Source organism: Tinamus guttatus, unplaced genomic scaffold (assembly GCF_059628265.1).
Source record: "Tinamus guttatus ecotype Peru unplaced genomic scaffold, ASM5962826v1 Tinamus_guttatus_pri_ptg000806l, whole genome shotgun sequence".
In the NCBI taxonomy this organism is placed as follows: Eukaryota; Metazoa; Chordata; class Aves; order Tinamiformes; family Tinamidae; genus Tinamus; species Tinamus guttatus.
The window spans coordinates 1,072,647-1,216,825 of record NW_028289340.1 but is presented as its reverse complement, the minus strand read 5'-3'; the positions used below and the strand labels follow the sequence as shown (position 1 = coordinate 1,216,825).

Here is a 144,179-nt window from a genome sequence, read left to right as displayed (position 1 = left end):
AATCATTTAGGGCAGAAAATGAAAGTGAAAAATAAATTCTGTTAAAGGGAAAACTAATGAGCAACAAAACTTAAGTGAGGAACAAATAAAACAATATAGGGTATTGTTGAATTGTGAAACTCACTTTGACAGGATATTTTGATGGTCACAAATGTAAATGGGTCTCAAAAACAGATTAGGTAAATTCATATAATAATGTGACTAATGTGACTAATGTGAAAAAATAAAATAATAATAACAATAACAATAATAAAATAATAATAATAATAATACAGAGGCCAGCACCCGAGCTCCTTCTGAGGAAGCCACCTTACTACAGTAAGTGAAAATGCTGAAAATTTGTAACCAGAAAGTTAGACAAAGAATCAGAATCAGGAAAGAAGTCTTGCATTTTCAAATCTAAAGATCTTAGGTGAAACTTGAAGTTCCACTTACAAAGGCCTCCACTACTGCTTAAGCATTGAAAGAGGCTCCTTCGAGAAAAGAAGTGCTCTGCTAATACTAAAGATTTCAAGCATTTTTGAGAGAGGCCAATGAAGGAAAACTTTCATAATTTTTTATTTATAATCTTGGAGTAATAGTAATAGAAAAGACTTTTTAAAAATCAGTAGCTTTTCTGGTGATTAAAGTATTCATTTTCAGTTATCATTATTCCAATTCCTTGAATGAATCAAATAGAAGAAACTGAATGTTCATTTTTCAAGATGATTTAACCACTGGGCTGTTTGCTAGTAATTTTGGATTGTCACTTTCTCTGGTCAGAAATCCTGCTGGAGCCAAGCAGATTTCCTAGCATAATTCTCCTCAAGACCAGAAAGAAACAGTCATTCCAGTGGGGTGAGCAGGGAGGGACCTGTCAAGCTACAAGTTAAGCACCAACTAAAATAGCTCAGTATGCACGGTGGCAAATCTAGATGATGATCACGATGAAATGAAGCTAATATACTTCTTCTTGTAAAGAATTTGTGAAGTTGGAGTTTACGGTATCCACACTCATGAAATAGTCTAGGTTGGAGGGAACCTCTGGAGATCATTTACTCCAGATCCCCCACAAAGTAGGAGCTTTGGAAATACTCAAGGATATAGATATGAAAATCTACCTGGACAATCTGTTCCAGCACTTACCAACTCTCCAGTCAAAATTTCCTTGTTGCATTGTCCTCAAACTCTTTCAAGAAAAGTCAGATTCTCTCTTCTCTATAAGCCACCCATGAGAGAGTACGACAAAGTGATTATACCCCTTCTTAGCCTGTTCTTCTCCAAGCATACCAAATCCATCAGCTTCTCATCATTTTTCATATGGTCCAGCCATTAACCATGTTGGTGGCCCTTCCTGTCTTGCTAATATCTTTGGGAAGATACTGGGAAGATGAAAACTAGACACAGAACCCTAAATATGGGCTCAACGGGAACTGAACAGAGATGGGAATAATCACTTTTCTGGGCTTGTTCACTGTCTACTACAGTTCAAGATATGACTAGCCTTTATCACTGTAAAGGCACCCTCTTGGATTATGTTCTGTTCCTTGTCTACCCGGACCCTCATGTCTTTTTCTGTAAATTTTCTTACTAGCCAATTAGTCTGTTTTTATTGCCTGCCAGGTGCAGGGCTTTGAATTTGTCATTGTTAAACTTCTTCAGAAAATTGTTAGCCCATTCTTCCTGCTTGTCAAGGTCCCTCTGGATAGCAGTCATAGCAGCTCTACCTTTCTTATCTGAAATTGACAACTTCAGATAGGAATTCAGATATTACCAGATGAAATTCACTTTAATAGTTACCCTTCATTCTTACATTTAATTCTTACAAGGCAGTGGGAATTAGAAGTGCTCTGTGAATACAAATATGTCTCCAGATTTAAGACTAAAGCTATCTGTCCCTTCAGTTAAAGATATATCTTCTAGAAGGTTCGTGATTTCTTGTTAGTCCCTCATTGTCCAAATGAATAAAATAAAGAACTCTTTTTTTTTTTTTTCTGGCCTTGTCTGTCAGCTCAGGAACAACAATAGGGCCAAATGAAGTTTTTCCATTCTTTGGGTTTCCACAGTCAACTATTTGCCGAGTGCTTGGCTACAGTTTCTTGGCTTGTGTTTATAGCATCTGAGACACGCAGGTGGTCTCTCCATCCAATTACCCACCAATCTTGGACTAGTTTCTGTGACAAACTGGAGGTGTCCTCAGTCTGGCATAGCCATAGGCACTAATACGAAACATTCAGTTTCAATAGTATGTTAAGCAATTCGTATTTCCCAACTTCCTTTTGGGCCTGCCAAGTAATTTCTGGAATAGGAAATTTATTAAAGCTTGGTTTTACTTTTGTCCAATATCCTCAGTTTTATCTCCATCAGATACTGGTCTGCATCTGTGATCTTCATTGGAATATTCTATTTATAGTCTTTAAAAATCCCATAAAACAACAGAATAAGAATAAAAATTGCTGAGTTTCCACCATTTCCACCATGATGGCACTTTCCTTAATCATATTCTGCAGCTTCGTTTTCTTTCTGGACCACCTACAGCAGAGTTTTCCAAATTCATATCCAAATGGTATGCAGTGGTAGGACACTAGACAAGTTGCAGAAAATGTAGTCAGGTTAGTACTGGGAAGGGAGTGCCAGAAGAATGAAGAAAAAAAAGTAAAGTTGTAACTTCTTCAAGATGTACTTACGGACCATTACAGTCAGGACCACTGCTGCTAGGATAGTCACTGGTAATAGCTATCTAATGGCAGGAACCAACAGCAAAATTTGGGAAGCCTCTGGCCTGGAGGACAAAGTTACTGTAAGATTTGTTTAGGCTATGGTGTGGTCATAATAGCTCTCATAAAGGCTAATCAGAAAGCATAAGAACTGGAGTGAAAATAAAGGGACACAAATTTAATATTATATGATTTCAGCTCTAAGAAGCAGAGCCAGGTGCTTCTCAGGAGACCTTAACACATTGTATAATAACCCCTAAACCATTAATATTTTAGAGTAAGGAATTCAAGGAAATAAAATACTTCAACAAAGAGCTAGTGATGAACTACTTTCATTGTGCAGATTATTCCTGGTCTGCCAAGAATACAGTGATATTGAATTGCCTAGTTTTAATCCATTTTACTAGCAGAATTTCAGGAACCTGTACCCAGGAGATTCAACCCTAAAATCTTGCTGCCAGCAGTTAGGTTTGCTAGGATGGCTTCTTTGGAGGTGCCTGTTGGCTCGTCACAGCTAATCACCAGCAGATTCCAGATTTCTCAGCATGCTGATGTTAAACAGCCTGGGGCAAGGAACTGACGCCCCCATAATAACTTTCTACTCTTCATTTTTCTTGAGAAAAATTCTTGAGAATCTGACAAGAGACAAACAATAATGCAAAAGATTTCCGAAGTAGTATAGAAAGGTACAGTAGGAGAATCTAGAAGAATAGGAGAAGAAGAAAGGTTAGAGCAGGGAGAGTTACAAGGAAGCTGGGAGATAGATAGAATGCTTTACAACACAGCAGGAGCATGGTATATTCAGCTGTGTAGGCGTAAGAGAGAGAAAACAGTTCTGCTGCAGAAATAGTTGCTTCTTTTTCTTTTCTGCTTCAAAATAGTCTTTAAACTCATAAAAAAAAATCTAGTGCCAAAGCTCTGTTTACCCCAAGAGCAACCACTCATTGATACATTCTTAACTTGCAAAATAAAACCAGACAGAACTTTCAAAACTGTGCTGGTACTGCTTATCCCATAAAGGGAAAGAGAGTTTTACCCTCTGGCCATCACTAATTGTTGTGCAGCTCTTGGGCTAAAAATTGTAGCCAGAGCCTCAGTCGATTTGTCACAGTTCTTTAATTGACACAGAGATCAGACTCTAGGCTCTGCAAAATTTGTTTTTATTAGAAGTTTTATGGAAATCAGACCATCACAGACATTTCTGGATTGAGTCCTGCATACCTTGATGGTTGCAGTCAGCCAATTAAATCTATCCAGGTAGTTACACCATAAAAGGACCATGATGGCCCTGTTCCTATTTGGAAGTGTGTCCAAGGAGCTTCTTCCTTCCCTAACCTCAAAGTAAGGGACATTTTTTTCCAGAAGTACAATAAGGCCCTGTATTTAACACCACTTTAATACTTGAAATAGGAAAGTTTTCTGAAATAATAGATTTATTTGAAAGACTTCCTATGCTTTTCCTGAAGGAGGATGGAGATGATACATGATACAGATGATACAGATGAAAGCAATGAATCACACTTTTTGGATCTTGATGTCACACTTTATGCATACTTAATTTTACATACAGGAGTATTCCCATTGATTTAATACTCTTCACAAGCAGAATATGCAGGGCTTACGTGTTTGTAGAAATGAGCTTCGCACAATAGCACACATACCCAATATTTGGTATTCTTATTGGGGTAATATTCATGTCAAGATCTGGATATTTTAGGACCACAGGGGAAATAAATCATTATAATTTTTAGTGTGAAAGTCATTTCTAGGCTCTAGAAGAAACACAAAGTAATGGTTTTCTGGCTATCAGAAAACTGATGATTGACACAAAAGCTTTATCTTTGCCAGACCACCTCTTCAACAACACTGATTAATGCAGAACATTTTGAATTTTTTAATTCCCTAAATTACTCTAAATATATCAGCAATTGACTTTCTATCTGAATGCTAAATTAGGGAGTCCTCCCTCCATTTTTTTTTAAGTTAAGCTTTCCCTTTACATAGGGAATTTTTTATTCCAGTCTGACATTAGTTTCATTTTAAATGAATAACAGTGCAGCAGTTTGCCCAGAGAGGTACAGGAGCCTCCATACTTGGAAATAATCAAGACCCAACCAAACACAGGACAAAGGAAGGTTCTTTAGCCGGACCTTTTCTGGGCAGGGTTTTAGACAAGACGATTTCCAAACGTCCCTTCCAAGTTACATGAGCCTGTAATTTAGATTGGCTTCCACTGTACTCCCAAGGTCCTATGCAACAAGGTTGCTACCTAGTCAGTGAGTTTTCAATCTCCTATGTGCAAACAGATACACATTTTGTTGAAATTCATGAGGTTTCTGCTGTCCCAGACCTCAAAGTTCTCAAAGTCCATATGGATAGAAACTCTGCCATTTTTTGTGTCAACTCCTCCCTAACTTAGAGGCATCTACAGCAAACCTGTAGATTTGCTGGGCATTGCTTTCTTTTTCAATGCTGAAGTACTCCACCCGTTACCAGCCACCAGCTTGGCACAGAACCAAGCGTCAAGTGTCATTACATTTTTAGTCCATCAGTTCAGCCAATTTTCAGCTCACCAAACAATTCATTCCTCTGGTTATACATTTCCAGCTTCCAACTGAGAGATTTGGTGTAAAGCTTTACTAAAAGGAAGCTACGTTAGATCCACAGCCTCCTCTCATTCATATAGCCAGGATTTCCTCACTGAAGTCAGTCAGGCTGACTGTTTCTGAGTACCTTCTTGTCCTGTATATATTCAGACACACATCCAAGAGGATGCGCACTGAGATCTCTGACTGTGGTGATGTCATCCAGTCAACAGTTTTTCAGATCCTCCATTGCATTAAAAATGATCGTAATGTTCGCCTTTTCCAGTCATGGCATTTTCTCATAGATAATACACAAAAGCCTGGCAAACAGAGCAGCCAGCAAGGCAACAACAGCAGCCAATTCTTTCCCTTAGATCTGTCCCAGGGATTTGACTAAGTCCAGCTTAAGTAGCTTCTAATTTATTCACCAACTGCTGGCTCCTTTCCAAAATGTTCTGGTACTGCAGCAGTCTGGGTGAAAAACAAGACAAAAAATACCCCAAGAACTTCAGTCCTTTCTGCTCAATCCACACTAGGTTGTCACTCACTCAGCAGTGGTGCCACATTTTCCCTAAACTTCCTTTACAGCCAGAATACCTGTATTTTTTCGTATAATTAAGCTAATTTTAGCTTTATCAGGGTTTTGGCTTTTCAGATTTTATCCCTAAGGGCCTCAGCAAAGCTTTTATATTCCTCTTTTGTTGCCTGTCTTTGTTTCCACTTCTTGTATATTCAAAGTTTGCAGTTCGGTTTATCAAGAAGCTCCCTTTTTTGTCAAGATGGCCTTCTGCTGAAACTTCAGTTTTCCCATACAGTGGAGTGGGTTGTCCTGAACACTCATTTAGCTGTTTTAAAAAGAATCATCCAGCTCTCTTGGGCACCTTGCCCCTCCGTGGCTTCTTCCCAGAAGATTCTGATTAACAATTCCTCAAGGAAGCAAAAGTCTGTTTTCCTAAGGTCTAGAGCCCTGACTTTGCTGTTTATCTTTCCAGCCCTCCTCCACACCCTGAATTCCACTGCCTTGTGCTCATTGCACCCCAGGATGCCATCTGTGACCACAATTTTCAGCAGTCCTTCTCAGTTTGTGGGCAGCACCCCTGACTTGCACCTCCACCATTGTACAGAAGAAGTGTCACCTGCACACTCCTATTGGGTTGCTTGCACAGTGCAAAGTTACCGCCACAGCACTCACCCCGGACAGTCAAAGTCACCATAAAACAACAAATTCCACTATGTTAATAATTCCCTAAAGAATTGCAATAATGCTACAATATAAACCAGACCCACTGTAGAATTGTCTTCTCTTTTCATAAGCAAGTTTGTTGCTTAAACCTCTAAAAAAAAAAACCCAAAGTCTATCCTTGAAAACAGTTTCTGTATTTACTGAGTTTAGATAGTGCATTTGAGAAGGCAGAAGAGCATTTAGGCAGAACAGAAGTGACAGTCACTTTTCTTTGAGGATAAACGAGGCTCTACAGTGATATTTTAAAGAATATGAACTGTAGAAGGATATGAAAAATAGCCCTGGGCGAGTCAGTTCTTAGAAGACCGTTCATAGAGGAAACAGAACTGGAAGAACAGATTTGGGCAAACTATTCAAGTTTTAATGAGGGTATATAAAAGTAGTCTTATTACTTGTACATAGTGCATGCATAATTATTCTCAGGAGCACGCAGGATTTTGAAAGTGCCTAAAAACATCTGATATTTGTATTTAGCTGCATATTGATCTAAGCTGCAGAAGCACACTGAGGCATTCAGCTTGGAATCTTAATGGTAGATTTGCTCTCTGTACCACTGAATATATTAAAAAAAAAATCAAGTCTTGTATACTTTGATTTAGTTTTAAGATTCTTACAAGCCCAGCAGAAATACCATTCCAAAATGCTAGTTACTCATTCTATTAAATTCTACTAGTTTAAATTGGAATAAGATTTATCCTTATCCACTTCTTTTGTTTGTTTTAGGTGCAATAGCTGCCAGACTCTTTATATGTGCATTAAATGTTATTAATAGTATTTGTACTAAATACTAAGTATTTGTATGAAGCATCCATATATCTAACAAACAGTATCTAGTTTTATTTGCAGCAGCTGATAGAATGTTTTCAGGTTGGCTTAAAATATTTACCTCTTTTCTACCTATGATTACATTACTCATAACAACTGTTGAGAAAACAAGTTCTACAGTAAAATTTTTAAGCCATATTAAAATGCACTGGTTTCCTAAATGTAATGTAAAACATTTGTACTTCATTTTCTTCCAGACACATTAAGTTTTATGATTTCATTTTTAAAAGATTGTTCTGTATGCCATCATTCATATTCATTTCTGCTTTGGTACCCTATCTGCTTGCCAATAAGTTTATTATAAGATGGGAATTGGAATCTCTGATTTTTTTCATTTTTAATTTCTTTTCTTAGATCAAAATTAGTAACTGATTTTCTGTCAGTGAGAAATGAGCTAGAAATTCACATTAATTTCCCAGGCAAATGTAAGCAATCCTCTAGAAGCAAACCCAAGGATAAATGTCAAACATAAGCAGAATACACTACATACACTTTTTTGGTGCTGTAAGTGACTATAATGCCAACAAAGCTGTATCAAGCTGTCCATTTTCCTTTTATTTCTTTCCACTTCTGGAAAATAGCATTGTGATTTAAACCAATGAAACATGTTACAGATACTATAAGTCATTTATTCCAATAGCAAAAGTTAAGAGCCACTTAGCCTCGTACAAATACTTTTAGATTAACACAAATTCTTTATTTTATGCACAAAAGCATTTGCAGAAAGCTAAATAACGGTTTTCTTTAGATGAAAAAATACGTTTTAGTTATTCATGAAACATAAGGCACTCTGCTCTTGAAGAGTTAGGTGAAAGCAATTTCTAATGACATTTACCACCACTATGAATCTCATCACACAGCTGTAACCCTCAATATGCTTTGATACTCTTGACCACATGTGCTTTACTGTTAGCCCCCCAGCTTCTAAGGTTTCCATCAAAATAAATAGTGTCAGAAAGCTTTGTTCTTAAGGGTCAGAAATAATGGGCTTTGTGCAGGCTGATTCTAAAGAGAGTCCTGCCTCTGCTGCCAGCATTCCTTGTAGCTCTGGACAAGCCACATTCCTACCTGAAACTTCTGAACAATAAGGCTCTTTGTCTGCTTATTTTCACTGCATTGGCTTTATGACAGAGACCACCTCTCCCATGGTGTCAGAAGTGTACCCAGTTCAGCACATCCCATACTTATTGGCCTTTTGCACTCCTGTGAGGTAGGGGCAATTATGTGCTCTTTACAGCAACAAGCATGGCTTGTCCCTTCTAGGGAAATAATATTTCATCTTATATTTGTTCCACAAATGTCACCAATCGTTCTTCCTAGAAATTGGAGGACTAATCTGAAAACCTTGCAAGAGAATCAAATACCACTGAAGTAAAAGGGAGTCCCATATGCTACAGAAGCAGGGCTCAGAAACGAATATGACATATGTAAAGACAGGGCCAGTTGTCATATAAGTCCACTAAAAGTGATACTGGGCTTTCTGTCTTCAGCTCTGTTGACCTGCCTATAGCTACGGAAAATCCATTTTCCTCCTCCATCCCAACCCACTAACAGTAAAGCAGAAATAATCATTCTGACCTCCTCTGTAGAGTGTTTGACATATGTCATTCATTAAAAAAAAAAAAGACAAAAAAAAGTCAGATATCTGTAGGAATGCTAAGTAGAGAAATACTGAACATGCATTTATAAAAAAAAATAATAATATTAATGCAATGCTTTCTCTAAAGCTTTTGCCGGATCAGATATAGAAACTGTCCTCGCTGTCTCCCCACTCAGGTGTATAAAGCCTTTGCTTGTAGCTCTCTGTGCCTCATAAAACAGAGCTTGCTGATCCCCAGTTGCACCAGCATTTGACTGAATCAATACAAAAATTACGCCTTTCAGACACACGTCAAATATAAAGTCCAAAATACAAAACTTCCCAAATTGTATCAATGGGCAAATTTAGACCAGATTGAATTTGATATTTTCCTAGTCCTGACTGCGATCCTTATCTTAAAACTTGAACTCTTCAGTCCAAATTATTTTTAGTTTCAAAACCTTTGGCCAATTTATTTTCATTTTGCCTCAGATTTGTATGCCTCATCACTTCCAGCTTCTGGCAATGACTATGAGTGAGAATGCCAAAGTTCTCTATTCAAATTGTGCGCTTGGCCAAATCAAAAGGTGAAAACACTCAAAATCATGCAAGGCAGTCTGTTCTTATGAGCCCTCTGTTCTCATGAACTTTGTAGGCCAATTTTGGAAACACAGAGTCCATAATTTAAGAGATATCTGATAAGGAACAATTCTTCTGGGCTTCACCCATCTCTCGCTAATGTTCCTCTTCCTTCTGGCAAGAAAGCAAGACTGATGAAGGGAGGAAAAGATAAAGAAGGGAAACACTCCAGAAATATTAAAAAAAAAAAAAAAGAAGAAGAAGAAGAAAGAGGAACAAGAGCATTACTGAAAAGACTTAGAAGAAAACCTGGAAGAAAAAAAGACAATAGGAAGAAATTGCCTGCTTTCAGAAGGCAAATTAAGGAAAAGCAGAAGGTAACTAATGACTAAGATGGACGTCTAAGTGGACAGCCATCTCTGCTATGTCTTTAGACGAAGCCTAAACAGCAACCTTAGATGGGGCCCCTAAGTTTAGATAACCAAAGCTGAGCAGAATGTTTTCCAAGCTATATACTGGCATATCATATTTTCTTCTATTTTTTTTTACACATTAGTTATTATTTTGTTCTGCAGTAATGTTGCTAGCGTCACATACTTCTAAGGTTCCTAATTTTTATTCATGGGGATTTGATAGAGCATGTACAACAGATCTCAATAGTTGTGACATACACCCATCAAAGCTCTTTAATTGTGACACAAGTCAATAACTATTAAAACTTTTAGACAAACACTGTACATTCAAGTGCTGAACTACAACACACAGAAATTTAACATAATTAAAAACATATCCTCTGTGAGGAAGAATTTTCAGTTTAGCCTACCTCGTGTACATTTACCCACCTGTATGTCAATCTACTTATGAACTGAGATATGTTTATATAAACTTGTATTGTCCTCTACACTTTCTGTTTATTTAAGGTCTCTTGATATAAAAGGTATTATATTTCTATTTACTTGGAACTGGAAATTGCAGGCACTTTACTCATATGGTTCTCATGTCATCTGCTCATATGATCCTAATCTTTTGAATTTTCACAGCATTGCATGACTTTTAGCCACATGACTTTCATCACATTTGGTGGATGTCAGGAGGCTAAAAACCTCACACATCACTTTGAAAATGCATTCCTTTAAAGTGCTATTGTTAATCATGTTCATGGGAGCCTGCTGGGATTCCTTACAGGGCTTTCTTAGGCTCACACATGGTTTTGATTTCTGTAGATGATGCAAAGCCCTGCTCTTCTCACCAGACACTACCCTTACTTTCTTTGCTGGAGTCACAAGCTTCCAAATATCTGCATTTTTTCACTTAAGTAACACTCCTTATATATAGCTTGATATTATTTTATTTAATGTCTGACGCAAATCCATTTCAGTTTCATTCTTCAGTTCAAAAAAGAAACAACAGAATAATGCTGATTAAGGAAAAAAAACCTTAATAGCAATTTAATATATATGCATGATACATGCATCCACCTGTGTTATGTTTAGATACCTACATAAAGACACACTAAATGCTATACAGAGTTATAAGTATATAGATGTATCCAATAAATACATATAATTAGGATTTCATGGAAATTTAATCTTCTCTTAGATTTGTCTTGAGGCAAGTATACAAAATGTGAACCCCTGATTACTAAGCATTTATTGTGGTTCTTGACACTTAACATTGCAGTGATACATGAACAGAGCAGACAGTTGTGGATCAGAGCGCTGAACAATGATTGGGCAAAAAGTAGATGGCACTGCCTGCCTCATAGATCATCTACAAGCAGCCACTTCCAGATTTCTTTCCTAGAATGACTTCATTTCTAAAAAACAAAACAGGCTCCCACCTACCACTGCACCGTAGCCATGAAGAGTACTTAACATTAGTTAGGAAGTTTTTCCCTCAACATCAAGAGATGTTTGACATCTCTTTCTTTTAGGTAGTATTTATACAGGTAAATTAGCATCCCAAAGCTGCTGACAGAAGCCCAGAAGTGATTTCCCCCTGTGTAAAACTCCACATTGTTCAGCCTCGTTTCCTATTCCCTGGCAATAATTTTCAAATGAGGGAATAAGAGAACATTACAAGCGTTATAGTTAACATCTGTCTTTTTTCCCTTCCATTGTAAGAGGTCTTCTTCTGTCTGTCCCTTAAAAATAAATAAATAAATAACTATATTTCACTGTCTGCTGGAATACACAGAAAGAGTCCTGCATAATAGATTCCAGATAACAGTTGCAAAAATACAGGATACTGGATGAGATTTCATCATAACAGAGAAGTTCTCTTGTTACACCAGAGAAATATAATTCACAATGAGAAATAATTTCATTACTAACTAAATTATTGAGCTTTTCTTGCCTGCCATAAGCTTGTGCACTTTGTTTTAAGAAAGGCACTTTAATTTCTGAATTCTTGGATGCAGATTCACCCCTTAACATATCAAGATTTTACTAAAGACACATAAGGTGCCGGGGTCGTCAGTGGTGAGCAACAGGCATGCCCCACTCAGGCCTTCCAAGAATTCTCTCTCATGTGGATGACAAAACAAAACAGTTTGATAGGAAGGTTTGCACTAAACATCTTTTTTTTTTTTTTTTTGACTAATTTTGGCTTAGAAAAGATTCCTCCTTAATTACCTCAACTTCATGCCTAATGCTCAGTGGGACATATCCAGGCTGACTCTGAAGGAGTCATGAGCCAGTCATTACTTGAGGCGCATCTATCTGCATTACAGATCTGGATCTGTATTTGGATCTCCACAGCTGTAGACACAGACTACAACACAATGATTTTTGAAATCAAAATTACTCAGTTCCAACAGATGAAATAGATTAAAATGAAAGGTTAGAAAACAAAACTGCCCTTTGGCAAAGCAGGTACTTTTCACCAGTCTTCTCTCAGGCCAGCAGCTTTCTGGTAGCTTCCTGGACAGCCTTCATGAGATCCATAGAGAAGGCCTTCTTCCCATCACCGCAAGACACGATTGCATATCTATTCTCTAATCTGCTAAGAAAACTTTCAGTTCTAAACCGCGGGATCCTTCTTGGTCTCTCTCTCTCTCTCATGCCCTCCCACTGCCTGCCCCACCTTCAACTCCAGACACTACATGTACATGCTTTAGCACTCCAAAAAGAATGTGCTTAAACGCTCCAAGAGAAATCTCTCCACAGCCTCTTCTTCCCAGAAACCTCATCTGACCTACCATGCAACAACCAGAACAAGGAAGGTGTCTCTACATGCTGCCCAGGCACCCTTTGGAACAGTAGATAGCATACGGTACATCTCCAGCAAATAGGAGATAAGCATGTGAAGTAGATATGCTATTTATTCATCACCATCTCTGTTGCACTGCCTCTTTGAAGTGCCATGTTCATTCTCATAGCTGAGGAATGCTTATTAGCAAGCATAAATTGAGCTTCCAGAGAGTTGACAAAATTCCCTAGTAATGTTTCATTTCAGTTTCTTTTCTTCATTTCTGTCTTCAATAGGAATTCAAAACTCTCTTGCCTTAGAGCTTCTTGCCTGTAGCAAAGGCAGATGGCTCAACATCACGAGCTGGAAATGAGAACCAACCTTTTCATGGATTATAGATTATGATTATATATTATTATTATAGATTTATTTTCCATGCAGGAAAATAAAGTGTCTGTCAGGTAACATGTTCCTTTTTTGGAGTTTTCTCAAAGGATGAAGATTTTGTTCATTTTTTCAGTCTCTTTGACTCCAGGGTGAACCAGATGGTTCAGTACATTACATTTTTAAGGCTTCGAGTGAAAAAGCCTAGATCTTTTAGTTTTTCATAACTGACAGCTTAGATTACATAGGATACTGAATCATTCCTCAGATCATAACTCATATTTTTCTTTTTGCTAATTTTAGTTTCATTGTGGTATCCTGCACTTGGGTAATAATTTTAGCTTATCTGGGTGCATAAACCAAATGCAATTAGCACAAACAAATTCATCTCTTTTCCTGTTACAATGTTCCTATCTTAATTGCTCTTTATTTTACCTCATTTCCTCCTTATTTTATTTTCAGAAATTCCAATTCTGTTGATTAAGAAGCAGCTTTCCTCTCTTTGCAAACTTCACAACCGAGAACTGTTTTATATTTACTTGCTCTCAGGATGTATGTTCACAGACACTCCAATTTTTTCTAAATACTGAGGAAAATCTTGCATTAAATTCTTCTAGGATTTGTCATCTTTTTTGTTTCATCATCTCTTTATTTACATCACTTTTTTTTTTATATAGCTAACCATTGTTTTCCTTAAACTATCTCCTTTAACTTACTGTAAATTTCTCATACACTGTATCTGTTTATAAGTCAATGTGTGCTTGCAAAATCAAGCTGTTTGCATTTGGGGTTTCAAGCTGATCATTGTATTTAAAATTTCAGTTCTGGTTCAAAATGCTGCAAATAAATATCCGTACAGAACTGAACAACATCTTGTCACTTCTATTCTCGCCACTACTTGCCTGAATTTAATGACATCCTAGAGTTATTACTTGTTAGTATTATCTGTCTTCGGTCTGCTCTGTGATTGTTAATCTCTAGAACTCACTTCTGTACTTGCTTTTGTTTTATGTTTATTAAACACTATTAGAAGTTCTGCTCTCCTATTTCCATTCATTTGAACCCTAAAATGGAACTGCAAATATTATTTTTCATATAACATTAATCTAATCAAATTGACTTTCTCTTACAATTTTAGTAATGTTAAAGAATATTAACATTCTATATTCAAAAGTGTGATTCTGTTTTTTTTGTTGTTGTTGTCTGTCATAAAAGGCAGGCTTCACTGTCTTTTACATTCCCTCTCCACTTCATAAGAAGATTTTTCTTTTCCCCTGGCTATAGAGGGGGCAAGAAGTCATTGCTAGATACCTCTCACAAATCAAGGGTTTGATTTAGTTGCTTCCACAATGGTGTCAAGTGCAATATGAGCACCCAGGAATACACGGAACATTCCTGGGGCACTGGCAGAAAAAAATGAGAGGCTTACAGAGGACCCACATCCTCCATGTCCATCTAAAGGACAGAGATGATGGCATATGGTATTTCAAAATGTATTGCCTAGATACTACCCAAATTGTCTAAAGTAGATGACTTCATCACAAATTTTATTTTATTTTATCCTATTTCCTTTAATTTGCTTAAGCTTTTGTGTCTTTTTTATTTCTGGCATTGCCTGGCTCTCAACAACCACATCTGAAGAGTGTGGGGGGGTCTTCCTAGCACATTTTCCAGACTTCGTTATATTAAAAAAAAAAGATGTCCAATGCTATTCGAATTGCTCTAGAGTGTTTAAGACATCAATATAAGAGTGATAGATGTGATACAGGTCCAATGGACCAAAGATCTTCAGAAACACTTCTCCCACATAATCTTTTTTCTTAAAACAAAATTAATAAATATTAAAAAAAAAAAATCAGACCAGAATGTTTTCACAGTTGGATTAATGAATTTTTGTTCTGCATTTTTGATGACTCAGATGATTATAACTAACTCATTCATCAACTTAATAATATGTTATTCTCAATGTTCCCCATTCCCCCAAAAAGTGACCCTGGAGTAAATTAAAATGAAGTAATGATTTAGTTATATATGTGATTACTTTACTTATACATCATTACTTCTAAGCTACTATAGAGAGTAGAGCTCCCATTCTCAAGTGTAATCAACTTTTTCTTTCTCTGATTAGCTAATCCTGGCAAAGAATCAAAATAAAATATACATGACAGTACTTGCTGTGTGCAACAAAATAACTACACATCAGCTATGGCAATGTGTATTTATTGCTAATTGGTATTATTAGTCATTAATGAGGAGACTAGCAAGTAACTGTTTCGTACTGTGAGGGATATGCTCCTTCCCCAGCTCATCCTGACTTCTCACACATAGCCCTGTCCAGGTATTAATGACCACATTATCTGATCCTGGTAGTTGCCTCTCTGATTTCTTCTCCCACCCAGACATTAATCATCAATAACAGTCCTGATGGCCCCGTCCTGATGGGGAGATAAGGCTAACTGGGAGTACACCAGCCAACAGTAATTTCTGAACTGAAAGAATGACTATCAGTCAATCATCTTATCCCATAAATACAGGGACAACCCAAGAGCCCATTGAGCTCTCCTTGCATGGCAGTGGGCTGCATGCCAGGATCTCCCCTTGAGCAGGGACGCCTCTCAAGGATACTCCTCGAGGTTAAGAGATCCTTCCCACTACAGATTCGTGGTAAGTGACTATAGCGTGCCTTTCTCTTTTTGAATTTGTAAACCTTACTTTGCAAATCCCTTAGACATAAACTGTTGACCAGGTCTGGGACTAGGACTGGGTCCAGCCACACCCAGACTCCTCTCAGGAGGAGTTTGGAAAGCAAGGGGGTCCAATCCTCGTGACCCAACGGGATGGTGTCCTTGGTACTTCTGTGTGTATCTTGAACCTCCATGCAGTAAATAATAAGTGACCTTGCCATAGAATCTTGTGAAATCATTGTCATTACCAATAATTCCTATTTCTTTCCCACGAGTGAAGTGCATTGTGTCATTCACCCCCACCACCACTTGTTTCATGACATGTACACTCCTTTTTTTCCCTGGAGAGTCTTGGCTATCTGCTTTTTGTATTATGGCATTTTCCCTGTCTGATTCTTTTCTTCTTTTACCCAGGCATGGCTCTTTCTTCTGTTTGGTCTAACAACTCAGATGATAAATACTTCATTTCTTGTGCAAGAATCTGTCCTAAGTATTTCACTTCCCACGGCTGTGCTAGGCCCTTCCCTTCTGCATATTTTTCCCTATGATCAACTCTGATTATAGGAAAAACAGTTTATTCCCTATAAAGCACCATGCAGACCTATGATAGCATATTATTACTTGCTGCATCATCAGAAATGACTTCTAGTTGATGCTGAACAGGACTAAGCAGTGTAAATAGCATTTGCAGTTGCGCAACAAGAGATATGTAATGTATGAATCTTGCTGCTGACCGACTGAAAGTCTGTGCCTTTGCTCACATTGGTGTGCTTATGCTGCCTATTTGCACCTAAGCAATCTTGAGCTAGTCACTTGTTTTCTGCCACAAGGTATGTGCCAGTTGAGACAGGGTTTGTGTAACATTCATCTATCTGTAACTAAACGAATGACCAAGACCGCTCAGTCTTGGCATCTCTAAAGTCAAGAGATACCTAAAACACATTTGAAGTCTCTCTGGTCTTCCTGAGCATCCTGGAAGCACATGCTTCAAGTAGTGAGAAAAGAAAGATCTGTGAGTTTAGAGATTCCTGAATTGAGGGATCAGCTATGCCCTGTTGCTGAAAATAAAAGCAAACAAAAAATCTTTTGGATGAAGAAGCATGTGCATCATCTGCAAAGGACATAAAAAAAAGACCTTTTCATGTACATAGGTGTGAAGAGCTTAGCTGGAGTACTTTGTCCAGTGTAAGAAACCTGTGGGTAAATTAGAGCCCAGAGGAGAACAGGGCTAACCTACAAGAAAGAAATAATAAAAATAAATAAATTAAATTAAAAAGAAAAAGAAAAAAATTATTTCCATCTGTCAACTCTTCCCTACTGAAATTATAAGGTCATTGAAGAGGCACTGGACTGCCTCTTCAAAATGTTTGCATCTTGGGCTATGCTAAACACATCAGAGGAAACGATAGATGATAAGATTTTCTGCTTCCTTCCTTACTTGATACTATCCCTACTAACAGGTCTTGTTTAACTGGCTTCAGAAAGGGTTTTAGAAACTTTTTAAAATTTAGAAATTAGAAATTCTTCCACTTGTGCTCTGCATTATGGAATGACGACCTCCATAATTAATCTTCCACTGCTGTTCTGTTTCTTTGTAAATAAAATAATCTGCCTATTGCTTCATTTGTACGCCCTGACAAGCAAAGATGTCACTCCTCAAAAATGCTGTTGCTTATTGCTTGGCTTTTGTATCGCAAGCCAGTTAGTGTTCAAGATTTTTTCCAGTGATGCTGGTAACACCAAGATGGTGAGAAATAACCACAGTGCCAGGATGCTGAGCTTATGGAGACAGTATTAATGTAATTTCTATTCTTGGAATCTTATTTAGGGAGGATTTTGGATACTTTTCCAAGGTCAGTAGATCTGTGTGTATACACATGTCATTGAGATCCAGAGGGAAGAAATAGGCATTTCTAAACATGCTGTTTTCCAAAAATGGCTTTGAGCTAGTAGGTGGTCTGAGATGTCCAGACTGTTACAAATATGGACATTTTTATTCTAGGGTTTATATACAGTCTGTCATCCTAATCCCTCATAACATGTAGCCACTAAACACCCAGACCGATTTCAAATCGGAGCATTCTTTTGCTCACAAACATCTCTGTATTAGATCGGATTAAATTAGTATCTTGCAGGCCTGTCACCATATATTGGAGCAAGTACCCTTTAAAATGGATCCCATTCTACTGAGTCTGAGTTGCTACTATATTTCATTAGTCAGAATAATAACTAGCTCTCATACACTCACTTATAAGACTGGCCTCATGTATGGCACACAGACTTTCCTTCATTTCCCAAGTTTTAATTCTGCCTATGTAAAAGCACAAGTTACAAATATCTGTGTAAAATACTTCTATTTTAGCCTATATGATACGAAGGAAAATCCTCCTTTGAGATCAAGAGCAATATAGGATATATAGTAATTTGGATATAAGACTAAAGGGGTGTTAGTTTCATTTACTTGATTGATATGCCAATTATAATATAGTTTGCTGGGAAAGGAAGAAGTGCAGTACTATATAATGTCACCAGTTAACCACAATTTAAAAAGTTACCACAAATTAGACACAAATTATCTTCCTTCTAGGAAATTTCACTTCTGTTGCGATTTAAGCCAATGAAAAAGGAGTGTCCAAAGACAATATCTTTCAGATAATTTGGAGCAATTCAGTTCCTAGAAGTATAGCAACTTCTAGTACTTATGCCAAAAATTCATGGCAGGGCTTACCCTGACCAAAGTCTTTTTGCAACTCCATCTTACACAATTTTACAGAGTTTTCATTTATCTGAGGAAATAGTATTGTCGTGGATGACCGTAATTTTGGCAGTCTAAGTGGCTACTAGGGAAGTGTTGAAAATAATCCCCAGAACTAAACACTTAAGAACTGTTTCTTATTGTCTTTTGATTACTTTCATTTTTTTTCCTAAATTATGTGTTCTCCTCTTCTGTTTTTTCAGTAGTCTTTGCCAATCACACCATTCTTCCTCTCCACATTCAGTCAAATATGTCCTAAAAAGACTCATATTAAGCCTGTTAAAACAAAGGGAAAGAACAACAAACCCCTGTTTATCATATGCCCTTTTGCTCAGGTACAGATGTATCAGCTTAGTGCTAGGATCAGGAAGCTAAGGTGTATTTCATTTTTGTCAGTGTCGGAAACCTAATTATGTGTTTTTCACACATAAACATCCAGAGTACCCCATCTGGCCTCTAGCAGATGATCCTGAAGATTGTCGTCTTCATCATCTCTTCTAGCGCATGAGGGGCATAAGCCAGGAACCAAGGGTGACCCCAACCCTCCCCCATGGGATGCAACCCCCACAGCACCTAATCTCACCACAGAGATGAGTGTAACATGCTCATCAATTGCCCGGTGATCACCACATAAAGTGTGGTATTGAATCAGGTCCACACAGGAAATGTGTTCAGAAACAGCACAAGACAGAGTCAGAACTGCACGGACAGAGACTCCAGGGTCCAAGGAGCAGGGCCAGGAACAAGACTGCCCAAAATGTAGGCTCCATCCAGTTAAGTCAGGACAGCAGAAAAAAAGGCTAAGAACAGGATCACCTACAGCATAGGTATTCAAGACTAGAGCCTAAGCTAAAATAAAGCCACGGGCAATGTATGGGGAGAATTGCAAAGTTGATCAGGGAAATAAAGGTCTATTAGTGCTCTCAGGGCTCTGATAATTACAGAAATTAAGTTACCACAGGAGATGAGGAAAGGTCCTTCTATAAAACAAAAGTTGTTTAAAGGATAGAAAGCAAAAGCTCAGTAGTAGAGTCTCTCAGTAATTGCCCATGGAACCAGCATCACTCATCATCTTCATTGGTGACACAGAGCAGAGAATACACAGTGAAATCTCCAAATCTGGCAATTATACTAAGGTCTTTCAGGAAGTCAGCTCTCTGAAATCATAGGCCCAGTTGTGCAGCAACTGAAAGAGAGCCAAAAAATCTTATGTGTCATCACACTTGGAGAACAGCACAGAAGGCCTCATTCAATCGCTGTTCAAAACTATCCACCCACATGGAGTATTGTGTGTAGCTCTGGTCTCATTTTTAAATTAGAACAGAGAAACTTATGATCAGAGGAACTTACAAACTTATGATTCAGCAAATGTCTTACAGGAGACACTAAAAAGATTGTACTTTTACATTTGGAGAGAAGAATGTAGAGCATGGTATTGCTGAGGTTTATCAAATCATGATAGTGATGGATAAAAAGAACATGAAAATGTTTTTTTGAGCATAAAATACTGTAGCTAGAGGCACTGAGCTAGCAGGCAATCAGTTTAAAACAAATAAAATCAAATATATTTTTTACATAAAGGTTAGTGAACTTCTGGTATTTGTCACCACAGGAATTTGTGGAGGCAGACAGTATCAGCAGGCTTAAAAAGGGATTAAGCAGATTCAAGGGCAGCAGACTCATAAACAGATACTTTTGGGCCACAAATTGTTCTCAGAGTAGGAAGTGGCTATTTCTTTACTCTTTTACATGGTATTCAGATGATTTATTATTGAGGCTTTGGTATTGGTCAGCCTTTTATAAATGGCAATCTTACAATCTTCTACTCTGCTTTCTGCAAAGAGCGCTTTTGCTCAGACAACTAATATTAACATCACTAATATCTATGCCAGGATGAGTTGGAAGAAAAGACCACAACCATCATACAACACAATGAAGGTATGCACTAGAAAATGTGCAAGCCAAAGAGACAAATAGCAACAGGACAGAGAAGATGTACTTCATGTAGAGCCCCATCTCTGAGAACTGCTGGTTTCACTTGTGTGTACCTTGCTGTGCTGTCAGCATTATGTCAGAATAAAGTCTTTGAACTTTAAGGTTTGGTATTTGATTCAGGAAATTACTTGAGCTGAAAAAAGTTGGAGACTGGTAGAGTACTTGGGGGAAGTTGCTCATAAGGTAGCACTCTGGGCTTTCCCTATGGCCATTGGTTAAAAGGATGTTGGGTTAGTTGGTCTGGTTCTTATGTGATTGTTCCTGCATTAACCAATATCCCTGCTGTAATCTGCACATTAACTGCAGTCAACAGGACCTGCTAATATTAACTTCCAGCTTTACTTCAAATGAAATCTACTAATTTGTTAAAGCCAACCGATAGCTAATTATATTCATTTGCACCATTCAGCATAACCATATGGAGGTACTGAATAAAATAGCAGTAAACAGAATTTGGTCATGTTTTTCTGGGGTTGCTATCTGGTAAAAATGCAGTGGTTATTCTGTTCAGTGGCAGTTTGATCCTCTAAAATCACTCTCCATGCTTTAGTTATTTTAATAATCTTTTAAACTAGCCCAGTTTTCATCTGAATGTCATTGTGCTTGTGTAACATTCTGAATAGTGTTTGGTGGGCGATTAAAACACTTTGAAATAAAATTTTTCTTTAAATCACACAAATAATTTTCGGGTCTCCCTTTAAATACATGAGTTCACTTCTGTCATGCATCAAACTTCACTACTTCAGACACTAGGTCTTGACAAAGCTAAGGGAAGGAGAAGTGTTCTCTCATCATACAGATGGAGAGCCAAAGCCTCGAGACAGTACGTGATTTGCTTGAAGTCACTCAGGAAGCAGTGGAGAAGCTAAATTAGCACTGGATCACTTGAGTCCTGAACCACAACCGCAACACTGTCTTTCCTCTTCCCACCACTTCTGGCTAACCCACAACTTCCTATATTCATCTTCTACAACTACATTCCTAGGGAAACCCAGGGGAATCTGATTTTCTCAGGCCTTTCTTCTACATGGAGATGTACATAGGGGTAGGCAGATAACGCCATGTCCGACTGCGTGAGACTGTGAGGTAGCCAGAGAGAGAGGCTGCCAAGCCACTGCCCACAGATGGGAATCTAATAATTCACTTATCAAGCAAATGTCCAAACAAGGATGTTAACAGAGAAGCTTCTGTAAGAAGAGGCGCATGTTTTGGCTCCTCCATGTCCTTAACGCCACCACAACATTTCTTTGTGGTAAGCGACTCAGAATGAGACAGAAACACTGGACGTGTAAAAACATAGCTTTGTCTGTAAGAGTGTTTTCCAGACTTTTTCTGAGGTCAGATGCAGACTGAACAATTAATCGCTCTTAATTGCAGGCACTTAAACATGTCAGCAATGCACTGTTGGTGTGACTAGCAGAGTTAATGGAAATGGGAAACTCTGCCATTTCAGCCTATTTCTGAAACTAAAGTTAAATGAGGCACCAAAAGGAATATTCTCCAAAATTAATTTTCACCCGGCATCCCAAGAATTCTTTTATATCAGAAAGAAGGCACTGAGACCTGTAACCCAAGGTGCTCCAAAGAGGTCACTGGAGGAAACTGTTGCGTTATTGCTTACGCAGATGAAAATCTTGGGAAAGTAGCTTCCCATTCCTAACACAGGCCTTTGGAAGTAACCCCCACATTTCAACCACTTGTGAAAGAACTGCACAAATTCCAAAGAGAGCTTGTAAGTGCACGCACTCCACAGGGCAGTCTCAGGATTCACAAGCAGAAAAAATGCTACAGAGGCTAAATATAATGAGTCATCTCTCCAACTGACACAGGAGCTTGAACTTCTGTTCACTCACATGGCACTCTAAAAGTCCATCATCCTTCCGCATCAGGACATATGATGTGTGATATATATTAGATATGTCAATACTAAAGATTTGCCCTAAATTACACATGCCTCTTTGTGCCCCATCCCTAGATCACATGGAGGACTTCAACTTCAGATAACGTGATATTAGACATAAAAAAAAATGCTCAGATCTAATGCAATAGCTCCTACCTAGGGTTTTTCAAGAAACTTGGAAATTCTGAGCCAGGATAGAGAAAAGCATTTACCCTTCTTCCCTCTGCTCTGTTCATGGATCAGGTGTTTAGATCTGCTCAGATCATCAGGTGCATCTGGGAATAAGATCAGACTTTTCCAAAGGGCACAAAGCCTTTACATAAAGATTTAAATTCCAAAGGATTACACAGCTTTAGTTATAATATTTCAATAATTACCTTCACTGTCAATAATGCCGCCAGGGTTTATTTGATTTTCATTTCTAATGCTGCACCTTTTATTTTCCTTTTTAAGGTGCTTTACTTTTTAAAGGAATCAATCTGTCTTTGGAAAACTCTGTAGAAGTATATCAGTAAACAATGACGCCTGAATAGATGCTATTTACTGGATCATGTCCTTTTGCAGAAAGAGATATGAGCGATAATACTGTAAGCTGGTGTTGGGTTTAAAATCACATAATTATGCAGAACAGCAGTGCAAGGTGGTGATAACTTGGCAATTTATGTTTATTTATGTTGCTTTTGAGATGAGTTTTAGCTCAGAAATTCAGGATAACAAGATCACTTTTTAAAGGTAGAATGTAAAAGTCAGAGAACCATAACACATGGTAGTTGAATCTTATCCCTCACTGCCATTTGAAAACCACATCCTGTGATAATTTTGTCTATGAACAATAACTGTACTTTTATAAGCCTTCTTTAGGTTAGCAGCTCAAAGATTTTCTTGCTTAGTCATAAAATGAAAGGTCCTTTCAGTATATATATATATGTGCATATATATATATGTATATTACTGTGAGTATGTGTGCATATATCTTTGTGGAGAAAGAGAATATGATAGCTTTTGCCCTCAAAACTGTAGCTTAGGACAGGAAGATTAATGTAAAAGACATCCAGTTCTACAAAATCCCCAGACATCCCAAGGGGCCTCTTTATGTTTGTTTTATTTTGTTTTGTTTTGTTTTTACAGGAGAAATACATCTCACCTGCTGGATTTACACTCTTGATCTCATCTTTCCTGAAGAAGTTGTGCCTACCTTCCACAGCCTGCTTAAATCTGCAGAATGCTTAGTACATATCCATTTCTGGTGGACTTACTCCTCAATTCTGTTTCACATGGAGCCCAGCATGGATTTTCACACCTCATAGCCTGCAACTGGAGAACTTTCTTAGAAAGAGTTAACATAATAGGCACAATTGTCACTCTTGATCATTACAGGTTGCAGGCTTTGCAGAAGTGCCTTTCCATGAGAGTCCGAGTCCTAGATCCTTGTGTAGTGAACAAACAAAGAACAAAAAGATGGGTCAATTTATGTAGAAGATGGTTACGTCTACATAGATGGATAGTACAAGGAAACTGCAAGACAATCCTAATTAAGCTGGTAGGAAGAAATACACTCTTTTCTTTATAACACCTGCTATCCCAAACAGTAGCTCTAGAGCCATTTCCTATTTGTTAAGAAAGAAAGACTGCTTTATTTGACAGATCCTTTCTTTTGGCTTAGACGGTCATGGTTGGTCAACATAGTTGGCAGCTGAAAGAAAATTGAAGGCAGGCATGCTAGAGCTGAGAGGTAACAGGAACTGAGAGGTGACTGCAGGGCCTCCTGCTGCCAAGGACAGCAGTGCATGGTCCATTTGCACCTGGAGCAGCAGCTCTCAAACATTTCTCAAAAGAAAATTAATGTAGCTGGAGATCTGCGAAATTTCTGCAGCAGACCATACTGGCAAATACTCTGTCAAGAGGACACAGAAGTGAGTGGAAGCCAAGCTGAGACCTTCACAGAGGCAGCCCTGGGGTAAGCTGAGGAGCAATCTCTGCAGAAGTCCGATGGACCAGGGCAACAAATATCAAAGTAACCCCACAGAATTCATGGTCTAGAGCTGCCTACAGAATTAACCACTGTTAAGGAAGCACAAATGTAGCAAACAAGCAGGAGTTCTGGATATATTCGATATATCTGGATATATCTGGATATATACTCTGAATCACAGGGTTCAGTGATTCTGAGTCTTGTCTTAAAAATGGAAATGGAAAAAAAAAGAAAAAAACACCTCATTATGCTCTGTCTCAACTGTTATAAGCTAGAAATAGCCATAAGGCTGTATTTGACACCGCACAGATTTTCCAAGAATCACAGTTACTTGTCTGTCAGTTTACATTTTGATTCATTCATTTTCCGGTAGCAAGAGAGCAGGTACAGGGAACTATCAAACAGTAAGCACCTGCTCTGCATGTGTTAGTGCTCTGGATAAACACGAGCCCTGCTGCCAAGGCAGGAACATGCTAACCTTGTAACAGCTGAGTTTGGTGCACACATCGCAAGTTTCTGGATGGGTGGTCCTGACTGTGCTTTCAAATGTTGAAAGGGCACTGAAAATCCCTACACTGCCTATAAAACGGATTAAACAGTCTGGTCTAACAGTAGCATTAAGAAACTTTCTTCTAGATTTGAGATCACAAGGCTGAGCAGGAAAACAGAATTTTGCTTGCTTCATTTTGTCACTAAATATATACAGTGGTATTGACAAAACCCAGGCATGTAAGGATTGCCTACATTTCCTTCAGGCAATCCACTACAGATGCAGTCAAGTGATTTTAAGTGGTGCCCTGCCTGGAAAGAGGGATTAGTTGGATGAGCCTTGGAACTGGCCCCAACTTATTCCATCAGAAAAAAATGCCACATGGACAATATATATAATTATTTCTATTTAAAACATCGTTTAAACTGCATGGTTTCACAAATTAAGAAATGCAGCTGGGGAAATCCCAGCAGTGATGATGTGATTTGATCAGAACTCTAATATGTTTCACAGCAGGAAGGGATTACTGAACATGTTGCCATGCATATGAGGGTTTGCTTCCACTGAATAATTGCCTCTTTCTTGTTGGTATATCTCCAGAGAGCTTCCAAAATAAATTCAATTAGGTTTAAAAAATATACTCTTTAGATTATACTTCTGTTACTAAAAGATTGTGGAATTGACATGTGCAGAATAGAAAAATAGGAACAGAAGGCAAGAAGAAAAGAAGCCTGTAAGGTGGCAAGTGCTATTTCAACCAATCCAACGAAGTTCTTCTAGCACTTCACATGATACCCAGAAGTAAATTCTGTCACCAGGGGATTGCCTACCTGGCTAGCCATATTTTGAGGCAGACCACCATGGAAATAACATGACTCCACACTTTTGAAAACCATATTTCTCGTATGTTAGAAGGTTCAAAGCACTCCTATTTTTATGGACATTAATTTGTACTGACTCTGGCTGCCTGGATTGCAGCACTAAGCCTACTGGGCTGGAGTGTGCAGGCACAGCCTGATCACAGACTATGGGCTTTTTGACTAAAGGAAGATGGCAATCACTCCACTTCCACTTTTCCCAGACTTTTGTGTCCTAAACTGACTCTGAAAGGCACAGGCCTCCCTTTCCTATTCTTTCTGCACACTAAGAAATCACCTAGTACTCAGCCTTGTATAACTCATGCTTCCTAGGAACTGTGCCTTTAAAATTTATTGCATATTCATGTGGTTGGGGGTTATGTGTGGGAAAAAAGCTCTTTCTCAACCCCACATTCATTCTATGCTCATGTATATACCAGATCATCCATAAAAGGTCTGCAGCAAGATCAACACACTGGTCAAATATGTAAGATAGCCTTACAAAGTTTTACTCATCCATATTGCCTGTGTGAGTCACTTTTTTTTTTCTGTCTTTCATTGTCGTCACTAAATGAGGAAGAGATGAAGACATACTCTGTTGGTAAAATTGACTTTCCTTCAGTGTTACATTTCTTATGTTAGTTATGCAAAGCTGAGGTCAAAGAGTTTTATTCTGATCTTATTTCACTGGATTTTCTCTTTATCTGTGTGCTTGCTAGATACGGAGCGCACCAAGTGCAATTGGAGAAAAAGTCTGATTTCATTCTATCTGGAAATTTGCTTTTCAGAATTTAATCAAATGGAGGATTCTTCATGAGTTACTAGCTTAACCACATTTCTAAATTGTTCTCTTATGATTGTGGCAAAATTTTAACCCTGGCAAGGAGAAGGCTGAGCTCAAGACCTATTTTAGGACAAAGACTAACCAAAAGAGCATAAAGATAAACAATAAACAGCATAAAAAATGTCCAAGAACAAGGACTCACTTCTAAAGCATATTTTGTCTTCTGCCCTATGTCCAGCTCCTGATACATGTAGGCTGTCTCTGATAAAAATTCCTCTCCCTACATTTATCATCTTCCTCTTAAAACTCATTTCATGCACTGACCTACAGGAGAAGTCTAGTTCAGAAACTCTCTTAATTCTTAATTCCCAATTTAACTATATTTATGACCACTTTCAGCTAGCAAAGTTTTCATTACTTTTTTATAACTGGAGAGTTCGATCATATGTAAACTAGGCACTCTGGAAGACTGCAACAACTGGATAACGGTATTTTTCTTTTTGTCTGTGTAACTTGGATTTGGAAAAAAAAAAAAAAAAAAAAGGTTTAGTGAAAATGGCCCACTGCACACATTTCCTGGTAGCTCCAACAGATATGGACCATAACCGAAGAGCTCAGACCTTTGGACACCACTTACTTACATGAGAACTAATCCAAAATCCAGCACAGTCAATGGAAAGACTCCTGGTTGACTTCCATTCTCTCTGAGCTGGGAATATTCATTGGTCTAGAACATCCTTTTTTTATTGCTTTTTATTCATGTTATAAACATATATGCTCTGCAAATCTTTTCCAATTAATGGTCCAAAATAAAGACCTAAGTGTTTCAGTGCAAAGTTTCCCTCTTCATAAGCTTCCAAACAAGCATGAACAGCAATTGCGAATCAGCACCAGCAGTATGACAAACCAGTAAGCAGAAAATATTCAGTATATAGTATATACGATGTGCAACAACAACAAGAAATCTGCTTTGAAACAAGATTAATTTTGAGAAGATGTGAGTTTGTAGAAACATTGATCCCTTATCAGACCTTGCAGTAATCAGAGATGACAGGAAATATAACATCAGAATTATGAGGGATTTTTTTCCCAGAAGTCACAGATATGATATTTTTATTTGTATGAAAAAAATATATATGTGATAATCTGGAGTGGGAGTCATTGATTGTTTTCACAGAGAAAAAAAATCTTGTTAATTTGCCAAAATAGTAAAATTATCCTGGAATATTTTGCTAAATGTTAACAGTAGAGTTGGGTCCTCTAAAAATGGGAGATCTTGGCAGACTGCAATGTTTTGACATTTTTCACAGCAAGGAAGTTCCCTGTGAGGTGATATAAATGTGTTTGAGAGAACATAGGAACATCCATGCCAATAAAGCTGGACAAGCACCTTCTGAAGAGTGCCTATTCAGAACCTCTCAGCAGTCTACCCTGCACTGACGCAGCATTAGTGCTCCAAATCACCGAAATGGCCCAGATGAAATAAAAGTTGAAGTGTTACAAAGATGGCCTGCTCAAAGCTACTCCGTAGCATAGAGCTAACCTATTCTTTGTGCTCTTAATGCTGCTGTTGCTGGGTTTGAAGATAGGGGAAGGTCTTTCAGATGCTCTCAGTATAGTATTCTTCATTTTGTAGAGACATCAAGCCATAAATAATGAGTTTCCAAAATGTATACTATAATATTACATTGCCTAAATCATTTTTAAAGTAAACTTTTTGGCATGTATCTAAATGTCTGAGGAGTTCATGGATACAGGAAGAAAAAAATCAGAATAAGGGAATATCAGAATGACCCTGGATTTCCAGCCACAGTCACAACATTCGTTCCTGAGCAGCACTGAATTAGGGGACAAGAAGGATCATGATATTGCATCAGAAAGAGGAATATGGTAAATAAATGATCAAAAGAGAAGATTCCTGCAAATTTAAAAGATAACCTTTGTTTTTCTGCTCAATAATATGCCCTGGGAACCCTACACTTTACAAGTAGAGTTTGTACTGGCATTGACAAAGTGCAATGGGAAAATCCAATCAAGACTTCTCTCAACCACATAGACAAACTTGTCTCAAGGCATAATATCACAGCTGATGGGAGTCTTCATTGCTAGGATTACATTCTGCTTTAGGAGTGTGGTGAGCATTAATTTTAGACTTGGCATGTTGAGTAACCCAAGGGTGAAAAATGAAAACAAGGTATCAACATTTTCCGCTATTCATCAAAGATCTGAAGGCAGTGTTACCCACAGAGAACACAAGGCATTTCAGCATCTTTCCTGAAAAGCGGCATAGTGAGAAAGACAGATATGGCATGCCTGTCCACTTAGCAATGATGTGATTTGGTGATTTATCTTCTGAAGGATCAGATGCTTTTGTTCGTTGTCATGTGCATCAAATGTGGTTGAACAAAGGAGGCCATTGAGATGACGGCATGTCATCCATTCCTAGCAGTGGCTTTGCTCCTTTGTGGCTTTGATAGATCCTCTCACTAAACCAATCTGTGACTGAAATGCTTGAATCTACTTCCACAGCATGAATAAATCAGAGCTCATCATTCATTTAAAGGTAGAGTATTTCAGTAAGGGAGTAGATAGTCCACCTTTGCTTTTAGTCCCTTACAATGCAGAGGAAGGACAAAGAGAGACAGAGAGGGCTAAATTCATTATTGCCTCACTTTTTTAGCCTAAAAGAAGATCTCTTAAAATCTTGCTTCACTGAAGTGCCTTAGACATTTTGCAAGGTGCTGGGAAAAAGTTAAGAACAGGAGTTACATAAGGACAGAGGAATCAAATATTTTATGCCCTCTGCATTCCATTGTTCATCATTAATCCTAGACAGTTCTTTCCTAATGGCTTTTCCACAGGATTAATTGCTTTAATTGCTAATTATACATAGGAACCAAATGACCATTCTCATTCGAATTCAGGCCTGCATGAAAGCGGCTCACAACTGCAGCTTTTCATCATACCCTGGTAGAAGTTGTCCTTTGAGGCAAACCACATAATTCATCTGCAAATGGTGAATGTATGAGGTGCCTGAAGACCTGGCCTGAAGAAATAAGAAACACGAGCCCTGGAACACTGCTTAAGCAGCCATTTCTGCAGACCTCAGGCTCCCATCCTGCTGTGAAACAGCAGCAGCTACTTAGGGCTCTGTCATTTGTTTACACAAAATGTTGTCCTCACTAAAGGTTCACCCCTAAAAATTAGCCTCTATTTTAAATGCTTTGAGAGTAATGACATTAAAATTACATGACTCATGTCACAATATTTAGAAACTTACTACACTAATGGAGGATACTCACCATTTCTTTGAGATAAGTTTTCAGTGGGAGCTGCGGGGGCAGAATATGTTGGAATGACATCAAAATCTGAAGAGATCATAAGATATTGTTAATAACTTCTTCATGCTTCATCTCAACAGCTATTTTCAAAGCATGAGAAATTGTGATAGTGGTTCAAATTAAATCAGTTTTATTATGCCTGCCCACGTGCTTTCCTTCAGGGAACCTTAGTGTTGCCTGAACTAAAGAAAAGACAATTTATTAATGTAATTTTCCTTAGATGAGTGAGGATTGAGTTAAAAATAACTACTCTATAGCAAGCTGACAGACAATGTCACTAAGATTTGCCCCATTACTCACTAAGCATGAAGTCCTGACTGAGTAGGAAAGATTTGTGAAAAATTAAATGTTCTTAAGATACAAAAGAAGCCAGACTCAGATTTTGTTGACTATTTTATAGTTTGTCCAGCTACCTACATACATCACATTTAAATATGTATGGTGGCAGAGAAACTTAGAAGCATTACAAAACTCATTTCATTTTTATTCACCATTTATTAAAATAATTAGATTTTATATAAATTACCCAACTCATGTTTATGTTCAGATGGCAGTTATTTTTATTAGGTAGGAGTATATCCTTGAGTCACACTCATTTATTTTACATTAAAATAGATTTAATTTCCTTTCATAAAACAGGAATGGATGGATATTTTTATTATGGGAGAGACAGTCCTTTTCTGTACTCTGCTTGTAGCGTTTTCTAATTTGTTCCTTAAAAATAACTCACACAAATATTATACTTTTTTTTTTTTTTTTTTTTTTTGTATGGTGTTAAGAGATCCAAATTTACCCACCCAAAGAAGATATTTTCTCAGTCTCATTTTTGGTGAAACTCAACAGCAAATGAGGTCATGTAACTCAAAACCTAACCTAGGCAGGGGATCCAGCCACCCACGGAGCATTCACCACACAAGGAGGCCAACATAAATGGACTGGTTACTGACCAAGGAGAAAAAGGTTTTAGCAAAAGGCTTTATGCACTTCTTTTCACTGTTTCCCTTTCTACTGCCAACTACTGCTTGCTGAACAGTAATAGGGTGCAGCTCTACAAAGAAAGTCCCAGTCTTGGTTGGCAGTGCGGATATAACACAATAAGACTCCTATGGAGTGACCAGTATGAAGCAACGGATTGCATAAATATCAACAACCCAGCCAACAAAAAGGAAATACTTTAACAGCCGGTGTAGCAGGTACTTCTGTGCAGGATACAGTCTGCCTAGGGCAGATACCTATCCTGCTGAGGTGCAACGATCTTCCTGAATAACACAATGTTGTAGGGATGCAGATCTCCTGAAGATTTCCAAAGAGAGATAATCCAAAGGGATTATCTGATGGATGCAGATGGACATCATAGTCCATGTGAGAGATGACAGAAATACACTGGGGATGAAGTGAACTGAATCTACTGGTGAAAGGATGATGATGATTTTTTTTTGTTGCGGCTTTGCTAGAAGTCTTCATTGTATAAAGGTAGAGATATCTTGGAAGCTATTGCAGAAATGCATGTATTCAAGAATTATATAATCTGGAAGATTTTTATTTCCTGTATAAAAATAAGAGAACCAAGGAAACTAACACAGGGAGAACACAGATGTGTCTTCATATAATTTCTAACACATTGTTTCGTAAAATAGTTTGATGCTGGTTTTGGGTTAATTCTATTAATTGATTTCAGTGACTGATGAGGACATTATGTATGGACTCGTTTCAAAATATAACTTTGGGATCATGTGATGACACATTGATTCAGTTTAAATTAAAATGAACCAAACCTAAACCAAAATTAGGACTGTAGTGATGCTTTGGGGTTTATAAAGGGAACATTTCAATAAAATAAGTGTGGAAAAATCAGCAGGATTCAGAGGACTGTTAGATTGAGGTAGGAAATAGGGATACCATCTTATGAGAGAAGAGCCTTTAGCTTAGTACAAAGGTTGTACTAGGAAATGATATGACTAATGCTTGTAGGCCGCCAGATAAAAGCAAGAGATGGAAAAGAACTGATTAAACTAAAAAGTTGAAATGACACAGGATCAAGGGATATGAACTAGCCCTCCGGAGATTAGATTTAGACCAAAAATTAGATTTTTTTGTATGATAGTACAATCTAGTTCTGGGATAATTTACAATAGAAATAATAGGAAGCAAGCATAATTTATAAGATGGAGGTTAATGCATTTTCAAAAGGACTCTTCATTGTAGCATCAGCATTTTGGGACTACAAAGACACTTTCCATTTTTTTTTTTCCTGATCTTCCAGGAGACTGTCATTTATATTCATGTCCAGTGAATCCAGATAACAAGTTCTGACATACTGAGCATTCTTGAAGATGTGACCATTTAAATTAGTGCCTATAAGAAGGCATGTCTTGAACCTACCTGCATCCAAAAATGGCTTGTTACAAGCCAGTTCTGAGTTAAACAAACATGTAGATGCTAATAATGTTATAGGCTGACTATAGTCCAATGCAATGGGGATGTTGCCAAAAAGTATGACAAAAGACTACATAGTAACAAGACAAGAAATGATAGGTTTAAATTCTGACTGCCAAAGCTGAATTGATTCATGCAGCTTTAGAAATATGCATACCTTTGCAGATGATTCTGAGGGAGAAATAGCAAAATAATACCAGATTTAACAGAAAAGCCTGGATGAACTTTCATTAGAACAAGAACTAATCCACTATTATTACTACACTGAGAACTTCCTCGGCTAGTGCAGCTGGAACATTCTTAAAATTAAAGGAGCAAAGTAGATTAAATAAATAAAAAACATACCACAGCAAGACATAAGAGTAAATAAAATCTTATGAATCATACAACATGTTTTGTCATATTGTACTTCATACTATTTACCCTGTTTACACAGAATGCAGAAAAAATGCGATAAGAAGTTGTTCCATGTGGGAAATGTAAGTTATTTTGATCTTGTGGGATTCTGAAAGCACAGTTGACTAGGCTTTCTTATTTGAATGTCTAGCAGAACATCTAAGCATCCTAGGAAAATTCTTTTCTGTTGAACAATGTTTTTTTTTTTTTTTTTTTTTCTGAAAACTTTGGTATTGTGAGTTACCATAAAAACAGTATGTCATGTTCTGACTTCTACACATTTGTGAAGTATTACAATATGCATGGAAAGTCTGATAAAGATTGTTAGCAGATAATAAAAATAAGGGAGGTCCTGTCTTTCCTGAGTGCTCCTGGATAAGATCTATTGCTGGATATGAAAATGAACTATTCCTCAAGTCTAATATTACTAATTTTAGACTAAACTGTACTACATTTTACAAGGTCATCTTAAAAGTACTTCTAAGAAGTGGTAAAGTTACAAGCAAAATGTAATTTTTAAGATATTGTAAATTTTTCATACACTTTAACATGCGAGATGAATCTGTTAGAAATGCATGACATTATTATTATTCAAAGAAATAGGAAAAACTGTTCCTGTGATACCTAGCCATAAAGGTTGTAGCATCTGGCTGTTGCCCATATAGCTTTGGATAGGAAACATAGAATGATTCAGAATTATGGAAGCAAAAACAAATTCTTTCATTCAAGGGAAGAATTCAGAATTACTAGATGAATGTCTGAGTAAGGCAACTAGACCGATATTGAGACACATCACAAATGCTCTTATTTAAAGGTGTGGGCCCATTACCTTTTTTTAAAAAAAAAATTCTCTAGATGATCAGCTGCAATCTTCCTCATTTTTTTTCACCTAGTAGATCTCAATAGATCCCAGTAATAGTTTTGCCTTTCCCCAGACCCCTTCTGGCATCAGCATCTTTTGCTCCTGATGATCCCGCCAAGGGAATCCACGCTTTGTCCATCACTGCCATGTGGGAGCTGCCAATGGGTCCCACCACCAGCCCCAGCTTTGCTACTGCACTTACTTGGCCCCTTGGGGCTGTGACCACAGGCAAGGGCATGACCTGCACAGCTCTGTACTCCAGTGAAGGAAATTCAGTTAAAAAATAGAAATAAGTCCACTCAGCTGGAAAAATGAATCCTTTTTTGGTCATCACATTTTGAAATGTGGAGCGAATGGACAACATCAGAGGAGAGCATGACAGTGATCAGGTATCCAGGAATGGAGGAAAGATTAAGATCATGGTTTTGAAAGGAAGAAGCAGAAAGAGACTAAAGAAACACTCTTAGGGTAATAGTACTGGGATGCTGTATTTAGTCATTTGGAGAGACTGTTTGCATGCTAATTTTTAAGTACCATGCTCTGCCAATGGGTTACACCCATATATATACCCATACCAATATATATAGGCATAGAATCTTTCACCGCCTGAAGACTGAGATACTTCACAACATGCTCATAGACCACATTGTTTTAATTAGAAATTCTTCTTGTTAAAGGATACGTCATATCTTCTACAAGGAAAATCTTTAAAATGAATTCACCCTTGTGATCTCTAGGAGTGCAAGGTAAACTCACATAATAGATCTGAAACATAAAAGATATGGATTTGATCAATTCCCCCCAAAAAAATCTATCAGAAAGATAAGCTGTAATCTTTGGATTCTGGTTTCTTAAGCCTTTCTTGACAACACAGAGCTTTTGCCCTTTCCCTCATATTAGGCAGCATTAGACAAGTTTAGTTTCTTTGCTTTGATCACCCAAGCAAAGTAGTCATACACATTTGCATATGCAAATCTTAAATTTAGGTTCTAATGTCTCAATATGATCCACTTCCTAAGGCAAACACACCTTCTTGACTTTACAGAAAGCTTTGATACTAATTTCAGAAGTGTGTTGCTTGAAACTTAATGCAACTTAATTTCAGTGCTTAAGCTAAAAGGTGAAGGACCTAATTACATGGTCCTTCTACCCTACTTATTTTTTTTTTGTCCACAAACTATAGGTTTGTAGTTGGTATAAACTAAAGGTAATTGTTCTCTATCATTTAGGGACATGGACTGCATAACTTGTGCTGTACGTGTGGGACAGAAGAAGCAGAAGTTGGAAACTTGACACAGATAAAGCTGAAATCTTTTAATCAATAATGACCATGGTCCTTATGAAAATGAGTACATTATTTTGTGGAATGTCTAAAAGTAGCTGGGAGTTCAAATGTGGAAACCCATTACAGAAGAGTTCCCTGTGTCTTTTATCATCACGTCAAAGAGAAGTTGCATTCTTCTTTCTCTTTCCCTCCTCGATACAGAGTTATTCTATTCTTGATGGTTCACATTTCCTCCCACTGGACTCCAGGAGAAAGCAAAACCAGAAGATCACACAAACTGGTGAGTGCAATTGCAGGTTTCCCTGTGCCTTTTCCCTTTTGATCCATCACAGTTGATATTTGCTTTAGTTCTTCATGCTAAACCCTACAGGGTCAAAGATGGATGGCAGCCTCGCGACTCACACTGAGAGGAGCTGAAACTTCTTTGGGCCAGGACATTAGGAGCGACAGCTTTTGAATTCCTTTTCCTCTCCATGATTTCTTCTACTTGACCAAGAATAAGTTAGAAACCTTTTCCCACCTGGACTGAAAAAAGAACCTCTATTTTAATAGAATTAAACGAAGACATAGTCCAGGCCCATATGGCCTTTAGGGAGTCTTTTTCTCTGAAATTCTTTATTGTTGTGGCTCGCTGTTGCGCATTCGGTGCTTGGTGTTGACTAAGTCATCAGAGGCACTGAGGAAACATTGGAATATGATTAGCTCTGTTTCCCCCTTTCTGTTTTAAATCACCACTAATATGCATTCATAAAGGAATGGGAACAATCTGGGATCTTGTTGGAGTACAGAGTTCTTGTATGAGATAGATAGCTTTTCTACATGGTTTCCTTGACCTATGGGTGGGAATACATTTTGAGTTATATTAGCTCTAAAAATTAGTCTGTTTTCAGCTGTACACATATTTCAGTGACTAAAACAAGCGCTATGGTATGGTTATCTGACCTTAGAAACATTTTAATCTTATGCCTAAAGTAAAGTAAAACTGTTAGTCTAAAAGTAAAGTCTGTAAAAACTTGAAAGTCTAAAGTAAAAACTGTAAAGGCTAAAGTAAAACTGTTGTTTGTTAGTATACCTTACGAACCTTTTCTCCTCAAATTCCTATTTATCTCTGTCACTAGCAGTTTTCTCAGACTGTTTTGGAGGAAAAAATGTTGTAGGGGAAAAACATATCTTTTTGACATCTTTGAGACATGCAGCAGATATATATGACATGTTTGGTACTGTTTTGACTTCCGTTGCTACTGAAAAGAGAGATCAGTTAATGAGATTGAGAAATATAAGCTCAGGATACTACCCAGGAGGATGCACTGGTTGGGTTTTTGCAGTCTAAAGGAGTTTTCTGTCTGATGCACTGTGCATAAGGGCATTGCTAAATAATAAAACAGAGTATTCATGGTATTCTGTGGAAAACTGCCAAAGAACACAAGTCTGCGGATTCCCCTATACTTGATGTTATGCTGATTTTTCCCACAGCAGAATTTCTAGAACTGAAATCTTAAGGATAAAAACGTAGGGGCAGATACCAGCCCAGGATTTCCTTCTGGCCTTTTAGGTAAAAATCAGCTACAATTCAGCAGCTAATTCAAATTCAAATAAAAACTTAAGTTTTTATTTGTTAAAAAGTTTTAAAAGTTTTTTAAAAGTTTAAAATGTCCCCTTTTTTTTTTCACTGCCTTCCAGTGGACAAAAAGTACCATTTTTGTTAGTTTTGCATATTTTCAGGAAATAGATCATGGCTAAAAAAAAAAGATGACTTGGACCATCCCACGTGGTAATCAATACCTGTGACCACCTATAAGAAGAAAACCATAAAACCTACCCAAACTTACTGCTTCTTAATCTGTTACAATAGTAGGATAAAAGCAATCAAAATACTTATTGGACTAACAATATGAAAAGAAAAAATACGGAAGCTTGAAAAGTAAGGAACCCTAAAGCTCTGTTCCTAAATCCCACTTTACTGTTTTGGTCATACAAAAGCAAAATAGATGTCACAAGAGTATGTGGTGATTGGCTGGACTTGCTGCAGGATACCCCACCATGTGTCTGGACTCAAGGAGCCCTGGACTGCACACAGTTCCTGATGCTTCTGTGTGGGAGCGCTGAGGCCAGGGCAGCACCAGGCCAGGTCAGGAAGGAAAGGCAGCATGAAAGCAGGTAAGGACTGTGCAGAGGAGGAAATGCAAACATAACTGAAAACAAGGTACTGTGAGGGGTACAATAATTTTGATTAATTTGTTCTATAGTCATCATGAAAAGAACCAAAAGCTGCAAACGTTAACTAATATGTTGCAACTTTTTGCAGAGGCAGTTGCTATGAGACATAAACAGTAGGTCATTATAACCAATAAACATCTCTCATTTGCTTCAGCTTGGTAGTTGTAAAAACATTCTTATTCAAGATATTTAACAGTTTAACAAGAACACTTTTGTCATCATGAGTACTAAAGCTGTTAACTTAGGAATGTCTTTATTTCTGTACTACTTCAGAAACCAATAACTGATGAAGTTTATGGCAGAAATCTCTGGCTCCTCTCCTCTCTTCCCCCCCCCCCCCCCCTTTTTCTCCCTTTCAGTATTTCCTGAACATCTGAAGCGTTTCTACTTTTATTATAGCTTAGCTTTTGGACAAAAATCCACTTCCTTCAGTATTTTAACTGATTAATCTTGCAAGGATAATATGCTGTGAAAATGAAAGACAGGAGATATCTTGTTTCTTCTCTATCCTTATATTATTTTGTTCAGTATTTGAACAAATATTTTTAAAAGAATTTAAAATAATCTGCACTCATGATTTCCATGACAGCTAGGCAGTGACTCAGCAGATAACCTGAGGCAGGTTAAACAGGTCAAGTTATTAAAGGCTCATTGCCTTCTAAAAATAAGTGACCAATTGGTGTCCCAAATTAAGCACATACATAGAAATGTCATATCCCCAAAACGCAGTTAGTAACTTCCATGACTCCAGGGAGCAATAAAAATGGGTCACACAAAGAAAAGGGTCAGTGGTCATTACCTAAACCTTTAGGCATCCTGGGCAGGCTATGTAGAATTGAGAAGGTAGCGGAAGTCAAAATATGCCCATTCCATAAGAATAGTTTGGAAATAAATAAATAAAAGCACACACACAAACACACACAAAAACTCTGCATTTTTCAAGAATGAAGACATTCAGAATAATAGTACTAATGCAGGAATGTCACTAAGAGCAGAATCTGGGTCACAGCTCCAAATGATCTTGCTGCTTTTTCCTCATTAAGAAAGAAATGAATATCTTATTGTTATGGACTTTCTACATCTCCAAGCTTACACTCTAATTTTTTGAATGGTTATAAGCTCAACCTTGTTAAAGTCAATGAAAAAACAGAGATGATCATAGGAGTCAGGATTTCACTTTGCATTTGTGAATGATTATCTCAGATGCAGTTTGTGACAATTAGCTTAGCTATTGTATACATGGCACAAAAGAACAAAAGCAATGGGATGGAAACATTAAGCAGACAAAACAGGAAAATAATTCAATAAAAATGTGAACGACCGTTTCTTGTTTTCCAGAAGTCCAAATCATATTCAACACCAGACCACTGTCTGAGTCTACTCTTTATAAGAGGATGTTGACTAAGAAATTCGCAGCTGTGGAGAAATCTTCAAAAGAGCGTTTCCTTTCATTACAATTTCTTTATTCAGAGCATGAAAGTAATGGCAGTATATCTTTAAACAAGGGAAAATCAGTCAAGAAAAAAATGTGTGGTCTTTTTCAGAGTACTGAAGGAAGAAAATGTGGAAATGTGGTGTTAGAAACTGTATTTTATTGAAGACTGATCTTTCTGGTTCTATAGACCTGAAATACAACTATTTATCCTCATATCACTATGGGGTCATCTAAAGTAAAATTCTACAAAAAAAAAAAAAAGGTGGTTTTTTATTCAAAAGCTGACATGAAAATTTCCATATTTCCATGTCATGATTTCTGGAGTTTCCATAATGTCCCAAACTGTGTGTCTTTTTTTAACATTGATCCGATCTGCAGTCAAAAAATCTCAACACACTATTTTGCTTTATAAATGCAGGGAACAACCTCAAAAACAATGTGCCTCCTTGAATGAGTTCTACACAGCGAAATTTATTTTGGAAACTTGCTAATGTGATTTATTGCTTTTAGGATCTATATAGATCCATCAGTAATATCATTAATATACCAATTCTTTTTCTTCATAAAAGGGCCTTCATGGAACTCATAGAATCATAGAATGCTTAAGGTTGGAAGGGACCTCTAGAGGTCACCTAGTCCAACCCCCCTGCACACAGAGGGTCACCTAGAGCACATGGCACAGGACTGCATCCAAGCGGATTTTGAAGATCTCCAGAGAAGGAGACTCCACAACCTCTCTGGGCAGTCTGTTCCAGTGCTCTGTCACCCTCACTGTTAAGAAATTTTTCCTTAAGTTTCTGTGGAACTTTTGATGCTTCAGTTTCTGGCCATTTCCTCTAATTCTATCCGAGGCAACCAGCACCATCCTTCTCACTGCCTCCCTTGAGGTACTTTACACTGATCAGCTCCCCTCTCAGCCTTCTCTTCTCCAGGCTGAACAGGCCCAGCTCCCTCAGTCTCTCCTCCTAGGACAGATGTTCCAGGCCCCTGATCATCCTTGTGGCCCTGCACTGGACTCTCTCCAGCAGCTCCAAATCCCTCTTGTACTGTGGAGTCCAGAACTGGACACAGATGTGGCCTCACCAGGGCTGAGTAGAGGGGCAGGGTCACCTCCCTCGACCTGCTGGAGACGCTCTTCTTAATGCACCCCAGGATCCCATTGGCCTTCTTGGCCATGAGGGCACACTGCTGCTTCATGGTCAACTTGTCATCCACCATGATGCCCAGGTCCTTCTCTGCAGAGCTGCTCTCCAGAAGGTCAATCCCCAGCCTGTACTGGTGTCTGGAGTTACTTCTCTCTAAGTGCAGGACCTTGCACTTGTCCTTGTTGAATTTCATAAGATCTCTCTCTGCCCACTTATCCAGGCTGCCCAGGTCCCTTTGGATGGCAGCGCAGCCCTCTGGGCTATTGGATACTCTTCCCAGTTTGGTATCATCAGCAAACTTGCCAAGGCAGCACTCCGTCCCTTCATCCAGGTCATTGATGAATAAATTGAACAGGAGTGGACCAAGGACTGACCCCTGGGGGACACCGCTAACCACAGGCCTCCAAGTAAACTCTGCACCACTGATCACCACCCTCTGAGCTCTGCCATCCAGCCAGTTCCTAATCCACCTCACTGTCCACTCATCTGTCCCACACTTCCAGAGCTTGTCCAGGAGGATGTTGTGAGGGACGGTGTCAAAAGACTTGGTGAAGTTGAGATAGACGACATCCACCGCTCTCCCCTCATCCATCCAGCTAGTCATTCCATGATAGAAGGCTATCAGGTTAGTCAAGCAAGATTTCCCCTTGGTGAATCCATGCTGACTACTCCTGAGCACATTCTTGTCCTCCACGTGCCTGTAGACAACAGCCAGCATGAACTGTTTCGTCACTTCTCCAGAGGTGAGGCTCACCTCACGGAGACGGAGGTGAGGCTCACTGTCCTGTAGTTGCCTGGTTCCTCCTTCTTGCCTTTTTTGAAGACTGGTGTGACATTGGCTTTCTTCCAGTCTTCCGGCACCTCCCCCGTTCTCAGGATCTTTCAAAGATGATGGAGAGCGGCTTAGCTATGACATCCGCCAGCTCATGCAGCACTCTGGGGTGCATCCCATCAGGGTCCATGGATTTGTGGGTATCGAGTTTCCTTAGGTGCTCTCTGATGCAATCTTCCTCTTCCCAGGGCGAGTCTTCCTCTCTCCAGGCTTCTTCTCTTGTCTCTAGGGCCTGGGACTCTAAAGGGCTGCCCTTGGTAAACACCCAAGCAAAGAAGGCATTCAGCAACTCTGCTTTTTCTGTATTTTTCATAACCAGGGTACCCACCCCCTTCATCAGTGGACCCATGTTTTCCCTGATTTTCCTTTTGCTGTTAATATATTTGAAGCAGTTTTTATTGTTATTTTTAACATCCCTTGCCAGGTTGCATTCCAAACGTGCCTTAGCTTTCCTTGTCACATCTCTGCACTCCCTGACAACACTCTTGTATTTCTCTCAGGAGGCTTGTCCTTTTTTCCACATTCTGTATACCGCCTTCTTCTGCTTGAGCGTTGCCACAAGCTCCTTGCTCATCCACGCAGGTCACTGCAGCCGAGACTACTCCCCACCTTAACATCTCCTACAAGTCCCTCTCTATTTGTTCTCCAGTGGTGGAGTAGCCCACCTCTCCTCGTTGACTCCTCCACAACCTGTGTCAAAAAGTTATCATCAATGCACTGCAGGAACCTCCGGGACTGTTTGTGCCTGGCTGTGTTGTCCTTCCAATTGATGTCGGGGTAGTTGAAGTCCCCCATGAGAACCAGGGCCTGCGACCCTGAGGCAACATCCAGCTGACTATAGAAGGCCTCATCAACCTCCTTGTCCTGGTCAGGTGGCCTGTAGCAGACACCCACCACAATGTCTCCCACGTTACCCTGCCCTTTAACCCTTATCCACAAGCTCTCAACTCGCTCATCATCCACCCTCAGGTTGAGCTCTATGAAAAAAGAGCTGTTAATGCTGTTGGTTGAAACTTTTTGTCTAATAAATATCAATCAGCGTCCCTTTTTATTTCTCTTTTAGAAGCATCTCTTTGTGCAGTTATTTTTTGGACACTCAAACCGAGAACCACAGCAAGAAAATGAAATGAAGCACTCCTTCAAATCAGGCTCAAATCATAGCTTTCTCTCATTTCATTTTGCCTATTATTCTCACATAGACATCTCAGTAGGCACTCTACCATAATATTTAGCCTTAGTAATACTGCCAGGTTACTGGCACAGTTTTCCTATCCATACTACCTGGAATGCAAAGAAAATGCCAGCAGGACATACAGAAGCACTGTGAACATCTTCACTGAGATCCTCTCTGCAATGCTTAGTCCTAATTTTAGACATGCAGTGGTCCTCTCCCACCTGCTTGTTCATATCCACAGATTTTGCCAAAAGGAGAGAAAATGCATATACAATCAGAAGTGAGCTTTTAAACAATTTCCTTCTTTAAAATTGTCAGATTCTGTAAACTGCTCACTTGTGCATGAGATATTCAGGAATTCAAACTTGTCTGCCTTTACTTTGCGTCTGTATTTCTCTTGGACTTGCTTGGCTCTACTTCTCAACAACTTTCCCAGAAGTGTCATCAATACACCCCTGAGAGTTATTCCCCCTGAGAGTTCATGGAAATGAGTTACTCTTCCTTCTTGGCCTCCATCAGTAAACATTCATTTAAACGCTGTCCAAGTACACTTCAAATAATATATCCAGGTTTTGGATGAGCCAGTGAAATTTCTTTTTACTCCAAAATAGAAAGCCAGCAGAAGGATGCCTCATTCCAGCTTTGGGGTACAGGTGAAAGATATATTAAGCATATTTTTTATTTTCTTAAATCCACATGCTTATCTCAAGTTCAGAGATAATCCTGATTCACACTCATGATTAGGTACCTATAGGAAGGACAGATCCTAGATTTGATAATCATCCTACAGATCTGTAAGCAGAATTTGGTCATTAAAAATTCACTGGCTACCAATAAGTTGTTAAATGTTTGAATATCTCAGGTTCTCTGATAATCCAGTAACAACACCTATTTTAAGATCAACATCAATATAGATGTTGATCCTCATTATTCATGATTCATTAAGAATACAAGGTGTGGTTGGAAGCCATTGAGTATATTTTGCAAAGAATTTGAAAAATATTTAAACTATGTGCTTTAAATAAGGTATTGTCTCTGTAAAACTTTCTGTCCATAGGAAGACGGAAAGGAATCTTTTTATGAAACATGGGCATCTGCTTAAGCTTGTCCTATGGAGACACTTAATGTCAGAAACAGATAGATGGGAGATAAGTGCAAGATGTCTTTATTTTTAAACATAGGTCAGAGGAATATTTTAATCACTCCATTCCTACCAGCCTTTTTTTTTTTCTGCCAGTTACATGCATTTCTTTATTGCACACCAAGCTGCAGGAGATATTTTTGATGCATAACTCTGCAACTAGAAGAAAACATAAAGAAATAATAGCTTTGATTGATTTTCCTTTAGATGTTCCTCTGTCCAGCCCAGAATTATTCTTTTACAGTTTAAAAGACATATGGCTGCAATAGCAGGCACTCTTTGAAACACCATTTGCATGGATTTCATTTCACTGGTGACCAATTAGACAATTTGTGAAGCCATTATATAATCTCCATTCGTGGACATTGAAAGTCACCATATAGTCTCTATCGCAGAGAAAGGAGCCTGCAGTGGTCAGGAAACCAGCTTGAACATCCAGCTTCACTTTTGCAACAGATGTCTTGAGAAACACTGTATCAGCTTCTGCACTGACTTCAGAAGGGTTTGCTCCAGGTCCTATGGTGGTAGCCACCTCTGTTTTGAAGACAGGCCTCCAAGACACCGTGGTGAAGAAGGGTCATGGGATTCACATACATCTCCTCATTTGGCTAGTGATTCTTCTGGTCTATTGATGCTTGTCCATTCCTTTTGTTGTTTTCCTGTTTACCCTTGTTGCCCTCTCTGGATATAGCTACCCTACAACTATTAGTGTGATCAAAGCTTGGGTCCATACACTTGCAGGTAGCCAGCATCACAGACCCCCTCCAAAGACACTCAGCAAACAGCAGACACCCATGTACTCTGCTGAGGCAAACCACTTGCCAGTACTGAACTCAGTAGTGTCACGGCCACAGTGTTGACCAGTGACAGAACAAGAGGCAGTGAGCAAACTGAAACACAGAAGGTCTCTCTGCACGTAAGGTAAAAGGTTACTGAAAAGGTAACACAGCACTGGAACAGGCTGCCCAGAGAGGTTGTGGAGTCTCCATCTTTGGAGATATTCAAAAGTCATCTGGGTGCAGCCCTGAGCAACACGCTTTAAGTGACCCTGCCTGAGCAGAGGAGTTAGACTAGATGATCCCCAGAAGTACCTTCCAGCCTCAATTCTTCTGTGAGGAGGAATTAGAAGTTTGCAGGGCCTTAGCTACATGATGAACTCTGAGTATCTTCTGGAGTGAAAAAAGTCTCTCCTGCTGAATACAGCCATCCACCAGATACCCAACAAAAGAAAGCAACTGGAGCTTAGAGTTGTTCTGATGTTTTCACCAAACACCATATGCATTGTCAGGAGTCATATCAATATTTTAGAAAGTGGACACCTCTTCTGCTTTTATCCATGCCCTAGATACCACAGCCCAAATGTCTATTTTATCACTATTTCCGGTCTAGATGATTTTGCCCAGTCTAGATGATTTTGATATTTGACATTTCTGAAAGACTGAATAAAGAAAACTAATAGTATACACACACATCATGCAGAGCACCTTACAGATAGGAAGCCTCTTAGTGCCTTTTAAGAAACAAACAGACACACTTAAATTTTCAGTAGTTTTATTGAAAAATGCCTCTTTCATTTCAGAAATAAATAATATAAGGCAGTGAAATTCACAATTTGCAGTTACAATATAAAAGCAGCAATTCTATATTCCATAGTCTTGCAAACAATTTTCAACTGCTTTTGGTAACTAAGAAACATTGTATTCTGAAAAAAAAATCCATACTAAATATACAACACAAACATGCAATTCCATCTCTGCAGGATTGACTGCAATTTGGTATAAATGTTAATGTGTCTAAAAACAAGGAGATTTAAGGCATTATTAAACTGTATCCAGTTGATACAATGATGTCAGCTACTTCGCTTAATGTTTGTGGTTGTAAAAGGAGATGTATAAGAGCAGTATATGCTCTGCAAAGTGTGGCTAAGAATAAAAGAAAATGGCAATGATACTGGAAGGAGAGAGATTTTTGGTTTCTTATTTAACTAGATAATGTAGACCTGTGATCTGACTGAACTGCAAACATGCATTTGAAAAAGAACAAAAATGTAGAGCTAAAGGAAATAGTCCTTAAAAACCTGCAATAGCTCTGCGGTTATTTTTGTTTTGGTTTTTTGGTTTTCTTTTTTGTTTTTTTTTGTTAGTTTGTTTTTTACATTATTTTAATGAAAATGCAGCATTGGGATAACTGAATTCACATATTAACTTGTATGCAGCCACTCTAAGCAGAAGTATTTTACAGGCATTTCCAGAGCAGTATGAAATGTCTAGTTACATACATTGCTATTCCCACATAAGCAAGATACTCCTACAAAACAGGGGGGGCATGTCTTTCAAAAAAAAAAAAAAAAGCTATATTGCAAAAACATGATGCACTCTCCCCATGTGTATCTGCCTATGCAAGCATAGCAAAAACAAAAACCAGTAACCAAAAAAACCAAAACAAGGCACAGATCTTTTATTGCTTTGTTTTTGCATTTCTTGACAGCGATCTTTTCCAGCGCATATGTTCAGGGTATTCTGGTGAATGCATTTCAACTCCATAGTCCTCATACTCGTCCTCTCTCCTTTCTGACTCCATAGGTACTATGAAGGGTTCACCTTCAGGCTGATAGGGTCCACTTTCAGGCACGTATGATTCTGGTTGAAAATAGTTTGTCCGATTGAACATTACAATTATCACATGTCTTTGAATCCACAAATACAATGAAAGTTAGTTTGTCTATGTAATGTTAGTCCGATCTTATTTCCATATAATAAATATATAAATTAATAATTCACCAGGTTGTTTTTCAATTTTGTTCGTGAATGGTTTCTAGCAGTAAAATAATAAAGAGATAAAAAATCATTTTGAATGGCTTTGTATTTATAATACACAAAACATTGCAGAATGAATCTTAATGTATGCAAAGGACCAACTATTGCAAAAAAAGAAAAAAAAAGCAAATCAAAAATATTATTTTACAGTTACTTCAGGAAGTACTTAGACTTCATCTATGTGATCAAGAAATCAATATAGCACAAGGAAAAGGTGGAGTTTGTCATTTACTAATTTTCTCTGAGAATGGGAAAATAAATGGACATGTAACTATCACCAGCGGCAATATACAGTACATATCACTTTCTGGTGCTGTTCCTCGTAACAAATCGAGTTACAGCTGGTGCTTCAGGAACACCAAAAACTACAGCAAAACAGAAAAAAAAATAATTATAAAACTTTTGTATTTATAGCTGCAGTTACAGAATCCAACAAGATTACATATACAAAAAAAAGGCACATGCCCCAAATCAGGCATGGTGGTAAAAAGCAACAGACAGGTAGGTTTCATAAGTCAAAGATGTTATTCTGGCATGTAGCAAGCAGCAGCAGGCTTTTATGCAGAAGCATCACGTAGAGTTGTTAACAGATTTTAGTGGATACGATCCCATACAAATCATTTACAAGCCACAATTAGTTTACTATTTACATAAGTCATTTCTCATTTATCAGGTTAAATCTGTCTCTTCTAATGGCATTACCTTTGCTGGTTAGTAGTTTTATAAGCCCCTTCCATCCTGAGGCTTTGGAAGATTTGGGTCTTTTTTTAGAAAAATAAAGATTGTCTACTTTATTACTGTAATGCAACAGGCTTAATGAATCGACATCACTGTCCTTTATCTCATTCATGAGTTATGTTAGTAAAAGAAGTTCCCCATTCTATGAGGCAGCATGGTTCAAAAACCATATCCGTGGTGAAATATCCATACGGACTCATTTTCTAATAAGCACGTGCGCAAACATCTCAGAAACAGGATTTTCATGTATTCAAACTGTAAGCAGCACTGGCGACTTAGAAAATGTGTTAGCCGAAACCTGAAACAGGTCAAAGAAGATGTTAGTCTTTTAAAGTCAAACTGATTTGCAAAAACATACTTTCATCCAAATAAATACATAACAGTTAAGTCATAGGTATATATTTATATATGTATACATAGCTGCTTACTAGAAAGGAGATCACTGCTGAATCACAGATATAATTTTTCTTCTTTTGCATTTAAATCAGAATTTTGCATGAGATCTACGTAAACATCTGTCTCTTTAACAAGTAGCACTAAGTCTGCAATTGTGTACATATATATATATATATTTTGTTGGGGGTTTTTTGTGGGTACATGCACAATATGCTAACAGCAAACCATATCAAATAGTAGTATCACATACACTAATTTTGAGATGTTGCAATGCATACATATTAATTTGTTAACAATACTGTGGTCCTGCAGGATCCCCATGTAAATACATTAGTGCCTTCTCAAGTGTCACAAATTGGTGGCCGCTGACCCCTTTACACAGATTCCAGAAGGAGCCCAGTCTTTTGAGCTACTTCTCAGAGTGGAAGGCTGATAAGACCCAGGGCTAATCAGACTCCAGGCAGTTTAACTCAGTAGAAATTGTAGGACAGTGGTGTTTTTCAGTTGTCTGCACTGTATCATGGAACGGATTTCCTTTGTGGAAAATTTTGATTTCAGGTACCAATTTGGTATAAATAATCCTGACTTTGCTCAAAAAGAGAGACACGGACATTGCCAACCACAGCATTCTTTTTATTTTTCAAGAGAAACATGAAGAATTCAACCTTGTTCTGAAGACGATTGGAAGGGGTGGGGAGGGGGGAGAAAAAGAAGAAGAAAACAGTCACTTACATCCTATGAACAACATTATCAACTACCAACCTTCTAAGTACAAAAAAAAAAAAAAAAAAGACTGAGACATTTTCTACTACTTCCTATTTATATTGAGCTACATATCACAAGTAAATCTGCACTGAAATCGAAATGGCTGATCCTCCACCTGCAGATTACAGTGAGACAGGCCTGCTCCTTGCAGCCATTTCCTCCCAATCAATGCGCCCAGGCAAGCAGGACTGTCTCATGTAAAGCAATTCAACATGAGCTGCCACCTCTGTGAAGGTTCTTCAGGGCAAAGAGCAGTTAAGTTGTGGGTAACATACCTGGGAATCCTTGGCCGTTGTAAGGGATGCTAGCGCACTGGGACGAATCGCAATACCCTGGTGGCCCTGGGGGACCTCGGATACCCGCATTCCCTGGACGACCTGGTGGCCCTGGGGGTCCTCGTGATCCTGTGGAGCCTGGTGGGCCAGTTCTAGATTCTCCTTGAGGACCTAATTTCGGAATTGAAAGGTGAGAAAGTTGTTTTCTTTAAGAGGCAGCTTGATAAAATAGTTAACATTACTGCCGTCTAGACTGCCCAGTCTAGTCCATGTCTTTGGTGAGAAAACACTTGCACTTTGTTGCTCTGTGTGAGTTGACGGAAAGAAAAATAAAAGAAAACCAGAAATATGACTCATCATTAGTTGCTTCCCTGTGTGTGGCTTACTTAAGGATTTATTCAGAGAAATTGATTTAGCAAGGTTTGAGCCAAGTTACAAACATCAATGAATTCTCTGGTTTATTTCCACTCTGTGTAAGATATGAAAATCTCAAGGGAAACTACTAGATTAGACAAGCACATTGGATTTCAATTGAAATATAGGAGTACATTAATTCTGCTGCTCTGAACCCCTAGGGTACATGAGGTAATGCTTTTTTTGGAACAGGTTGTATTACGGTTAGCAGAAATATAAAGTTTCAAGTAACTGGAGCTACAATTTGCTGCAAATTTCTTATGCACCCTGTAATGAAAAAGCTTGTTTAGCCTTGTAAACTAAAGGCAGAAACAAATGCTGCTACTAATTTCTTCCAAGGTGTTATTGAACAAAACTGCATGAGACAAACAGCAAAAGCAATGGTCAAGTAATGAGACTGCCATCTGGTAACTTTGTACGATGGCACATTTCACAGTTCTGGCACCAAGTGTAATCACAGATATAACTGAAAAATGTAACTAGGTATTCCAAAAGTATCATCTGCTAAAATCTGTGAAAACAATCATTAAATATTTGGCTAGTGCATTTTCATGAAATTCATTTTCACACAAGCAAACATGCCAGATAAGTAAATTACAAGAAAAAGATAAGTATTTATGAGCCATATCCAACAATCTTTATAAATTGCCCCTTGTTGTAGAAGTTTCCATTACACTCCAACACATGTCAAAAACATGTAGTGCACAGAGTAGTGTATGTTCGTTTACCATAAACAATCTAGTTTCCTAGGCAAAAAAAATGCTGTCCTTTTCTTCCATTTTTCTGTAATCTGTTTTTAACTAAAAAAAAAAGACATATTTACCAGGTGGCCCTGGCAAACCTCGTGGGCCTTGAGATCCAGTCCCTCTTTCACCTTTCTCTCCAGGCATTCCTACAGAATTAAAAAAAAAAAAAAAAGGAAGCAAAATGCATTAATAAATATTTCTTCATGTTCTCTCATTGACATTAATATTTAGTTCCTATTACTTAACAGATGAGGGCTGATCAACCCTTATTTTATATAGATGGCTAAATGTAAACTAAACTTTCTCAAACGAGTGCAAAGGGACAAAGATGGAGTCTTAATTCTTTTGACTCTTACTTCTAATTCTTCGTAATGATACATTTTGTCTATTAATCAGGTGTCTGCTCTGCACAGGGTTATGTTACTCCAGACAGCCTTTCAAGACATAGCTGTCTGGTGCCAGAAGAGCTCTGAGAACAGTTTCTTTCCTGGGATGTCCTGAGGATGCTTCACACTTTGCAGAGAGGGCAGCCAAAACTTCACAGTATCCTGGATTTCATGAAACATGAAATGAGCAAGAGAGGGACAGAGGAAAGTCCTGTAGGCACCAACTGACATAATTGATCTTTCCTCCAGTATATTATTGTCCTCCAAGCAATCCAGCTGACCTGGAAGGTGAGTGCTTCCTAGTTTGACATGGTGAAGGGATCACATTGTCCCCCTGGCAGTCTCTGCCCTATGTCCTCAGTAAAATACACAGCTGTTCTAGGCGTCACTTACCTCTTTCACCAGGTGGTCCTTGGACACCAGGAGGTCCTGGGAACCCTGGTCTTCCTCCAGGTCCAGGCTCTCCTCTTGTCCCAGCAGCTCCTGGGGGACCAGGTGGTCCTGGTGGCCCTGGCTGGTTACGGTTTGAATAATAATTATTTGGGATTTGATTCAGCATCTGATTGAACCGGCTCATTTGGCCTTGAAAAGAAAAAAAAAATGCTTCAGTAAAAACATATGAAAAGCTTTCATTGCAGTGAGAAAGAAGAGGTATCCCTTTTGATTCAATCCTCTCTTTGCTCTGTCCAAATAAATAACAGCGAATTAGCATAGTGAATTCGGGGGAATTAAGATTCATGTAAAATACATGGAAAGAAGGTAAAGAGGAATTCTGAAAGCAGACAACCTTATTAAAAAAAAAAGTTTAAATCAGGGATAAAAAAACACTTGTTTACAACTTTCTGGCTCTCAAAACCCTAGTTAGAGGTGTTGTCTCACTCTAAAGATCAGAAAGGGCTTGTTAAACCTCCAACAGTGAAGAGGACCATGTTTCTGCATACTCTTGGAGCTCAGAAGTTACAATGATAAATTACCCCTGTGCAGCACAGTCAGCAGTCTATGAACTATGCAGGATACACAGGCCTGTGCTGGCCTTCTATGTGCTGGCCAATGATATAATGAATTAAACAGGCTTTAAAATCAGCCACTGCAGATAACCTAGAGGACATGTTGTCCTCCCCACCTGCACACCCTGACTCATTGATTCAAAAGATATTCACTTCAAAAAAAAACAAAGAATCAAGATCTAGCCAGCACTTACCATTATTATAGAGACAGTATTAAGTTTTAGGAACAATTTATGGGCACATCTGGCTCTGCCTACCTTGGTAGGCCTGCTGATAGCAAAAGCATTGCCTCTCTGCAGAGAAAATTTCCATGGGATGCAGAGCTGCACTCTAATCACCCCCTGTGTGGCAGCAGAGGACTGGAAATTAATTTGGAGCAATTTAATTTTTACTTGCAGATCTCAGCCAATTCTGTGCACACTATTTATCCAAACACCATCTGTCATTTCTCACTAGTAAAACATCTTAAATGAACTTTTTTTGTTGTTTTTTTTTGCTTTTCTTGCCGATTCCCTCCTCCTGGAGATACGACATAATTAATGAAGAAATATATACTAAGTTTATGATAAGGTAAGTTTAGACCAGAGGGATAACATGAAGCTTACCTGTCTTGTGGTGGGTATTGGACTTGTCTGTATATTTCCAAAGGTCACAGCTAGCCGTGACCATCCATGGTCAACCTTGCTACTTGGATGTAGCAATGACTGAGCCCTGTATCCTTTTCCCCACTAAGTAGGTGGCGCTGGAGAAACTGCGACATCACTCAAGCTCTTGCCAAGCTCTCTCATCTCAAATTTACACCGTTCTTTTCTCTTTTAACAAGCACACTAGTAAATCAGAGGTATGAAGCACAAAGAAAGCCACACTGTTTACCATTTATCAACTGTTCACAGACTTGTCTGGCAACTGCTCGCATCATATTCTGAGAAGCAATGTCTCCCTAAATAAGCAAAATAAATGTTTTGTTAGCAAGTATCTCGGCTTTTAAAGAAATGGGATTTTATTAAAAATATATGAGAGAAACTGATTTTAAAGCAGACTTACTCTGTCACCTTTTTCTCCCTTCAGTCCAGGTGAACCCTAAAATAAATATATTTTCATTATTAGTTCATTTATCAAAATATAGAGCAGTGTATTTGCTCAGGAACAGACACTGAGGAATCAAAGCAGAAGCTGTGCTATGAGGGTTAAGAAACACATATACAGAAGAATCTAAATCTTACACCTCCGAACTGTTGCTTAGCAGATTACATACAGATGGATCAACAACTCTACCAGGTACCTTAGGTACCTGCTAGACAGAGCTTTCTCTACTGGAAGTTAGCTAAAAGAGGTGTTTAAGCATAATATACAGATGCACAATTGTGCCACAAATCTTTTTTTTTTTTCTTTTTAACAAGCACAACAAAGCACTTTTTACAGATCACTTAAATTATATCCATTAATCGTTGGGGACTCTTCACTAACTAATGCATTGTGTTGGACCCCAAAAGTGCATTCAGCACCAGAATGCATCTCCAGATTGGGAGAGAGTCTCAGGACAAAAAGGCTAAAATACATAGGTATTTGCAGCCCTGAAATACAAGAGATGCAGGCTCTAGCCCTTGTGCTGCCCAGTTCACAGCACAGACACACACTTACTTCTAGCACCAAATGTTATTTTTTTTTCAACAAAAGCAAATTTCTTCACCATACAGTCAGTTCCTCTCTGGCCTAAATATATTTCATTTTTCAGACAAGTCAGAAAAAGTGGAGATATAATCATGTGACAGCCTAATGGTCACAATATTTACATGAGACACAAGACCCTACTCCAAATCAGGCAAAAGAGTTTGCACCATGTTTCCCACCTGCCAAAAGTGTAGTATTGAATTTGTAATATTTTTGTTGTCCTAAATATTTTCTAATGCAAACATTTAAAAATATTTTTACAGAATTTTCATAATGACCACATAAACATTACAATTTTCAAAAGCTGTCATAAAATGGTAATCTTATTTTTAGACAAACTCTAGTTATTCAGGCCAGACTAGTTATCTTCCTGAGAAGTCTATCATAACACTGTCCTGTGATAGCCATACTGATCAAATTTAATCAAATAAGAAATAGTCCTCGGATTCCACTTACTCTTTTTGTACTTTCCTATGCCTCTTTTTCTCTAAACTTTCTGGAGTAAGCTTATATTCTCAACAATGTAGTTTCAAATTTATCAACAATAAGCAACATCATTTTAAAGGCAACATCTTATCACTCTTGCTGGCTGAGTCTTGTTACTACCTATACACTACAAGATATATAAAATGATGAAAATAAAATTGTAGAAGATTCTATGAAATGCTAGAGAAATTACTGCAAACTAATTCTGAAAAAAATGACATAATTGCTTCCCTAGTGTCTAGTGTCTCTCATTCTTCATCTTTGTCTTATATTAAACTTTTTTTCAGGAACACTCTGACAGAATTGTTTATTTTGTGTAAATTCGATGACAAAACAATTGAAGGATTCTGTTATTCTGCTCTACATATAGGTCTGAGACCTGCTTTTAGAAAGCTTTTCAACTCCTTCGGGAAGACCGATAAGGTCTTCTTTGAATTTTACATTTCAGAGGCTAAAGAAAGTGCCTGAAGAAGAGACTGGACATGCAGCATTTTTTGTGCATGATCACATATACTGGCATATGATGAAGAAAAAGATCTCAAAAATAAACTCAACTTAGGGCATATTTTGACACTGGGAGCACACTAGAAATCTGACAGCTGTATTTCTAGCATCTAACTTCTGTAAATGGTGAAGCTTCTGTGTTTTATGGTGTTTTTCTGTGAATTATATGTGACTCTAATTTAAACCTTAGCCAAACTCATCATTAAAGAAGATAAGCTAAGAGGAAACATAGATGTATAGCAAGAGTAACTGTCTCCTTGAACCCACAAAAAAGAAACAGTCTGTGCTAAAGAAAAAAGCGCTATGCACAGATGTCACATAAGACAGAAAAAGATGCTTTTAAGTCCTTCTTCTCTTCATGACAGCTTCCCTGCTAATTCTCAAACATTTCTAGTCTTACAATAGTCTCATATTAGCCTCAGTTTGAGCTGTTTTATAATCACTAACATTTGTCAAGAGCTAACTCTTGTCTAACAGCAATTTCCATTTGCTTTTGGATAGTATAATGGTTGTTTTCATTTTTTTGTTGTTTTTTGAGTACACGATATAAGAGGCCAACCAAAAGGACTAACTCTAATTTTTTAAAAATGTATGCCTTTATTGACGGAAAAGTGTAAGAGACTATAAAGATTTTTTTTTTTAATATTGAACTAGAGATATGTGTAGCTAATCTACCCTGCAAATATAATTTTGTGTGTGCATCTCCTACACAATGTTTTGACACTTCGGTCATACGTTTGCATTCCACTGTTATAAAAGTACTAAGACTTTAAAAGTACTAAGACACTAAGTACTAAGACATTTTCCTAGGAAAATGAAATGATGATGCTTGGTGTATTTTTAAAGATTTTCAAAATAGACAACAGTGATCTCAGAAGGATGTCTATAGTTTGCTTTGGTCTGTTTGACACAATTTTGGCCACAGTAAAAACTGCAGATATCAGTTTACAATAAGCAGAAAATCATACACATTGTCATTTGTTTTAATCTCTGGGTCACTCTTTGAAAAATCTAAAAATGTACCAAGTGTTTTAAAACTATTCTTTTAGCATTGACATCAAAGATAAAAAGGAAGGAAAAAACCTACATTTGCTGCAAGAGATATTTAAGAAGTCATGAACTGCCCTTCCAGTGCTGTTGAATCCTCACTTTTGCAAATGCAATATATATGTGCCAAATTTCTGGGTAATATAAACAAAATTTTGGCTTAAACTAGGGCCAGCGTGCATTTTACAGATGACTTCAATGGAAACAAAGTTGGGCCACAGCTGAGCCCTTCTAAAAATCCATTCTAAATTTGTCTGCTATAACGGGTTCAAACTGCATAGGAGTTTTGTCAGTTAGGTGAAAAGGGACTAGTACAAGTTCAAATATATTTTCACTCGTAGACTAAATTTCAGCTTGGATGTATGACATATTTCAAAGTTGAAAGTCCTATTCAGTCATCTGCTGCTCTGCACAGCTCTCCAAATAGCTGAACATGCATGCTAGAAATTAGCACTTTTTAATTCTCAATATCTCTTTAAGGAGCCTGTTTCCCACCGTTAGCAAAGCAAATTCTAAGTGTGGGCTGCAGCTGTTTTTCATAACATTCTTACAGTACCCACAAATAATTTCAGCAACTCCAGACAACAAATCATTCCACTGAGGTCACAGTGGAGCTGGATACAAACTGAGTGCGGCAGAAGTTTCACAAACTCCATCAAAGTTTTAGAGCAAACAAATTCCCGTAGGGTATGTCTCAGGATGTGAAATTAGCACACAGAGGTTCTCAGCAGTAGCAGTGCATACACCTTCCCATGACACTCCACAGAAAATACGAAGCAGCTCATCCATCAGTTAGTACTTGGCCCATGGCTTACTCGCTTTGCAGCATCCTGCATGACAGACTGTTCATGTGAAATTAATTGCACAGAATCAAATGAAAGATCCAGAATGGCCACACTAATATGGCATATGTGCCCCCTAGAATAAATTATACTGCTAATTTGCAAAATATTAGCCACTTACTAATATGCACACAATATAACTATGAAGAATCAGAAGTCTATTGCCCATCAAAGTAATGCATATTCTCTCCCTCCCTTCTCTCCTGCATCTTTATTCTGTCAGCTCCACAGGGAAAATGTCCTTCTTTCATTTTAGCCTAACAGCCAAGTGCTGAAACAAGATAGGGACTTGTAAGTGCCATAGCAACATAAACAAACTGCAATAATTAAAATGATCAAAAAACACTTATGGCATTAATATCTACCAGTCTTTAATAGCTATATTCCAAATGCTGATGTACCAAAGCTCTAAAAGAGATGTAATCTGATCCAACAGTCATTAAAGTCTCAGTCATAAACTATCACATCTCTCTACCTAAAAGTGTTCACTTTTTTCACTTTCACTAGTCTGAAAGCATGGGAAAATATCATTAACAAATGACTTGTCAATGATGATGCTTCTCTCTGCAACTTGGCATTTTTTCCCATTCTTTGAAAGATCGCTTGAAATTATCTGCTGAGTACATAGTTATTATAACTGCTCATTTTTCATAAGGCGTTCATTGTGCAAGTTTGAATAGTTTTGACTGGAAATAAATAATACGTTGCGCATTTGTTTCTTCACTAGATGTGCCTAAGCATTGGAAATCAGATTATTAGTACAGATACAAATCAAGGTCTCATTTCTGATTTACTGAGCTGGCAATATGCTAATATTTACTTAAAACTTCCTGTTCCAATGATTTCATTTACTAGAATGTTCACACAAGATGTGTCTCTCACAGAGAAGAGAGAAAAATAGATGCAAACTTAAAATGTTCCAATCCTGTACACTATTTCTGGCAATATTTTTGCTGACCACTCAAGAAAAATTCTTCAGATTGACTGCAGCCAAAAGCCATGCTGGTCAGACAAGATACTGCTCTAGTAAGAAGGCATAACATCATTGCCTCATTCTCCCATTTGTTACCTTGCAAAGACACACTGATTTAACCTTGTGATTGGAAATGTAGGGGCTGTTCTTCATTCATTTTAAAACTTAAAGATTAGGGACCAATAGGCACTATGTTAATGACAATGTTTGTTTTCCATCTGTATGTTTCAGAACTGTGATTAAAAAATATATAATTACAACTGCAATTACTGAGTTATTTGCAGTCTCCTCCCACTTGATTACATTCTCCTTAAATTTCACTTTATTTTCTTTTAATAGACAAAAACATGCAATTCAGCCAACTGCCAACATTTTGAGAAGCAGCAGCTGCCACTGAAACTCTAGTTTGTTGACATCCTGTGATGACAGAGTCACTTGGGGTCAGTGTGAGGAAATGCCGGTTTTGCTGCATGTGGGATTTTTCTCAGCTGTGGGATGAAGACTGGAGCTGCAGCAAGGGTCTGCAGTTGAAGGAGAACAAAACAAAAGAAGGTTTGCTATTTTTATTTACAAAGCAATGAATATCCCAAATTTCTTTCCCCAAAAGAATGTTTGTCGTCCACCAGAGCCACAATTTTGCACCATCTTTTTGAGTCCTCTTTGGAGAAGACGTCTTCATAGATGGGTGCAAGACCAGCGAATACCTTCTGGCAGAGAAGGAATAGCAGCTCAAGAGCTGCATTTACATCAGAACAGACTTACATGTGCAGGATTATGCTCTCAAGGTTTTTCACAGTCTACTATGTCCTGGAGGCATCAGTCTAACAGCACTGCATGCATAAAACATAAATGTCTTGTACATTTCCTGGGGCCTTTCCAGATCAAGAAAGCCTTACCCTGTTGTCACAGACACCATGTCACTGAGTCTGTTTTACAGTTCTGCCTTAAAAGGACTTAGTCTGCCTAACTAGCTTATTTACACTCTCAAACCCATAAAATGACAGCACCCAAACTTTTCTTCTCTGGTAGTCCAAATTCCTCTATTTCCAAGGCTAAACTTGTTCACAGAAAATGTAAATCGGTTTCTTATTGAGTGAATATCCTCTTTTGGCTTAATGACTCTTTCTAACCTTCGCTGGTTGCTACACCACGATATATTTGTCAGCAACTATCAAACACTTTCTCAGCCTCTCTTTGACCAAACTAAACAAATATTGCAGTCTCTTTTAAGACACACAATCCTCAGTTCCCGATAGATTACTGATTCATTTGTGTTCTCAGTGTTTCTTTTCCAGTTATTTTGTCACTATACTAAAACTCTCCATAGGTTTCTTTTCGAAGTATTGATGAGCAGATTATAGAGCCAAATTTCTTATGAATATTCAGTTACTTTAGGTAGTAATTCTTTCTCATATGAGTCTCACATGACAGTGGAGAAATGTTTACAGCCGTATGAGTGGTATGGTCTGCCTTTGATGGCATTTAACACATCAGCAATGTACTCTAATTTACTGCATTCATTTGAAATGTCATAGGGGTTTATCACCTGGCCTGTGCTGTACAGTGCTAACAATACGGATTGCTCAAGCAGAAGAAAAATGACAGGATCTAGTCACAAATTATTTACTCCTCCTGTTTACCAGAGGCAGTGCAAAGCCTGACTGTCTTTCTCCATGGCAGAAAGTTATGAACACAGGCAGGACTGGACTATGATTCTGGACACTGCAAGTAGCATTTGGCCATTAGGTTGCACCTTTAGCAATTCTGCCACTGGACACAAAAGAAAGTGTTGAAATCTTGTCCACAAGGAGTCTGATAAAAACATCTGTGCAAGGTGCAAGCCAGAACTCCTGCTGGGATATGTTCTAGAAACATAAGAAATGGTAAATATGATGCACAGTGTCACATTACAAGAAAGTGGAATAATGGAAAAGAATTGTGTTTCTAACTGAAAGGAACTTTTAGGTTTAGCGTGTAGGAGCACTTATATGCAGTGTTCAGACAGGGGTTCACTGTGCTGCTTTGCAAAAGCTTTGGAACTAGGCTTGAAGCCAAATTTCCTTCCTTTTCATATTAGTTACCAGCAAAACACCTTTACACTGCATTGAGGCACCGATCCAGTACCTCAAGTGAGGGAAAACTCAGATGCATGTGGTATTCTGAAGTATACTCAGGAACCAACGACACTGGCACAGCTACCTCTGTCAACCATCTGACACAGCAGGTATATCATACAAGGAATGTCTATAGGCTTCAGGTCTTGCCTAAGAGACCCACTCAATGCCCTCTACTGCAAGGAGAAATGGGATTTATATGCTCATAAGCACATGCTGAATTCACAGCACATATGAGAAAATGATCCAGCTTCTAGGTGCTCCTGGGAGCTTACAGCTCATAGTCATCAAGCTGCCAATCTACTACATATGTTCTTCCAAACTATAAAGAGTGACTTTGAAGTATGGTGGAAAATTCTGGCTGATTTCCAGATTGTATGGTACAAAGAATGAAAGACTTCCCCTTTCAACTGCTGCCTGCAATCCTGACTCAAACGTAATTTCTCAGAGATGCTGTAAAATGAATCAATTTTAAATGCTCCTGAAACTGCTGATGGGAGACAGCTCCTGCTCTTTCTCCTTATCCAGCACTTTAACTTTAAATGTCTAAATAGAACCCACAGTCCTCAAATTATTTCAAAATCATACTGTAAAGACTCCAAACATTTGCAAACCAAAAGCGATCATGTAACATTATCAAAGATTTTCCACCTTCAGCAGCATGCCACTTTTTACTACACACATGCACACAAATAGAAAGACTTTCCAGTCATTTTGCTGACCTAGCTCTTCATGCTTATACAGTGCAGAAATATATATCTTCATACTTAACACTGAACAATCTTTTTAGTAGAAACCACTGACCACAGTTTCCAGCCCCAACTATTAAACTGAGCAAAAGGACATACTGCAAAAATAAAACTGTTTGAAAGCCTTGTGGTCTTAAGCCAGCTCCAGTGTATTAACCACTATCATAAGTGTGAGGCAACTATTTAGGCAGAGAACAAGTCATCAACAGAAAGAATGTAATTTTTAAAATGATACTATATATGTATGATTGTCTTACTGGAGTTCCACGATCTCCTGGCTTCCCTGGTTTTCCACTTGGGCCAGCAACTCCTGGAACTCCTGGAGCACCCTGCAGTAGAAAGACGTGTGAAGGGATGCATTGTGGAGACCCCCAACAGCCTCAGTGCAATTGGCTGGTGAGAAACTTTCTGTACAATTAATGAGTTCAGGGCAATACTGAAAACACGTCCTGTCAGTTTTCTCTTCTCTTAGGTACCTACTGTGTTTGAAAACTTTCCTCCAGAAAAAAAAAAAAGAATATTTCTGTGTGGAAAAATATTATCTTTCATATTCTAAAAGCATTTCAGTATCAAGAGATGCAGAAAGCATCTGTATGCTTTTGGTGAGGCCGTCTCACTTTGTGATCTACACGGATGTTCACAGGAGGGAATCTATAAAGTTAATTTTAATTATTTTAGATTAATGTGACAAAATGAAAGACCAGCACCTTCTCTAGCATGGCCACACATCAGACAGTGAAGTATATTTTAAGCAAAAAAAATCATCCTCAGAAATTCTCGTCAGGAAACACTTGTATTATTAACAAACAGAGGCTATTTTGTCCAGACTACAAGTAATAGGTATTTGGTTTCAGTAGGTTTAGCTATGCATTTAATAATCATTACTGAAGAACCAGGCAGACTGGTTCTTCTCTTATTTGCACTAGCAGAATTCACTTTAGAAAGCATTGAAAGTCAAACGGATTAAAAAAAACTAAAAACAGAATTAAATTTTCCTTATGTTTGTTAATTCATTTTTTACACAACTCTCTGTTCACCTTTTGCTGAAATTTCTTCATATCCATTTGAGATATTATATAAAGGATCCATTTCATATCTGATAGAAAGTGAAAATGTCAATTTGGCTCTCTTTTTGCTCATTTCTCTTACTTCAGCCTATACCAAAGACAAAATGATATTTACCGCTGGTCCTGGTGGACCTCTTGGACCTGTGGGACCATCTTTTCCTGTGAAACCCTATTCAAAAATAAAAACATGAGTAAAGATTACCTTTTGATTAAAATGGTCCTTAAGGTTATGTAATTATCATACTCCTAATTGCTACTAGCATGTGTTCTTAAAACTATCCCAAAGTAGCTACCATAGCTAATGCTTTCCAATAGGAAAGCTGTCAATGGAACAGTAGACTTAGTAAACTTAGAAGATGTTCAGCTGCTGTTGATTCATTGAAGACAGAGTCTTCAACCGAGTCCCTCTCAACACTGTCTCAGAGAAGGAATTGTTGTTCTGTCTCAGAAGAGGAAGGGTGTCCTCATTCCTGTTCTCTCTGCTCACAGATTAGCTGGAAAATCTGAGGTTTCTGCTTCAATAGATGAAGAATAACAGAACACCCCTTTCCCAGATACACCCTCTACAAGAAGACATGCTGAGAAATTCAATTTCAATAATCTAACACAGCCTTCTCAAACAAACATTATGGTCCACTGATGACCCACCCATGCTCTGGTATGTTCTTTGGCAAGTAGATATCACATGGTGCTCTGTCTTCATTTCTGGCTATCGAATCCCACTAAAGCAAAACTCTAAATACATATATCATCTATTAGTTTTGGCTGTCAAGGTAAGTCACTGGTTCAGTCATCTAAAGGATATGCCAATGGGAATTTAAAAGAGATGTGTCTAGGTGACTCCAAATGAGCAGACGGTAATTTTGACAGCTCCAAAACAAAATATCTGTGAGCATTCCCTTCATTATGAGGATATTCTGGAATTCCTGATCCAAATAAATTTGTTAACTCCATGCAAAGACTAAGGAATAAACTTGTAAGAACTTGCAAGGACTGGACCAGTAGAACTGCAAGGGGCCCCTGCCAGCAGCAACAACATGTAGAGGAAGACATCAGGGCTGAATAGCAATGCCCTGCTCAGTGGGTTTATTGGTATATGTCAGGTATATAACAACCTAGGCTGAACAAAAACTAGCTGCGGATACCCTAATGGGTATCCACAATGAGGGGAGGCTTCCACCCCCAATATTTTACAGGCCTTTCATTTTTACTTCTCCAGCATAAATACCTTCTACAAAGCATTTGAAAACAGAAAGCTATAATAATAATTTAAAAAGCCATTATTTGGTCCTTTGATGAGATAAATTGAGGAAACCTTACCCTTTCACCTGGAGGTCCCATGGGGCCAGGTGGGCCGGGTAAACCTGGGGTGCCCTAGAGGAAAAAGAAATGGTAAACTGTATCTGAGACAAAGAAAATATCTCTTCTATGCTAAACCTCCTGGTGCAGATGCATTCATATAAATATCCACCTGCCTTCAATGTTACTTTTTGACAATATAAAAATAAAACTGGGAGAAACCAGTTATTTCATATACATGATACAATCCTACTTTTTATTTCACCCTCACAAAGGTTTTGTAACCTCTATTCTAAAAAGACACTAAACCGCAGGTCATCGGAAATTGAGGCCTTCCATGGGAAGTATCAGTGTACTTTTCAGAATCCAGTGGTCTTCTCCCTTGGGTTCATAACTTGCTAGATGGACATTTGGTCTGACACAGTACAGCTGTTCATTTAATCTTTCTCTATTTTGAATGGTGCAGCATTTCTTACATTTCAAATTCCTAAACTAATTTCCAAAACTATTGCTGAGGAAGCTATGGAAAGAGTCCATGACTCTCCGTGATGACAGAGACATCTGACAGCCAACCTGTATATAGGAATAGGGTTAAATTAGATTCTTTCTTACCTAAGAATCAACTTACCGATCGCCCTGGCAGCCCAGGCTGGCCGGCATCACCTTTCATGCCTTGACGCCCCTACAGTGTGCATAAATGATCATTAGGGATACTGAATTACAGAAGAGAAGAGCAAAACAGCTAACCTGTGTAAATGGACACATGATAATTACTGCAAAATACCCAGTCCAAGGACTGCATAAACCCGTTGTGTATTATTGGATAAACCAAGATACATATGTATGTTCAATGAAGCAATAAGCAATTCATAAGCATCTGCACATGCAGTAAGACTGGTTGACATTATATTAAAAATATAAAAAAGCATATATTTGGGGAAGGGACAGATATTTTGACAAGGAAATGATACAGAGTTTGCAATAAGAAAGACTATAACATAATATTAATCAGGGAAGAGTTCCATGTTTTCTCCCATCCATTCTCATCCCTCTCAACTGACGAAAAGAGCTCCTTCATCAAGGAAGAGGGTAAAAATTAGGTTCTTAAGATTTTCCAGCTTTTTTCTAGCCCACTGTCTAAAACGCATTATGCCTTTCTGGGACCCAAAGCATAGAAGCCCATAAAGAAACAATGTACTTTATTCCACATATACTACAGGACTACAGTTTATGTGCACAGTCTAACACATATGAGCTATATTTTCAGCAGTGACTTGCTAGATAATCTAGCATTAAAAGCTGATTACATAGAACAAGCCAGCAATTTATAAAAACAGTGTCCACGTGTAAAGTTATATTTTTTATTGGGGCTTTTGTTCTACAAAGGATTTCAAACTGCATGTGACAAATAAAAATATTTATTATATTCTTCATGCAAAAAGAATGTACTTAGCATTTCTCACAGTTTGGTGTCTCTAAACTATTTTTCCTCTTGGTATATAACAAAAAAAAAGTGTTTATAAAGGTTAAAAAAATCTTCCTACTTTGTCCTTACGAAAGTGGGCTACCTAATCTCTACTTGTTTCGTGATGTTCCCGTGTGAAAGGGGAAAAGGAGCATTAGGGCAGAGTTGCCGGCCCCTTTCCGAGACCCCTGCCCCTGTCTCCACACAGAGTGTCACCCATGCTCCCAATGACCACTCACCGGTTCTCCTGGGATTGACAGCCCGTTGGGGCCCTGAGGACCTGGTGGCCCTTGAGGCCCAGGAGGACCTGTCTCACCACGAGGACCAGGTGGCCCCTTAAAACAGAAAATAAAACAATATTTAAAACCACAACCTGTTCTTAGATCTGTAGCAGCAAAATCTTTTGGGTTAGGCGCTTCAGGGTAGGTCAACAGCCTGGAGACATACTGACACTTCAAAATAGGCTATAGCCTGGAAGCAGTTATTCCAATGCCATATTTTCTGAACCCTAGACCAAAATAAGCTTTCTGACACAGTTAAGTGGAAGTATAGCTTCTCCTCCATACAGAGTGTGTATTTAGACCTGCACACATGAGATCTAGTTTCCTTGTAGGGGATCAATGCCTTTAAGGCTTCACATATAGTCTTAAATAGACAGATTACACATAAATAGCATATAGATGTATTTGCAATTAAATTTTTATAATCCCAATTCTTAGCACAAGATATAGTTCAGCATACAAATTTTCATGCAGGTAAGTATGTCACAGAATGATAGATGCACTTTAGAAAGGTACTTACAGATGATCCAGTCAAACCCCTTTCACCTCTGGGACCTTTAGCACCTGGACCACCCTAAATTGAACATTTGGAAAGAAATATATTTAATACAAGCAAAGGTACGTCATATTAACATGAGCTACAAATCCCCTTTATTCCTATGTTAAATTTCTATGTCAAAGCACGAAGTTTTGAAGTGTATAAATCACATTACTAACAGTAATGTACTAAACAGTAAGAGTATTAATAGTACTAAATCAAGAGTAAAAGTTTAATCAGGACTTCCAGGAAACCATTTCGGCTCCAGCATTGCTAGTTCAGCTCATTAATTATTTTTATGATTTTTGTCTTTGCAGATGCAAACCTACATAATTTATACTCAGTTGTCTCAGACTCTGTAAGTCAAAGACACTGGATACCTCTTCAGTAGACTGTTGAAGGCTTCTTCATATGCCTGACATAGCACTTGTTGATAGCTTTGAAGTAGGACTAGCAGACTGAATACTGCATTTAATGCAACTGGTAGGAGCATACTATCTATCCACATTTAAAAAAAAAAAAAGAGAGAGAGAGAGAAAAAAAATCCTAATTTCTTTCCCTGGTGGAGTAAAGACTCTTTCCTTGGAGTCAAATTCTGATTCTGTATTTAGGAAAAGTATTTGTGCATTCCACACAAAAATACCTTGTACGTGAAGTGCAAGCTGTGATGGGGCCAGATTTTCCAATCTATCAAACAATGAGGAGCTAGTCACAGTGAGCAAAGTGAAAATATGTGGAAAAGATCATTACATAGATAAGTATAAGCAGCAGGAGCTGCCCAGTTGAGTTCTAAACTATGAAGTAAGGAGAACAGATTAATATGATGTTATGAACCTGCTGATTGCAGCTGCCTCTCTGACTGACCTTTGCTTCACAAAAATATAAATTAGCTAAGTGGCAGTTTCCTCTTACTAGGAGAACACAAGAACAGCAGTGTCAAACTTTTCACAAGATCCACACTGAAGAAAACTAGTTGGTTTTCATTCTATCTGCACAAACCAAAATTATCTCTTTTCACTTTGACTAGCACAAAAGTACCAGGATAAATTCAAAACTTAAAATCCAGAAAATAATTTAATAATTGCTTACAGCTGGTCCAGGAGGTCCTGGGGGTCCAACACTGTCTTGGGTACAGGTACAAGCATTTGGAAGAGCTGGACATTTTGCTTCATCCCTCTGAAAAATCAATCATCACAGCTATTACTGTCCTTTTAAAGAAAAGTATTTGGTGACAGCCTACTTTTCTTTTTTTTTAAACAAAAATAACAGCAAGATTCTCTATTATCCCAACTATTTTACAGTGCAGTGGAACTTACGCTAAAGAGTACTTTTAAGATACTTTATGAATGACTTTTCATATCTTTAGCAAATCATTTTCTCTGCCATGGGCAAGACCAAAATCATATGCATCATATGATGTTTCAATATGCATTAGAAAATTAGCTTGCATTGCCAAAGAGAAAACTAGTCACTTTTTGAAGGCCAATCTCATAACAGATAAAATAATATATAGCTATTCCATTCATAACTCCTAGGATATTAAATATCACTGAAAGAAAAAATGTAACTGTTTTTTTTTTTCCAGCACTCCTAAGGGACTCATTCTAGCACACATGAATCAGGCACAAAACTTAGAAATATGATGTTGCTCACTGGCTGCTCTGACAAGTGTGATTCAAATGTGTTGTCAACATTAGGTATAATGCCAGACTAATATTGAAGTTGTACAGTCTGTTACTAATATGATTTTTGAACAGTCCCTAGTTCATTTATACTTACCATAGAAGGAAGGTCACAGCATCTGTCTCTGCTAGTCCAAACTGGACTGCATACAATGTCAAAATTCTGGATTTCAAACTGTAACAGAAAGGCAGATGGTTTCATATCTTGATCAGCAAATGGTCCAAGCGACACTATTTATAAAACCTTTATTTACCATTAAAAATGATTCCTAAGACAATTTCTTTCTAATATGGTTAACATCATTCACATTTTTACTTTTTGTGGGAAACGATAATAACAGAAAACATATTTTAAAATAATTTAAACTTTTTTTTAAAAAAAAATAAGCCTCTTTAAGGCTAGAAGCAACCTCAACCACTGATACTTGCTCCTCTTCTGGGGCAAAAGGTAACCATATAAAGTGAGCAAATAAGTATTTCACAATACTTAATGAACAACACAGATGAACCTCTACATCTGCAGAATGCCTGCACACTTCAACATGGAATCTGGCTAGAGAACATCTGGACCAGCTCTAAGGACTGCAATCCATGGGTCATATATTAACCTAGATTCATGTATGAAACTTTCCACTGACATCAGATGGGAATAGTTTTACAGAAAGGCTGAAGTAGGGACATTAAGGGGACTGTATAGTAAAAACAGTTTTCTCTCTTTTTTATTTTTTCCATTCTGAGACACAAAGTTTGATGCATACCGGCAAACATACATGTTCATCCAGAAACTTTTCCATGTGTTATGGTTTGCACACATGGATCAGAGTTCAGACTTAGGTCTTCTAATATGAAACCTGAGTAATAGCACTGATTACACATTAAATATAGTGAATCCATCAAGCTAATTATGTGCTTTTCATAGCAGCAGGCATTTTTTTCATCCTAAGTTCACAAATCATAAAGCCAGAAGGGATCACTGTGATCACTCAGTATCAGAAAGACCATAGGACTTGCCAGAAGTAAAATCTGTACATTAAACAGATTGGAAAACAAAGCAATCTTCATTTAAAGACTTCCAGTGATGGAGAATATACAGAAAATGATTCCAGTGACCAAACTTCTCAGTTGAGCAAGTTTAACAATACAGAAACTTAAAAAGTTCAAATATCATACTGGTTTCTCAGCAAACCCTAATCTCTATTTTTTTTTTAAGAAAATGTCAAGAGTTTGCATCAATAAATGTATTAATGTTTATTGCTTACTGTTGCTGATCTCCGGTCACCTTTCAGAAGTTTCCCAAGTATTTCATAGCCATCAGTTGTGATGTTTCCAGCCTCTTTAATTGGTTTCTCCAATATTTCATTGCAGTCAATGTAAATCTTAACATTTGATGAAGTTACAACAATATGGACCTGAAAAAGGGTTTAGTAATATTTAGAAAGTTGCCCAAGAGCACATAGATGCTTATCACCTTGAAAAGTATTTCCCAGTTTCTGTAATACTGTTTTAAGTTTGGTTTCTAGAAATTCTGCTTTACTTTAAATTGAGAGAAAAATTCTAATTTTAGGAAAATCTACTACATTAGTAACTCCTTTAAAATTCACTGAGGGTCTATTAAAATAAATAAATAAGCATAGCTGGTAGGTAATATTAAATACGAAACCATAACACTACACTGAACTATTTTTAAAAAATCTTGCCTGAAAATTGCTTTGTGATGGAATAGAAGTCAAAAATAAAAGGAATTTGTGAGAGGAAGTGAATATAAGCCTTTCTTGTCCTCTTCTAATGGCTGAGACCACACAAGAGGTTTATGAGTCTGTGACTGCCCACTTGCTAATAGACTCTGTCTGTAGTTCAGAGCACAGATTGTTTCACATCCAAGGATCCAGGGCTCAATTTCCATAGATGACTCAACCAGAGGCATTAGTTATATACAGATGAAGGAAGGGAGCAGAGAAGCCTGCCCAGAAAAAGACAAAATAACAAGAGATGCAAGAGAGAAATTTCCAAGAAAGAAATTTGGCCACAAAAACATATGCCAAAAAAAAGAGGAAACATGGAAGAAGAGGAAGAGATTAATTATTAGAAATAAGGGAAACTAAAGAGGGAGAAAATAATGGTTGTAGCAAAGGGGAGAGTAAGTTGACAAGAAAAAGAGAATAAAATGTTTGGGGAAAACAGTAAACTTTACACAGAAGAATAAAAGAAACTGAGACAAAGGTTCCCCTTCTAAAATCTCATAGGAAATACAGTGATTTATTCTGCTGTGACTGCACAGGCTTAAATAACAGAGCATGTATGAATAAAACAAAAGGAGAATCTATTGCTCATTCTAAGTGGGCAAAGGACTTGAGGAGGTCACTGCCATTATGCTAATGAAAGTTATGCAAGTGAATTTCCTACATATCCATGAAAACAGAAGACCTTCAATACTCCCCAAGAAAAAAGAAAAAAAAAAAAAGCCTGACCTTTATCTGACGTTTTAGCGAATCTAATAGACAGCTGACGGAAGAATATCTTGAGGCAACAGAAAGGTTTCCGTGGTTTTATATACCTTATATATTGTATGCATCTTCTATACAACATATAAAATCTATATAATTTTTAACATAGCAGAATATTAAGTTCATTGGTAAACTATCCTTGAAGTATGTATTTATGTTCAAAGACTGCTGTTTCACAGCTCATAACCCAACTGCTATTTGATGACTACTTTTAACAACTGGCATAAAGCTGAAAGAACAGAAATTCACTTCAATGTCCTGAATCAACAATCACTGAACTATCTCCCAAGAATTTCCATACTAAATATTTTTCCTATGCGGAGCTGTCTCCAAGGCATCAGAATAGCTTATCTCAAGCTCTCTAAGCATTACGTGAATATGCTTCATCTGATTTGAATTAAGACTTCTGAAACTACATTTTTGTCATCTTAAATTCATTTGCCATCACAGTTTAATCCTGGGTGCTGTCTATAAGGGTGAGGTTTTTTTCTAATTAAGATTCAGAACTTTGTTCATTAATTAGGTTAACCAACAATTGAAAAGTTAACTGAGTGTGTCTGCAGTATATTTTGAGATTACAAATCAAACTTCCCCTAAAATGAAACAATAAGCATCATAGTAAATTGATTGCCATTTCTGCATCATATACTCAGTCATCTGATTATATAACTACTTAACATGCAAGTCTTTCTATTGGAATGGTAACTGCTTGCAACAAATTAAAGCAAGACACTTCTGCATGTGTGCATATTACTCCATTTCTATTGTCACACAAAACTCGGGTGAGGTGAACCGAATTCAGGATACTAAATGAGACCACCAATTTGAAACAGCTCATCCAGCAGGGACTGACCATCCTCTATCTACCCAAAGAAAGAAATGACTCAATACAGTCAAAAATAAGCAGTGTTCCTGCAAGTCACTGACAACCTCTCTTAAGCTCACAGCTCATTTAATAACAGCTCTGAATTCCAGCTTGAATTTCATGGCCCAGACACAGCACTAATTCAAATGTGCAACTAATATTAATAGTAAATAAAACATCTGTGCATTTTGTTTTCAACAAAACAACTTTAACAAACATTGTCTCCAACTTCTAATGCACTAGTATAAAGCATCATTTCTGACTATTTCTGGTGCCAGATGCCACTTAGCTTTTATGAAATAAAATATATTTGAGTCTCTCTCTGGACTCTCTAAGACTAAGTTTGACAGCCTTCTGACCTACTGCAAAATGAACCACATCAATGAGGTAAGCAAACTATTATCCCATATGTACATCAACAGAAAGGCATATGTTCATTATCAAATTTCCTGTGGCTGACTACCACAAAATTGCAATCTAAAAGGAAGTCTAGTGTGGTAAGCAGTAAGAAAGTATAAGTTGTCTGTCTCTCCAAAACATTCAGTTATAAATTTAATGGCTATCTCAGGGATTCAGGATTTTTCCAACTGGACTTGCCAGATTCAACAGCTTTCACCACAGCCATGCTACGCAAAGCATTCAAATGCCAAAGTAAATGTTCCTGCACATTTCCTACACCAGTTAAGGTGTAGTCAATTGTGCTTCACTGAATGAACGAGTAAGTCATCGAATGAAAACCACAAAAATGTTTGACATTTTGGAAAACATCTTCTTGTATTTTAAAATTTGTTATGTTTTGAAACTGGATGGTAGGAGAAATTGCAAAAGTACCTTTTGAAACATGATAATCTTATTTTTTCCTCTCTCACCCAATTGAAACTACTATTAACCTTTATTAGGAGCTAATCAACATGGCTGATGCAGAAGGCTTTCCCAGCACATGAGCTGGGGAGTCCCATGATGTTATCACTAGCAACATGACTCATATAGCAATCTCCGTAGTCATTCTGGAGAGAGTCCAGAGGACTTTGCTCTCAGCTACATGCTGTAAGATCCTAAATACAGCTATTTAAACCAGGGATACCCCAGTTATTTTTAATAATATCGGAATGTGAACTTTAGATTCTTTCCTGGGAAAAGAGGGAGGGAATTAGCTCACTGTAGTAAGGAACAGATGTTTGGATCACTTGTGCTTAAGAAATAGTCTCATAACTAAGAACTCATAACTCCAGAGCTTTAATGTGTTTTGCAAATCACTGCTACTCAACACTATTCTTTATCTTTGCATTATTTTCCAGTTATAAGTATATTTAAGTGAAAATAATATAAAATTCTGGGTGATTATTTTCCCTTTAATTGTTTTTCATCAACAAGTATAGTAAACCCTTAAGTGTTAATTGCAAGTGTTGCTAGGGTTGAGGATTGTTTCCTGTTTGATCTGACTAATATGATCTTTATTGCAAATGTTATCAGAGAATAATGCGGTCTAATGCAGGTGTGATCCAAGCCCACTCACAAATATCAGTACAGAGTTAATAAGTGTTTCTTCACATATAGAAAAAATAGTAATGAAATAAATTTTAAACACAAAACTAATTAGACATGATCTAGGAGCACTTTGGGGAATTACCCCCTTTTCCACAAATTCTGAAAAAAATAGCTTCTATGGCTTCTATAATTGAGTGATTTTTGTAGTCATCAGTGCTTTGAAGAGATTAAGTCACAGCACATTAGAAGACTTGCACCACATCAGAAGACTTGCACCACCTTCCACTGCCTTCAGCTATAGCAGATCTAGGCGCAAAATGTGCTCTCCAGAGTCAGCAAGCTGACAGATGCAATCTCTTACCAGTATCCTTAAAGGAATGCTAGCAGTAAGATATGCAGGAGATATGCAGGAGAGCATATCATAAAGAAAACAAATGGTATGCTCCAGCCATATTTAGTCATCAGAACAAAACCAAACTAAAAGGAAAGGAAATAAGGGAAAACATGAGCATAGGCATTTCAACAGACTGAAAATGTTGCGATTGCAACTCACCTTTGCTCTTGCCCTAAATGTAAGTGCTTAACGCATCAGGAAAATATTTTTAACTGATGTTTAGCCTGAACCACCTCTCAATGGCTTCCCTTTAGGGAAGCAAATCTAGCAGGAACAAGTTTCAATAATTCTGTGCATAAAATTATAAAAGCAAGCACAAAACTATCGTTATTTCATGCAAATGAAGCAATGTGTAAAGATTTCACTAGCCATCTACATTTTGACAGTTCAAAAGTCTACAGTTTCATTCTAAGTGCTTCACCTAAACAAATACTCTAACCCAAATATCTTCCTCAGTTCATGTAGAGCATTGACACCATTCCTAATAGGCAAAAGCTATGGCATTTGTATGTCCACTCTTTCTGCATATTTACTACATAAAATAATGAAGCTATATGATCATTTCACCTGCTGCTTTGAGAGGCTTTACACTTGCTAGTGTTATGAAATAGAAAAGATGAGGTACAAACCAGTGAAAAATCTAGCAGAAAAGCAGTTTAAGTAAGTTACAGATGGGCGAATGGAAACCAAATTCTCCATATTTTATTGATCCATTCCACCAGTGAAAATACTTTTTTTGTCAACCATTTGAGCTTAAGTCCCAGAAAGAGCACACATCCATCAAACAGCACCTAATCTTGTGAAACTAAACCCCTAGATCTCTTCACTAAGTGTACAATTAGGAACTGCTACATTTACATGAAAAGGTGGTGATACAGATAGATATCCTGATGCCTGATGCAAGCTACAAGACTAATAACTGATCTAGATCAAAATATCATAGAATTACTGTATGGCTGAGGCTGGAAGGCACTTCTGGAGATCATATAGTCCAACCGCCTTGCTCAAGCAGGGTCACCTAGAATACATTGCACAGGACCCTGTCCAGAGAGCTTTTGAATATCTTCAGGGATGAAGACTTCATAACCTCTCTGGGAAACCTGTTCCAGTGCTCTGTCACCCTCACAATAAAGAAGATTTTCCTTATGTTCAGATGGACCTCTCTGTGTTTCAGTTAGTGTCTGCTGCCTCCTGTGCTATCCCTGGATACCACAGAATCACATAATGGTTGAGGTTGGAATGGACCTCTAGAGATCATCTAGTCCAACCCCCCTGCCAAGCAGGGACACCTACAGCACGCTGCCCAGGATAACATCCAGGCGCGTTCTAAATATCTCCAGAGAAGGAGACTCCACAGCCTCTCTGGACAGCCTGTTCTAGCGCTCTGTTACGTTCACAGTCAAGAAGTTTTTTCCTCAAATTCAGGCAGAATTTCCTGTGTTTGTGGCAGTGTCTCCTGGCCATCACTGAGAAGAGTCTAGCCCCATCTACTTTACACCCTCCTTTCATATACTTATACACTAATGTAAGATTCTCCCCTTTAGTCTTCTCCAGGTTGAAGAGTCCCACCTCTCTCAGTCTTTCCCTATATAAGAGATGTTCCTATCCCTTAATCAACTTAGTAGCCCCTCGCTGGACTCACTCCGGTAGCTTCTCTTGTATTGGAGACCCCAGAACCGGACACAGCACTCCAGGTGTGGCCTCACCGGGGAATGAGTGGAGGGGGGAAGCATCTCCCTTGACCTGCAGACAGTGTAACCGAGGATCCCATTCACCTTCTTGGCCACAAGGCACATTGCTGGCTCATGGTCAACTTTTTGTCCACCAGAACATCCGAGGCTCCAAAAAGCTGCTTTTCAGCAGGTCATCCCTCAGCCTGTACTCTGCATTTTGTTTCACTGTACTTCATGAGGTTTTTCTCTGCCCATCTCTCCAGACTGTCCATACTGATAGTCTCCAGACTGTCCCTCTGAATGGCAGCACAGCTTTCTCATGTTTTTGGATCATCTGCAAACTTGCTGAGAAGGAACTCTATCCCTACATCCAGGTCACTGATGAAGAATTTAACAATACTGAACCCAGTATAGACCCTTGAGGGACACCGCTAAATACAAGCTTCCAACTAGACTCCACATCACTGATAACAAACCTTTGAGCTCTGCCATTCAGGCAGTTCTCAATCCACTTCACTGTCCACTCATCTAGCACTTCTGAGCTTGCCTATGGGAGACAGTGTCAAAAGCCTTGCTGAAGTCATTAGAGAACATCTACTGTTCTCCCCTCATCTACGAAGAAACATGCATGCCAGTAGATAATGCAACCCATTAAGTGCTCTTCCTCATTGGTGATGCTTCCTCAGTCAACAGAATATTCTCTGCTAAATGTTTTGGAATATTTTAGACCTAGCAATTCTAAAGTCAACAATATGTGTGTATTATATATATATAATGCATCTTGTTTGTTAAACATGTAAATCCTATTCAATCAATACATTATTTATCTTCCAGTCTTATCCATCTCCACTCTCATTACTCCTTACTCTCTGTTGTCTTATCTTCCTCTTCTCTGAATGATTCCAAATCATTGCACTCCTCTCCAATCTTTTCTCATAGCTTTCTTTTCCTCTTTTCAAGTTTATCAGTTATTCTTCCTCTTTCATATATGAGGAATGAGATTATACAGTCTCGTTCAGATACCTCTCTCCTCTTACTTACTTACAAATTTGACAAAAATCACCTCTTATATATGTTGGGTTCAGACTAGACCTTTAACTCAATAAACAAAGAAGAGCTACAACTTCAGAGATCTTGTTTTATGCAATATGTAAGTCTGACTTTGGCTTTTGCTTGCTTCTCTTTTGTTTCAAAGAACAGCACCTCAAAAAAATAACATTCACACTTCAAAAAACAACATTCATAATTTCAATCCTTTACCTTGTGGAAGCTTCCATAAAAGATTTTCTTTACTTCATCATTGTCAAAAATTACAGTTTGAACCTCTCCTCTTGTATCCTTGTTAAAGAATGACAACACTTTGCTGGCAGCTACAACAAATAAAGATAACACATTTCATTTCAGATGTACTGCAAAAATCACTATCATAAGATACACTCACGGATAAAATACAGTGTATCCGCCACTCAGTTGCGTAAACATGGATTATAGATGACTTTACAGGACCATAACTGCGTAGATGTACATTCCTCTGGCTTTAGAGGTAATAACAAAGTCAAAACATGTCTTAGTTGAATCATGCTTAGTTGAATAATTAATTGAAGTACAAAGTAAAAAAATTCTTGTAAAACAAAAAACATATAATCCCCTTTCCATATAAAAATGCTTTGCATTTGGACAGATTTGGAAAGAATGCATGAAAAGTAACTTTTTAAAGTAAAAATTTTCTGTTCAATAAGCATAATCATCCTTACGATCAAGTACCACTCCAACTTGTGGCTTGTAATCTCTGTCTGTAATCTGCCAAATTGCGAAAGGCTCATTGGGTGATTCCGGTAGAAGGCGGAATAACATAATGATAGTGTAAGCCTGTGGCAATCCCTCTGGGTGAATCTCCCTGCAAAGAGAACATGAGGACATCTTTTTCACATCAAGAGCACACAAAAAAAATTAAACGAGATCTTCATCATTTGCTCTTTCGCAAAGACATAACAGTAATGGAGCATCACAGTATTGAACAGAATTGACCATTTTAACTACCCCAAGATATAGAAAAGAACTATGTTTTTAAAATCATGTTGTGATTTGTTAAGATGAACCCAAGGCTTATCCTTGCATCCATGGTTATGAGCACGGTTATGGGGACAGCCAGTGTGACCAAGAGTTATATGTATTCTGGTGGAAAGATTCAGAATAAAATACACATATTTTAAATTTCTTTATGATAATTATAGATAAAGGAAAGACAATAGCTTTATTATTCTTTTACCTGGCCCATTTTAGACAATCAAGAAACAGAAAACACTGCCCTTGACTATATTGTCAAGGCATAGGTACAATGAAGGAGATAATTAATTCCCCGAAATTGGTACTGTGATGAATTTGGACTCCTTCATCATTGACTGTTGAGGTTTAGATTTGTGATGTTCAGACTGTTAGATATTAAAAAGAGAGAAAGACAGAGGTAAATAAAATATACCTCCTATGGCTTATGGAAGGGAACTATAAAAAAAGGAGGTAAATTCTGTTTCTCGTTAGACAATATCAGTTCTGCAGACTGAGAGGGAGATTTGGCCTCAGGAACATACATAGAGAAATATCAAAATTAATAAAGAAATTGCTCTGTACTTTAGGCACAGTTCATCTATCTGTGTAATTAGAGACATTCTGCAATAATTATATTGTTAAGTCAATAACAACGCACAGTAAGAAAGCAAGAAATAAAATAATAAAGTAGATACTGCAACACTATCTATAACTTTGATACCAAATTAACTAGATATGAAAATAACTATGCCACCAGGATCAGGGAACTTTTATGTCTTGCTGCCTCTGTCTGAAGTGAGTATTATTTTCCAGCTCCTCATGAAAAATAACTGCCAAGAATACTCTGACAAGTCTACTTCACCTCTTAAAGGAGACAAGAGAATATATCATAACACCCTGAAAAATAAACGGAAGCTCTTTTTTATCATTTTACTTATCCGGTTAAATAAAAGATTTATGTTAATATAACAGGCAGTTTCAAAACAAAGTCCCACTAAACAGAATTATCTGCACTTCCATAGGTTGTAAAAATCCAGACTGTGAGGGATCGTTCACTCCCAAAATTAGACTGGCCCATCAAAGAAGATCTTATATAGTAAAATTTTATGGTGGTCAGCTGAGAAAACTATCAAAAAAATATTGATTCTTCATATATCTCAGCTCCCGTATGTGATCTAATCTTTACCCAATCTCACAAGATAGCAGAAGTTTTCAAAAGTTTATTTCAAAAATGACCTCCTTAACCTAATAGGAATAATGGGCTAGTTTTAGGCACCTCTTTTGTTTCTGCATTACTTTTCTCAAACATACTGATGAAGATGGGAGAAGAACAGATGTAAAAAGACAGTAAAGAAGATACTGTTTTCTCTCTACTACTAGATCCCTGTTACTCAAACTACCTCTGCTTTTTTTTTCTTTTTGAAGATTCAAAAGAAGGACCTTCATTAACCTCCATAATCGCACTTAAAGATTACAGGTCCTTGAAAACCCTACTCCATTTGCAAAATGCAGCAACTCAATTAGAGGATAAACTACCCCACAATGATGACATCAGTGTGCTGCCTACTACAGTATGATGCCTCTGCAAAAAGTGGAACTTGTCCATCCAAATTGAAAACATTTCCCTCTGGCAATGTGGAGTTCTTTGTATTAAAGTGGCTGTTGTAGAATGACTTCAGGCCAAACTGCTGATTACACTCATTACATAAAACTTGACTGACTTTGAATGGCTAAGAAGCACAACTTTTTTTTTAAAAAAAAAAAACAGATCATGAAGGAAGAAAAGGAATTTAATGAGAAAAAGGACATATTATTTGGAGTATTTTTCTTGGAGTTCAGTAAAAGGAACACCAAATAACTGCATCTTTTGTAAGATACTAATGCTATTGGCTATAAACTCTGTTAATCCTTCTCCACCTACTTGCCCTAAGTACAAGGCTTCCAGGAAAACAGTTTAACAGATGATTTACCGTACTGGCTGGCTGACAAAAGCATTTTTGTGGAGCCTGTATGCTACATAGCTTGGGAAAGAGCCTGATTCCAGTGATACACCTTGTACAGAAGCAAAATGCTTCTCTGTTAGATTATATGACTCCAGCATCTTGAAGCCTGTAGGAAAAGAAGAGGAAACAAAACACAAATGCTGTAGCGTAACCATGGGATATGACACAAATAAACCCATGCCAAAATATAATGGACAGCTCCTTACCAGGTGAAGTATATCCCTCCAGGTAAATAAGAGGACAAGCTAAAAGAAATGAAACAACATGTAAATTAAAACTAATAAAACCTAGCAAGGAAGACTTCAAAAAGTCTTATTATAGAAAAGCTGCACTCTTGCTAATTATCAACCAGTTTTTGTTACACTTGTCATCCTGTGTTCCATTCTGCAGCAGATGAACTGTTAAAAATTTTGCTCACTATTTGAAGTAGGAACTTCTTCCATCATAAATTGTATGGAATAATAAATGAACCTCACGAGTATATTAAGACTCCAATTCATAAGAAGAAATGGGCATAAAGACACAATCTTTCCACAGATATTTAACGCATGAGTCAGACTGCATATTAGCTGTCCAATTCAGAAGGAAAAACTGCAGATTTACGGGGCTCCTCAGCAGCCTGCGGATAAGGCAGTAAGGGTGTACATAGTTGCACATGACAGGCCTGAGACTTTTTCATTTTTGCCATAGAAGGATTTCATATGAGTAAACAACTGGATTTTAATTTAGATAATTTTAAAACAACATCATACGCTTCAGCTGCATATCAGCTGCATGTATAGCTCAGGAGTCCTTCTGGTAAGGAAGAGACCTAGCTTGTTCCATAGTACACATTAGGCATTATTCAGCTTCCTCTTAAAGAGCAGTTCTTAGTGACTACCAGTTATTCCAGTATGTGAGACATTAGATAATATATAAGAACTACTTCAAATTAAACATAATAGCTTTCTCTCTCAGACCATGTGCAATTATAATGCAACTTATTCTTTCTATATGAAATTCTATATGAATGCTTCTTTTAAAGTATTGTAAATGGGATGACAACTGTAGCACAACATAAGTAAATGTACTTGTTTAGGGATAATGGCAAAACTGCTTGTTACTCACTTGAGGTAGCTGTCTCACACACAAAAGTGAGGAGGTTATCTTGAATCTTTTCAAAGGCATCAAAGTCATCAACAATAAATACATGACGCTCACTGGGCTTGCTGGCAATCTTGGCTAGCTCATTGTAATCCACATCAGCCACACCGACCACAAAGACACTGAAACCTGTAAAAGTAATACTTTTAATTCAAAATGTAGTTAATATACATTGCAATTTTCCAGGCCAGTATTTCATGAAATTTCTTTGCCATTGACTTTTCAAGTTCCACCAAGTCTTGCATCTGACGTTTTTTATGAGCATATATGCTGGACACCCTTTTACCTTATCAACATTCAAGAGGGATTAAACTGATTTTTGCATCTTTCTTTCAAAACTTTACCCTTCTTCCTTCACAGACTGCTGTTGGGCATTATCCAGCCTCACAGGCCTGAAACCAATGTCCCTTTCATGTAAAATGCACAATCTTCTCCATTCTACAGTATCTTAAAACCCAAATCTCTGTGCACAATATCTATAGTTATGCTATTTTTTAACTCTTGTCACCTCCTGCTTGTCATGTTTCTCTTTCCCTCTCTTGTTCTTAGGGTAAGGTTCATGTCACCAATTTCTACTTTCCAAGTTAACAATGAGTTTAAGCTAGCAGTCTAGGCTCCCTTTACAATCAACACACAGAGATGGATTCAGAATGCAGCTCATCTCACCTCCCTAAGATCCTTAGTTCAAGATAGGAGAAGCTGTGTGTTGTCGATACCTATCTGTTGCTCTCTACAATGACCACAAAAGGATCCTAGATGATGAGCTCAGAGCAGATCTCTAGTAGTTATATGTCTAAAGTAAAATGAGGAGAATCTGGCCCTCAAATTTACTCATATAACAGGTGTATGTGTGTAAAGGCATAATCTCTTCCTTTGTCAGCGCTGTTTTACTTATCAAATCTTTATAATAGCTTCCACTTGCCTTCTATGTCAAGTCTGAGCTTCACATTATCTTCTAGCCTTTATAAAATTGTCTTTCTGACTCATGTCTTTCTTTCCCCTCTTCTAACTAATTCTTCACTTGCTAATTTGTACTCTCTTTGTCATATCACAAAACAGGGAAGGGAAAAATGTCACTGCAGAATTCAACACTAAATAGTAAAATCTCCCACAAAAATTCAGTAACAAGAAACTGCACAGACTAGCTAAGTCAAAGCTAAAACAAACATATCTTCATAAGCTGCTGTCGTAGCAGTAATTACATAATAGATATCCACAGATGGAAAGATAACAAAGGTAAGATTGTCTAAATACAACTGTGAGCCTGAAGAAAAATCAAATATATGCATATAAAATGTGGAAAAAAGTAGTTAGCTAGCAATACATCATAAAAGAAAATTAACAGCTGCTCTTGAAGTCTAACTGACTATGAATGAACAATGGATGCTATTCCAGAAAGGCAAATGTCATTCTGGGGTGCATTAACACACATATGTAAAAGATGGAGATTCCTCTCTGTCCAATATTGATGTGGTCTTGGCTGAGATACTACATTTAGCTCTGGGTACTACATTTAAGAAGCAAGAAAACTGAAGCCAGTAGCGAGGATACCAAAAATGACAAGAGGTTTGCAAAACATGATCAATGGAGAAGATTGAAGAAAATGGGTTTACTTAGTCCACAGAAAGAGAAGACAGAGATAGGAAATGACAAAAGGCTTCAAGTATGAAGGCCTGCTACAAAGTGGATAGCGATCAATTGCTTTCCTGATTAACTTGATTCTGATTTCCTGATCCCACACCAAGTGGGGTGGGAAGAAAAGCTTTTCAACTATAAGAGTAGTTAAGCACTGCAGCAGATTATCCAGGGAGATTGTATGGGGTTTTTTTATGAATAGCCTAGCCAACTTAGAAGTAATATAGATAGAGTTGATTCCTTCATTCCAGAGTTTATGGTCTAAGCCCTGTAAGTCTATGACGTTTTTAAGGAAGTACATCACCTTCGTACTCAGGAATCTGAACTCCAGTTGGTTCATATACTAAAATGCAGAACTGCTGGGTGATGGCAGAGGAAGGAACAGGTACATAGTCACACATAATCCATTTAGGAAGTCTACAGAGAAACTGCAAGCTTTCTCAGCTTGGAAGGCAATGAAGGCGTCAGCTCAGACCCAGCTCTAGCAGTAACAGATCCTTTAATTGTAGCTTATGCCAGCTACAGCTTAAAACTTAAAAAAAAAAAAAAAAAAAAAAGCCTAGCTCAATATCTCAAAAGTACCAGAGAAGAGTACACTTCATAATGACCCTGGGGTCCATACAGCAGGAGGAAGAGGAAGTGATGAAGTGATTGAAAGTCAGCTCTACTAAATGGTATGCAAGAGGAATTCCTGGAAAGCCTTTGGAAGCTGGATCCACCCCCAGGGAGACAGAGAAAGAAGAAGCAAGTCTGGTCCAGGGGATCTAAATTCTTAAAATAGTTCTGAGCCATTCCAAACACACATTTCTGTGTGTCGGAAAAAGAATTATCAGATACCTGAAATACCATTTTTAAACTGTATTGCTTAACACTTAAGGAAATCAAACTGTGAAAGAGTTGGGTACTGTGAATTGCTTACCAGAATGCTGTATGACTGTTGCTGCCTTCCTCACCTCATCCTGCGATCGACCATCTGTGACAACAACAAGTACCTTGGGAACGCCTCGCCTCATGCCACTCTCCCAAGTCAAGACCTTTTCTTTGATAAATGTGAGCGCTTTGCCTGCAAAGTGCACAGTGAATAAGGAGTCAGTCAGGTCATCCACAGGCCATTACTTTACCCTGAAAAGTATGGCAGTCACAAAACTAAAACTCAACATAAAACATAAACCTTCTGCCACGTCATACTAGGATAATGAGCCAGTTTTCAAGAACAATTTATAGAAAAAAAAATTATAGCTGAGTCACCTGTCCGTGTATTTCCACCTCTGTACTGAATATTTTGAAGAGCTCCAAGGGCCTGGGCCTTATCATCAAATGTATTCAATTTAAATTCAGATTTTGCCTCATCACTGTACTGCACAAATGAAACCTGAAACAGAAAGTATCACAGTGTTCAATCTCATACTTCTGCGTTCACAGAAACTCTCTCTAGTGAAATAAGTATTACAGAATATCAGTAATCATTAAATAAGTATTTTTTTACATATATATGTATATGTACACATACACATATTTATATACTTAGATATTCTCACAGCTGTGCACATGCAATATATTTCATTCTTTCTCCTTACTGGCTAAAATATGATAAGGACTTAAATAGGTATGATTAATTGCATGCTATGATTACAATGAAACATATAGCGCCTACTCTCTGATTCAGAAGAGGTGTACAGTGTCTACAAAATGTTTTTCATTTTTTAAGAAATGAAAATGGATGTCTGTGACAAAGCAGAAAATGAGGGGTCCCTTTTCCTTAAATATAAGTCCAACGAGTTAAAGATGGGGAAACAAAGGTCTAAAAATATGCCTGGAAGATGAAAAGTAGTTCACGAGCAATAAAAATAGCTTCAACAGCTGCTAGAAAAAACACTCTTCCACAAAAAAAAACCAAAACCTTCTCCTTCTAACCAAGGAAACTGTATTGCACCTGCAGGTCTTTGTAATGGTCCAGAAATAACTTCTAAGTAAGTCTCAAGTCTCATGCTACTCACTTCATCCAGTGAGAGATTTATGAGACCCTAGGCAGCACTTTCATCCAATTTCCCAAACGCAGAAGAAAAGGGATGATGGTGGGAGGCTTACTGTAAGAAGTCTCCCAATAAGGATTCTGTCAGGGCCATGATCGGCCCATATATCCTGGAACTCTATTCCTCATCAGCTATTATTGTTTCCTTTTTAACGATACATTAATTCATTCCGGTGATTAACTTTTCCTCATACTAACACAAGACCTCCTGTGGACTCACTTTGTCTCTTTAGTGTGGTAGGAACTGATCTCCGAAAGTGCCTATCTCAAGGCTACCAACAGCTTAATTCCTTCCATGCACAAGACTGTCTTCTTGAATTGACAGATTAAAACATAATCCCAACTCAAAATTTACTCTATCCTCGAAACAGATTTCTGCTACAACACAGACGAACACTAATTCATAATAATTAGGCAGTGTGGCATATATACCACCCCAGGTTCTCTGCCTGTAAACTGTTTCAGCTTCCGTCCTTAAGAATGGAAACTTCTCAGGACAGGCTGGGTTATCTTTGCATTCACAGAGCACCCATATATTTCATATATATTTATACATGCACACATGCATAAATGTTGCATTGTATAGCAATCTACTACAAAAAAAATAGTAGAAATACTAAAGAAAAGAAAAAATCAGCTGTAATTCAGCTTCATCTTTATTTTTCCTCCAAAATGCACTCTAGACAAATATCAAACCAACCTGTATTCCAGCAGGATTAATCAAATCAAAGGCTCCTACTGTATTAAAAACAAATTTCACTACTTTGTTGAAGTTATCATCACCGATACTCCAGGAAGCATCAGTCAAGAACACTATGTCTGCTTTGGCACCTCTACATACTGAAAGACAAAGAAAAGGAACATATGCATACTACTGTGGAATAAAGAGAATTGTTTAAAAAACTGAAAATCCAGGAGTGAAAAATATTTGGTAAGCTTCTGTTATCATGCAATAAACCTGGCAGATGGTTTATACCCACTACAAAACACACTTATCAATTTTTTAAAATAAAATTTGCCCAAGAAACAAATAGAAATGTTTTAAATGTCTTTTTTTTTCTCAGCAACCAATATCAAATATGTCTTTTGCAAGCATGGCTCATAAATCTGTTTCAAATCCACAAATACCATTATTTCCCCACCCCCAGATGTACGCGCCTTGCTATCCTAACCTATGAAAACTCCACAGTGAATGGTTAGAATTAGGAAATTGGTCTCAAACTTTATTATCTACAAGGTTGTTCTAAGTCTATTTCAACTTACGAAAAAAAAAAAAGAATTAAAACCTGAAGCACTACAGCAACTATGTAAAATACTGAATAAATCTACAACCAAACATACCATCTCGAGCTGGAGGGATTGTGGGAGGTGGAGGAGGTGTAGGCGGTGGAGTTGGTGCCTCTGTAGGTTTGAGAACTGAAAGAAATTTTTTTTTATTCAATAAGAATTCTTTCATTCAAGGAAAACCTCTAGATTATGTTTTATATTACTGAAGAAAGAATTAAGCCCTTTCTGACTAACCCATACAATGTTCAATTAGCAAAGAAACACAATCGTGCACAAAAGTACACAATTTCATTGTGACAAAGGAACAACTTCACATAAGCTGAGGCACATCCTGCTCTGAAACTGCTTTCCAGTTTCTCATCTAAATGAGAAGAAATACTTGGTTTGAGGAAGTTTCATAAGAACTTCTCTCCCTCACAAACTCCGGTTGACATTACAATCAGAGAAAGAGAAAAGACTACTTGACAGTACTGAAAGGCATTTTGAAATAAGACAAGTTCTGTAGCAAAAATGTAACGTTCACAATATTGGTTATGTACCTGTGTGTTCCCTCAAAGACACTGGAGGTCCCTCGAGGTTAGGGGTCTGAACAAAGACAGTCGCGTTGTATTCAGTGTCTGGTGAGAGGCCAGTAAAACAATGGCTCGTTTCTGATCCACGTACTGTGATTTCTTGTCCTCTGGATCCTGTTAAAAGAAAGCCCAAGTGAAAGAGTATTAGAAGCGTGTATTTCCCTTAAAACCCTTTCTGAAGCAAGATTTTGCTACGAGAACTCTGCACTCTGAGGCATTCTGGAGAACAACCATTTCCCACTCAAACAGAATGCTGGTAACTTCTGATTACAGTCTTCCACCATACTAAATACAGGGTGCTGCCACTGAAATAAAACATATATGTTCCCCTCGCCAAAAAATACACTTACCATCAGCTGGATTTAGCTTTAGTCGATAGGAAGTTGCTGACCGGTGAGCGGACCATCGGATACAGAAAGTATCCCAACCCACTTTATAACTCGTTAGATCAGTAACATTCAGATATACTGTAAGTGGAGAAAGAGACAAATTACTCTTTGGAAATAGTATGTAATGCATATTAAATGATAAGGTCAAAATGAAAATTAGATTAGAATGCTAGAAGTGATTTTTCTTTTTGTTAATATTTATACATCAAAAAAGAAATTCTAGTCAAATGTCTTTATTTTTCGTTATGTCCCATAGATGCCTAGCTATTTACAAAGACCCAAGTGCTGATACCCTCCCCACATTAGATAATAACCCACTTTATGAGTTCAACAGCCCATTTTATGATTTTTTTTTGGACAAAGTAGAATTCTTATAAAATAAGAGACATCTGAAAAACAGAATCTGACTCATTAGATTTACTGCAGTATGAAAAAAAAAGAAGTCAACAGAAATCAACATAAATGACTACAACAAAATTATTTTGACTTACATGTAGTGCCTTGATCTGTCAAAGGTATGCTCATTCCAGAATCATACTGAGCATAAACATTCACATCATATGTAGTACTGGGAGACAAGTTATGCAGGGTATAGGAAGTCACTTCTCCAACAAAAACCTCCATTGGATCATTTGAACCTTGATTGAAGAGAAACATTCGAGAAAGACAGAGAGAGAAAAAGATTCATGATTAGAGGATCTAGGAAATTATCAGCCTTCTTTTTTGCTAATCTTGTTTACCTTCACTAAAACAAAACAAAATCACTTCTTAAATAATCTAATTTCAGCATCTAAGACAATTGTGAACAGAACAGATATAGCTCCACAAGCTATTGTTCAATATTGTTTTTAATTCAATTTCTAGAAAGGGATATTTATCATATCATTTTCTCATTACTAAAAAAAAAAAGTTTTGAAGGACTTTAATACCAAAATACCTGTTCAATACTCATCTCACATACGCCAGTCCATATCCACAGAAAGCCAAGAGTTATTAATAAGAGGAAAATGAAGTCTGGACCAGAACTTTATCTAGTCACTATACTAAATCTCAACTATACAATTTATTTTCTGCAATTGAATGCATGCAACACTGTATTTGGTAGATTGCACTTCTTATGAAATAATAAAAAGACTTAAGCTTGCATCAAATCCAGTAAATAATGGAAATAAATAAATCATTTATCACCCATGTTTCCACTATACATGTGATTTCTATTCTGACCCCCCACTAGCCATTCAGTGTTCTGAAAGTGCTCTCTTTTCAATGAAAAGGTTTTCTTACCAATTGGTTTGTATACAATCTTATAACCCAGAACAGGGGATGGTGAAGGATCCCAGGAAACTCTGAATCGTGTATACCATTCATCAGATATATACATGTTCTGAGGAGGGAGCAGGCCAACTGACAAAACAAGCAAACATCTTAATTAGTTAGACTCGCAACAGTTTGCAATCTCTGCAAGACTATGGTGTAACTCTGTAGGGAAAGAAACATGCCAGAAACATCACTAGCATAATGAGACTACACCAAAGTTGGAGCACCCAAGCAATCTTTATCTTAAATTTTAAAAGAAAATAGAGTATCAAAACAAATTACCAGTTCTTCCATTTCCAGTCAGTTGTCCACCATCTCCATCTTCATATACTGCCACAACAGTAATTTTATATGGTGTATCTGACTGCAGTGGTTGTAGTATCACATTATTTCTTATGCCAGGAACTGTTGTCTAGAACACATAAGAGAAAAAGAGGTTAATAATACACGTAGTATTGCAATGACCGATAATTGCAATGACCAATAATGACAGTAGCTTGAACTAAAACTTTGTTCAACACCTCACACTCTTTTTATTATGTCCACTGTCGATAAAGTCATTCATATATCTTAATGGTTATAACCTATGAACAATTTCAAGCACGTGCTAGTTTACAATATAAAACACTATGGCGGTCATAAAAACATAATACAAATTGACTCTTTGGTCTCTATTCTCACATCAGTCTAAGTTGCTGCCTTTCATAACCCATATTTCAGTACTGTTCCCTCTGGAAAAGAGGGAAGCTGTGATGATGTGTTCAGAGACACAAAAAGAGAAGAATAAGCTCCTGAAATGAGCTGGGAGGACAAAGCCATTCACACTGCTCATGGGTTGTATTGCTCCTTCTCCATTGTCCTCACACCAGGATATCATTTTCCTAACAGAAACAACAGTATCAAAGAAGCCCTAAATATTTTGATATGAAAAAAAATGCCTATTTATGCAATTAACAGGCCTCTCATCTTCCTATTGCAGCTACACTCTATAGCTCCCTTCTAATTGAAAGTTAGGTATAATGAAAAAAGTAAAGCAGAAACTGCAGAAAGTATCTCAAGGTGTGTTAAAATCATGCCCCAATCAATATTATTTCATTATTAGCTGACAAGAATAAATACATAAATAAATAAATAAATAGTTGATTTAGACCTGCTGTTTTTATGAAATGTCCAACATTTTCCATGGATAAGCTGTGTGTGTTCAAAACACACCTTTCCAATGAAAAAATAATCAGTTTTACTAGGGAATTTTCAACCAGAGATCATTCATCATGTCCTACAAAATGACATTTAAGCAACAACAGCATTTAGGTAGCGCTCTACATGTTGAATTTTGGCTGGTGGAATTAAGCAGGAATTCTGCCATTGACCTGTATGGGATATGAGTTTGGCTTTGCTATAAACACTTAGTGAATTTTATAAATATCAGATTAACTGGTGCTATGATTAAGCTGCAGGAAATTAAATACAAACACTTCAAACCGAACACTTCAAAAGCAAGTTAGATGCTGAAATGAAGTAACCACTAGTTTCTTAGCTAAGCCAACTTGGCCAACTCACTTCAATTTATAAAATGCAGACTTATATTTATTCCGTATCTTAGCACAACGACTTCATATTGAACAGAATATGAAGTAATTGCTATATACCATAGCAAAATGTTTGCACTAAATCTGAGAGGTAGGTTCACCTCAAAACCATCTGATTAATGATGTGACTCACAAGTTTAGCATTATTTTACACAGTTTGGTACATTAAATTGTTTATACACTGCAATGTTGTGAAACAAACTGTTTTAGATAAACCATGGCTTCACTAGTGACCTTTAAACAGTAATGACCAAACTCATAAAGCTACCAAAGTGTACTACATGTACTACAGGTATCTTTTTGTCTTTCTGTAGCCTAAGCAATGGAGTGAAAATGTCTCTATGCTTATTAAGGAATTACAGGGCTTACGTATTCATCAATGGGATCTCCCACAGTGGGTGAATAAATGATTCTGTATTGCTGGACTGGTCCATCAGCATGGTCCCATTGTACAGAAAGGCTGTTTGTGGTCTCATCAAATATCCGCACATTCCTTGGCCCGCTGCGAGGCACTAAAGAAAGAAAATACAGATGCCTATATAAAACATGATTTTTTCAGTTCAATGTAACTCTCACTTATTCAAGCACTGCCCAGGAGCAGAAGCTAAGAAATCCAGAACAAGTATTTGCAGGCAAATTTGGTAGATAATACAGCAGTACCTGAAGGTCTCAAAACAGAAACAGAGCCTTAACTAGAAGAACTGGAACAGTATGGAAGGGAGAAAACATTGAAGGGACATGGAAAATCAAGATTTATATAAAGAACCTGTCATATTTGGCAACTGTGGATATGCAGGTATGTGAGTATAATAGAGAAGGCATTGAGGCAGCAGAAGAAGGGTGGCATACAAATGCCATGGACAAGTTCTTAACACACTATTTTTCAAATGCATTTGGAATACGCCCAGAATACTCAGGTTTTGCAAGCTAAGTTGCCACAAGAGGTTTTGAAGTTTAGGCAGCTCCAGAGAAACAAATGTTTGGGGAAATCTACATATACAATTATTATGTAAGGCACAAAACATGAGCTACAATAGTTTTTCCTGTTGACAGCAAATCCTACCCATCTTAACATGCCATTTGTTTTCAGAAAAACAATTATATATTTAGCTGCAATTAAATTTTAAAGGGCAGTTTTTACACCCTCAAACATGTAAACTGAAATTAGGTTTGTTTCACAGATTATAGTGAGTTCAGTGATTACACATACGCCACAATTGCTAGACGACGTTAACACCTCCCTTTCAGAAACGCCTAGCAACAGTTTCAGACATAATTTGTTTGCCCTGAATGGCTTACACTATTTGTCATTGAAACCAGGTTTATAAACTCCTAATACACCAAATATTTACATAGATTACACATAGAAAGTACTGCTTCTTACATGTTCTTCCCTGTGCTTCACTTGGATTTCCTTCTCCATCTGCATACAAAGCTATAATATTTATTGAGTAAGCTGTGTCAGGAGTCAAGCGCTCCAGCATCACATCACGAGTGTTGGCTGGTACCACAATCTAAAGTGGAAACAAAAATAAAAATAATAATTAAAAAATAATAAATAATAAAAAAGTAAAAGAAAACCTTCAGACTCTGCCATGTCTTCTTAGAATGAGCAAACTGAATGAAATACAGAAAATTTAGGAATCCTACCATGCTGTGTATTTTCTGAGTTTAAAACAACCAATTAATATTGATAAAAAATCAACAGTGTGTGCTGCAAAAGACTGGAAAACACATAAGGAGTTCTCATACTTCAGAGTTGTTGTTTTTTACGTTTTGCAGTAAAACAGAAAAAGAAGAAATATTCAGGCACCCCCCCAAAAAAAAAGTAGATCCTATCATGGTTTCCTGATAATATAAAGGACATTTCTTAATAGGTGCTAACAGATAGGTTCCCAATTGTGTATGAAGTTACACTTTACAGATGCAAAAGACTCATGAAAAATTCTAACACTTTTGTACATTTAAGGATATCCATCTCTACATATACAGTATGGATGTACATTTTGTACAGGTCTAGGTCTAAGATTGTACCCATTTCCACACAAATCCAAGACCTCTTCCTATATTACATGTGGATGGCAAACTTGTACTCATTCTCACATCCAGATTTCATTGCTCATTAAGCCCTAATTACTTAAATGCTAATGATTTGGGGTAAACAGATGGTTTAGTGGTAAAATCACAAAAGCCTGGCATCTGGTTTCATAATTATTTCCTAATAGATAGCTATTTCCTTCTCTTATATTCGAAAAAGGTTTTATTATAACTTGTTTTTAGCTGAAACATTGTAAAGGATACTCTGGCCTCAGTCGTCAATATTAAATGGTAAAGGATTATTTCTTATTTAACTAAATTAAGCATTTATTTACAATGAAATAAATTCCTTTTGGGATGGTTGAGATTTTCAGCAGGGAGACTACTAGGATGATAATTGGCCTCAGATCATTATTATCATTCTATACTTACTGAAAGAAACAATAAGCTCCACCTACTTTCAAGGAACAGTAAAACAAAAAAAAAATTTACTTACAGATTCTGTTGGCCTTGGGCCAGACAATGGAGAATAATTAATTCTGTATTGCTGTACTGGACCTGGAGCAGGTTCCCATCGGACATTCATGCTATTTGGTGTGGGGTTATAAACTTGAATATTTCTTGGCGTCCCTCTCTCCACTAGATCAAGGACAATTTAAATTAAGTTTTACAAAGCTGTTTAATTAAGAATGATCTATTTCAACTTGAATTTACAACTGTGTGAAAAAGCAAGTTAAATTTCATCAGTCTGAGATACACACATTACTTGTGTTACCCTTAAATCTAAAAACCTAAGAAAATCAGTTATTAATCATTACAAACATCCATGTCATGCAGTGAAGTGCGTATGTTTATGCTGCAAACCAAAGTTATCATTAGAACACTTTGTTACTACACCAGCGTTTCCTAATTACCCACTTAAGAAAAGTGCAAAACACACATTTTAGCTCATGCTGGCATTCAGATTTCAAACTCCTGGAAAATTTTAAGTACGTGGCATGGACATCAACATGGATTAACACCAGTATTTGCCATTTGCTCACCAATATTGCTACTGGCACTAGAACTAAAACTTTGTTCTTGTGTGAAGGTAAAGTTAGCTGCACAGCACTGATCTGAGATTTTCTGAGTTAAATGGAGAGAAAGCTCCTCTCCGAATAAGCAAAGAAAACTGTTACAGAACTACAATCACAATCAAGCAGGTAAACAGTTTCTTACACTGATACCTTAGGTTAGGGGAAAAAAACTTTCACAGCTGATGTAAAATAAATTAGAATTCCTCAACTTCTGCTGATTTGAGTCATTTCCACAAAAGCCTTAACACATTATTCAAAGGACTGTTCTACTTACAAGTTCTTCCAGTATCAGTTGTCCGTCCACCATCCCCTTCTGAGAAAACTGGGACCACGGTAACAGTATAAGGTGTGTTGGACTCAAGAGACCTCAGGATGACATAGTTTGTGTTTCCTGGTACTGTGGTCTACAGATTTAAGAAGAAAGGTAGACGGGGTGGCATTTACATAAAGAAGACAAAAAGCTTAGATTTGTCTTATCTTCCTTACTGTTGATACTGATTTTAGATTATTCTACACTTATGTTCCCACAAGGGAACATAAGCCGGAATGAACATCAAATTAGATTTGATTCAGCATGAGTTCGAATACATATGTTTTTTATTACTTACATCCCTGATTATAGTTGTAACCCCACAGTTCAGCATGGTAGATTACAATCCCCTCTCCTTTAAAAACAATGCCCTTCACCATATCTCATTTCTAGACTAGATATGACAGAATCTTTACCGAAGAAGAACGCAGTTGAAAATCGAAGTGACAGGGTATGCAGCACCTTCTGGAATTGACTTTCAGCAAAGTTCTATCTTGGGCAGTGCTTGTTAAATGCAATGCTCTCCTACATAATCACTTACAGATGTTCTTCACTTTTGGGTCCAGATCTTGTTCTACTACTATCAGTAACAGAATCTATAGTGATCTCTCTAATTACAGCTATTTAGCAGCTCAGAGACATTAAGAACTCACTTTCTAAATCAAATATACACTATATACAATATAGTTTGTTTATAACATACACTAATTTAGTTTATAATATACACTATATACAAAGCTATATACAATGCCACAGCATGCCAATGACAGCAAGTAATAAATTCCTCATGTTAATAAGTAGAACTCCTTAGCATTTAGGAATATTTATTATCAGTAGCTCTCAAGATGCTTTTTGAGATAGTTCTGAGTGATGTACTCCTTGTTTCACATGCACATCAAATTGTACAGATATAGAAAATTAAGCCCAAGCAGGAAAGAATAATATTTTCCCAATCTGCAATGAGGCAATCCAAACCCATTCACAGAATCATTTTAGCTCTAAGTAATTAAGTCCCTTTAGAAGACTGAAATAAGACACCCACATGGATTTTTCTGCTTTAGCAAATATCAACCCAGGTGGCTGTTTACAGCCCCTGGCTATTTAGATGTAAATATGCGTAGAAATGAGGTCTCCTGACTTAATAGCCCTAAAAACAGCTTTAGACCAACACACTTTACCCTAAAAATAAAAGACATAAAACTGTGGCAGTAATGCCTGTTCTAAGAACTAATCACTGAAGATCTAAGGTATTAAATCAAAGATTGGTATTACATATGGAATATGGAGCTTTGATTTAGATGCTCTGCAATTGCTCCAGCGTGGCTAAGAAGAGAAAACAGGCAGAGTACAAGCAAACAAACCCCACCTCAGTCCACAGCATTTTTGTCAAGGGGATCATAGGCTGCTCTGTATCTGAGACAGCCAATGAGATCCACAAGTAGGATTTACCATTTCTTCTGCACCTCCAGCTGTAGGCACATAAAACACTTTGTATTGGCGAGGACTTCCTTCAGCATGATCCCATCGTACATTCAGAGTACTGGTGGTTGGGTCATAAACTCGCATGTTCTTCACAGTGGTGAGGGGTTCTGAAATAGGTCAATGGGTGGTCAGAAATGTGGATCACATTCTCTCATGGGCGTATGTCAGACCATGACTATGCAATGTTTTATTATAAGATTTTAAAACTTGCAAGTTTACTAGTTTATGTTAAATGTTGTCTTCACTAACTGGAATTCATCAGACCCATGCAAAAGCATCAGGAATGTTAACTACAATAAGAAGAAAGCTTATTTCGGGAGATTATTTTAGAATGAGAAACAATTATTTCATTAGGAATATTTTATTAATTTATCACCAAGAACACTCCTATATCTGACTTTCCATAGCAGACTTAAAAGTAAGTCAAATCCAAATTAATAGTACATTTACCTTATATTCCCAAAGTGTCTATGGTAGCAAATCACTTAGTGCTTTCTGTAGGAATATCGAAACAATACTGCCATCATAAAACTCTACAGTCTCAGAGTGCACTGTAAAGGATGGTCTATGAACTGACAGTGCTGACAGAAAAGCAGTAAACATTTACTTCACAGCACACTATCAGCTAGTGGTCCACAGTTTCTCTGCAATGAAGACTGTTTGAAACTCTTATTTACTTCAGCTATTCAAACCTGTCCACAGACAAACGACTAATGTAAATGAGATGACTTTCACCATAAGAAATCTGTCTCTGCTGATCTGAAAAGCAAAACAGCTTTGTTTCACACCGGGGCTGTAGCACAGACCCTAAGAGTGGCGGCTGAGGGAGCTGGGATTATTTAGTCTGGAGAAGGTGAGGCTTAGAATAGACTTTATCGCTCTCTACAGCTACCTGAAAGGAGGTGGTAGTGAGGCGGGGGTCAATCTCTTCTCCAGAATAACTACCAATAGGACAAGAGTAAAGGCCTCAAGCTGCGCCAGAGGAGGTTCAGGTTACCTTATTAGGAAAAAATTCCTACACAGAAAGAGTAGTCAAGCATTGGAACAGGCTGCCCAAGGAGGTGATGAAGTCACTGTCCTTGGCAGTGTTCAAGGGATGTGTAGATGAGGCACTTAGGGACATGTTTTAAGAGGCATGGTGTGAAAGGGTTTACGATTGGACTTGATCTTGAATGTATGATTTTATGATCAAACTACTTACTGGTTCTGCCTCGGCCTGTCATTCGTCCCCCTTCGCCATCTGCATACATTGATGACACAGTGATAGCATACGGTGTGTCAGGCTGCAGCTTCTGTATCACTACACTATTCTGCCGCCCTCCAACCATAGTCTGCAATAGGACAAAACCAAAAGATTAAAGCCACCTTTATGCTAAATCTTGCCATTTTAGTCAAGAATGCAACTAGTTGAAACAGAGGAAAAACACTAGGATATGGCACAAAACTTGTGACTGAAACTGACAGTAGACGTTGAACAGAAGTAATATTCAGTAAATACTCATTTTAGCTAATTTAGAGAGAGTCTGGCAGCACAAAGCCAGTATTTTTTAGACTTCTAAATTTGCATAACTACAATGACTTATGAACCATCAGTCTGTTCTGTGCCAGTACAGAGCTGTTTTCACCACATTGCCTCTGAATATATCATATTCAGTTTGGTAAGTCCTTTATTCACTTTGACAGTCCCTGAATTTGGCTTATTATGCTCCACTCTCAGGTATAACACAAGGATGAAACAATCTGCAGATCTCTAAAGTACATTTTGTACAATAACATTTTCTCTTATTGATTTCATACATTTTATAGTATGTAGGTTGCTTCAGTAACTGTTCTAAAATGTTTTTGTTAAGAGTCTAAAAAGTATTATACATCTTTCATTTCAATTTTACTTCAACATATAACTGTTGATAACCATTCTGATAACCATATATCACAATCTCCATCAAGGACAAGATTTACTACAGTGCATTGAAAATAGCACGCAGGACTTCGGCAAATGGGAATTTTGCACCTGCTCAAGGGTATCCTTTTTTTTAGGACTATCTGAATATTCTCAAAGTCTACTCAATTCAGGCAGTTCTGTCATAGTAGTTAAAATGCATCAACAATAAAGAACTCCAATAATGAGTATTTATATACTTTCATTTTTCATTAGAATCAGTTTTTTAATTTATTAGGAAGAGTTATTGTATTCAAGTGGAGAAATTCAGTTCAATGCAAAAATGCTTTGAGCTTTTCATCATGGCAGCCTCCACATTTTTGTATCTACATGCCTTTCAAAATCTGACTCCAAACGACCACAATGGTCTCAGCAGTCTGATATGCAGCTTTTGCAGACCTGTCTTCAAATTACCTTTGCTCTCTCCTGATCCCAAGGCCACCAGACCAGCCTCACAGAAAGGCCATTTAGAAATGGCCTTTTAGAAATTCCATTTAAAATATTTCAGTGGGGACACTGCTACAATTTCTCCAGTAACAACAATTTAATCAAATACCACAATCATAAAGAAGGGGACAAGAAATTGCTATCACAGGACCAAGAATCACATAGAAATTAACATTTCATGAAGACAGCATGAATGTTCTGTGTGCTCTCCTGAGGACAGAAGTATCTTCACTGAGGGCTACTGCTTGGCTTTCTCTCTAGATGAAAACAGCTAAGTCTATTCCACGTTCTGTGTCACTACCCACATTCCACAGAATGACCATTCTTTTTTCACTTCAGAGATTACAGATTACACCTGACTGATAACATGACTATTTGATTAACCTAACTGCTACTACTGCTACGATATCTCACTAGAATTGCCCCGACTGTCCAAAAAAAAATGCCTGCGTGCCTATCTCTAGGCCTTTCTCTGACACATTGTTTCTTAATATCATTGGTCTGAATTTTGGAAAAGATTTTATTTCAACTCAAATGCATGCTGTTCAGAAGAGCATACAAGTAGAATTGGGTGTGGAAGTGTCCAACCAAATCTAAAGTAAACATGCCTAGATATGCTTCTGAACATGTAAGATCTCAGATTACAGTAACAAGCTAAATATGTGTGGTTTTCTTCTGAGGCTGTTCCTATGAGTCACGTGGCAGTAACCACAACAGCCTCCTACTGCAGATTATGGCGTCTTTAAGTAGCACACACTTTTGATAAACAGACTGATTGAATTACTGTTCCCAGGCTATGTTGCTTAGACCACCAGCAGTCTGCACAGTTCATGCTGACTATCGAGGGAAAGCTGCCTGGTCATGTGATATTGGCTCTCTCCCATCATTACAGCTGTTTAATCACATCAAAGGACACTAAAATACCTTAAACACTACCCTGAAATATGTTTCCCATGATCTAGCTTTTGCAACTGCCATTCTTTGTTGGTTATTCTGTCCCTAGTATGATAAGCAAGGTTAACATACAATTCTCAGCTGTCCACTGTAGGACCCATGGCAATGCCCCTCTGATAGCACAAGAGTGCACATTGGAAAAAAATAGCAAAAAAAAAACGAAGATGAAAGGAAAAAAAAAAAAAAGAAGAAGTGGTAACACGTACATAGTTACCATAAATAGAAATCTTCCACCAAAAGATAATTAATACATGTACTGCTCTGCTTTGGAAATAAATTATCTCATTGTTTAATTTGCAGGTAGGTTTAATAACAACATTTAATAACTACAGCATTTCAGTATTAGTTACCGACTGTTCAGGGCCATCCCCACTGATAGGCTGGTAGATGATCCTGTATCTCTGTACTCGACCACTGGCAGGATCCCACTTCACAGTCAAACTGTGTGAAGTTGCATTGTACACCTGAAGGTTTCGTGGGCCACTCTTTGGCGCTGAGAAAGGCAGTAAAGCATAGAATAAACATAATTAAAGAAAAAAAAGGCAAAGACAAACATGGCACTCACACTTTTAGGGCTGCATGAATGCCCCACCAAAAGCAGAAGGTATTAAAAATAAGAACAAGACAACATAAATTGTAATGTTTGTAAAATAACAAACATGTGGTAATCTAGTGTTTAGCATTCCTCCAAATACACAATGTTTAATAAACAATCTCAGCTTTTTAAAGTCAACATTCTGCTCATTTTAGAAAAAGGCAGGTATAGGATTTCTTTAATACCATACCTGGAAATTCAGGCTCTTACCTGGTGTGGTTATAGGCACCAATGGTACTAGAAAAAAGGTAGAAAGAGTTTTCAGAACTCTTGCATGTGGATGCCTTCCAATTTAATAACTACGAATAACAAAATGTAGAAATCCTTAAATTACTTACAGGTCCGTTCACTGCCAATCAGGTCATCACTTTCAGATTCATCAGGATAGATGGCAGTAACGGAGATATCATATAATGTATCTGGATTCAGATTTTCAAAAACCAAACTGTTCTCATCCCCATTCAAGATGGTCTTGAGAAGAAAAAAAAAAAGAGAGAGAGAAAAAAAAAAGAGAGAGAAATAAGCAACTTTTTACACAGTAACATCACTACAAGTGACTATTACTTAAATTATGTATTTTAGGTCTTCTCATAGAATTTCCAAGGAGCACGAAAAGAATGCTTGACAGACATAAGTCATTTATTAATTAGATTTTTGATTTTAAAAATACACCGTCCAAGACACTGCACCCAAAAATCCTATGGTGACCATCCACTCTTACCTCCTGCTTTTCAGGTCTTCCATATGGTCCCCAGGTTATTCTATACAGAGACACATCTGGAGCTCCATGATCCCAAGTTCCTCTGAAACTGTGCTTAGTTACATCTGTGATTCTGAGATTGACTGGAGCTGGTACAGGCTCTACCATGAGAAGAATAAAAATACTCTACAAAATGTAACTACAAAATGAATTTAGTTAAACCAAATAACTGCTCAGATAAATAATTTAGAAGATAGTCTTCTATAGGAGTTTCAGTTGTCAATTACTACACTTCTAACAACCACCACCAAATCCCACAGTGAAACTCAGCAGTAATGCATTACAACACACACTCCTTAAATAGAATCTAAGATAAAAACATCTATAAGCAGAGCTATTAGGAAAACTCACGAGTGACAGCTTCTGCAGATATTGGTAGAGACTCCCCTTCATCATATACAGCAACAACTTTTACATTATACAGTGTTTGGGAGGAAAGGTCAGTAAGAGTTGTGCTGGTTTTGGATCTGTCAATTTCCACCTAAGGAGCAGAAGTAATGTGTTAAGAAGCATAAATTGTTCCATCTATGACCCTGTGCTTAATTAAATTCTGAGAAAGAAAATGTTTGTACTAAATTTTACTATTTTCCCCTACATTTACATCTGAATGTTGAGAGCCTGCCATTGCAAAGTATATTGTCTCACGTATCAGCAAGCTACTTCAAGCTGTTTCACTGCTTCATTGATTCTGTAGATGCACAGTGCATCTCCAGAAAGTTCTCATTCTCTTACTAAAAAACAAAATTAATCCCCAAAGAGTTGGTTCCTGGCTAGTAGTGCACTTATGGAAGGCTTGCACATAACTCAAAGAAAGGTATCTGTAGCAATGCTCACTCATGGTGTCAGTGAGGAAAAGTGCTATCATGCCTCCTTTAATTCGCAATCATGTTCCTCCTAACAACTGTAAGCTGTTCCTAAAGCTTGGCATATTAACAGTCATGGTGTGGAAATGGATATTTATCAAAACACAGAACTCCCTAGTAAGTCTTTTCCCCTTCCTTATGAGAAGGAGGAGAGTATGTGAAGAATCCTAGCTCAAGCTTATTCAGCTCCCAAGACATCCATACCCTTTCTCAACTGATGTTCCCTATTTTCAATGATGACTTCTAGTATTACTTTTAAATTCTTTTAATAATCCAACTTCTCAAAAGAAATTTCTCCTCAAATACTTGCAAAAATGTTCTTTTTTCTTACCTCCTTTATGTCAGCTTCTTCAGCGTCTTTGTATCTTATGATGTACTTCCGAACCTTGCCTGGGGCAGGATCCCAAAGGACATTCATTCTGCTGTGAGTAACATCCCTAATTGTTAAGCCTCTTGGTCCAGGCAAAGGTACTACAAAAATAACAACAGTGGTGAGTGAAAATGTTATTCACAAGAGTGATGCGAGCCTCTCACATAATTAATTATTTTCGTTCATTTAATTCAAATGGCAGCAGTAACTTTCCATGCAGTTAAACATTCTGGCCTTAGATTAGGAACTTAATTGACTCAGCAACCATCAAGATAGCTAAAACCTATATTAGGTTCACCATTGTTAATTATGAGCACAATACTTTTAGAAGTATCAGTACTTTTTTCTTAAGAATATAACTTTAGGTGACAAATTAAACCAATCACTTTTCATGTATACTTAAGAGTTTAACACTGTTTAAGAACATAGGAATAACCATACTGAGTACATTGAGCCCAGAAACACGCCTGCAGCAGTAGGAAATGGTATTAATTAAGGAAAGGTACAAAAAACAAAGGCATGTTTATATTAATCTTTCTCTTTGTATGGTATGTTTCCTTCTTTGCACGCAGCTTTTCAAATTCTGCTAATATTTGGGGGCCACAGATTCACCACACTTATGTGAGCCTCTCTGAATTCACAAATAAGGTTCCTAGAAGTTATTAATGCAACTAAAATTGAATCCCTTTTAAAAAACATAACCTAGAGACCATCAAATCAACTTTCTTCATTATTTAAGGGAAAAAAATTGTTCCTCTTTTAGTAATTGATTCATTTTCATTGAAATCTCCTTCAGGATACTTTAGAATCATAAGAGTAAAGTAAAATACATAAAACAGAAGAAAGATGGTCTGTTAAACAAAACCAAAAAAGAAATAAAAATGTTGCATGAAGTAAAATGATAGTTAAATTTTGCTGAACCAATAACAAAGCAAAAATTGAAATGTCCATACATGTCACTTCTTGGGAGGTGAGTGGGTCACTGGTTATATCGCCAAATAATACATAAGCAGTTAAAGTGTATTCAGTATTAGGGATGAGGTCTACCAGCTGAACCTCATTCACTGATGGTCCAACGCGCATCTGCACATTAAAAAAAAAATACACCATGTTTAAAAAGCAAAGAAAACAGAGGCAGTAAGGAAAACAATGATTTAACTTAAAGGGAATTTTGTTTGTGAGATTTGTAGTATATTTACAGCTTCCTGACTGATGTCATTGTATACAGTATCCCAAGTAAGTTCACACAGCACTTTAAGTAATACATGCCACTTTCTTTTGACTGCTATGATACAGGAAGCAAATCTATCATTTTTTTTCTCAATTTTGTTTTGGCAGAGTCCAGATAGTGAAGACTATTTCTCTTACCTCTTTCTCTGCAGTTGGAACTGTGGCATTCACAGGTTCATATGTTAACAAATAACCTGTAGCCCCACTGAGAGGTTCCCATCTCACTCGCATAGAAGTTGATCCAATATCATAAACATTCAGGTTTCTAACTGAAGAGATTGGCACTGACAAATAAAAATTATATTAATGTATTAATCTATTTATTAAAATATATTAATTTATTGCCATTACCGTTTTATTATTTCTACTCTCTACATCTTTCATATTTCCCAACACAGGTAGTACTACTGAGAATAGAGCACATAGGCATTAGAAAGAGAAGGAAAATGAATCCCTGACATTCAATGATCTGGAAGAGGCAGAAAAGTCACTCTATGTCGCATTCAAAATCAATATACCAAAGACCAATAACAGAGAGAGGTGACAGTAGAAATATAATAGCTAACAACATAGAAAAGATGAAATTGTATTGAAACATGTTTTTGTTAATCTTACAAAATTAGAATGAATTTCATGCAACATTTTGGTTGCTAGCAGCAAAAATTAATGAATGAGTACAAGTTTACATATGGTAACATCTGTGGAATTTATAAACTCCATCTTGTAATTAATCTCTGCTGCTCTAGGCCAAGAAGGCTTGTACAGCAGTTTCTTTACAAGTCTGGAAGAAGACCAAAGTTGGGACAAATATTTTTTACCACGCAGCAGTTTCTCTTAGCTACAGTTTTCAAGCCAAAATCTCAGTGACCAGTGTAACTCAACACAATTTCCTCATTCCAGTTAAAAATGCTGTTTCCTCTAAAAAGAACACTCACAGTGCTGCAAGTGCTCTTGGATGATTTTCTACATATCAAAGTGGTTGTTAATACATTATTCACATTACAATTCTAACTTACAAGTTGTTTCAGTCCCAATTAGAGGTTCACTGCTTTCATCTTCTACAACAGAAAACACGTTGACAACATATTCTGTTTCAGGTTTCAGATCTTTCAGAACTGTCGTAGTTTCCATCCGACTTACATAAAACTATGCAAATTAGAAGCAATGTTAAGTAAGTGTATACAACAAATGCATCTGTAATCTTATCTCTAACAAAAAAAAAATCCTTATGAAAATCCTCAGAAAATTATGGTATATAACTAAAAATAAGCATGGTCTTAATCTTCTATGTCTTTTGTCTTTACCACTACTTTTGCAAACAAAGTTGTAGGGAAAGTTCAGGCAGACACTCTTTTTTTTTACCAGGGCTGGATGTATCTAGTATTACTCACTGTGACCCCTGCTTTCACACAGTTTGCACACTTATATATTACTCAGTAACATGAATACGAGGAAAACGACATAGATACATGTTACTCTTTTGGAGAAAGCAGTTAAACACTCAAGGTAGTCTAGGTGGTTACAGCACGTGCCATTAGCAACATCTTGCAGAACCGAAATGGGAGCAGAGTCAAGCTGTTAAGGCAGAGTGCACTGGAAGGGCTGCTTCAAATCTAATCATAGGCCAAATTCTGAGGTAATGACAAAACTCATAATGATTTAAAAGGTTACGATTTAAAATCCACATTCAGAGATGACACATTTTGAGTTAGTCACATGGAGGTGTCTAACTCCATTCTCCTAACCGTTATTCTGCCCAGTTGAAGAGAGTGATGAGCATCTGAGACCACCTAGTCTCGAGGGTTACCTGCTACTGGCTCTCTGGGTGGAGAAGTAGTAACTACAAGATGAGCATGACCATATGCACTAACAGTTTCAATCTGTGCATAAGCACATTCTCCAAAGTACTATTATACAATGCTCATCTAAACACTACCTTACAACCCATAACCTCTGCTCTCCTTTTCTCCATAGACTAGAAAATGAACTAAAAGCACAGTGAGTCTACCTGTGACCATACCCAGAAAATTTCCACTGCAGACTCATTTAGACCAAGGCAAGACAATAAAATACGGACAGAAAGGAATTACTAGAAGATAGCATTCAACTATTTAAAAATATATATTTTATTCCCAGATTAATAATTTTAAAACAAAACCTGCTCCTCATTTTCATTTTTGTTGGATGATTTTCATCCAACATTTTTTTTTCTGATTTATAAAATAAGGTATTATTGATCTTGGAAGCCTTTTTTCATTTACTGTTATAGCATACACAGTCTAATAAGCACAAACTTCAGAATGGCATTACTGTGACACAAAAGTCCAAGGTTATGACAGACAATATCAGAGAAGAACATGCAGCACTAACCTGCTGGGGTCTGCCTCCAGAGGTAGGGTAATATTCAACTCTGTATCTATCAACACTCTCAGAAGGTGGAGTCCATCTCAGTCTGAAAGAACGGGGTGTCACTTCTGAAATAACTAGGTTAGAGGGAGGTGGTAAATCACCTACAAGTGGAAACAAAGTAAAAGCCATTAATTTATTCTTCTGTCATCAAGAATGAAAATGAGGCTTACAATAACATAAAAATGTTTTTAGAAAGCAGTCAAGGTATTAAAAACAAACATTTGAGGTATCTGCTTATGTTTCTGCTTTCTCAGGAAACTCTTAAAAGAACTGTGTGAACAGACAGCTCAACCTCACACCTTCAGGGCCATGCAAATTCCCTATCCTTCCTACCCCACCTCCAACATCAGTGTTTCATCAGGGAACATGAGTGTTCCTCTACGCCAGGCCTTGGTCAGACACTTATACTTCAAAAGAGTGGAGCTGCTAAAATTTTCTTTTATTGGATAAGTATCATTAAGAAACGTGCCAGAATGAGCAGAAAGGTGACAAACTGAACAACGTGTTTCCTGACTCTGGGAAAAAGGCAGGCATGTCCAGCCATGTCATGCTGTGTTAGGTATAATGCAGCCATTGTTGAAAGGAAAGGAAGAAGCCCTGTGGGTAGTCCAGGTGGTCTGCACAGCTTCCTTAGACCAGCAGCTGAAAAAACAGCCCAAGGCTACACAGCGTTCCCAGAAAGTAATGAAAAGGAATGAGAAAATCAAGAACACAAATGGAAAGAGGATGAATTATCTAGAATATGTGATGTACCTGGGCCTTTCACACTGTTGCACAGATTTGTGGTTACATCATCAACAATGCTAGCCAGGAAGGAAAAATCGGCAACGTTGTATGCATGGGTCTCATCTGGATCCGTTGCAATCTGCTTCAGCTCATTTTCATCTGCATTTTTAATACCTTACAGAGCAGACAGGAGAATTAAGATTGTTAGAAACAGTGGCCATAATACAATCTGCCATGAACATAATCCTCTAAACACATCCTTTGAATTCTCTTTTAGATATTATGTATCTTTACACTTTTGTGTACAGTTAGCCTCCCTCTTCATACAATACTTACCAATTGCATAAAGTTCTACTCCCTCATCTCTGAGCCTCCTTGAAGGAGTGACTACATCATCTTGTGATTTGCCATCAGTGATGAGAACACCAATCTTGCGAGCTCTGGGCCTTAAGCCTGCATCTTGTCTGAAGTTGTTTTTTAAGATGAAATCCAAGGCCATTCCTAGTATGATACATAGGAGACAACCATCACTATACACCATTTTGACACAGACATACACTATTTTGAGATGACATTCAGTCATGACAAAGGAGAGAATTTCATTCTGGTCAATTCACTCTGACAATATAATTCCCCAGTTTACTTCCTTCAAGCAGCACTCAGAATCCAACTGAAGTCCATCATCTACACTTACCAGGAACGAGTATTATTACAGACCTTTCAAGCCCGCTGATCTATTACCTTTTATGCATTATTCTCCTATCTGATTGCCTGTAGCCACCTTTTTGGGCCTTGTCTTCATCCCAGCCCTGACATGGAACTGCCTTTTCTTCTTCTCATATGCCAAAATGCAACCCTACAGATCTTCACCACCCAGATCTCAGATCTTCTCCAGGTTTCATTAAAAATATATGGCCTCATGCTATGCTTGTTCTCATCCACGCATAGCCAAAGTGAATTGTAAGCCCCGTTGATCATGTAGAGATTTTAGCTCATTGAGTAATACCGGAAAAACTTTTCTAATGTTGCCTAAGGAAAATTCTGGAAGTGTTACCTACCTGTTAGAGTATTTCCTCCTTTGTATGGTAAGTTGGCTACAGCCTCTAACAAAGCCTGCTTGGTTCTGTAAGCATTGAGGTTCCATTCTGTCCTGGGATCTCCACTGTACTGTGCAAGACCTGAAAGTAGTTGGTTATTAAGGGGCGATGCAGCAGGTATGCTTCACCTACCCTCAGACATACAAGGACTTACCAATCTGTACTTTGTCAGGACCAATATCAAAAACTTCAACAATTCGGGCAATGAAATTCCTGATAGTTTTAAAATTTGGTCGTCCGATACTCCAAGAGCCATCCACCAGCAGTACAATATCAGCTTCTGCTCTGGTTCTACATTCTAAACCTGCCATGTCAACCAGAAAAATATAACCTTAGCTATACCAAACCATGACAGTTCTCTTTCCCCAACCTCTTTTATATGACATATGTCATAAATTAGCTTCCAAAAATTTTTAGTTTTTTCACTGGCACTCTGTCAAGTATGACCTATTTATGAACATTATTCACACTACTCACTTGTTCCATGGCAAAAGCTGTATAAAATTTTTCATGTATGTATCATTTCAGGAGTAAGACTTCTAAAATATATAGGATCACTGAAGCGTTCTTCTCTTTTGTCATGTCATTATCTGTTCTGGGCCTTAGAGATGGTTGAAAACCATGAAATTCCTAGGAGTTTGTAAAGGACTACTAATCTAACCACTGATATAGTAGTGAGCTTTATCAGGTTGTCCAAATTCACAGTATTTTAGTGTATAGCAATGGTTGGATAAATTGCTCTATTGCAATAGAGTTGCTCTATTTTCAACTCTGCAGTAATGGAATTAATAGCATGTATTATAAACACTTTCAAATAAACAGCATTTCTGAATTTGCAGGGGAAAAGACATATTGATACAAATGGTACAGAAGTTTGCACATACAGGAAAGAAAGAACACAATTTAGAAGAAGATATGCAAACATAAACGCAGGTCAAGAGATATAGAGGTGACAAGAACAAACATTTATATAAAGCTGCAGTGGTCTGAAAAGGTAGAAAGTTATTTCAGGTATCTTTGGTTTACAAATTACAGAATAAAATATGTATCATTTTGTTTTCAGCACAAAAAGATCACAAAATATTTATACAAAGTAGAAAGACACAATGATTTTATCAGCAGCCATTTGCAAAAAATAAAAAATGAAAATCCTTGCTCTCTCTCTTTTCTTGGAGATTGTGTTACCAGCTGCAAATTTTCTGGCTTCCTGCCATCAGAGCTTCTGGTCTTTATATGGAAGAAATCCCATTGAGAAAAATCAGCCACACTCATCACAGTTGAAAGATATTGTGATTTCATATATGTTCCACATAATTGATCCAACACTGCAGACTCATGAATATAACTACTCCATGTACCTGGGGGTTAAAAGCATGATCCTCTTCTGCAGAAAATATAGATCTAGTCTTTAATCAGGACAATATAATAGACTGAGTGTAGGGTTTAAATAAATACATGTTAGTTCAAAAAATTGCATGCATAACTTTAATACGGAAGTTAAGGTTAGATTTATGTACAATATAACAGTTAAGCCATTTTGACTTTTATTTCTCTTTCAGCTACTATAGCTCCCCAAATGGAAAATTCTAGTAAAAGCATCAGACCTGGGGTAACTTTTTCCCCCTATTAATATATAATGTACTATTACATTTACAGCCCCAAGTATAAAATTCATTTTTCATATTAACCATGATTCAAATCCATGCATTAGTAAAACAAATTACCTTAAAGATCATAAGACTGGGGAAAGAAATGACAGCTGCAGTAATAAAAAATAACAAACCACTCTTGATGTAATTATTTTTCTGCCAGAATCATTAGTTTTACTCAAATGTCACTGATGGCTTGTTATATAATTTTTCTTGGTTTTAGACTATTGTATTAGACTGCAATAGGACTGCATTAACTTCAGCAGTTTCTAAAAATGTTGTCAATAATTTTTTTTACAGGATTAGTCTTTTTACACAGCCTGGTGTGAAAAGAGGGCATCAAAGTTACGACAGAATAATACAGGATCAGCTGAACGGTGTATTTAATAGGCAGGGACTTTTTTCTTTTATTAACTCTGAAAGGTCTTTGCAGTTAGGTTCTTCCACTTTAACGAAATCTCTGTCCTCTCTAATGGTCCTGCAAAGCTTGAAATGATCTGCACTTCCTGCGGTATGCTTGGCTATTAAGAAGCAAAGACCTGTTGCAGATAAGTTATTTACACCTTCCATGAGGAAGGACAAGGTCCTGAAATTCTGTTTCCCCAGTGTTACTCAAAAATACGGTGGGCATAAATGTTCAGTTCACTTGCAGCTGCCCATTACTCACACAGTGGGAGCTGTTATCATAAGAATCATAGATCCTTTGGTCAGAAGGTTCAGCTACACAGGGAGAAACTCCCAAACAAGGGACTGGAGAATACTCAGCAATTGCACATGTGTACTAACTCTTTTCCATCTATAGCAAAAATAACATTCAGTTACGCAACAGTTATGTTCCATATAAATCTAAAGAATATATCAAAACTCTGAAACTTCCCCAACTATGAAATCTTTGCTTATTTTATATTTATTATATCATAGTCTAAAAAGGAAAAGTCATCATGTAAGGACAGACAAAGAATAAAGCTCTACTTTAAATTCTTTGTTCTGCTCCTGTGAACACTCTAGTAGATGAGCCATGATCTCTGTTCAAGAATTTGACCTTATGTAATTTAACACAGATGTGGATGGCTTGCAAAATGCTATGCAGCTGGCTTTACGTGATCAGCAAACACGGTTTGCAAGACTTATCATCTCTGTAAGATCATATGAAGGGTGCAGAGGGCTAGAATCATGAAGGAGGGCATACTCAGTGGTCATTTCAGATCAGAGGTTATATCATGAGGGTGGGAGTACAGTGAATCCTGTAAATAAGTATTTACATGCATTACAAAAATGATAAGGAAATGCTGAGAAACACTTTTGATCTTTTTTTATCTGTAATCTAAGACTAGATTTTCTTCAATTCAATTATGTTTACCTCTAGACAGAAAGGGCTCCGAAGTAGTATCTGAAAGAGTGGTCATCTCTTGTCCAACCAGAGGGCTGCTCTCTCCTCCTTCGAACATTCCAAAAACATTTACCTTATAAGTAGTTCCTGCCCTGCAATAGTTAAGCAAACGTATTGTAACTAAAGACACTTGGCTAGCTAAGTGCTGACACTTCACTTACAAAATCTTCACAGTTCTACTCCACAGAAAAGAAGTGCACAAATACTCAAAGACTAGATCTTCCATCAAAGCCATGAAATGCTAAGAATTTAAGAGTTGGTTTTAGATCTGTACTTACAGAGGTTTTTTCATTCAAATCTTTTAAGACTTTTAATTCTGTTTTTAAAGCATTCAGTTTATATGCATAAAATTCATTAAAAAACTTTGACATGCTCTGAAGCTTACTTTATAAATCCAGCCCTCTAAAAAATAATGGATCCAGAAGTAAACTAGTAATTTTTAGTATTAAAGAAATAACTTTTGGGAGAAACTTTAGAAATCTCAACTTTCTCCTTCAATGTCCCATTAGCTATCCCATATGTGAATTCTGCCTCTGCCCACTTCTTTACCTCCTTTTGTTCCCGTGAGAACACCACAAGTGAAAGGATAATCTCAGGAGAGCCCTGTCAGGTGCCTTTCAAAGACTTCATAGTGATATTCGTACAGCTTATTGCCTAAGTATTTCCTTACTTATAGCGGATTTTGCAAGGCATTTCAATCCTGGATCATGATTAAACAAAACATTAAGCTGAAGTTTTTTTTTTTTTTTTTTAAATAAAGATAAATTATTATTATCCATACCTAAGCTCCTCTAATACCACTGTGCTGTCGTACGGTCCCACTATTAATTCTCCAAGGCTTCCATCATCTTCAGTAGGGTGAAAAGTTACTTTGTAACCCTTCACTTGCCCTGGGGCTGGCTCCCAGGTTACTCGGAAACTTGACATAGTAGAATCAGAAGTCCTAAGATTTCTAGGTGGCTTAAAGGGAGAGGCTGCAAGGATGAGAACAAGATTTAAATCAGGTCTGCTTATGAAAAAACAACAGGTATTCTTGAATGTAAAAACCTGTAAGCAAATTCATTATTAGTGATTTAATTAAAAATGAATTTTTTTAGACTTATGGCATACATTAAAAAAAGATATCCAAATTATATATTCTTTTCCTTTGACATAAACTAAACACAAGTATCAAGAAACAAAAGATAAATTTCACTTCATCTTGCTTTGGCTATCTCAAAGTTAGGTATGCAGATTCTGTTATCTATGCTGCTTCTACAATCAAGGAACAGAAAGACGAACAGTAACATCCAACTGATCTTAAATAAATGTTGACAGTAGGTAGGCTGTCAGGTCGATTGATACCTACTGTCTCTACTGATTATGGAAACAGGCTACTTTACCAGTTTAGACTAACTTTCTCTCTTTAAAATGGCTCCAAGTAAGTGGAGGTCTACTGTTGCAGATCTGCCACAGAAAAATCTAACAGGATACAGGGTAGCCATTTTGTCAATACCAAGCACCAAAAGGCAAATTGCAAAATGAATGACAACACGTGATGAAACAGTCTTCTAAAAAACACTGCCTTCCTCACACGCCACCACAAATGCATGCCATCTCATTTAATTATGAGGGCAATGTTTAAAAAAAATACAGTATTCTGAATCAGAGATACACCCTCAATATCAAACAGCAAAAAGTTGGGCTCGAGCTATGCTACAATTGAAACCTCCAACATATCAAACTCTGTTCTCACCTTTAACAAGTGCCTTTTTTTTTTCCTGCTAGTTCCTGATCTTGGCAGACTCCACCATAGCTTTTTCATTTATTGCACTTACATTTTCTAAGCATAAAACCTTAATCATCAAATCACATACCTATTATAATATAATGCTATATAATGCATACCTGTTGTTCCTTCTGCTTTTCTTGATTTTCCTTGTCCAAAATCATAAATTGGAACAACACTGAGGTCATATGTAGTTTGAGGCTTAAGTCGCTTTAAGACTATGCTTGTGGCAGGAGCATTTACTCTTCCAAACATCTGCCTTCCTCCACTCCGTGGTCGATAGTAAACACGGTAGGACAAGACTTTCCCAGGTGAAGGGTGCCATGTAACTCTCATTGTATGCTCCGTCTCATTGTCTACTGTCACAGTCCTGGCATTTGGTGACACTTTTCAGTGTAAAAATATGGATAAATATTTACTTTGTCATACAAAGATATATTAAAATGCATGTCTACAGAATTAATTCAGTTGTATTTAAAAAAAAACATGGATGCCTTTAAAATTATGGTATTTCATAGAGGGGAAGGTTCACTGGGAAGGGTTACTGAGGGGGGATATTTCTTTTATAATTTTAATGCACTAAGCAAACGTAAATCTGTTTTCTACTACAAAGAAAAAAAATAAAGGATAACTTATGCAATGTATGACAGGATAATTAGGAGCTCTATGTAGTAACACTTTTCTGTTACTCATTAAGAAATGGATTCAATATTCTCAAGCAAAAGTGATAAATTATATAGCCATTGCTGTTTTACAGACAAAATGCCCTAAAGAGTTAAGATTTTCTACATTTGGAATTTATAGACCTGATAAGATAGAGATGAATATCTAATCTCCCAGGTGTTGGGCTCCATACAACAGATTTTTCAAGCCTTTGGAAAGTCAGTCACCACTAATTACAGGATAGTACCAGTGCTGAAATGAGTCAACAAAGTATTTTCTCTATGGATTGCAGCACTCAGCTTCTAAAACATATTCCAGACCGTACAAATGTTACAAAAGACCTGAAGTGACATGAAAGGTATGCAATGCTGGCTGTCAGCTGGAATAAACCAGCTAGATTTTGGCAAGACAGAACCTTCTTGGCATACCAGAATCAGTCAGTATTTCATCACACAGTAAGGTAAGCTCTGCAGGCCACAGTATCCTCCCCAGTCTTAGGGACAGAGAATTTTTAGTTGTGTTTGTACCAGGAAGAAGTAACGTTAGTTAACATCAGGTCTGGGTCTACTGATAGGCATAGCAGAGTTCTGCCTGAGGGAAGCAACAGATTGTCTGGCCAAGCTGCCAACTGAAGTTGGAAAAGAAAGGACAACTAACACTGCTGTCCTTGCAGGCAGGAGGAGCTACGTGGGGCAGCTGGCCGCTCTGGATGAGAGTGAGACAGCTCGTACCGACTCCAGCAATCACTGCTCTGGCGTGGCCTTATGAGAACCTATACTGGTCAAAGACACAGGTTCACTTTGTCCAGTAGCCTGCCTCCAACAGCATCCAAGAACAGATACCTAGGATGGAAAATATACAGCACTTCCCCAGAGCACTCCTACATCTTCACATGGTCCCCTCAAGAAGCAGCAGAAACATCAAGGCTTATCCTTCTAGGATCTTCCCTTCAATCATTCATTTCAGCTCCTCTACTTACTGATTCTTGCTATGCAGCAACAAACTACCCCTGATCTCTCAGTGCTTCTCAGACTGCTTACACTGCAGGAGAGGCTTGAGCCAGCTTTGCTTTATGCTACCTAACATGACAACATATAAGAAAAAAGAAGAGCTACAGGAAAGGTGAATGGGGAATACCAAAATCACTCCCTGAGCCCTCTTTTGAGGACTATGAAAAGCAGAAAGCAACATGAAAAGGAAATGGATTCTGTGGGACTTCAACCACCTTTCTTCCTTACTCTACCTAGTGTTTCTTCCACTTCGTTTCCAGGAGTTTATGGGAGGCTGGCTTCATTAAGACAACATCACAGCACAAATCACTAACTGATATGAGTAATTCTTGCTGAATCCTAGTCTACGAGATATAGAAGGCATCTTTCTTTTCTGTCCAAACAAAAAGCCATCATTCACTGATTTAAGATGGGGTTTTGTTTGGAGGAAATTTTACACAAAATGAAGAAAAATAAAGCTATTTTTTATTAAAATCTGTTAACTTTTATCAAGAACAGAATGTTACAGGTGATGGCAATACAGTCTGACACTCACCATCAGTAAAAGCCTCTCCTTCTACAGGGTCTCCTTCTCCACTGCTGTAGGTTGCATATACTGAAATCCTGTACTTAGTCTCTGGCTCCAAACCTTCCAGCACAGCATCCACTGTATTTCCAGGAACTCTCTTCTCTCCCATTGTATCATCATAAAGTGATTTCCATACTATCCTATAATCATGAACTGCTCCTGGAGCTGGTGTCCATGATAACCCAACAGTGGTGTCAGTTATGTCCGTGGTAACCAAGTTACGAGGCGAACCACGCTCTACAAGAAAAGGAACAATAAATTGTCACTAAAATACACATAGTAAAAGCCAGAGTAATGCACAAATGGAAAATTAAATGATCGTAACATGGAACAAACTTTTTACATCAACACTAGTTCCAATGAAATAAATTCATAATTCCAGGAGAAAACCGAAGGCCTCATCCAGCAAAACACTTAAAGATAACTTTAAACTATAAATAATCCCATCCCATACAATGCAAGCTACTCAGTCCTTTAGCTTTATAGCTTGCAAAAACGGTATTAATTGAATACTTTGAAGGAAGCCAGTGCTTAAATGTGCTGGAGCTCATTTTTAACTCTCAATTACATATTTTTTGAACATTTATGCTTCCTTATCCTCAGACATACATAAATCTCCTGGGGCAAGTAAACAAGACTTATTTGATGAACATAGAATTTTCAAGCTCTCTGAGGATCTCATCATTTTATTTAAGATCACTATTCTTATACCACATGTCTTTTTATTTACATCTTTCAAAAATAGTCATGTTCATATTTATATATGGAAATCTGTACACCATATGAGATCCTTTAGAGATTTTTGAAGTTTTTGATTCCACTGCTGAAAGAGAATTTTTTGTAATGACAAGGAATAAGCCACAGTTTATTTATGAGAAAGAAACATGTTTAAACTTCTTTTTTTTTGGCTTGCTTGTAAAGAAAAGAAAATCCTAGAATGCTTAAGGTTGGAAGGGACCTCTAGAGGTCATCCAGTCCAACCCCCCTGCACACGCAGGGTCACCTAGAGCTCGTGGCACAGGACTGCATCCAAGCGGATTTTGAAGATCTCCAGAGAAGGAGATTCCACAACCTCTCTGGGCAGCCTGTTCCAGTGCTCTGTCACCCTCACTTTAGTGCAACTTTGCCATTCTCACATCTTCTCTAATCCCGAATTAAGAACAGTGCATTATTTTCCCTGTCAATATTGCTCAGGTGAGACGTGCCACCGCTTACAGCTGTTGTCTTTCCAGCAAATGAGCAATGTGTTCGGCTGCTGTTCTAGCAATCTCACTCACCTCCCTGCACGCTGCTTAGCAGATCTATAAGCTATTTCATTCCACCTGTTTGCAGATGGTGTGCAACAATGTGCAGCGGCTGCAGTTAACACAGTCCCCACTTTTGCTGCAATGAGACTTGCATCTCTTTCCTCCCTACAGTTAGCCCCAGCCAGCCTGGAAAGAAGGAGGCAGCTGATCACAGAAGCTGTCAGCTAGATGAGTGAGTCTCTTCTAATACACTAGAGTAATTCCACAGTTTAAAAATGGCATGAACGGGTCCAAAGTGGTGCAAAAATAGCAATGCCTCTGTTTAATGTTTAACATACACTTATAACATATTTTCCATTTTCCTGCTACAGCGACTGCCTTTTGCTGGCAGCAAGGTAGCACTGACTGTTGGTTGTAATGCAATGGTCTTACTGTAGCCAAATTTGCCAAAGGCACATGCAAACATAGATGCATATACATAAAAACATCCTTTTTTTCCAGTATTCTCTGTAGCCTTTCTTATTGTACAGTATATTTCTGAGAATGTGCTTAGCAGGAGGACCTAAACACTTCACATGGTCTCATGGCACTACAGTTAGTTTTGCTTGCACTGATAATAATATATCGCCATACAGAATACTATACACAGAAGCTGATTCAAAATTCTTTGAACAGACTGAAATTCAGTACCTATCCAATTTCCACTGCTCAGACTCATCACTGGCACAGACCCCACTGGTTTCAGGAGCCTGGAGCAGTTTCAATCTGAGAGAAAGGCCCAAGTTGCCCAAAGTTATATACTGTGTTTCCAGTTTTCATTTTCATTTGCCTTTCAGTTCCACCACAAATCTACAACACTTTCATACATAATCCACTAGACCAGTCAGGACTACCTGTTTAAAGACTTATTTTGAAGGGATCTCATTGCCAGCATGACCTCATTAAGTCAGCATCCACCCATTGCAACATCAATGGCAATAAAATAAAGATACATCACATTGTCTAATCATCTAGCTGTCTCTATCAAATATAGCTAATAGAGCAAGTGATAGAATTGTTCTGTATTGTGTTTATTTTTTTAATCTAATCCAGTCCATAGTCCTGTGATATCTCAGAAGTTTTTCCGGAACTTTTACATCAGTTCTTACAATTTTACTCTTCACACTGATTTTTTTTACCCTAGCAATATAAATTAGCACAAATTAGCATCTTTTGGAGGGGACTGTCAGATATAGGGGTTTTGGTAAAGTTGAATTAGTTATAATTTTACAAAAAAAGTCTGTTACATATAGCAGAAACGCTAAAGAGAAAAGGCCAGATTGAGCTCATGCTCAGGCAGTCTCACTGAATTCAGTGACTGTGTTAAATGAAAGCCATGGCAGATTCTTAACTCCAAAGACCAATTTTCCTGGAAGCTGAAAAAGAATTTGTCTTTGCAAGTAAATTACACCAATTTTTCTGTCTACTCTTAAGCTTCTACTCCCAAATCTTGACATTTTCATATAATAATAATAAAAAAGGCAGTCCAAATGGAAAAAGTATGGAAAACCTAACTTGATAGAATGCACAGATGTTTCACAATAAAAAACTTTCTTTCCATATTTTAATGTAATATAAATATACAAGTCACTTTATTTTGGCTACTTTAAAGCATGGCTCTGCCACAACATGATTTCAGTATAAAACTATCTGCTACCACAGCACAATTTTTTGCAAGTCTATCTTTGGACACTACAGCTAATGATATATGTTGGAAACATTGCAAAAATAACTGCTTTTAAAACCATTATTGATTAAGTCATTATTGAGCCCATTACAAACAGAGGAAAGTAATTTGTTTGGAAGGGACTGTAATGTACACCGGTTACTGTAATACTGTAGTTCTGAAAAAAAAAAATCCTTTGGAACTACATATGTCTTTTTATAAGGCTAGGTAAGAGAGGGAAAAGAAAAGAAAAGAAACTGGGATGCCTACCAAACCACTAGAAATGAATGGAAAAAAAATGACTTCAAATAGTTGGAAACTGCTGACAAGACAACTTACCTACTAAGGGAAATTAGATTTTTTTATATGTTACACTGTGACAGAGAACATTTCTTTAACATAACACACTCACTTGATTTGCACCTCATGTGTGAGGTGGAAGTTCACAGACAACTTTTTTTTTCTATATTGGGGAAGCAGCTGTGTTTAAAATACAAACGGTAATTCCTTAACTACTAGAATTCCACCAAGTAACATCTAAGCTGCAATACTCAAAGTCAAGAAATGTATTTAAGCTCCAAAATAACATCAATATAATACAGTGACTAGCAAGCGTACAATGAAGCCTAAGAGATATTTGTCCTTTGGATTTAAACTGAAGATTTGCAAAATACTTCATTACTTTGCTTATGTATCTCAGAATTGTTACTATTGTAATATATATGCAATCATCCTGTTCTTTCGTGCACATGTTCTGAAATGCTTGCTGCACATCTGCTTCTTGCCTGCTTATTTAAACAGGATGGATATGGAAAGTGGACAGACAGTGTGTATTGTAAGAAAGAAAAGTGCTGGCTGGCTGCTTGGTGAGTGGCTAACCTTCAAAAGAATCCTGTTTTGTGGATTTTTTTTCTTCTGACTTGGAAGGGAAGCTAGAGTATGCCCCTCACTTCAAACAGTCCCCATGTCATCAGCATGTGAGGAAGCAGATGGTCTTTGGAAAACTATCCAGTAACAGACACAGGCTCCAAGAGGCTCTGGCATACCAGACCAACTAGTATAAGCATAGCCATAAGCCTTGGGGAGTATGTCTACAATGACACAAGGCACAATGCCTAGAAATCTTAGAAATCTTCAGCAATCTTCAGCTCGGAATTGCAATCTGTTTACAACAACTTGCATATCTCTACCATACCTATGAGACTGCAGACATGCTCTCAGAAAATTAATCTAGTAACTTTCAGATAGGTACTCTTACACCCAGTTCTGGATCTTTGCAAGTGCCCTCTTTCCACTGTAAGTTTTTCCATTACAGTGTGCCAGAGACACAATATCATATTAAAGCAGTTTTCCTATGCTCACTTGGCTTGCTTCCAATAGCTCTCCGGCAATCACTGTTGCCACTGAACACAAGGCTGTGAATCAGCTAAAATTAAAATGTTGACATTCATAAAGAAATGGCCTTATTCAAATGGCCTTTTCCCTCAGAAATATTCATACAACTCCAGCAGACTTTACAGTACATTCAATTTAGGCCCAAAGTTTATACAATTTTCAGTGTATGCTCTTAACCCAGCTCTCAAGATTAATCTACAGCTTTAAACTTCATGCAGAGCCATATTTCATTAAACACAGGATTGATCCAAGTTGGTATCCTAAAAGGTGAGAATCAAATAAATAAATGAGTCCTCTCTTGAAGGAAGGGTTTGTATCTTGAAGATACCAAAATTTTAAGGTCTGAGTCTTTAAAGCCTGAGTCCTATTTGCAACCAGGAAATCTGTGTTAAATCCCCAGGCTAGATTGCGACAGCAGAGGATCCAAGGATGTTCCTCAGAAGAGACTGGTGGCAGAATCACACCAATGTTGACTGCAGTGGTCAAAGTCTCCTTAGCATCAGAGGCAGCAACCACTTAGCTTGGCTCCTGTACTTTATGCAGGGCCACAAAATAGCTGAGCACTCCTGGAGCATCAGCCCCTCCGTCACACTTCCTGTGCTAGGGAGGATGTAGAAGCCGTATGGAGAAAAGTCCAATATTCGGGAAGATTTTTTACCCAAAGGGAACGCTCACTTGACCCTGTTGGAACAAGCTTCTTGCTCTTGTGCTTTTGGAAGAATTCTGACACCAAGATAGAGACTCTTTGGTCAGAGAGTGCCTTCTCTAGGATATATCCAACAGGGGGTCTTATCAGCCCCATTAATATCTCATATACCTATTCCACAGTTAATCAGGTAGCCACTATTCTTGATTGCCTAGACACTTATTTTTGTTACTAATTCAGTCTTCCTCCAAGTTGTTGGTTTTTTGTTTGTTTTGTTTTGTTTTGTTTTTAATTCTGGTAAATATTTTGTTTCCTAGATAAAACTAAGATAATATTCCAGAGATTCTTGAAAGTTACTTTCAAATGTCAGACTCAAATATTTGGAAATGTATCTTTTTAAAAATGCATGAAACAGTAGGAAATCTCCTGAAGACACTGAGGCCTTGTTTCAGGCAGGACGGAAGAAGCACTACACAGTTTGGACATTATGTAAACCTCCTGTGATATGCTAAAAACTTCATTGTAAGAAAATGTCACTTGACCTTGTCTTGTTCTGCCTGTAGGAGGTCATTCATTTCTAAAGCATTCTTAGGTTGCTACAGAAATGGCAAAAAGAAATCATTTATTTACCAAGAAACTAGTGTTCATTTTCCATCCAAAAATAAAGGACTGCCACCCCACACACACATAAAAAATCTTTAAACCTAAGCTCTAAAATATGCATACAAGAGAAAATAACTTGGAACTAAAAAGTGACTGAGTCATGACAACACTTTCCTTTAATACATTGTTTTAGTGCAGTCTAATTCTCACAACACAAATAGTAACTTGTGAAATAGGATGGCAGGTCACTGAATCTTACTCAAACATAAAGATTGCTATGTACAAAGAAATGAAATGGCATGACAGTTCTGCTTATGTCTATCAATATATATTTCCAAAGAGATATGTCCTCTTAGCCCAGGAACTTCACTGATGCCAGTGGAAATACTTCAAAATGGCTCAGCACAAACAAGATGGGAATATGACAGCTGTCTTTGTTATAATAAAAGGCCTTATTTTTCATTGACTTTCTCTGAAATTCATATTTAAAATGGTAATGTACTCTCCTGCTTTAGAGTTCTAATGCATGTGACCTTAGAGCCCGTAATTGAAATATTAAGTCTGTTCTGAAAATATCTGCCAGAAAAAGGACAGTCACAGAATAGACTACATCTTTCAAAGTTTTCAGACATTCATTATGATCAAACCTTTCTGTGTATATTGCCTTACCACACAGCGAATTTGCTTTAAAAAAAAAAATGCACATTATAGAAGTTAATCTATTTAGCAGCTAGTGTACAGTATGTTCTTTTCATCTGAGAACATGCCTTTGGGCAGAAAACGAAATTCTTGCCAGACTTGCTCTTACCACTGCCTCTCTGAGGAGAAATTAGATTAGAAAAACAGTAGTTCTCGCAAACTGCTAGCTCTCCATTCCTTTTCCACTCCTGCCCTTACCATTTTTATCCCTTTATTTTATTTCTGGTGCGTGACAATTTGAGTACATCATAGAGCAACAACAACAACAAAAATCAAATGGGTTGTTCGGAGTGTTTGGAGTGTTTGTGGTTAAGAGGGAGACTTTTCCTCAAGGGTATTTCTCTTTTGTTCCTCGGTCTTTATCAAATGTCATCAGAAATAATCATCAGTGCTGATTTGTTCAACTCCCCCAGTTGCCACAAACCTTGTTTGGTCAAAAGGTGAATAGTAGCCTGCACTGATTTCATTGCCTTCAGCAGTTTCTATGACTTTGTGTGAGCTGGGAGGAATCACAGCCAACAGACTCTGTCTGAGGAAAAGTTTTCCATGGCACCTTTACAGAAGGGCTCCAACCAAAACTGCCTATGATGGATCACCATACACTTTGAAAGCAAGAGGATAAAAGCAGGGAGTTTTCTACAGTTCATAATTTGAATGTGCAGTTATGTTAATGCAACACGAAATATAAAGCTCCAGACCTTTCACCTCTGAATGGTACTTCAAGACTGCAGATGAAGTCAGCCAGTGGCTGAAAGAGGCTGTTTAAAAGATCTGCGCACTATAAATTTCATCAAGTCTAGATTATTGGAGAAGCAAAGCACACTGGTTTGTTCCATCAACAGAGAGGTAAAAACATAATTTCCTTTTCTCACTTCCCAGAGACAAAGAAGAAATAAACCTGTTCTCTCTGTGTAACAATTACCTGTATGGGATGGAACAACACTCTCAATTTTTAATTACTCATTCACTATATTTTCTATATCATGTTGTCTGTCAACAGGTCATAAAATTCTGATCCTTTGGCATGTGTTATCTTTGAGCTGGACCAGATAGTTATGCAAGCATTTTACAGAATAGATTATCCACAGCTCCTTGTGGAAAAAAATGCCCCCTTTGATTTATAAACATTAAGTCAAGCATAGACCTATCATAAAAGAAAAATAAACAGGGAGCAGAGAGTACCTAGGTGGTAAATGATAGCAACTATCCAGAGTGATTGCTGTTTCTGTGGAGGCTGATTCTCCTGAGTATCCTGGTGTCTGAAAACACTATGGAGCTACCATGTGCTGCAAAGTGAAGGAAGAGGAGGAATTTCAAAGAGCAATTAGTATCTGCTCCAAAATATTTTGGAAAGAACATACATAACTGAAGGACCTGCACTGGAAGCCTGGGCAGAAGTTTTTTGGCACATCATATAAGAGTAATTTAATAAATTACTGTCCCCAGGGTTTAGTTGTTCTTTCTCTGCTGAAGGCTACCACCCTTGCAACTTGGATAGATAGAATAATTGACCGTGTGAGCTCTCTTACTACATTCAGTGCAAAATAAATCACTACTGAAGGCAGTAGGAATGTTTGTCTACACCCTTAGTCACCAGGGAACATTTAGTGATTCGGTAAAATTCCACAAACATCTGAGAGTTGGGATTTTCGTTTCCTACCACTTGACTGTACAATAACTAGAGAGGCTACCATAACCTCAGCTTTTTTTTTTTTTTCTCACTTTTATGTTAGTCCTGAAACATTCATTCTGATGAAACTGATTCCTTTATATATCAATACCATAAACTAACAACTGTCACAGATTGAAAGGCAAACTCAAGTCCAGCTCCTGATGTGATGATGAACTGAAGTAGCCAGCAACTACATGGCATCACTGACTAAATAGGTTTGGTGAGAATTCATATAGCAAAGACATCAAAAAAGCTCCACTAGGATTCCCAATACAGGAAAATACTTAAGTACTCAGTGCTTATGGCAATAAAAAAATATTACCATACTATTTTTTTTCTCCGAAACTATGTCTCATAGAAAAACTATCTGGATTACTAAACACTCTTTTATGCTTCTTTTCACAGCTTTTTGTCATAACTGTTGATAAGTCTGTTTCTCCGGAAGTTAAGATCTGTCCCATTCCTAGCACCTAGAGCCATCTTAGCCTCACAGTCAACATGAATTCTTTTTTTTAACTCAGCTTCTATTCTTAGCTTTGAATTCTGAGTGTTAACTTTCAGTTCCAAAATAATAACCCTTATATTCTTAATTGTCTGCTGTTCTTCACAAGTTTTGTCTTCTTATCCTCCAGTGAGATAGTACCATACAGTGAAATATTGCCTACATGTATTTTAATAGATATTCTGATGTCCTTTCATACCATCAGACATGGCCAAACTGTCTTGGCCTAATTCAAGTATTTTTATTACCATGTGAAACTGCAGGTATGATCATTACTAAAATACAAAGTGAGGTACATGAAGAAATACCACAACATGGTATGACTTAGGCCCTGCTATTATGTAAATTGACATTTGTATCCTGTTCTTTACCTTTGATTGCCCAGTAATGACTGACAAACAACTCTTGCTAATGTTTTATCTAAACAAGAAAAAATAATAGAGAATTTTCAGGAGAATAATGTCTCAGGACAGAGGTATGCTCTTTCAAAAAAAAAAAAAAAAAAGAAAAAAAGATCTCAAATAGACTATCTGCCCCTAGAAGTATCTGCCTCCCTTCATGAATCACAAAAGAACCCTTGGAAGTCTATGGTGTAAACTTAAGCATTCAGATAGACACATACATTTATAACATTTATACATTTTAGCAGGATGAACTCAGTTTATAAAGACGATACTGACTTTTCAAAATCTTCTATTTTAAAGAGATTTTCTTTTTTTTAACCTATATAATAAATAAAAAGTAAAAGAGCTAACAGTCAAGTACACTCCTACCATAAGTGTCGATAGAGGAGCTTTATTTCCACACAATTCATTTACAAGACATTTTGGAGCTCCGTGCCTACCAAGCTGGAACAGCAGACTCCTGCAATACATGCCTGCTCAGCACGACTGCTCTTCCTTTCATGGCCTAGCGGGCAGCTTTCCCTACCCTCTGACAATGAGCAGATGACAATGAGAATGCTCATGGAGAACAACAGGGAAACTCTCCCCTCTCATGCAGAATGACAGCAGTCTCCCGTCCTTATAAGAAAATCTTTGGTGCCTACTCATGCTCTTGCCAGTGTTCTGCAAACGTTCAGTCCCACATTCTTACTCTTGTTATGCAGAGGAAGGACTTCATCACTCCTATGCCTAGCTTAATGTTGCTTCTCTAATACAAAAGTAGTCCCTGAAGATCTTTTTTTTTTAAGCAGACAAGATCTTTTAACTCCACTAATTAACTCTGTTATATCCAGAACAATCTACCTTTCCAGAAATTGGAAGTTACAAGAAGGAATGTTTCATCATTTTGGGTTGGTGCTTGTGATAATACATTTTTGAAAGAGGCCTAGATTGTTCTGCACAACAAGTGGAGGACCCCACTCTTTTCTGTAGTGGGCATTAACTTTAGAAAACCCTCATACAGCAGGAGAATGTCTTTATACTTCCTTTTCATTCACATATTTATTTCTACAGAAATCCCAGGAAGACAGTATACTTTAAGGCATCTAAGCATTAACGAAATGAATGAATGATTGTACAGAAAATAAATAAATAAATAAAAATATTACCTTCAAGCGTTTCTCCTTCTCCAGAAAGGGCATCTCCTGCCCCAGAGGCATACAAGGCAGACACAGTCAATGCATACCTAGTCCCTTGGTCTAAGCCTCTCAGCACTTTCGAGGTAGTATCACCTTTCACAGTCACTTCTTTGGTTTCCCCTCCCGCGACTGGTGTATAAGTTATAAAGTACTGCTGCACTTTGCCAGGAGCAGGACTCCAAGACAGTTTCATCGTTGATGTTGTAGCATCAGAAACTCTCAGATTTCCTGGATTTCCTCGGACTGCACATGTCAAAAGATGTTGAAAAGGAGTTGAAGTAAGCTTCATTTCTTCGTTTGCAATTATTATCATTGTAACAGAAGTAGTATCTTGTTAGATCACTTCTGTGGACTTTTGAAAAGGTTTCTATGGAATTGTAATACTGAAAAGAACTAAATAGCTTTTTTGCAATGTATTTACAATATTCAAAGCTATTTCATTTTGCTACGGAAATAAATACATCAAACGATCATATGTTGCTGCCAAAGCACATAAGTCTAATGCAATAACCAGCAAGTTTTATTGCCACTTGTGTTGACACTGACTTTGCCTCAGTAAGGACTGCAAGGATTGAGCCAAAGCAATTAATTAAGGGACATACATCCTACTTTTAATTTGACTATGCAACTAGTAGGAGGAAAAAAAAAAAAAGAAACATGGTCTTCATTTATTGTTGCTATTCCTAGTAGCAGTATTAAAAGAGCTAGCAATTTTTATTGCATATTGTCCTCTCCAACAAGTGCTCCTCATTAAAACAAGGCGTGCCAAGTTTTACTGATTTCATTGGCATGGCTCTTTCTGGGTAAAGAAGAAATACTCATCATGTCAGCCACTCAGATCAAATCAAAAGAATTAATAGCATTAAGTTTTTACTCCTATCACCTCAGATCAACTTCTGAAAAAGTCCTCTCTGGATCAGGACAAATTAGTGCTTCTAGGTATTTCATAAAGTGGTTTATTTTTTAAATTACCACAAAATAGAACTTAATGCAGAAAAAAAATCCTGAATAGCCCAGATTAGCACTAGTATAGTATGATTTTACTGTATTCAGGATTGTACAGTTCTTTCCCTCATCTTCCTTAGGCCAACTTGTCCAATAAAGTCATTCCGTTCTATGGATTCATGCAGTTCTACAAACGTCCAAGTAATCACCTTGGTTATTAATTTCCTTTGATGGAAAAGGATCCAGGTAGGATCTTCTATCCTGTTAGAAGATCACATTTTTTTTCTGTCTAAGCAAAAGTCATAGCTACAGTGATAACTTCAGTAAATTAAATGTGTCATTCATTCCTACTTCCAACTTTTGCTAAAAGATATATATATTATATAACATAGGCAGTATGAAGAATCAGGAGAACAATTAAACATAATGGTAGCTTGGTTATCCAAGTTAGCTTGCCGTGTTAATTGTTGGATGGTCAAACTATAGTATTACAGTCGTCATAAATTGTATTGTATCAAACTCTCTTAATTGGCTTTATTAACTTTGTAATGCCTTGTTCAGTTGTGGTAACACATAAGGAAAAAAAAAGTGAAAAAGAAAAAAAGGCTCTATCCAGGTTATTCTCTTTCCAGCATGAGTATGTCAGCAAGCAGGGAGTTCTTCTCAAGGATACTACATTCACAGCATTGACCATATACCTTCATCAGTTTTGGCGTATCCACTCAGTGAATTCCCAGGCCCAGACTGATACTCAGGAATAACAGACACTTCATATCTTGTATCTGGAACCAAGTTCTGCAGAGTGGTTGACCTTTCATTTGCTGAGACAGTCACTTCTCTCCTCTGTTCTCCAGCAAGTGGTCTATATGCAAGCCTGTACCGCAGAACGTTCCCTGGAGCTGGAGTCCAGCTAACTATAAAGCTGTCAGTAGTTTCATCTGTTATCTTTAAGTTTCGAGGAGCACCTTTAACTACAAAAAAAAAAAAAAAAAACCCACATATACAATTCGTAAATATTTGCCTTCAATCAAGCAGTATCTGATGTTAAACCACCAGTTATACAAGTATCTGAAATTATTAACAGGACCATGGTTAACATTGTAAAAAAGTGACTTGTACTTCTGCAGTGTCAAATTCTGGATGGCCAACAATAAATACCTTCTAGGGTGGGGGAGGCTGGCTAACACACATGGGGTAGAAATCATTCTTTCCTACCACTGCTTTTAAAGTAAATTCAAGCCATTAGTCATTTCTGGACATTTAAAGACAGAGTTGCAAGCAGCAGTGTAAAAAAGTTGCCTCCAAAAGTACATTAATCCCAGTTTATACAACTGCTTCTGCATCTTAGATAGATAGTCTGATACTGTTTAACAATCAGCAGAGCTGAACTGTGGGAGACACATCTAAGCACACTGTGAGGAAATAACATAGGAAATTTTATAGGTTTCACTGTTGTGACCATTTCCTTCTGCACATTCTCCAGATATAAACAGTTGTCAGATGCATCTAATTGATTGCACACAGGCAACTCTCCAATTTTAAAGAAACAGCTAAGGTAAAGACAACGGGGGAAAAAAAAAAGTAATTTCTTTAAGTTAGATTTTCTCAACCAAAATACAACCAGTATAAGTTTAAAATCAGTTACATATCAGTTTAAAAAAGAATTTTGAATGAAGTCTCCACCTAAAATTAGACATGGCTTGTTACCCCAGAGGGCACAAAAAATTATTTAACCTAACCTGCTCCTTGATGAAAAATATAGCTACAGGTCAGGTCATTTCTTATGAACTCAATGTGCACATTAAAGTAGGACCTAAATCCTGCCACATTCATCAAGATCAAATGTATCACAAAATGCCTTGAAGTGAGTAGCATTATAACTTAGGCAAAAACTCAAAAACTTGATTTGGCATAGTTCCTATTTACATAAAGAATAATTAATTTGAAATATTATATGCCAGAAATATTGTTCTTTGTTTTTCAGTTACAGCCTGGTTAAGAGTAGAGCAATTAATGATCCCAGTTTTAAAGAAAATAACTCTGTTTTGCACTTATTACAATCACGATACTGGCTTCAGAACTCTTCAAAAGCCAAAGTTAGTAGTCAAGAAGGCTGTCTCACCCAAATCATTAGCAAAGATCTGCATGGAGAGATGCTGACATTTGCATGGTTTTAGAAGAGTTTGATTCTCTCAGACACATTGAGATTTATGAAATCTTGACTGATTAAGATGACAATTATTTAATGTGATAGTAATTACAATAAAATAACACTGGTTACTTTTATTAAAGTTGTTCCATCTCCTGTTCCTTACACTTAGAAGCCACAGATTCAATCAACCAAAAATTTATCTTTTTTTCCTAAGGGAAAGTTATGTGTGGCAAAAGAATTCTGACTGGTGCAGTCATGGAAATATGGACCAACAGGACCAACAAAACCTTTATCTTTCAAAGTTACCATCCAAAGTAAGCAATTTTATAAATGTGTATTTCTATCAATCTTACGAGGAAAATACAATTAACAAATTTCCATGCTTCCCTGGAATCATTTACATCACTAAAGGTCAAAAATGCGGAATGGAAAAATGAAAAAAGGAACTGATTGGTAATAAAAGAAAAACATGAATTGGACTGCTCTGAGTATTCAACTACTGAAAAAGAAAATCGCATTTACTGTGACCCTTCTATGTCAAATCATTCAAAGAGCATCTTGATAACTCTACCAAGAAACAGTCCAGCTACCACGCTTAAACTTATAGGCATTGCTCACATAAACTGGCATCAACACAAGTCATGACTCAGTAACAGTTACAAGATCAGACCCATGAAATTCTAAAGAGAAACAGCTGATTTAAAACTAAGCCTATGGTATATGAAAACAGAATTTCTATTAATATAAGCTACAGTACAGCCAACTACTTGGATGCATGCTTGACTTTAAATGTATTAAAGACAACACTCATTCCTTCGTGAGGCTCATAATTATTAAATATATATTAATACATGTCAGTGTATTTATTATTTACAGCACCACCCTTCATTAGAAAATAGGCTACTGTAGAGAAACCCAGCCAGCTTTTAGGGAAATTAAAATCCATTCTTAACAATATAATGTTGGTTCCAATACAATTCCAGTATAATATTGAAATTTTGTGTCTTTAATAAACGCATTCAAAAACATTGATGTTTATTCTCCACCTCCCATGCCGGTAGAGCTTCTCAGCACTAGCTGCTCATTTTCCATTCTCTGAAGTAAGTGAATTCCTACTTAAACACTACCTCTTTTGTGTCTGCGAATAACGGGAAGCGTACCTTCTAAAGTGGTTTCCTCTCCATCCAAGGGAGGGCCATCACCATCTTCATATTCAGCAATCACACTGACTGCGTAAGTAGTCTCAGGCAGTAAGTTGGTGAGAACTGAGTTAGTACTTGAAGCTGGTACTGAAACAATGAATTCATCTCCACCAACGGCTACTTTATATTTAATGAGATAAGACAAAACCTCAGATCCAGCTGGAGACCAGCTCACTTTGAAACTGTCAGACGTTACATCAGAAAAGACCATATTCTTTGCAGGTATGTAAGCTGCATGGAAATAAAAACACACAGATGAGGCATACTTGCTGGAATATTTTTTTAACACAAAATCTCTAAAATAAGACAAAAACATTCCTCCCTTATATGATTTATTCTGATTGAACAGATATTGGTTTTATGTGTAACAGTCGTTTTCCACACTTGCTTACAGCTATCAGATTTCATGAATATCATATCCAGTTTGACTCAAATCATAAGATGAGTAGAAGCACCAACTCAATAATTTCTACATCAAATGATAGCAGGTCATCTAATAAGGCTTCTTTTTTCAGATCTGAAAACTTAGTTTAGAATCTGCCAATCAAATTGTTTTCTCTCTTTTGCATGTCCCATGAGCAACAAGAATATTATGCCCTTTTTGGGAACCGAGAATCCTTCTTTTTGAAGAGCTAAATTAGGAATAGGGCAAAGTAAATCCCAGCATTTTTTCAGGAATGGAATTAGAAGGAGAAACAAGGAACTCCTCAACATGAGGCACAAACACAAACCTGACATCCTGGGCTTGTTTTGGCTGGCCTAGTCAGCCTAACAGTGGGGATGTTAAGACTGCTTGAGCCCTCTAAAACAAAGGCTGCTTTGCTGGTTTGTTCCTCAAAGCTATCCTGAAACAAAAGGCTTATTTTTAAAGAGAGTGGGGTTTTCAATGCTGGGGCTATTCAGTGTTAATGCTCTATGAAATGCAAGCAGGGGCACTGATGGTGCAACTACTAAGTAACTCCAGCTGAACAAAAGCTAGACATTTCGATATCTTTTACATATGAAACATTAACCAAGCTCTAGTATATTTAGAAACACGTGGTTTTACAGGTGTGCTGTTGAGGAGCTTACGGTTGGACTCGATGATCTCGAGGGTCTTTTCCAACCATAATGATTCTATGATTGTATGATTTGAAGATTTTCATGTGGTAATTCATTTCAGACTTTATAATAAGGATGAGATTGAAATCTCACCTCACATAAGCTGTCTAAAATTGTGTTGTCTGTGCAGTTGTTGAAGAGGGCCATTCATTTCACCCTAAAAATTAATCAAATCACCCTCTTGAATTGGCAACTTTACTCTATTGCCTTTAAAATTCTAAATGGCAACTTCAGACTACCTCATTTTGCTAAGGGAGAATGACTGCGGTATAACTGAATCTGCTTTACAGCAGTGTAAAAGCAGAGCACATCCACTAAGGTCATTCCAGACTGACACGCTCTAATAAAAGGAGAGGAAACAAGTTATTTCTCCAGTAATTTTTTCACTTCCATTTCTCTACTAATCTTTCCCCACTGCTTCTAATATGATTGAAAATGAGAACCAAATCCCCAGCTATTAAAATTGTCATTTATGTGTGACCAATTTCATCAACATCATCAACATCAACAGGTTTATGTGCCTAAGAAAGCAAAAAATTGTTTCAGATTATTTTGTGTGTGTGTGTTTCTCCAAGTAATAGTAGTGACTTACATTTTTTCCTAATAGCAGCCAGTTCCTGTTCAATCCGTAGGCAGACAGACTGTGTAAGTTCAAATGATATTCTTTGGAAAGCATCAAAATCTTCCACTGTGTAAACATGGGTTTCAGCAGGAGGTGAAGCAATTGCTTCTAACTCTGTACGCACTGCATCCTTCACACCGACGGCAAATATTTCTACATCAGCATCTCTCAGCTTTACAGCAGGTTCCTTAAATGCATCTGATGATTTTCCATCAGTAATAAGAATCATGACTCTTGGCACATTTGGTCTTGATCCTTTGCTGGTAACAAATACTTTCTCCCTCACATATGTCATCGCTTTGCCTGTGTTGGTAGATCCACCTCTGTAGGGGAAGGTGTTAATAGCCTGAATTATATCTTCCACTCTGTTGAATCTGTTCAAAGAAAACTCCATATGGGGATCTCTGCTGTACTGGACAAGACTTATCTGTACTTTTCGAGGTGATATCTCAAAGCTTTTAACTAACACTTCCAAAAAGGCTCTTACTTTAACAAAATTGGCGATACCAATGCTGTAGGAGCCATCCACTAAAAACACAACATCAGCTTTTACATCCACACCACGTGAGCATTCTGTAAAGAGAAAGAATCACCACTATAAACAGGCATTCAATACAAAAAGCATTTCAACTGCATCCTATACATGTATAATAGTCACTTATAAAATAAATAAACCATTTTAAGTTATTTTTAGATTTAGCAAAGGTGCAATATTAAAGTGAGCATCAGAGGTTTAAACAACAAAAAACTGCCATATGAAAATAATGGAGCAATTGCTAACTTACCCACTTGAACTTTTACTTGTTGTGTTTTTTCCATTATAGTTACTGGCTCACTGGGGGTCAATCCTTTCATTGCATAAACACTAATTTGATACTCTGTATCCGGAGAGAGATCTTTTACATTCAGAGCAGTAGTCTGAGGCCCCACATTCAGTGCATGTTGTTTTCCACCAGCTATCATTGGAATGAACTGCACCCTATAGCCAGTTACTTGGCTTGTGGATGGATCCCAAGTGATCCTAATAGATTTTGAGGAGATCTGTGCAGCAAAGAGATTTGAAGGAGGCTCCACCACTGAAAAAAATCAAAATACAGTTATAAACAGATTTTCTTTCACTGTTTTATTTCTGATTTTTTTTTCAGAAATAGATAAACACAGCTGAATTAAAGGAGAATCCCAAAGGGGCAGCAGGGACTGATCAGAAATATAAATAGTGCATGTGTTTCCCCTGCTGAAGTGTTGCAGAGATTCCAGGGGAAAAGTTGTCTTGGAGGTGTAAGCTCCTAAAGGAACATGGTAGGCAGTGTGAACAAATACAGATGTTAGCAGAGCACTATGACAGTGATATTATTCCTGCTGCCATTTTGAGCAAGGAAGAACTAGTTACTTCAGTCCCTTTACCAAACTGACTTTTCTCTTTGGTATATTTTTGCCATAAAAGTTAAGCCTGTGTCCAAACTGGCAGTAGGAGGTCCTGACCACTCACAGTTATTACTTTGCTCTAGGAACTATGGAATAATAGGACTATTCCAGATTTACTCACTGTCCCATATTCTGTCCTCTGGCATTGACATGTACAATGCTGAAACTCATTTTCTACACTGACTTCAGAAATAAAGCAAAGTAGTGTCAGCTTCTTCAAATATGCATCTGAATAAGCTGAAGTCAATAAACACATTTGTATAAAGTATCTCACCTTCTTCTCCACTAACCAATTCACCGAGTTGTTCGTCAACACCAGAGCACACTTGCAAGATAATTTCATTCTGTATATCCGTAATCCCATCAAAATTAGCCACATTGAAAACATGCTTCAGGGAAGGTTGAGATGCAATTACCTTGAGTTCTTTTGCATCTGCTGCTTTGATTCCTAAAAGTTGAAATAGACAGGATCATTTTAAGGGATCATAAAGTACCAATATTTATGATTGTAAAGTATCAGAATATTCTGGGGTAAAGTTGGGTTGAATTGATTTCTGTCATTATAACCAAACTAAACAAACAAATAAAAAAGTTGATGCAATGAGTTCATAAACTGCACTTTCGACTTATGGACTAATGTGATATGTTGTGATATGTTTGTTAACACCAAGGGTCAAGCTATTTCTTCCAGTCTCTTCCTACCCTCCACGTAAGAGCTATAAAATTACTATCAATTTAACACAACATGGAAAGAGTGGTATAGGCAAACCTGAAAGCCCATAGTCTGCAAAATGCATAACTTACTTATTGCTACAGGAATCTTAACGACTCAAGCATTAAAAAATTTCAATGTACCTAAAGAAAAAACTTCAACTCCTATGTTGCGAAGCTCTCTTGCAGGAATTTCTACTTCATCTTGAGCTTTTCCATCCGTAATGACAATTGCTACTTTAGGGAAGCCTTTTCTTGCTCCAGCAGACTCAGTAAAGGTGTTTTTAACCAGGTAATCAATAGCTTCACCTAAAAGCAGCAGTACAAGATATGTTTTATTAGGTATGAAAGAAACAGGATTTAAATCAAAGTTCAAGTATAAGATTAAATGTTCCATAAAGAGAAACACGAGAAATTTGTACCTGTCATTGTATTGCCACCTTTGTAAGGTATCCTTTTAATTGCATCAATAAGATCACTTCTTTTGAAGTACTGATTTAAGTTGAATTCTGTTCTTGTATCTGAACTGTACTGAACAACTCCAACTCTTGTCTTGTCCTCCCCAATGTCAAAAGCTGATACAAGGGCAACCATGAAGTCCACAATATACCTGAAGTTACTTCTTCCTACACTCCAAGAACCATCTACCAAGAAAACTAAATCTGTCACTGCACTTATGGAGCATCCTGGAAAAAAAAAAAAAAAGTATATATATATAAGCAGATGAGTAATTGCATGCTTACAAGTCAGTGAAAAATGTCTGACAGAAACTTAATACGTAAGAGTCAAAACAGCCACTGAATAGACTGGTATTCTTATCTGAAAAATCTTACTCAGCAAAGTATTGATCACCTAGGAAATAGCAATACCAAAAGGGAGCTGTCACCCCCAGGAAATCAGTTTTGACACCCCTTTTACTATATTCCACAAGATCTGTTATCCCACAGCACATGACAGCTCATATACATAATTTTGTGAAACAGTTTGATGTTATGGAACATTTCATTTTGTTATCACCTCTATTATCCATCTTTATCTCCCCATAACAGCTGCACAGTTTCTTCTGCAATGCTTTGCATCTACAGAACAATACCTCTTAATAGACATACTCATGAGGTTGCATGGGGTTGATTAGTTACAAGAAATTTGTAGCTTCTGTATCAATTTTACATCTCATTCCTACAATGCAGCTACAAATTCCTTCAATTTTAGTCCCTTTCCAAGCTTTCTTAACCCTAGATAAGATTAAAAATAACAGAACATTTATTGTTAAGTAACACTGGAATAGCTCTTAGCTTTGTGAGTTTTGGAGCTAGCTCTCAAATAATCTAAAACATTTGAGGTCTCAAAAGACAAAACATCTTACTTTGTAATTGAGTCTCAACCTTCTTTTCCTCTGGTATTCCCGGACCACCTGTCTGGACTGTACAAAGCACAACACAGACAGGATTAAAGGAGGAAATGAGACTGCAAATTAAATTTAACATCTAAGGAGAAAAGTGAACAAGGAATTAGGCAATCTGACAAGCGTCAGTACGCAAATACATAAAAACAAGTTATGACTACCTCATCTATACTTGTAGATTTAATAACATAATATTCAAGGCAATCAAGAATAAGGAAAAAGAGAAAAAGAATAATTAAAAGTTCTCTGTCCTTATGTATCTCTTAATTATTTTCCTGAAAATGCATAGCAGTCTCCCTGGATACAATACCAATATTACCCATCCCTATATTACCCCTCCCTAATATACATGGAAACTCCTCATAAGTAACTTTCCTGAAGTTTGAGAAGTTTGAGACAAAGTCAGGAAGAAAATGTATCATAGAAGATAGTCTCCTGTGATTAAATTACAATTAATAAACACAAACCATATATATTTCAATTCTATATTTTATTACACATATATATTGCCTCATATTATATCATCTGATAAAGTAATTTTTTTTGCACAAAATTTTGGACTGATAAATTTCTTCCTGAAGTTAAAGATAGTCTTCCTTTTCACTTCAGAAGAGGCAATTTATATGAAGTAATTCTACTTCAAGAAAACCAGTAGCCTCCTGCAAAGAATTCTCTCTAGGCTGCTAGTCCTCCCTTATCTCCAATAAAATATCTTAGCTCTTGCTAGGAATTATGTTTAATGAGGAATAAAAGGTCAATTCTGAAGCTATCATTGACCAGACCTTAAGCACATATCAATATTTTGTCAGGAAATTGGAAAGAAGTGAAGTTCTATGACTGACCACTTAGTTGTGTTATTTGGTTTTCCAACTTACAGCATATACTTACTTGTCAGTTGGCCAAAAACAGGTAGACTCTCCTCTCTCTCATCATATGAAGCTATTGATACAACATACTCTAAATCAGGTATAAGATCTGATAAAATTGTTTGGGTAGTACTAGGTGAAAGAGTAAATTCTTTAGTAGGTCCATCTACAATAAACATATAAAAGAGTTAATGCAATGTTTCAATCAAGTAGTATCAGTAATAAGTTTCACATAATCAAAGAAAAAAAGCAAGAGAATGATCTGTCTAGATTCCTAATGACAGCTTTAGAGAATACACTTTTCTTTCCTAAATCATGATTTTGCAATATTAAACTTCAAACTAATCTGTTTTCGATAATGAATAAAGTTATTGAATTAATTGTCCAATAAATACCAGTAAATTGAAACCCAAAATGCATATACAAAACATGCTACCTTAAACAAATCATGGCCCAGTTCTGACCCAGTATCACTATTACACAGGTTTCTCTAAGTGTAAAGGAATAATGAATGTCTTACATAGCTATTATCAGAGGACTTGTGACATCACTGCTTCCTTCTCAGATGTGCAACATTTCCCTCAGGAAAAATACTCAAATGAAATAATACAGTACAATTCCCTAATTTTAAGGAAATTTAAGGAAAGAGCATAAAGAAGGAGCAAAGTGATTCTTTCATTTTGTTCCTTCCGATGGTAAAGCATCTAAAACTACTTGCAGCCCCAAAGAGTAAAATCTATGACAATAAAAACTCTTCACTTGGAACAACCACAGCTCCCTCCCCTATACCCTTTGCTGCTATCCAAACTCAATAATAAAACTGAGAAAGATGTGAACATCTGTTCTAACACCTAACTTTAATACAAGTAAAACTGATTCTATATTTTAAAAGATTTAATAATATAACAAAATTTTATAAAGCTCACCATTTGTAGGGACCACCGTTATTCTGTAACCCATTATTGCACCAGGTGGCCTTTTCCATGACATTTGAACATTATGTTCATCTATAATTGTAAAATTCAAGTCTGATGGTGGATCAACTGCAAAAGATTTATACCGGATAGATGTTTAAAAGTTTGAGCAACATTTGGCAAATGAATAAATAAAATAATGTTGAGCAAAGCTTACTACAATTGTCTTTGCATAAATTTGTTTCCAACAAACATACAGATATGTTGTTGGAAAAAAGTAAAATAAAAGCTGATGAAATATGACAAAACATCAAAGAGAATACGCATCACAGAGGACAGCACAGAACATATGTTTCTTGAGTTGCCAAGACATTCAAGAATGGCCAGCAAAATCAAGCACAATAGAAAACACATTTGGATACATGTACAATGAGTTCACAGATAATCACCACATATGCAAACGTTTCACATAACAATTAAAGGAATTTTTGTACATGCTGGGTGCAATTCATACAAGCATGCCAAATCACAACCTGCTTACAACACTATGAGATAATTTAAACATTGAGAACAAAGTACTCAATTAAACAGAAAAGGATTGCTCAGCTTTTTAAGTCTCTGCATGGTCATATTTCTTATAAATTATATTTCACTGAATCTAGAATCTTGGCAGAGAAAAAAACAATTTTAGGAACATAGAGAAAGATTGCGCACTTAATGTTAAATAAAGCAATTTTTATTGGGAACTATATATGAATATACATGTAAAATGTATACCAGTAATAATGATATATTGAAGTATCATTTTATTTCAAAAAGCTGAGAGCTCTACCCCTTTGTTCCTAGAAGCCACTAAAGCATACTTTGCTTATGGCTGCAAAGAGCTCAGGAATTTAGGGGTTAATACATTGTAATAGTTATAATGTGCAGAAATATTTGAGCTTATGCATAAAATCATAAATTCAAGATTCTACCTGTTTACACCGAATTGCTGTATGATTTCCATGGTGTAAACTTGTTTTCATGTTCCCTTTGCAGCAGGTGTACCCATACTAGTAGTGGCATTTTAACATAAAATGCCAGTATGGTTCCATACAACACAATGGTTAATTATGAAAAGACAACATCAAAGTATATTTATGGACATTTATTCACAGAATTTATAGAAAATAGTGAAGAGGGCACCAGTGATCTGAACAAATGACCGCAAATAAAACTTGTAGGAGCTGATGACAGAAGTAACTGAACAGTACGGAAAGAAATACGCTATTTGGCAGCATCATGCATATGTACAGGAAATGTTGATTATTATTTTTTTAGCTTCCCACAATGGACAAAAGCCTCCATGTACAAGGTTCATTGCACAAAGACGATTCATAAATATTTTATAATGATATTCTCTTTGCAAAATTGTCATGCTTATTCATGCAGTATTTTACTGACTCACTGTCAGTGCATGGTAGGTGTATTATATATTACTGTTTAAGTAGATCTACAAAGTAAGATTAGATTCAGCCATACTCTCCTTCACTACTTTAGACTGTTTTGCAGGCATTTTTTAATAGTCAGATCTTCTCTGCTTCATGGAAGATCTTGTCAAATCTCAGATACAATTGGATGCTTTGTTTTTTTAACATAATTTAAAGAGCAGATAAAGAAACAAATGCTAGAATGTACTTAGGGTAAGACTCTGCACAATTACAATAAATAATATTGTAATTGAAAAATCGAAAATGAAATATATTGCATAGGCATTCTTTTCATTTTTAATTTACTGCCATTTCCAACCATAGGATAATATGGCTTTGTAATACTGATACAACAGATACACTAGTATTGGAACAAATGTTATTTTTCCTATTGTCCATACACAGGCAGTGAGATTAGACCATTAACCTGCATGCACAGTTTGTTCATCATTCTGTTTACTATTATCACATTGCTAGAGAAAGCAAAGTAGTTATTTAGTATCAAAGTCATGCAACAGGTGTTAATAGTAAAATACATCTAGGTACTAAGAATATCATTATAAAATACTGTTTCAGTAGCAATGGCTCAGGACAAATTTAATGCAAAGGCAGAGACAACTGACCTGAGCATGCTTTAAAAAAAAATCAGTACATGGAAAAAATAGTGCCACCAACCTTGCCAGCAAATTGACCTGTTGCAGCAGAGACTTTAGGCTCTTACTGCTGAAGGACAGCAGCAGCCCAACTTGTTGATATCCAAATGACCGGATTCCAGATAAACTGAAAAACTGACTGTGAGGAAAAGTCTTTAACATTTTAAAGGATTTTAATCCATTTTATGAAAATTCAACTTGGAACTTGGCAGTTAGAAAGAATAGCACATTGATATGTAATTCATGTATCCTTTCATCCATGTATTCATAGACTTATAAAACAACAGTGTTGTGGAGGAGGACCTTAGAAGTCCCCCAGTCCATCCCATGACTAAGACAAAGTTGGTTGTCTCATGTCATTCCTGACAATGTTTGCTCAGATGATTCTTAAAGACCTCCACTGTTGGAAAGTCTGCCAGCTTCCCCTAGGAACTACTCCAATGACTCACTTCCTCTATCATTATAAAAGATACTAATTCCTGACACCTCACCTGAATGTTTATTGATGCCATTTAAATCCATTCATTCTCATCTTTGTCTTATAATTAAAGCATTTAGTGTTTCTCCCATTGAATTCCCAAAAGGAACTTTGCTCGAATGACAAAAAAAGCAGCTTTGAATCCAATGTCATCAAACTGTCTTCTAGGTGAATGCTACTCAAGTTACAAAAGACTTCTCTGGCTTGCAAGCCTTCGATTCTCACACAGAACATCACAGACATCTGTAGAACTTCACATGGACCAGGTTTCACCCATGTGAAACTGGCTGTAGGATCAAGACCAAACCATGGTCACATGATTGAGCATTTTAAGTCAATCTGAAGTTCAGCAAAATATTTAGATAATAAAAATCTTACTTTTATCATCAAACACGGCAACTATTATTCAGCCTTATTAAAATTCTTCTTCTGCAAGGGAATGCACCATTGGAAAGATAATGTAGCCGTGATATGGATGCAGACTTGTATGAACAAAATGTCCTGATAATGATGGGAACTGTTCCATGAGAGGCACAGACCTTAAAACTGTCATTCTACAAAGGCTTAAGAATGAGAGCAGCTTTACTCAAGCAAGCAAACTTTATCGTTGGCCTATTCACACAAGTGAGGCTGCACATACCCTTACAGCATAGAGTTGATCATCTTGATCCTGCATCCATCAAAATCAATGATCAACCTCTCAAAACCTCTCATGGACTTGTCAAGTGCAGGATCATGACTGTAACGTGGTGGTTTAACAGTATTCCCATAAGTACTAAAACAGATGTGAGTAAGTAAGTATAATGCTGGGAGGAAGGGAAGAAATACACATTTGGCTTTGGAGTGGAGATAGAGAATGGATTCCAAACTATATTTGCTTTCTTAAATCATGGAAGTCCATACCTGGACATAGACAAAGCTAAGTCAGGCACAAAAGTCATCGATTTCACTTACGATGTGCAGAAATGTATGGTTCCCTTATAAGCTGCCAGTGAAGTAAAAAATAGTAAATGTCAATATCACTATCTAACATTTCCAAAAGACTAACTTCCACCTGTTTTAGAACTACCATAAGATAACTTCCTTCTTTATATATTACAGGAGAAAAAAATAAAACAAACAAAATATTCTTAATTCATTGTAACTCTTTGCATAATATACATATATAATAGCAGTATATTTTCTGAAACAAAAATATAGAGCAAGATATGTTATGTACATCTTATACTAGATTGTATTACTTAACAGGTAATACCAATCTAATGTATAAAAGTCTACAGATTTTTACAGATAACGCAATGTGACTGCTTCATTTCAATGAATATCTAATAAGGTTAAAAAAAAATAAAAACCAAAAAAAAAACATAACCAGAAGATCAAGCCATTTTAATCTAAAATCATATTTTTAAATAATATAATTTGGAAGAAGGTGCCATCCACAATCCCTTTGTGAAACAAAATCTGTAATTCCATCACTGGAAAAAAATAGCTATAAATAGTATGTAAATTAATATGTTAGCATGCCATAACAGTTGAAGAATAAGCCCAGGCTTGGTCTCACTGAGATAAGCCTATTTGAGGCAGAGAGATACCAATATGCCTCATTTACTCTTTTCTTGATCTACGGCATGCATCTGTGTTGACACAAGTAATTATATCACCATCCCAGTCAAGCTCCTCTGTAGTCAGTGCTGTCAATCTTAATGGGAGGGAGAATGAGTTGCAACACAGCAAGGTAATAGAGCAATCACTCAGCCTTGTTAGATATTCACTGTCAATCACAACACAAAAACATTGCCATCTGTCTGTTTGCATTTTTTAATTTTATATATGTATATAAATTTTCTTTAAAATACTAGGTAACTCACATGAGTATACTCTGAAAACATTTCATTTTAAAAACGTATTTATCAAGACATATGTAACAACACAGTTGAATATATATATGCACATACTGCATGTTTCTGCATACATGTGCATGTATGTGCACATGTATCTCTATACATACACACAAACACTTTGCTTCTAGTTAGCAATAGGAAAAGCAAGGACTTACTAGTCACCTCCATGAATATTGCTCTTTCACACTTAAAATTACTAGATTCTGTAAAGCAGTCAATCTCTCTTTAGGAACTTGGAAATCAGCTACTGGTTTCTCAAAATACAGAGATCAGATATCAACTGGTAATGAAATAAAGATCCCACCAGCCAGATGAAAGCCAAGGAGGTGAGTAACTTGAAAAAGCTTCAGCTATTCTGGATCATCTCTGAACTAGTTAGTCTGTGAAAATGAATGCATGCAACGCATGAAGAACTTCTGAATATATAACTGCACTGCTGCAATTATTTGTCACTTCATGAATTTTATGTCTTGCAGATAGGTCTTTTAATTTACAAACCTTTTTCTACGTGTGGGAATACACAAGGGACAAACACCTTGCACAGTGATGGTCTCCTTCCCTATCTTTAACCATATAGCAGACTTTTCTAGGTCTGAATCAGTTCCTAAAGAGTCAGAGACTCAAAACTTTCAGATCAGAAATATGATGTGCTACTAATTAAAATACCACAGGAAGAAACTCAAGACGCACAACGGAAGGTCTAAAAGTCATGCAGGACAAACGATCTCATTCCGTTCTTGAAAACCAAATACTACATACTGCAGAAGTTACGGTACCATATGCCACGATTACCTCGAGACCATAGCTAACAGGTTATTCACATACCAGTCTAACTGGCTTACCAAAACATGAAAGCCTTCTTATCTGTCCAAAGTACAGAGATTTCCCCTTGCTCCTTGCAATCACAGATGGAAAACAAATAGTGACAAATGTTTGACACAAAGATGTACACATAGTGCATGAAGTGCCACAGTGCTGGCTTAAAGAGACAAGAAAAGAGATGATAAACTATAGCATCATACACAAGAAGTCAAAGCTGTGACAAGAGCAGTCAGGATAGCAACACAGAAAAAGTAGAATTTCACTGTAAAAGAGAAGGGCAAAACGCAGAACCTGAAAACTGAACTGGCTTCCATGCCCAGGCTGAGCAAAAATCTTCTCCAGTGAAATATCATGACATTATTTAGACTTCAGTTGGTTTTATCCCCTCTACCTCTATAGTAGATGTCCAAATATAAACTCCTGCACTGGATTATTTTTGTAGGAAGGCTCTATCACCATGACTGCAGCTCACTGCCTGCCAAAAGCAGCTTCTCTCACGAGCACTGCTCTCACGAAGGACCAAAGAGCAGCTGTGACACTGATGAAAAAACAGTTTCATCCTGGAGTATTTAGAAATCTGTGCACATCAGCAGCAGATCTACTCCTAAGTGAGATTGGAAAACAAAGGCTAGAGGAGACCAAAAAATATATGTTCTTCCCTTCACTCCCCCTTCCCAGCCCACTCCTACAACAAGTGGTCACACAAAATGGTCTTCCACCTTTTCCTCCTCTCCCTTTTTCATTGCCTACCTGTATGTCAGGGAAACAAAATTCAAACTGCATTTCTGTTGAAAACCATAGAGAAAGCCATGAGAAGACAAAAAAAAAAAAAAAAGAAAAGAAATGCACTAAAGAAGCAACAGTCATTCCACTGTTTTGGCACTGACAGCCTGGTCAGGACTGGTGGGAAAAGGATTGTGAGGTCAAATGTGATGTCAAAGGTGGAGGAACAGACTAAAGGGACAAACGTCCACAGAAGAAGCTCAGTTCAGCAGACAGGTGCATGGTTATAAGGAGACCAGAAGTAAGATACAATACGAAATGTACAAAATGTTTCAACATTAAAGCACAAAGTTAAACCAGTAGAGAAGGATGGTCAGTTCAGTGCAAACAAATAAACAAACAAACAAAACATACTGAAAAAGCTCTGCAACAGTAGCTTTTGCAAGAGCAAATCCTAAGGCACCCCTGGTTCTGATGCTCCATTTTCAGCATCACTATTTCTCATTGCACATCCTTCTCAAGAGACTCATCTGCATTTCACAACTTCTGAGATATGAAATGTTTCTTTGAGAAAGTTGCCTGCTGTGGATTATGGACTTAACACAAATTTCTGAATGGACAGCTGCTCGGCAACTCACAAGATCGGGGTTTTCCTCCCAAAATGTGAATTAAACAAACTTGGGCAGTTTGACCGCTAACATATCTAGTTTCACCATTACAGTATCTATATGTTTCTCCAAATATATTTTCCAACTTTCAATAACAGCACTCAAGCTAATCATTATTTTAGTCCACACTACAGCTAATTTAATCATTCTCACATTTATTTTGAAACAACTTCCCCCATAAACACAAACAATGAAGCAGGACACCAGCAACACAACTAGCACTCAATGAGATCCTTCCAAAAATGGGGAAGAATGCACAAACACACTCACCCTCCTCTTCCCTCAAAACCATGTATTTTTTCAGCTTTCTCTGGAGCAATGGTCCTGCATTTCAAATGCAACTCTGAAATGACTTTAAATGACCTTTCTGGTTCCTCAGCCAACAACAACGTAGCGTGAGAGGAGAGGCAGCAGACTGATTATCTCCTAGGGTGACCAGATGTTATACTACTAGTAGTCATAGTTTCCAGAAGGCCAATCTCCTGAAATGTGCGTGCCCCAAACAAGCACTGCTGCAGCGGGAGGAAATACCCCAGAGGAGCTCCCTACATGCTGCGCTTTTAGCAGCCGTGAGCCAAGGCCATCACATCCAGATGCAGACAGGAGCCCAGCAGGCGGCATCAGACAACCAGCTTAAATCCAATACAGAAAGCAGAGGAAGGGAAAAGCTGAATTATCAGAAACTGGCTCCTGCTTTTCCAAAACAATCTGAAGGAGGTCAAACCCAGAGGCTTGATTAACCTTAAGATGGAGTTGTGTCCCAAAGGTCATACATAGTCATTGCAGAGCAGGCCATTAAGATGGGCCTCACATCTTTTTTTTTTTTCCTGGCACACGCTGTTGACAAAAATACTATTACTACTACTGCTACAACAGCCGGTCCACTCACACGTAAGAGCACAACCAAGGTTACCCTCGTACTCGCTGTCAGTCCGTCAGGGAGGCAAGCGCTCCAGGGCCGGGTCATTTTGGGCTGCACCGTGGCAGGCGCCTGGCCACACGGCGCTCTCCTGAGCTCCATCCTCACAGCGGGAGGGAGGCAGGATGCTACCAGGGACACACATCTCCAGCAAGGCTAGGCTGGACCCCGCAAGAAGAAGACAAAGAACACAACGAACATGGAGAAAAAAGGCCCAACAGAGCCCAGGGAGCGACGCCTCCCCTCCGGGCCGGCCCGAACAAACCACACAAGGCGCAGAGAGACAGACTCTGTGGGAGCATTTTATTTCAAAGCTTTGGAGTGTGCTCTGTGTGTGTGTGTGTCGCTTTTTTTATTATTATTCCTTTTTCCTCCAAACCAGACAGAACCGAGCACGGCTGCGCAGTGCCGCTGGCAGCCCGCAGGCTGTGCAGGGCTGGTGTGGACAGCACACCAGAGAGACAGAGAGGAGGAGCTGCCCTTTGCCTGGGCTAGCTGCAAGAAACAGAGCACAGAAGGAGCTGGGCAAGGAAGGAGAGGCGATTCTCTGAAGGAGAGAAGGAGAGAAAGTGCAGTAGTTACACGCAAAAATAAAGCAGAGGGGAGCTGCAGAGGGGCTCGCTGGTGGCCCAGCGGGTCGGGGGGCAGAGGTTACCTTCGGCCTCTGCGCAGGAGAGCAGGGCAGCCGCACAGAGGGCAGCCAGCGCCGCGCACAGCTCCGTCTTCATCTCGGCGCCACCAGGTCACAGCGACATGAATGAATCTGCAGCCATGAGGGGGTAAAAAAAAAATAAGGAAAGAGGAAGAAAGAAGGGGACAAGATGCACGGATTAGAGTGTGGCGTGGGTGTATTCATGAAACACACAAAACACGGAGCGCTGCAGATGCCACTTTGTTCCCTTATCCCCCTGCCCCCACCCACGGGACCAGGTTGGAAGCTCTCTCCTTGGCAGCTGTCCCGAAACCGCGACGTCTCGCCGTGACTCACACAGAGTCCCGCCTCGCAATACCGCGCGGCGCGTCCCCGGCACGGCCGCGCTCCCGCCGCGCGCCCGCTCCGCCGGCGTCGCTGCCACCCCACGGCCCTCAAATGTCTCTTCCAGCTGGGCATTTCACGCGGCTCCTTTTCCACAACTGCTGAAGCACTTACTTAACCACATTTTAGTGGTCTCAGGGCAGTTTGGAAAGCACAGTAAAACCATTTTTTTAAGGGGTTCTGCCTACAACTGTGCAGTTCTTCGTTTCTTGAAGGGCTGAAATAGATTTTGCAGAAGTGCGGGTAACACACAGCTGAAACCTGAAACGTCTGCCTAGCCACCATGTTTCAACATCTGATAATTCATTTACACGTTCTCAGAGAAAATGCCTTTAAAATACATCATTAAAAAAAAAGGCAGGAGAATGCATCTCGCAACTGCTGCAGGTTGCCTGACAAAATAGGTGGGAATTAGGCTGATTCAGTGGCTCCTGACTGCAAGCAGCATTATCTTTATAACTCTATATGCTCAAGGTCACAACAATTTACCCCGAATTGCTCCAGTAAAACTTCCATATGAATTTTTGTCTAGGTAAGAGTTAATATGTACAGCTCGCATTACATATGCATAAAAGTGTCCCTTTTTTATGCTCAATAATAGAGCAGGGTGATTTATTTGAATGAAGTAATAAGTACATCACATATCGTAATTAGGAAACATAATTCCACCAGCAATGAGGCAACGGAGCTCATCAGGAAGGTGCCAAAAGCCAGAAAAAAAAAGAGAAAAATACACAAATCAGCTGCAGAAACAGCTAGAGAGGAATATATCTTCCTGCCATCTAAAGAACTGAATAGCAAAGCAAATTTAGTGGCTAGACACTCTTGAGATCCAAGAACACTCTTCCCAGCTACTGGCACCGAAGTTCACAGCTCCCGCCGGACTGCTGCATACTTGCAACGACCAGAACTACCAAAAATTACAGGGGAAAAAAAAAGCGGAGCAATGGTTTCCGTTCAATGATACCTCCCGCAGTGCAAAGAACTGCAATATTGACTGTAACAAGTCCCCGTCTCTAACATAAGAAGGACGGAAATTTAATTTGAATTGGTCCTGGAGAGCTCCGTAATCCTTTCCCTGCTCTGCATGGGAAACGGCAAGCCCCGAGCACATCCTGCTTGTGGGATGCTGCAGGGGCTCCCCGGGCTGTGAAACTCTGGGTTAAACGATTTTTGCACCGGCACTGTTGTGTGGGCTTGCAGTGCCATCTTTTGATCCCTACAAAGAGCACCAGAAGTAAACGAGCGCGCAAAAGCAGCTAGAACTTCATTCTTTGGCTACTGCCTCGAGACTGACATGCCTCATACATATATATCTTTTATGAAATAAAACTGCTCAGCTGAAACACGCCTTTGACCGCCTAGCCGACACCTCGTTCCCTTCTTTCAAGCCTGGCTGTTTAAACGAAAACCTGGATATGGCAGGGGAAGCTCCTGGCTGTGCTGGGACAAAAGTAGCCTGCAGAGCACGGCTAAAAGTTTTACCCTTGATCTTAAGCGACCACTTCAAAAAAAAAGGGGTGGGGGGAAAGAAAAAAAAAGGTTTCGCCAAAGTACTGGTCCAATCTCGCACTAATGGCAACCACAAAAATTACCCAGTGCAATCCAAACCGTGCAGGACAGGGCCGCCAGGAGCAGCGGCCCCGACGGGCTCCCCGCAGCAGCGGAGCCTGCGCGGCACCTGCCCGCCCCGGTGCGCGACGGCTGCGGCGACCGGCGGCGCCACGGACACACGGACACGGACACAGGGGCGGACACACGGGCGGGCGCACACGCGGACACACGGACACGCGCGCGGACACACGGCCGGCTCCGTGCGGCGCTGCCCGGTGCGCGGCTCCCGCTCGGCTGCCGGGCTCGCACAGACCTTGCGGGCGGCGGGGTCCGGGCGCGGGGGCAACTCCGGCGGCGACGGCAGCTGTAGGACCTGGATGGAGGAGAAGGATGAAGTTCCGGGGGCACCTTGTGGAGGGAGCGGCGAGTAGCAGCGGCGGCGGCAGCTGGGCGCGGAGGGGACGCCGGGGTTACTGTAGCTCCCGAAGTGCGGGTCCGTCTGGGAAGACTCGCCTCCTCCAAGTGGGAAGAGCCTCTTCCCAATCTGCTACTTAATAGAGGGCTGTTCCCGACTCTCAATTTACCCTCGTAAGCGGTTACGAAACTGCAGGAGAGGTGGCCGGCTGCCACCGGATGATATATGCGCGCTCCCCTGCTCCAGCAGGGAAGGGGATCCACTTCTGGAAACTGGCGCATACCTCGGCGCATTCCTGCGGCATGAGGGAGGGCAGCGGCCGGTCCGCCGTGCCAGCGACCACCCCGCCGCCCCCGCCGCCCCGACACGGCCCACGGGGACCCGGCGGGGCACGGCGGGACAGTAGCGGAGCAGAGACGCACCGGGGAGGCTCCGCCGGGAGCCCCGGGGCCGCCGGGGTGCAGTCCCTGGGCAGCAGGACCCTGGGTGCAGTCCCTGGGCTGCAGGACCCCCCTCAAAAAACACTCCCTCGATTAAGGGCACACAATAAATGTAACCCTCGATAGCCCACAGGCGTGAAATTCACCCCCCTCCACTGCCGTCTGGCCTCACGCACAAGCGCCCCTGGGGCCGGGCCGGTGTCCGCAGCCGCCGCGCGGGGATCGGGCGGGGAAGGTGCGCGGCCCCCCGCTCCGCGGCACCGGGAGAGCCGCTCTGCCCCGCGGTGCCTCCCAAGGCGGCACCGCGTCTCCCGAGGGCAGCCCCGGCGCTGCGGCAGCGGGCGACACGGGGGGACGCGGCAACGCCGCACGAGGCAGGTCCCCCGCGCAGGGGCCGCGGGGCCGCCCTCACCGCGGTGCCCTGAGCCGGCATCGCTACACGCTCTTGAGAGGGCGGCGTCCCCGGGTTAAAACGCGGGGTTTCACCGCCGCAGCCGCGCACGCTGCTGGGAGCCGCGGTGCGACCTGAGAGACGCGCGGAGCGGTAAAAAACGGGGGAAAAGCAGCAACCCCCCGTGGGGGCCAGGCCGCGCGGCGGGGCCAGGCCGCGGCGGGTCCGCGCCGTCGGGACGGGGCCGCGCGCGACGCGGCGCAGCGCGGTGCGGCGGCGCCCCCTGGCGGCGCGGCCCGGCGCACGCAGGGGCCCGCGCCGAGCCCCGCAGGCGCTGCCCGCGGGAGGGGGCCAAGGGATCGTCCGTTAATTAAGCATTTAATTAATTAAGAGGTAAGGGGGTATTGCGGTTTGACGGGGGGGAGCAAATCTGGTAGGAGATGAATCCCCTTGCGTTCCAGCAATCCTGAAAGGTTAGAGGGGCTGGGGGCGACATCTCTTAACAGGGATACCAAATACTGGTAATTATAGGCCGGACTCCGGCAGTGCTGGATTCACAAACAGACTGTCAACTGTAGGTCTGATCACCTTCCAAACGGTGGATTGAGTTCACAGATAGTACGATCAGCTATGTGCCCAACTCTGGCAATATCAGGTTCACGAACAGCCTCTCGACTGTAGGTCTGATGACCTTCAAAACAAGTGGTGGCTTCACCAATAGCACAATTTATTCAAACGCAACATGTAGAGAACTGGTTTCAGGTGTCACTACAGGAAATTCTCAGCTGCAGTGTGGGGTTCTTAGCTAGTGCTTAGTGTACAAATGCGCAGTTGTCACTCTCCCGGAGGATGGGAGAGGGCTCTCAAACTTGAGGAGTCTCCTCAGGCGGTGTCCTGACCAGGGGGGAGGAAAGGGATTCGGTCTGTGAACTGATCCAGAAGTTATGATGGGGACTTCCCTCTCTCCTCTTTCATCTTTCTCTCTTCTTTCCTTCTTCCTCTCTTCCCCAGTTCCTATTTCCTCAGTTCCTTCTTCAAGCTATATTCCTCCTTAGTTCACCTTTTATATATTTTCTTTTACATTTAGGTGAAGCTTGAGTGACTCTAGTCGTACTTACTTTCGTTATTGATTGGTTTAAAAAAATCTCCCAAGTTAATTGAAAATCTAGAGAGCATGCTCAGTGAGGAGGGGTCGTTCCTTGGAAGCGGGTAACTTCTAGGATGGGGTTGTGTATTGGTATTATAATGAGATTAGAAGGAGGAGAAGTTTGAGCGAAATCCATCAGAAGGGACTGATCTGCCACCATTGTTGGCCCAGCACCAGACATCTTATCGTACTATGATGTGGCTTATCAGCTGCGTGGTACGACCAAGCTGTCACCTCTGCAGGGAGTACAGCAGAGTTTGGGCACAGTGTCTTCACTCTGCGCCACCCTCCATTCACTTATCATCTGCACAGAACCATCAGGTTACCACCTTCACAGGGAAGCCAACAAAGTTTGGCCATGGTGTCTCCCTTCTGCTGTGCTCTTCATTTACTCTTATTAATGTGTGCTAGAGAGCAGATTGTGTTGCCACGGGAATCGTGGAGAAGTAGATTCCACACATACCAACCATCCTAGAAGTGGTTAACTATCTCTCACCTCAAGCAAGCCTCTGTAATGCCATAACTTCTGTTACGCCCTAGTTTTTCTCTTAATTTCCGCTTTCTCGAGCAATTCTCTCACGCTATCCCCCCGTGACTATAGTCACTCAAACTTCACGAGGGCATTTAGGTGTTAACATTACGTGTCTAAGACATGGCGCAATTAGGCAAGTGATTGTGCATTGGTATATCAGCAGAGGGGAGTTAGTTACAAAAAGGAGGCGAGGGGAGTATAGTTTTACCATTTTCATTTGATAATAATACATACAAAAATTATTGCAACTAGAATAGTAAGTAATGTTTGTAACAAACTTTGTGTATCCATCCCATGACTCCAGTCACCTTTGCA

General features: G+C 38.1%; 1 protein-coding gene across 1 annotated transcript; it reads right to left on the bottom strand.

Moving 5' to 3' along the window:
- Positions 1-45,222: 45,222 nt before the first annotated feature.
- On the bottom strand, positions 45,223-141,653 carry COL12A1 (collagen type XII alpha 1 chain). Its single transcript, XM_088537541.1, has 66 exons — positions 141,253-141,653; positions 139,005-139,112; positions 130,729-130,845; positions 129,825-129,968; positions 128,898-128,954; positions 127,954-128,217; positions 127,676-127,840; positions 127,095-127,268; positions 126,181-126,471; positions 125,366-125,968; positions 123,631-123,903; positions 121,017-121,289; positions 119,344-119,616; positions 109,290-109,559; positions 107,201-107,467; positions 106,095-106,287; positions 105,284-105,405; positions 102,429-102,578; positions 102,236-102,355; positions 101,514-101,678; positions 101,205-101,351; positions 100,413-100,552; positions 99,059-99,188; positions 98,181-98,326; positions 97,766-97,895; positions 96,774-96,913; positions 95,931-96,060; positions 95,541-95,680; positions 95,158-95,290; positions 95,030-95,056; positions 94,575-94,717; positions 92,086-92,215; positions 90,852-90,991; positions 89,367-89,496; positions 88,513-88,655; positions 87,364-87,493; positions 86,349-86,491; positions 84,673-84,802; positions 84,358-84,477; positions 83,565-83,711; positions 83,035-83,151; positions 82,652-82,798; positions 82,167-82,241; positions 81,526-81,665; positions 80,042-80,165; positions 79,713-79,856; positions 77,123-77,287; positions 76,222-76,260; positions 75,983-76,121; positions 73,721-73,863; positions 73,227-73,336; positions 66,302-66,451; positions 65,140-65,217; positions 64,450-64,536; positions 63,343-63,396; positions 62,781-62,876; positions 61,705-61,758; positions 61,098-61,151; positions 59,893-59,946; positions 58,968-59,039; positions 51,369-51,404; positions 51,198-51,264; positions 49,711-49,899; positions 49,009-49,077; positions 47,772-47,942; positions 45,223-45,420 (listed from the first exon to the last, which is right to left on the bottom strand). Exons 2-66 carry the CDS (start codon positions 139,075-139,077, stop codon positions 45,239-45,241), a joined length of 9,369 nt encoding a protein of 3,122 aa, XP_088393667.1. The 5' UTR covers positions 139,078-139,112; positions 141,253-141,653; the 3' UTR covers positions 45,223-45,238.
- Positions 141,654-144,179: the final 2,526 nt, after the last annotated feature.

Bases quoted from the DNA above. Each gene is read 5' to 3' on its own strand.
- COL12A1 (XM_088537541.1), bottom strand. From the start codon at position 139,077: ATGAAGACGGAGCTGTGCGCGGCGCTGGCTGCCCTCTGTGCGGCTGCC. The intron at 127,841-127,953 runs GTACAAATTTCT...TGCTGCTTTTAG, and splicing joins AGGTGGCAATACAATGACAG to GTGAAGCTATTGATTACCTG. The intron at 123,904-125,365 runs GTAAGTCACTAC...ATTTCCATGCAG, and splicing joins GGCTGCTATTAGGAAAAAAT to CTTACATACCTGCAAAGAAT.